This window comes from Cebidichthys violaceus, unplaced genomic scaffold (genome assembly GCF_023349555.1).
Source record: "Cebidichthys violaceus isolate CVI_PGR_0920_01 unplaced genomic scaffold, fCebVio1.0.p SCAF_23, whole genome shotgun sequence".
Lineage (NCBI taxonomy): Eukaryota > Metazoa > Chordata > Actinopteri > Perciformes > Stichaeidae > Cebidichthys > Cebidichthys violaceus.
Window position 1 is genome coordinate 6,778,431 of NW_027176406.1, and position 128,448 is coordinate 6,906,878.

The 128,448-nt window shown below is 43.0% G+C and overlaps 8 protein-coding genes across 16 annotated transcripts; 2 read left to right on the plus strand and 6 right to left on the minus strand.

The window, feature by feature from the left end:
• Positions 1-3,318: 3,318 nt before the first annotated feature.
• Positions 3,319-42,104, minus strand: cyth1a (cytohesin 1a). Of its 4 annotated transcripts, none has more exons than XM_068719199.1 (13): positions 41,464-42,104; positions 16,490-16,572; positions 14,422-14,486; positions 13,401-13,467; positions 13,184-13,302; positions 11,754-11,834; positions 11,430-11,542; positions 10,498-10,646; positions 10,280-10,392; positions 6,711-6,789; positions 6,556-6,624; positions 5,979-6,133; positions 3,319-5,376 (listed from the first exon to the last, which is right to left on the minus strand). In XM_068719199.1, exons 1-13 carry the CDS (start codon positions 41,480-41,482, stop codon positions 5,298-5,300), a joined length of 1,191 nt encoding a protein of 396 aa, XP_068575300.1. In that variant the 5' UTR covers positions 41,483-42,104; the 3' UTR covers positions 3,319-5,297. The 4 variants fall into 4 exon arrangements, with proteins under 4 accessions (XP_068575300.1, XP_068575298.1, XP_068575299.1 ...); XM_068719197.1 differs by lacking the exon at positions 41,464-42,104 and adding an exon at positions 36,562-36,848 and having other exon boundaries at positions 6,711-6,787; positions 10,281-10,392; XM_068719198.1 differs by lacking the exon at positions 41,464-42,104 and adding an exon at positions 28,247-28,474.
• Positions 42,105-42,721: 617 nt separating this feature from the next.
• On the minus strand, positions 42,722-56,867 carry usp36 (ubiquitin specific peptidase 36). 2 transcript variants are annotated; one of them, XM_068718414.1, is made up of 20 exons: positions 56,774-56,867; positions 53,422-53,687; positions 53,046-53,267; positions 52,434-52,544; positions 50,883-50,985; positions 50,604-50,671; positions 49,630-49,700; positions 49,451-49,533; positions 49,212-49,323; positions 48,952-49,092; positions 48,511-48,611; positions 48,281-48,419; positions 47,828-48,190; positions 47,418-47,642; positions 46,844-46,968; positions 46,071-46,751; positions 45,632-45,864; positions 45,314-45,502; positions 45,099-45,214; positions 42,722-44,971 (listed from the first exon to the last, which is right to left on the minus strand). In XM_068718414.1, the coding sequence occupies exons 2-20, from the start codon at positions 53,672-53,674 to the stop codon at positions 44,840-44,842; spliced, it is 3,468 nt and encodes a 1,155-aa protein (XP_068574515.1). In that variant the 5' UTR covers positions 53,675-53,687; positions 56,774-56,867; the 3' UTR covers positions 42,722-44,839. The 2 variants fall into 2 exon arrangements, with proteins under 2 accessions (XP_068574515.1, XP_068574513.1); XM_068718412.1 differs by having other exon boundaries at positions 49,212-49,350.
• A 981-nt stretch (positions 56,868-57,848) lies between these two features.
• Positions 57,849-65,936, minus strand: LOC137878359 (metalloproteinase inhibitor 2-like). The gene is made up of 5 exons (XM_068718645.1): positions 65,580-65,936; positions 59,785-59,885; positions 59,590-59,695; positions 59,339-59,463; positions 57,849-59,250 (listed from the first exon to the last, which is right to left on the minus strand). Exons 1-5 carry the CDS (start codon positions 65,707-65,709, stop codon positions 59,053-59,055), a joined length of 660 nt encoding a protein of 219 aa, XP_068574746.1. The 5' UTR covers positions 65,710-65,936; the 3' UTR covers positions 57,849-59,052.
• Positions 65,937-72,575: 6,639 nt separating this feature from the next.
• Positions 72,576-75,538, minus strand: LOC137878643 (galectin-3-binding protein A-like). The gene is made up of 6 exons (XM_068719019.1): positions 75,448-75,538; positions 75,095-75,195; positions 74,622-74,828; positions 74,316-74,450; positions 73,953-74,244; positions 72,576-73,819 (listed from the first exon to the last, which is right to left on the minus strand). Exons 2-6 carry the CDS (start codon positions 75,171-75,173, stop codon positions 72,793-72,795), a joined length of 1,740 nt encoding a protein of 579 aa, XP_068575120.1. The 5' UTR covers positions 75,174-75,195; positions 75,448-75,538; the 3' UTR covers positions 72,576-72,792.
• Positions 75,539-75,714: 176 nt separating this feature from the next.
• On the minus strand, positions 75,715-83,001 carry cant1a (calcium activated nucleotidase 1a). 5 transcript variants are annotated; one of them, XM_068718424.1, is made up of 4 exons: positions 82,869-83,001; positions 77,474-78,142; positions 76,716-76,919; positions 75,715-76,630 (listed from the first exon to the last, which is right to left on the minus strand). In XM_068718424.1, the coding sequence occupies exons 2-4, from the start codon at positions 78,117-78,119 to the stop codon at positions 76,260-76,262; spliced, it is 1,221 nt and encodes a 406-aa protein (XP_068574525.1). In that variant the 5' UTR covers positions 78,120-78,142; positions 82,869-83,001; the 3' UTR covers positions 75,715-76,259. The 5 variants fall into 5 exon arrangements, with proteins under 5 accessions (XP_068574525.1, XP_068574524.1, XP_068574527.1 ...); XM_068718423.1 differs by lacking the exon at positions 82,869-83,001 and adding an exon at positions 81,006-81,133; XM_068718426.1 differs by lacking the exon at positions 82,869-83,001 and adding an exon at positions 80,162-80,246.
• Positions 83,002-84,224: 1,223 nt separating this feature from the next.
• syngr2a (synaptogyrin 2a) lies at positions 84,225-87,456 on the minus strand. The gene is made up of 4 exons (XM_068718427.1): positions 87,244-87,456; positions 85,926-86,163; positions 85,660-85,796; positions 84,225-85,539 (listed from the first exon to the last, which is right to left on the minus strand). Exons 1-4 carry the CDS (start codon positions 87,340-87,342, stop codon positions 85,330-85,332), a joined length of 684 nt encoding a protein of 227 aa, XP_068574528.1. The 5' UTR covers positions 87,343-87,456; the 3' UTR covers positions 84,225-85,329.
• A 770-nt stretch (positions 87,457-88,226) lies between these two features.
• LOC137878328 (transmembrane channel-like protein 6) lies at positions 88,227-95,401 on the plus strand. The gene is made up of 19 exons (XM_068718600.1): positions 88,227-88,325; positions 88,774-89,036; positions 89,115-89,264; positions 89,343-89,451; positions 89,529-89,616; positions 89,702-89,965; positions 90,044-90,252; positions 90,341-90,485; positions 90,963-91,106; positions 91,544-91,701; positions 92,225-92,312; positions 92,648-92,745; positions 92,842-92,937; positions 93,025-93,100; positions 93,181-93,314; positions 93,923-94,099; positions 94,290-94,368; positions 94,908-94,989; positions 95,138-95,401. Exons 1-18 carry the CDS (start codon positions 88,264-88,266, stop codon positions 94,986-94,988), a joined length of 2,421 nt encoding a protein of 806 aa, XP_068574701.1. The 5' UTR covers positions 88,227-88,263; the 3' UTR covers position 94,989; positions 95,138-95,401.
• A 2,870-nt stretch (positions 95,402-98,271) lies between these two features.
• cenpx (centromere protein X) lies at positions 98,272-99,784 on the plus strand. Its single transcript, XM_068718795.1, has 5 exons — positions 98,272-98,330; positions 98,756-98,807; positions 98,896-98,949; positions 99,026-99,114; positions 99,624-99,784. The coding sequence occupies exons 1-5, from the start codon at positions 98,295-98,297 to the stop codon at positions 99,636-99,638; spliced, it is 246 nt and encodes an 81-aa protein (XP_068574896.1). The 5' UTR covers positions 98,272-98,294; the 3' UTR covers positions 99,639-99,784.
• The last annotated feature ends 28,664 nt before the right edge of the window (positions 99,785-128,448 follow it).

A 128,448-nucleotide genomic window follows, 5' to 3' on the forward strand; every position in this document is an offset into this window, starting at 1 on the left:
AAAATGATAGCTTTTAAAGAATTTGCATTGTACATTAGAGATACAACAGAGATTAGGGATGTCTTAAACACAGGTCTAACGTCATCAATTCAGCAAAAAATGAACATGCAAACAGCAGCTGTCCCTTTTTCCATCACTTTAATGTCCTGAGGTACGATTCCGTTGCATAATTTAAAATAAAGACTAAAGTGAGGCCATAGATCTTCATTTTCTTTTCTGCTCTAGCTAGTTTTAATTTGATGTTTTTCAACATTTTGTATGCAGGGAATTTTTCAAATTTACACAACAGCATGTTTGTGGGGAAATTCTTTGAACCAAATCAATAAATTATATATTCCACATCCCAGCAGTATTTTACTCACTGCACTAAACGCAAGCCCAAGTTGTACTGCTTTTCACTATCAGTGCTTTATCCTCACTCTCAGCTGGCTAAGCTGCCATGATACACTGTACATATAGTGTTTGCATGGTTATATGAGTGTGTGTGAAGCAGAGAGCGAGAGAGAGAGATAGTTGAAGGGGGATGGGGAGGGCGAGACTTTGTTGTGGTTGTCTTTTTAACTCCCTTTCTCAGAAAGCCTTCCCAGAGGATGAATTCAGTGTTCCTCGGCAGAGCAGGAGATTCCTAAAGTGATCTGAGGAGGATTTATTCTTCCAGTAAAGCAACAATGCATCTGTCAGCACAGCAACTGTGCACATGCACCTAAAACACGCCGATATACAGCATCTCAAAAGAGTTTGAGTTGCACTTGGCTCCGGTCTGTCTGTGAGTAGTGTTTTTCGTATTTGTATAAACATGATAGTAGTGTTAATGGAGATCTAATGGGATGCTGTTTTCTGAATCGGCCTGACAGCTTGATGAGAACAAGCGTGACTCACACGCTACGCAGCTTTTATCTTTAAAATGCCGACTTCAAAGCACCACCCCTCTTAAATGAACTTGTAAATTGTATGCAAAACTGAAAACCGAGAAACCTGTTGAAGCAAACGTCATGCAGCTGTGAACTGGTTTTGAAAACGTCCGCCATTGCTGTGTTACATTACCTTTGCGTGTTTGTATGTACACACCACACGCCAGCCTGTGTGCAACATTCTTTGCCTGCATGAGCCCCATACGAGAAAGGGCCCTTCTCATGCCAGCTGAGGTCAGGTCCGGACACCGTGGGGTGCACCCTTCTCCCGCCGCGGTGGGCTGAGAGGCAGGGGGAGGCCTCCAGTGCTTCTGGGAAACAGTCTGGGCCTAATTGGAGCCTCACATGTCTCCACTTACTGGAGGAGACGGAGGATCCCACTGCCTGCGTCTATGAGAGCTGCAGCAGACCCGTGCCTTTCCCCCTTCATCAGCATAACCACACAGTAGTGAATTCACCAAGAAGGCCTGACATGACAGCATGACTGAGCACTGTGGTCTGGGCTGTCTCAGCGCAGTGAGGTCAGGTAGGCTACACTGAGCTTCCTATTATCCTTTTAAAAGAATATTTGACCTCGATACAACCCTTTCGGTACAGCTTGTTCCAAGATTCTCCTTTCTGTGCAGAACATGCACCTTCCTCGTGTTGTTTCCTCTTAACTCATTCTGAGTCAGGACTGATGAAACCACCCCCCCCCCCCCCCCCCCCCCCCCCCCCCGGTATATCACATTCTCCTTAGCACGTACATCAAGCTCAAACTCACATTAAAAAAAAAAAAAGAACTTTTCATGTGCCGTGTATTCCCGCTGCAGTGAGAAATACGAGAAGTGAAGAACAGCGCAGATGGTGAAAAACAAAGCGTACCCTGCTGCTGCTGCTGCCTCACCACCACCACCACACATTCTCAAACTTCTTTTCACTGTTTTTTTTTTCTCTCTTGCCGTGGCAATGTGCCTCTCGTTTCCCATCAGTCACGGTCGCCTCCTTGGCCCTGCTCTGTAATTCTCAAAAACGTCGTTATCATCCTGTTTTACAGCAGCAGTGAAAAATATTGTTTTACTGCAGTTGCTCAAATAAAGAGTACGGTCTATTTCCAATCCACCAAAACTCTATTTATTTAATATCTGAATGTGCAGATGCACAGCAGAACGTTTTACAAACGCCTTCTTATCATAGCATTTCTCAATGCACATCTGTTTCATAATTTGTCCCCCACCCCACCCAAAACACTGCAGACTATGGCCCAGACGAAAATAAACACCTATTTATTTAATCTCGAATTTCGGTCATAATTTGGTTTTGCTGGGAAAAAGGATTTTCTAATCTTTCACAGATCAAAGAGCTTTTGAAAGCAATTCTCTGCTCAGATAAACACGCCTCAACTTGAATAAAGTCAGGTAATCACAAGAGGGACCCGTTTTACTTTACCACTGTACTTACTCCCAGTTCAACATTACCCACGGGCCTCTGCAACTACAATGCACGTGTCAGTGCAATTATGCATTAACTGTGAATATTCAAAGGTGACTGAAGTCAATTTGTGCAACTACAAACTGCTTTGAATATCAGTTTTTTTTTCAATATCAGTTACGCATTTAAGACGCTGAAAAGCTGATTTGTTTGTGTCAGCAAATTTGTGCAGACTGCTCAGCATTTTATAGAAAATATGAATCTAAATGCAGGAATGAAAACAACATTAAGGTAAAATATTTTTCATAAAGTAATTTAATATATCCCACAATATCTGAGAGAGGCTCAGTAGACCCTAACCGACATCCAAAGATGCATGTGCATGTGTATTTTCAACTGCATTTTAGTCGGTTTCCTGCATGCCTGTTCCATTGAGAAAAAGTCATTTCTATTGATTGCTTTTCCAGGCATCATTTAATATGATACACATTCACTTGTAAATATCGACCTTTCCCTGCTGCCTCGACATTTGTGCCATAAATACTTTAAAAGCAAGCTTGTGAAAAGATATGACATGTTATGGAGCTGTAAATAAAGGCTGAATTGAAACAGTAACAAGTTGGTTTTTTTAAAGAGGGTAAATGTGGTTGAAATAATTCAAACTCATGAAAGTTGTCCACTTTGTCAAAACAGAGCGGGAATGATTCAATTTCAAGTGGAAGTAGTATTCAGTATTCATGGACATACAGCATGCTGGCCTCACCTTTCCCATAATGTAATTGGTGATTGATTGGACATGACTAATTGGGCTGTAATTAATAGGCAGCAAAAAAAACAAAAAACATGTTAAATGTCCTTGTTTGCTGTATAGTAGTTAAGATTCAGCAGGATGCCTCTACAGTGCTTATCACACACTGCCACCTGCTGGAGTTACTTTATTACTGAAACATGAGCGGATGTTGACGTGCAGTTCTTTAAAAGACACTCCCAGCCGGCGTTGGGACAAATTTGTCTTTATTTTAGCTTGATTAAATGGCAATGATACAAACCTCAAATCAAACATTGAACAGAATACCAAAAGAAAATGGCACAACTAATAAGAAACAAAATGAGGACAAAATACCCACTATACATTTAAGTATGTACAACTCTGATAAATAAACCAATACTGTCTAGAATTATGATTGTTTTGCATTCTTCTGTATTTCTGTAGGATTAGTGCACTGAGAGGAGCAGAGAGAGGGAGCAGACAGGGAGTGAGGATAAGGACCAGCAGGCACAGATGAGACGACTGTAGACGAGAGTAGAAAAGACAGCCGCTTGATGAACAACTCAGGTCTGCGTTTGCAAAATTGTACCTCAACGCAGTTTTTTTTTTGTTGCTATCTGACAAAATGACGAGTCGATGTGACCAACCATCCATCCTGACCTCCATCTTTTGGTTCACCACAGTACGTTCCTCATACGACTAGTAGTTCTGTATTGTTTCACATCACACTTTGGATCCTGAGACGGGGACAGCCCATTCTTTTCCAGGCATAGCTCCAATGAACCACACACACACATATATATTTGTGCCGCTTTAAAGCCTCTACAACAATATGTCATATATTATGTCTTATACATAAACAACCTGAAGCATACGTACAGCTTTCAATGAGGTCGGGCCGACGGCTGGAAATGACATGTGATTTGTTTTACCTTTAAATAGGTAACCCTCGACAAAGAAAACAAATTAAAAAGGCAGGAAAGCAAATATTAAATGTTTGACTGGGAGAAGAAAACTGTGAATTACTGTCGCTAACCAGCAGCTTTTGTCATCACATTTCACCTAGAGTGCCAGGCACCGTGCAGCAGTGACGTAAACTGTCCTAACAATGAAATTAAGTAAAAAGGAAGCGGTTTTGTGTTTGAAACTAAATATGAGAAAATGTATGGGAAGAGAAAATAAAAAAGGACAAACTAAGACCTCAAAAAGAAGCACAGGGTAATGAACACGCGTCCCTTTAAAAAGACTCTAATCCCCAGGATGCATCTCCAGGACCTTCAGGAAATGAACAGTGAGAGCCAGATCAAACACGGAGACCCCGTCCAGACCAGCAGACACCTTCATCTGCAGCCGTCACATTTACAAAAAAACAGTTCAGTCTGGGACACAGGTGAGGCTTTCACTCCTCACATGGCTGTCGTGTTGTGAACAGAATCCATGTCAACGCCCACATGGAAAGTTTCAGAACATCGTAACAATCTCCTGAGTGGCAACTTTTTTTTTTTTCTTTTTAAACAGAAGTTTTTCTTTTCTTTTTTCTATAAAATAAACTGTTGGCAAATCAAACCCTCCCTCCCACACCCTCCCTTGCGAGACCTTTCTTTTTCTACAAAAGCAAACAAACAAACAAGACTTTAAGAGGAATTGACATTTAAAGCTGTAAAAATAGACACGTATTACCGTAACGTATTAAAGCACATCAGAAAAGGTCTTTTCTTTTCTTTTTGAAAAGCGAGGAACATTTTGGTTGGAGTGCCACACTTGGTCAGACCTGCTGAGTTTAAAATGATGTGTGCTACAGGGGAACGGCATGAGTGTTTGCATGGTGTGTGTGTGTGTGCACACAATGTGTATGGGAATTGTGTTAGTTTCTTAAAGCATCTTCAAAGAGGATTTTGCTGAGATACACAGCAAGATTTCCTTTACGACCTCATAGACAGAGAGCACACAAAGCTGACGGAGAAAGAGAGACGGGAGGTTAAGAAGACGCTTCGGCCACGACTCTTATCTAGAAACCCCAGCATGCTTCCCCTTGTTCTGGCCTGTAGAGGCCCAAAGCCAGACCTAGTATGTGTCCTAGAGAAATCCCCCGGAGAGGTCTGAGGCAGACATCAGCCTCGGCGTCTGCACCGACCCAGACGGGGCGAGCAGATTGCCTGGACCCCGCTCTGCTCTGTCAAGTGCAACATCTGGAGTGCTGAGCAGCTCTAGTGCCTCTTCATGGACGACACCTTCTTCTTCCTGGCTGCCAGCATTTCGTAAAAGGGGTCCCTGCTGATGGCGGCTCTGTGGACACACAGATGCAAAGGATAACGTCAGTGAGCGAAGCGGAACGGCGCAAGTGTGCAAATCGCTGCACTTATGCGGGACTGTTATGTTAGACATGGTGAATTTGCATGAAAGTAGGGAACATTATTTCAGTTTTTATTGTAATTTATGTGTGAACGTGTGTGATTTAAGTCAAATTAGGTTGTCTGCAATACCCGATTTTTGTACGTACTTAGAAGGAAGTGCTCTAGATAATCAGCACGGTAAAAATCTACCACCATGGAGGAGAGATGAAGAGGAGGCACGTTGGGAGAGCCGTGAGGCAAAGATACTTATGTGTAGAGTTAATTACTGCACTTTGAATCAATCAATCTCTCTCCGAGTCAGAACTCGGTCAAATTTGAACTTTTTTTAGATTCAGTATCACTTACACTTTCTGAGCATAAAATCTCTGATGTTCATCGCAAAATTAAGTAAATACATAAAAAGAAAAAAAATCCAGGCTAACTCACTGACTACATGGCGATATTATACTTCCTGTTTGCACCCCCCCCCACCCCCCAAATGATGGGAGCTGTAGATCCAACACGTATGCAGAGTGAAGGAGAAAAAACATTTACTTGATGCTGTTCATCCACTCCTCTTTCTCCTCAGCAGTGGGGGCCGAGATGCGGTAGAAGGTGTGGTTGCCCTCCACCACGCGTCCGTCAGCCTCGGTCTTGCACGCTTTTATCACCTGGTCCTTGTTGTCAGGAATGAAAAGCTCGAAGCAGTTCTGGAGAAGTGAAGGGGATGCAGGTTAGAAGTTAGAGAAAGTATGATGACAAGACAAGAACAACTGGATTCATCAAAAAAGCAATAAACTATTAGCTCATGAAATCCCTCTTTATGGCATATGTTGTGAGTAAGCTACTGGCAGCAAATATGGTTGTGTATGTAAATGCCTATCAAGCAGTCATTGTCAATTAGATGTCTATAGTATCTATTAAATAAATCTGTTTGATTTCTACAAATGTAAAAGTGATGCATGGTAAACACTACAGCAGTGGAAACTCAGCTAAAATAATCCTCAATTTTCTAAAAGGGCTGCACTAAAGAGAGTCCTTTATTTAGGAAATGTGTTGTAGTAAAACCCAAATCTCTGGCCTGACTGTGTGTGTAATCACAGGAGGAACCCGTAGAGGGAGCTGTACTCACGGGCTTCTTATCCTCCACCTCCTTGATGCTCAGGTTCTCCAGTGGGATGATTCCTCTGGGCTCCTTGTCCTGGACAAATATTTAAATATGTGAGGGACGGTGTGCAGAGGGCGCAGATGATTCTCTGTGGCCTGAGAAAACTGAGCTGTACTCACTGTGGTGTACTCAAAGTAGTACAGACAGTTGTCTGTGAGGATGAACCACCTCCTCTTCCAGGTTTTAACTCGTCCCCCTGTGGAGCAAACAGCCGGCGTCAGAGAGGCTCAGCAAGAAAAAGAAAAAAAGAGAGAGAGAGAGAGACGAGCACCGAAGCACCGGGTCGAGCAGCGGACAGGCAGACAGATGTATGGGCAGACAGACAGATGACGGCTCCACAGGACTCCTTTTACCCAGAACATCCCGCTATTCACCCTGATCCATCATCGCACCATGCGCTCTGAAAACTCTGCTCACTTGGCCATGTTTCTCTTTCCTTTAGTTGCTGACTCAGAAGAGCCAGGATCGATAGACGGTATACATATCTATGGAGGAGGCTTTGAGGAGGTTTATATACATATACACATGTATACCTCTCTTCTAGTTACTCTATTTGGGTGGTACTTAAATAAGTTCAGTTGGTGCAAAGCCCTCCGATGACTATACGAGGGGTGAATGTGGAAAGTAAAGAGTCACTAAGGATTAAAGTTCTCTTTCAGGCCCAGTTGGGGGCTCCCTGGTTAACTTTGTACCCCGCTGATCTGTAGGTGATCTCTGACCCCCCTTTGTCACCCATACTTCCTGTGAGGGGAAACCTGATCACAGTAGCAGATGGCCGCTCTCACGCTGGGAAGATGGGATGCCAACAAAATGAAGAGCGGCGAGAAGCCCGGCGCCTGGAGCTATGCTCGGATTCTCTACAGGCATCTCAGACTTGAATTTCCTGTTTTGGCTTTGTTAAGTAACTTCTCGTTCATATAGGAGCAGTGTCCAGTGAGATCATGACATGAAGACCTAAGCCTTGTCTAGACTAGGCTATCCCACCACCAATCATACAAAAAAGCTTTGTGAAACCCATCTACCGGGATAGAGGAGGCTTTGAGGAGGTTTACAGACATGTAGAACACACGTGTATTATCATATAGCAGCGGTAGCACTGTATATGATATCCCATCATATCACAAGATGCCATGATAGGTCAAACACTTCAGTCTATGCTTGTTATAGTCTACAGACGCCATCGACACACGCTTCACTCGACGGGCAGAGATGGAGAAGCCCCTCTCGCCATCTCCACCCGTCAGTGTGTTGCAACAACAAAGCAGACAAACAGAAAACACAAGACGCAATGGCAGAATCACACAGCTGACTGGCTCGAGAGTTGATTGGGTTGTTTTGGAGGTTGTGTGAGCGGGTTTCTTGGTCACGTGTGTTCCCGTCACTCCCAAGAAAAAAAAAAAAAAGAGAGAGAGGTGACCTCCTCCCGTGCAAGAATGTCTGGGACGAGGCGGGACGTCCCAGCGGATTGTTGCAGAGATGTGTGGACGGTGCTGGCCCGGAGTGGAGCTGAGCGGGGGGGGGAAGAGGCTGGGCAAGTAGAGGTTCAGAGGGAACAAGTCATATCTAGTTGTTGTGAATGATTTATCTCAACAGGATGAATTAGAAACTGATTCTCTTTTTGTTATACAAGGGCTCTTATTTTGTAATTAATAGGAACGATTCCTAAATTACAAGAATGCAGAGTCAAACTACTAACCATGTGCACTTTACATGTACAAGCATGCATCATTTAAACCATGCCTGAATCCCTTTGGGCACACTCCTCTGCCCACGCTTCTCTCCCACAGTCCGGTCCAGTCCGATCCGGTCCAGCACCACACCATTAACCCTTCAGATCCATTTACAGCATCAGATAAGGAGAGCAGAGCCACGTTGTGGAAAAGGTGCAGTATTCCCTTTCCATGCGACCAGAGAGCAAACAACAATTAGCCAATGGGTAAATGGGTTCATGATCAATTTGGAGAGTCAAGCAAACTGTCCCTTTGTTGTGTTCACTGTATGGAAAAAAGGCATAATGCAGCTTCCAAAAAAATAAAACAAGAGATCAAAAAGAATGACCACCACAGCATAGAGAGAAAAAAAAAAAAGAGTCAAACTGTTCAGTGGAGCGGTCACAAAGCATCAGCTCCCCAAGCCCACAGAGATAAAAGAGAGTGGACGAACCACCAGCTCAATGACAGACTGAACAGACAAACATCTGAAGTTCAAATGAGTCAATGGAGAGACGCAAAATAAAAAGGATCTACAGACAAAACAACCTGCATGAACGTATAAAAAAAAATGAGGAAGAGAACAAAAGCATGGCGGACCACCAAAAGCACCCGAGAGCTGAGAGATGGACTAGCGTTTGGGAAGAGCAGGTGTACATACCTCCTGAGGAAAGACAACAGCCAAAATCATGGGAACAAACAAACGAAGAGGAAAAGAAAACAAAAAAAATTAAAATTAAATGATAAGGAATTATTGCACCACAGTCCTGTTAATCTGGGAGGCTTTGATGCACTGCTTTACAGCTTTCATTTTTTTATTTGCTGTACTTTTGCAATGAGGGTGAACAGGTTTTACACCTGCTGTTATTACACCAGCCCACATGGGGGAGTTCTACTCATTGTCACTGTAAAGCACTACATTAAATATCGCCTCCACTTCGGTCCATTTCTGTTGTATCCAGTAATTTACCTTCCACCCAGATTGTTTTACTCAAATCTGCCAACTTGGGAGTCATTGGAGAGAGAGCAATTGATCGCTTTCTTGGTGTAGTTTGTTGTAAAGATTCACAGTGATTGGAAGAAGATTAAATTTTACTTCTAACATTCAGGCTTTTTTTAAAATTAAATTCATTGTGAATCTGTACAACAGTGAGAGATCTCAGAGGAAACAAGAGGATGAAGAGTTCAGGGGACCAGGGTTGTGCTTTTCTGCTTGTAGAGCGATTGTGTGACCAGTGAGAGTAACAGCTGACGTCCTGTGAAACACTTGTAACAATACAGGTACGTGTGTGTGTGTGTGTGTGTGTGTGTGTGTGTGTGTGTGTGTGTGTGTGTGTGTGTGTGTGTGCCGGAACATATGTTGAAGTCAGAATTTAGCAAGAGGTCAGGACAAAAAGGCCCTTAAAACGTCAAGAAACACTGCTAAAAATAAATTTTTAACACTAAGACAACTCCTTTGTTGTTAAAAAGTTCCACGGCCTGCTGGGAGTTTCCACAAAAGAGACAAAGTATGCGTTTCAAATCTCCAATAAAATCAGGATCAAACTGATGTGTATGTGCATTATGTGCATGTTTGTAAGTGTGTGTGTGTGTGTGTGCATACACTTTATTTACAAGCTACAAAAGTCAGTATTTGTGCGCGTGCTTGCATGTCAGCGTATGAATATGCTCCGTCATAAATATTTCAAAGGCCTCCGCATGTCTCATGGCCACATTCATAATACATGAAAGCCGGCAGAGATGTCTTCAGATGTCTCGGGTTGAGTGTGTACAAACCTATCCACACTCACACACACACACACACAGGCTATTGACCTCAGAGTAGACATCACTTTGTGCAGCCTTGAGATAATTTACCAATACGTGCTGCTGTGAAAACACAACATGAGGTAATCTATCAGCACTGACGAGAGCACCATTATTTTTGGAAGATCATCATGAGCCCAAATAACTGTGTTCATGTATTTCCCCCCCACTCACCCAGTTTTAGCAGCCAGCCCTCTCTGTCTGGGTTGAAAAAAGTGTGTGTGAGGTCGTTGCCGTCATCCTCGGGGATTTTGAAAGGCTCATTCTTGATGCTGTCGTACAGATTCTACAATTAAAAAAAAAATAGTTGACTATGAATCCAGAGCAGGTTTGAGGAGAAATCCCTCACAGGGAGAGAAATAAATAACTTGAGTTTTAAAGCCGTACTGACCCTGAGCAGGTCCTCGGGTAAGTCTCCTCCATCGTTGATTCCTCTGTTCATGGAGATGAATCGTTCCACAGAAGGCTTGTCCTTCACATTTGGGTTGTGGAGGCTGGTGTTTAGCATGATGATGGCAAATGAGAGGATGTAACAGGTGTCTGTAACACACACACACACACACACACACACACACACACACACACACACACACACACACACACACACACACACACACACACACACACACACACACACACCATAAGAGAGGGATGAGAAATAGGTTGCTGTTTACCATAAAAACTTCTGCCAGTGTTTAATTCAGTGCTTAAATATGAATGTAAATGAGCTGAGCTGAAAGGACTGCACTTAAGGGACCACAGTCAAACAGAGAGGAACAGATAGGCGAGGCTTCATTAGCGAGGAGAGTGGGTGGGAGTGGGTGGCTGCGAGTGGGCAGCTAAGTATGCATGTGTGTTTCTGGATAAGCACTCTGATCTGTGTGTGTGTGTTTGCTAAAAGACAGCATGGCCAGCACCCGGCTGACGCAGCAGCACTTTATCTGGCCCGTTAGGCTGTTGAGAAGACCCCATGCATTATTCACATCCATCTGCATCCATGTTAGAGGCAGGCGGCTGTCTGCTGTGGGCATTGTTTCCCAAAAGCCAGACACCCTTCCAGAGCACGGTTCACATCAGCAGACTTTCTGTCTGCTAAACAAAGCAGTTGAGATGTGATTTCCTTTGGCGTGCCATTAGATCTCAGTGCGATATGGAAAATGAAGTGCTCCAGGGAGTCCAACAGAGAGTTACGACTAGTTATTAGCTATACTTCAGACTTTATCAACCAACTATTGCGACAGAAGACCAACGGAAGTAATTTTGTCCTGTTTCACTGTGCACATATTCACAGCTTTTTGGCTTTTAATGGCGTGACGGCGCTACCTGTGGACTGGAAAACACCAGGGTTGCACCGGCAGTAGCGCTGAGCGAAGGCCTCCATCATCCGGTCGATCTTCTGAGCTTCTCCCGGTAGCCGAAAACTCCACAGGAACTGTCTGTCAGGGGACACGGCTCTTTAGTCAGCAACGTCCACAATGTCAAGGCTGAATGACTGAAACTGACAGCTGCATCTTCAGGAAAGTCTTAAAAAATTGTATCACACATGATTTACATAACAAAGGGGCGGGGCAAAGCTCCGAGGATCTAGTCAAGGACTTGGTGAGTATGGAGCAGACCTGAGCAGCTCCTAGGGAGATGCTGTCTTACCTTAGGGCCTGAACCAGGTTGAGGTCTGTGAACTCATGAAGCTCCACAAAGGCGTGAAGGACTTCGATATTGAAGTCATCTCTACAGGAGACAAAACATGGCAACATGGCTTATTGGTAAACATTTCAAAAAGTTATTTTAGGATAATTGTTTGTTCTATACAATGTCAGAAAATGGTCAATAATGTCCATCACAAGCCCAAAATGACCAAAATGGAATTCTACTTTTGTCCGACCCTAGTTCAAAACCAAAAGATTCTCAACTGCCTCTCAACTTTCTTTGTCATAAAAGACAAAGAAAAGATAGGATCAGGGGATTTTTGGCATTTTAAAAGAGTACTACACCAATTTAGCACTGCACTCCGATAACGTAGACTCACAAGGGACAGTTAAAAAATACAAAATACATGTGGTAATACTCCAAGACCTGTAAACACACTAAAAGGTGTACAATTGGTAGAGTTCCCCTTTAAAATCATTATTCAATGCATTCAAAAGTGTTAATAATAAATACATTTTTGTTGATGGATTAGTCGTCTAAGTGTTGAAGCTCAAAAAAGATCATAACCTCCAATGAAATCTATAAAAGTGGATTTTAAGGATGTATTTGGCGGATGCTGAGGAAGGCCAAAACTAAACCATGCTTATTTAGTTGCTCTTCCTAAAAGTTTGATCACTGAAAAGTAGTCCCCATCAGGAGCGTGTCTGAGGACCGAGGTCTGTGATACGCCGCATACTCCCATCAAACACCCACCACCTCCCTTTAATTTATCCTCTAATCTCCATGATGACATCATTCCCGGCCTTCAGAGTAAATGATCTGCCCTGTGGGACCATGTGGAGGCTCTGAGGGGCTCTCGCTGACAGAGTCGTATCCAGTCACCAGCGTCCCAGTGGAAGAGTGACCAATCGCATCTCAAGGCTCTCGTGCTGCTGCTCCGGCCCCTCCTCAGGGGAATCAAAAACACTCGGAGAGCTAGATAACAATGAAACGAGGAGCATCCATCAACAGCCTGAACTCCATTTCCTGGTTTGACCTCAAAGACCACACCCTGACTGTAGTCCCTGAGCGGTGCGTAATGTACATCAGGCCTAACACCATTTCCTGTGTTATGTGCTCGCCGTAACGAGGACGGTCTCGGCTCTCGAGTGAAATCTTTAACTGCCCTGCATTCCCGAGTAGTGAGTCTCTTGATCTTATGAATGAGTAAGATAATCAAAGACAGATGGAGGCTATTGAGTAACGGACATCGTCTCCAGAGAACAGTCTAAACGTGGGACCAATAATCCGAAAGGATGGGCGTATGCCTAACCGAGAGGAAACGGCAATACGGAAAATATGCACTCGCTATTCAACGCTTTTATCAAGCACATGGATGTGTGCTGGTGAGACATGACGGCGCGATAAGAGGGAAAAGTCTTCATCCCGACCTCTCTCCGAGGTAATCTCCGATGGCCGTTTTGTTGAGGCCCTCGCCCTTGTAGAGGAATTGAGCGATGTCGTCGCTGGTATTCTTCAGCAAGTCGTTCTCAATCAGGAACTGGATCCCCTAAAGAGAGAGACGGGGCCCCGGGTTACTTCCTGCTTCAGAGAACATGTGGGATAAATTACTGTTTCTGAAGAATCACAACAGTTTCTTCCACCTACCTTTTTGGGGTCCATGTTAAATTTCTTGCGCCCCATGGCCACCTGTTTATTTCTCTGCATATTTTTCCTGAAACATAAGGGAGTAGATGGTTGTACGTGAACAAAAGAGCTGCAACTAACGTTTCTTTATTGATAATCTGACTTTCTTAAGCATTTGGTCGATAAAATGTTATAAAACTGTACAATAAATACCAATTTCAATTACCTGAAATTGTCTATGTCTTTAACTTGCTTCTTTAGTCTGACAAACTGAATATTGTGATTTTATTTCATAAATTTTCATTAATTTCCTGACAGTTCCATTAACATTTTTCATTTGTTTGGCAGAGGCCGGCTTCTCCTCCCCCTCCACATTGATGACAAAGCATTGATTAAGCGTTTTAACATCGTCATATGTGAACGTCTCATTTCTCAGGACTCAAGTTATTCGGGGGGGGGGGGGGGTCAAAGTGCATTCAAAACAGTCCGCCGTCACCATGGTGAGAGGTCACCATTTCTCTCCCACTGATTCACTCGCAGAAAACATTCCTCTCGGCTCTCGTCTGCCAAAACCAACACTTGACAGCAGCAGCAGCACGAGCTGCATGTACTTTATCCAAGAAATGGATGGAAGGAAGCTCTGATCACAAGAAGGTGCTGCGACCTTTTAATGGGGTTTTTAGATCCACAAAAGATTATTCGGCAGCTGATGGGATCCCTATCCACTTAAGTAGAACCCCCCCACCCCCCCCGGGGACTGTGCATTGTCTGCCTCTACCCGTACACCCACTGCATTATTCAATGAGGCCTCCCATCATGAAGGATGCGCCTGATGAAACATTTAAACTGCCTTAAAAGCAGAGACAACTTGGGATGGGGTTTTCGGTGGGATGGGGTTGCCGAACCTGCCCATCACACATTAATAATTAACAGTCTCATTTGCTAAGTTAATAGAAGGCAAACTTAGGAAGCCAATTTAGGCAAAACAGGAAAGGACATGTGTGTCTTTGGGGGGGGGGGCATCAGATCCCTTTTTCCTTACCTCTCCTCAGTGGATCCCAAGTTCTCGATCTCACTCGTCACTTCAGCGATCTCATCCTTCAGCCTCTGCAGAAAAGACATCAACGTTAGTGTTAAAATGTCATGAGAACGTCAAGAGAATGAATTCATCATCGGCCTGCTAATTTCCCTGACACCAGAAGGCGTGGGGGCGTGCGTGACCCGACACAAAAACAACATGCAAAGTATTTTGCGTCGCTCTATTAAACCGTGCCGAGGGAGAGGCCATCATCTCTGAATCACCTTTATTTGTCTATAAGCCAGGTGGCCTTTTATCACGTCCAGGAAACACTCACAACAAAACCGTCGGCTCAACACAGAGAGCAGAGTCACTTCCACATCAACTAAAAACAGACAGCAGCTGTCTTTATCCCACATCAACGTGTTTCCGTATGCGTGTTCTCTTGAAACAATCCTCTCATCCTGAATTCGATTAGGCAGAGAACATTCATGAATAACCTCAATACAAATGCAGTAAGAAGAAAGCGTAAAAGTGGATTATATTTTGTGAAGCGTTTTAGTGATTAATGGCCTTTAGAGGCAGATTTAGTTGATCAAGCCGGAGCCGCTGGTGCCAGACTGGCGCAGTCGAGGCATTACGGCGAGTAGAGGATCGAGAGGCTGACGTCAGCTTGATGAAAGAGAGGAATAATGGCATGAAAGAAGTCCTGTGTACAGACAGAGCTCATCATTGGTCATGTGAGGCTGCAGCTCTTTAAGTAAAAAGGCTACAATCATCGAGTGTCTCCATTCATATCCAGCTGCAGTGTTAGTTTATAATTCCTCATACATAATACCAACTCACTTTGGGCCAAACCACAAAGGGAACATCTGTGTTTTCAAGAAGGCCCTGCGCAATCACAACACATTCCTCAGATGCTTGCCTCCGCAAACAAAAGGCTGTGTTCATACAGGGGAGTGGGTGGTTGAGGTGGGGGGGACCATGGACCGGGGGCAGCAGTGGTGGCCAAAGAGGGGGGGGAGGGGCAGCGATGGTGGGCTCATAAAAGAGAAGGTGGTCATGCCTCTGATGTTTGTCTGTCAGTCCACTGATACATCTGGAAGCCAACTCTCTTTAAGGGCATGACAGTTGTGTCCCCCGTGTGTGTCGTTTGCTTACAGAGCTGAATATTGAGCGACAGAACTGAACCTGAGCAGCTCGATTCAATAATCAGCTCTGCTCTCGGGTCAAAGCAACAGCCAAAAAAAATAAAATGACCATGAGGCCACGGACAGGAATCAAACAAACCACTTAAGGGAAATTCGGCCAAGCTGATTTGAATCCTGGCTTTCTTTGGAAATCAGAGAGAACACGAGGGATATTCAACTGAGCACGTTCCTCATAAAGAGCTTAATCCTATTTTATCTGTATGCTCATCTTATATTTTTAGACTCGAGTTATGTTCAAACACCACATTTCAATAAAAACAACCGTAAAAGAGACACCGAACATCTACAAAAAAACAAATTGCTCAACAGTTACCAGCAATGGTTTGCTAAAGTGAGCTTTTTGGCAGGAAATACCTCACAATGCACCCGGGGTGAAATATTTGAAGCACTTCTTATAAAAGTGATATTTGTACAGATGGATAGGAGGTACTTATATATTTAACAAGTTGTAGTTTTAGCTGAAGTTACTGGAAGTGAGCCAAATGTCTGGAAATTGTAGGATTCAAAAAATGAAGATCGTTTTGCCCCTTGAGCCTCAAAATGTTAAGTCTGGTCATTTTAATGAATAGATCAATTAAATATTTTATTAATATTAGCACAATTGTGCTATAAAGTGTCAATTACCATAGTTTCCATAAAATATACAAGTGTTTACAGCCAGTCAGAGTAACTGAAATGCGTTGCAGTTGGGTATAATACTTTCCAGATAAAATCCAGTAGTGACATTTTTTTACTGAAACAAGTCAAATTATATTAAAATTGTTTTAATTTTCTCCAAAAATTTGAGTAAATAAGCTGAGGAAGTCAACACACGTTTTTTTTTCTTTCTGTGTCATAAGATATGTCAATACAAACAGACCCTTTTCCTATTCCAGTATTACCTGAATGTCCTCCATCAGCTCCTGCTTGCGCCGGCGGATATTCTCCAGCTCCTGCTTCTCCTCCGGGGTGAGGTCGTCCGGCACTGGGGGGGAGAGATGAGAGAGAGAGAGAGAGAGAGAGAGAGGATGAAGGGTTAGTCGCCCAAAATATATAATGCACCTTAATCCTTCTCTATGCATATCTATCCCCTGAGGCGTGTCTCTCACGGCATCTCAGTGCACAGAAATAACATCGTGATTCCCCCTTGATATCAGAAAGGGATTGAATGCCCACGGCAAGAGGGTGTGGAGTCACAGAGGATGTTTCTCAGCAGATATATATATATCTATATATATCTATATATATCTATATATATATATATATATATATATATAGATATATATATCTATATATATAAGAAACATCTACACCAGAAGGAAACCAGGTGTGCAGCAGACAGGAGCATTTTGAAGAGGACTTCACTTTTGTGTGTAATCTGTCCGACTAAATGAAACGGCTCAGGTCAGCCGGGCATCGACACCAGAGAGGCACAAATGTGACGGGTCTCAAAGCGTCACTCACACTATAGGCTGCTATAATTATCTCTGTACAAGCATGAAGGGACACCACTAGTATCAGCAAAAGCAGCATAAGCAGCTCAGGAAGCATTTTTCCTTCACTCTTTCTGCATCTTGTTTCTGAATCTGTCTCTATTTTAAAACAAAGTTATTCTTGCTTCAGAATTACTCGTAATTACCCTTTAAATAAGGTAATGATTGCTTGATTGAGTCAAAATCTTTGAAAAGGATACAGCTAAAATACAACTTTCTATGCTTCTATAAAAACATTTGAGATGACTGAAGGAAAGGGATTTCATTCTCTTAGCGTTTCCAAAAACATGTTTGTGCTTGCTGTAAAAAAAATGCATGATCCAATGTGCAACAACAATGATCTCTTTTAGTGAATGATTAATTCTCCTGTGAAATAAAGTGAAAGCCTGTGCCCTCTGAGGTGTGACAATCCAACCATTTGGCCACTCTGCAGCAAAATAACTGCTGCAAAGCGTTGTTTGGAGGACGCTCGCACTGAAAAATTGTTGCAGTATCACAAAACTAGAGATATTTAGCAAGAATCGCAATCAAACCCAGTGACCCAGTATGTAGGTAAAGTCACTCAGTGACTCTTTCTCTGATTCCCCCAGTGGCCAATCACAAGCCACCTGCTCTCCTCCCCTCATTACCTCAGCAGCAGGGTTCAAAGGGTTAAAGGAGACGAGGGTTGACTCTGTGCACTTCTGCCAACGGTTAACTAGGTAATGGTTATAGAGAGGTGGAACACAAGGTATTATATTACTCATTTCACAACTCTATGATACCAACAATGACCTGGAAAAAACCTCTACCTCAGACTTTTTCTTTACTCTCCTAAATTAAAACATTAATTCAATATTGGTCCTACATAATCCTAATAAAACCGCAAAAAAAAAATCCTGACTAAATGTGACGCAGTGTACCTGCAGTAAGAGGTCAGTGGAATGAAGGTTACAAAAGCTAAACAAAATCTAAACACAGCAATCAATAAAGCAAAGGAAAGGCCAGCCATCCGGAAAGTATGAGCTTCATTGTGCCTTGAAACACACGAACATTCATAACTTCACAATTAGCGAAAACGCAAGATCCGCTCATTTCATTTGACCGTAAAGAAGATTTTATCCAAGCGTAAAAACCAGAATAAATTATATTCTCGAAAAAGAAAATATGTGCTACATAACGGAGAGCGCTTATTGTAATAAGAGAAGGTATGCCAACCTCAACATCTTGAGGAAAATACCCATGACATTCACTGCAATGTCTGCTAATATTTACCACGGGGATAACGGACAATAGAAGAGCGACACAAGAGCCTTATAGCGGGCCGTAGATGCGCGCGCGCACACACACACACACACACACACACACACACACACACACACACACACACACACACACACACACACACACACACACACAGTGCAGACAGGTTTGAGAATATGTGTTCTGCTAGCATTTAATGAGCCCGTTTCCCGATCGACTGGGCGAGTTAATGTCACGCTGAGTGAACCCAGAGCGGGCTGCGAGTTCAACGGCACAAACCAGAGCAACAGGGAGGATGAGCTTAAAGCAGGAAGTTCACTCCTCTTTCTGGAAATATGATGTCAGGTTGGGCGGCTGACAGGATGCTGAAGGGAGCCAGAACAAGACAGGACCGGACCCAACACAACCCACAGCGTTTCAGTCTTAAAAGAGGACCACAAAGTGAGGGACTGACAGCAGAGAAGAGCTGCAGAAAAGGACTGTAATTATATAGAAACCTAGCAAAGGAACGTTATCATTTGAGGATGTAAATCATATGTTCCCTATGCGTCCTTCAAGAGCACAAACAAGGAGCTTAGGAAACTAGTATCTTAGGCCGTCGGCGGGGCAGATGCATGATGACACCACTGGTCCCCGGATTAAAGGGCCAGATTTTCTACCCGGCCACCGCACGATCAGATTTATTCGAGAAGCCGGGTCAGGTACACACACACCACTGCCTTCCCGATTCCACCCGAAATAATCAAGACCACATCAGGGAAGGGAGAGGCCCCGCCAACGCATATGCCAGAGGTGGGCACCAAGTGGGTGTCATTTCCCAGAAGCAGCAGATGAGGGGAGAACCCATTCACTTAAATAAATGCTGAGCGCTGCTTGTTTCCCTTCCGTCTGGCAGAGCTGCTTGGCCGTCATTCGGCAAACCTCTGCACCGGTAAGGCCGACGAAGAGAGTCTGTCATCAGAAAACAGACAGGAAATGACAAAGACATGAGACCAACCAGGTAAATAAGGTCAAGAAGAGATGGAGAGAATCTGTTTCTGTGGTGAAAGCTAATTATCCTAATTAAAGACTTGTCAGATATACTGTCACCGTAATAATATAACCCATCCAAATAATAACACCCATATCTTGCTGATGCAGTGATACGATTTTGAAGAGCAAATTATATGAGAGGAAGTGTTGTTTTTCCCTTCATGTTCACAACATGTACCACTCCTCTTCTGCCCTGTCTATATCTGCCTTTAGAGGCCTCTCAGAAGCAGAGGGGCCCTACAGCGATGCAACAGAGGAGCCCTACAGCAGTGCATGTTGTGATTTCCACAGGCTGACAGAGAAACACCGGGCGCCCACATCTTCACTCCTTCAGGGACTCGCGCTGCCCGGAAAAGCACACGGAGGCGTGCAGTCGTGCACATAGACGCTACGGGCGCACGCACGCACACACACACGCGCACACGCACACGCACGCACACACACACGCACACACACACACACACACACACACACACACACACACACACACAGTGCGTGTCCCGTCGTGCCTGGCGCTGTGTCAGCGATCAGCAACTTGCTTTTTGTTTCAGCTTTCAAACGCTAACACCATCTGACTGGAACTGTCCAGATTGTGATATTCAGACTGAATCCATCCCTTCTTACATGACATTTGTGCAGTTAACATTTTCAACTCACCACAATGCTTCATTTGAGCCTTTTAGCCCATTTAACATTTTGACACCATATGTCCTTATCTTTTGCTTTTCGGAGTGTCTGCAGAGTTCCTAGATGAAGTAGTTTCTAGTGAGGGCTGGGTCAGCGGAGAGCACATGGGGAGGGGACATCAAGGGAGATACCAATTATAGCTCCCTCTCCCACAGCGGCACAGCCCACTAATACATATCCTGATTGCCGTCCTGGCAGAAGGGACAGACGTCTCATTTCCACCCAGATCACTGAGGAACTCTCCTTGGAAAATAAGGAAATTAGAATTCTTGAGTGCTTAGGATCCCCCCCCCCCCCCCCTCCCTGCAGATGTGACCCAATTTAGGGAGCTCCTCTCAGCTCAAAAGGACTCCACAAATAAATAAATAAACTAAATAAGCTCCTCACCTATAGGCTGCCGCTGACACAACTGCTGGACAGGGTCCCAAAGGTACACATTTAGGTGAACTTAAAGAGACATATCCATGCTCCACACAGATCAGAATGGGGAAATGACACCGTTTAATGTGACACTGGATCTATTATCTCTACATCTACTGGACCAGATGGAGACGTCAATGTATTTATTATGCTACAACTTTATTATACTACAACAATTAAAATGCTGCCTATGATCTGCTGACTGAAGGAATATGCAAAAAGATGCACATCCATTTCTGCAGCCACGTGTCTGTGTGCCTGTACACTAGTACATTTGTATCTGTTCCTCACATTTAACATTCGGCCTGATTACCCGTACTCTTCATCTTCTATCATCCCTCCCCTGATCATCTCCTTTATTCTCGCTTCTCTTCCAGTTTCTAGCCAATCTTACCAGTTTCGTCCAGCCCTCCTCCCCTCCCCTCCCCCTGTTCCTTAAGGCTGTTATTGCTGCTGTGTAGCTTTTGTCGTTACGGTTTCATGGATAGTTCCCTTTTTTTAAACTGCAAAATGCACCCTGAAGGTCCCTATAGGCTCTGATCAATCGACCCTGAGCCTAAACCAATGAGAGCTCCAGCTGTAACAAGACGCAGTCTACTTCATGATGAGGTTTAAAGCTTTCAACACAACACACACACAAACAATCGATTATGTGAGCTGGTATAGGCAAAAAACACAACACACACACACACACACACACACACACACACACACACACACACACACACACACACACACACACACACACACACACACACACACACACACACACACACACTAAAATGGCCCTAAGCTTTCTGATCTTTCCTGCTGTTTGAACAACAAAGGGTGATTTAAAACGTGAACGTCTCATCTGCTGATCTCTGATCTGAGACTGAATCTCATTACTACAGTAAACCCCAAGGGGAGTCTCCCTCATATATATTTGAAAGCACACACACACACACACACACACACACACACACACACACACACACACACACACCTTCTGAACCAGACAGCTTGTAACAAAGTGGAACACGGGGCTGTGGAGGAATGCCTTCTTTAATAAGGGCACCGGCCCAAAAGAACAGACCACCAGTAATGGATCAAAGAGCCACAAAGCATCCAACCTGACCTGGCCTGAGGGTAGGAGGAGGTGAAGGGGGGGACAGAGAGGAGAGATAACGGGAGAAGGAGCCTTGTGTTTGGCCGGGGAGGCGTGGGACGGCGAGTGGCAGGAGAACACAGACAGTGGGACGAGCAGTGGGACGATCACAGCTTTCCCTTTGTGTCTGCATTTGGCCTCTCAGGACATTCCTGAACAGGGCCCAGGCAGGGGGACTGATGGCTGAAGCATCCTTGGCTTGTACTTGTTACATTACTTGTTGGTCATCCCAGCTTGCTTTAGTGCCACTGAGTCTGATTTCTGCAGCCCTGGTCATGAAGCGTTTACCTCTGTTTGCACTTTTACATACGATCCTGAAGAGTCAAACAAATATATGCCTTTATACAGACACACCTCACCCCCACTGACAGCACCACACTGCCCAGTCGTTAGCCTGCGGCACCAGTACTCAATCATCTTAACCACAACACAACAAACCAGGCTGCAGAATGACAGGACAGCCCAGCAGACGATAAGTCAGACCACTCGCACTTAAAATGATTCTCATCCTAGTTTGTTTTTTTCATCCTCGCTGATTTAATCTTCAATACTGTCAAAGTGTGGCTGAGGGGGGAGGGGGGGAAGAGTCCCACATGAAAGCAAAGTACCAGAGAGAAATGACAAGCTGACACAAACAGACCTGTGGAAAACAACGTGAGATCAATTCAACAAATAAAACACACGAGCGTCAGCAAATCTAAGCGCTAACCTGTGAGAGAAATCCTCCAAAGTGTCAATTGTGTGTCCTTCCAGGGAGCTCCTCTTCTCTCTCACTCTTCCTTGTTATTTAAATATCAAAATAAAAAATAAAAGACCCAGCAGTCTGTTTTTCTGTCAGCTCTTGTGGCTTAACGCAGGCGAGCCGGACGTCCACATGACCAGCGGCAGAGAGAAGGAGCCGGCTCCTCCGGTCAGGGAGACAGATACAGCTCAGCTATCAGCTCCCAGCATGCTCCCAGCACACTGACAGCCCGTTTGGGGAAGGAGCCTTACTCACTACCTCCCTCCCTCTTCTCCCTCCCTCCCTCCTCTCTACTCACTCTTTCAATGTTACTGTCACTGCCATTGACATAGAGGCTCCACCCAGTGGTCATTCCTTTCTCTGCCTCTCCACACACACACACACACACACACACACACACACACACACACACACACACACACACACACAACTTTATGATACACATTTTATTCAGCAAAACAATCTTCTAAAGCTAATGTTAGACTATAACTACACCACGGTCTCATGAGTACGAGTGTAAACACAAAGAGGCTGTGAAGGTGGACTAGTCGGAGTGATGACGTTTTGTAGTCTCATTTAGCCACAGGCCTTATATCAGGCATTTAACCAAAAACCAATCCCGGGTTATAGGACTCATTCCTGCAGGATCAGGAATCCTGTTAGGATTACAAGATTAAAACAACCTGCACAAAAGAAACGTACACAAACAAACAAGACCCAGAGGCCCAACAGAGAAAACGTTGTTAAAAAGGGGTAACACACATTATATATATATATCATTCATTCATTCTTCTTCATCTGGTCACCACAGTGAGGAGGTCCTGAGCTGTTGGTATGAGTCAGCACTTTGAGCCAGGTCTTCTCTCTCGCGATGAGTCATGCGACCAGTCATCATCATCACCTCCGAACTCCAGCTTAACAATGCAGTCTGTCCTGAAGACAATGGTGTGTGTTTCTGTCAAGACGTTTGCATGAGCATCATCCCGATGCTAATAATGCATGCCAAAACATCGCAGTAGTCCTACTCATCGTGGCACGAGCGCCTTGGTTTTACAGCATGAGTGTATACACACACACACACACACACACACACACACACACACACACACACACACACACACACACACACACACACACACACACACACACACACACTTTTGCCCCGGGTGTGTCTGCATCACAGAGCAGATGTGAGCGCTTGCCTCATGTCTGTCTGTCTGTATGAGTCAACCTGGAGCCCTCTGCTGTGCTGGCTGCACTCTGCACCTCTGACTATGGTCAATACGGTGATGATTTATATCCTGCATTAGACTTCTAAAAAGGGCCATGATGCGATGAAACAGGAAAACGTGTTCACTTGGTCATGCTATCACCATCATTATCTATCTGTGAAGTACAAGTAGATATGCCAGAAAAAAATTGTTTAAATAAACATGGATGGAGCCCATATTCACTTTACCACTTAGCTCATAAAATGAAGCGATGTGTTCTCATTAGCCCTCTATATAGGTTAAACCTATCTGATATACTGTACATCAGGGGTCACTAATAGGCGGCCCGCGGCCCGCGGCCCGGATCCGGACCCAGACGCCGTTGTATCCGGACCCTGGACCTAAAACCGATAGATAATTGAGAATTATTACATTTTGACGGAGCGCCTATATTTTAACCGGCGCAGCTTTTCTAGCCTTTACGGCACTCGGTCAGTGGTCCAGGAAACAACCGACCAATTACATGCGGTGTAAATCACATCATGTGATGCAGCTCAGTCAATCAAATATGGGTATTCTGACATGTCTCCTGACTCGAGTGAGATGTACACACACAGGGCTGAGACGAGGAAAGGTAACGAAGGGCAGGTGAATAATTACGTGAGTCAGAGAAGTTGTTTCACATGACGTTCTCCAAAAAGAGAAAAGTGGTCAGAGAGACCAGAGAGACCAGAGTCTTTAACCAAAAATGAACAGACTCTTATAGTTTAAAACCAGTGTGTCTCATATGTTCAGAGACCGTGACGATTATTAAGAGGAAATGGTGCATAGTTACAAAATCATTTCACCTCAGGTGTATAGCAGACCACCTCAAAGTGTCACTCAGAGAGAACCAGGACATTCTGATGTAGCATTTCAAAATTAAAGCCCTTCAAAATCTCATTCATGAGCTAACTTCAAATCACATTCATGAGACAATTTGTCTAATTTCAGATGGGATTTTAGAGGAAATGGTGCATCAGAAATTAATTTTACATTTTGAAATGCTACATCAGAATGTCCTGGTTCTCTCTGAGTGACACCTTGAGGTGGTCTGCTATTAACCTGAGGTGAAATGATTTTGTAACTATGCACCACTTCCTTTTAAGATGCACATTTTTTAAAAGTTTATTCTTTTATCCAGCCCTTATTTTCTTGAAATGAGAAGAATATTTATTTATGTATTTCTATGTATTATTTATAATCCATCCAGTTCAATTTGAAAATTGTTAAAATATAATTGATGTGTACTTTCTTTATTTGATTTAACAGTTGTTGACTACACAGAGACGTTACTACTACTAGACTTCTTGAAAAAATAAAAAATAAAAAAAAACTATATACCCTGTGACCCTGTAGATTTATCTTTCTAACTCTCAGGTTGGGAACCACTGCACTACACGGTTAAAACTGTCCCACAAAAACAAGCTGGTGTTGTGTTATTAACACGAGCCGGGTCAGGTGTATGCCACACAATCCAGTCATGGGATTCAAATGAGTGAGAGCGTCAACATCCCATAAACAGTTCCCAGTGAGCGTGCTAGCTGTGTTCAGGAATGCTGGGACCAGAGAACGAGCTGGAGAACGTATAGCGATGTGACCCGTATATACACACACACACACACACACACACACACACACACACACACACACACACACACACACACACACAGCGTCATTGTAAAGAACACATACAGCATAAACATCCTGCAGCTGCGCGCACGCACGCACGCACGCACGCACGCACGCACGCACGCACGCACGCACGCACGCACACACACACACACACACACACACACACACAATCCATCACTATGAATACAATAGAGCAGCTTTCTTAAACAATCTCCATTCTGTTTTATTGGCATTTATCGACGTTAATTGTTTTAATAGGCCGATGTAGAGGCTTCTCAATGTTGTTCCTCAAAAGCGGAAGTGCTATTTCTACCCACAATGCATGCCTTTGTCCTCCAACATTGCTGGCCTTGATTCTTATCGGGGCTATCCTAATATCAACATCCTCTCTCGCCAGTAAAACACACACGCACACACACACACACACACGATGGGAAAAGCTGGAAGAGCCACCAGTCTTGTTTTTCTCTGTATTTCTGTCTGTGTTGAAGACAGAAAACCGAGCGGTGAAGAAATTTTAGCCCACGCACAAACCGTGGGATGTCATTTCCTGTCGCGCATGTTGTCAGACTCTCGGCTTCCTGTTTGTGAGCTGTTCTCATGGTTCAGAGGAGGAGTGAAAGCTGTGGCTAAACCCACCCATCCTGTCGGAAGTGTGATAAAATAGCAATTCTTCCTTCTTCATAGCTTTAGTCTTTAAGCTCGATCACAACGTGATGACATGCATGTTCGACTGAGACGTGAACAAAAAAAAACAAATGACAATACAACTCAGCATCTATTGTTCACCTCTTTGACAAACTTTCTATGGGTGCCAAATATTTCTCAATGCATTCTTTGCATTTTCAAGAAGAGAAAAAACACAAAGAGTACTAAGACAAGTCATTTGTAAAATAAACACAAGATGTGATAAGCAACACTAAAAACCTGCTTTTCCACATCAGGAGCAAAGACTGTATGTAATGGACTGATGTTGTTAGTTTTGCCTCACTTTCCTGCAGCAAAAAATAATAATAATATTGCTGAGCAGACTATGCAAGCACAACCAGACCATGACCTGCACCAGAGGTTCGGTAGGCAAATCAGCACACTCTCTCAAAATGCATTCTATATGCAGCTCCTATCGGGCGCCATTTTGAATTTATGGGTCTTATCAACAGGACTGATCACAGAGTTTTGTCCTGCATGAAGAAAATTACTCCAGGCGTGTCTACACCTGCTGCAAAGACACCAGCAAGTCACGCAAATCTGTTCACTGCAGGCTAAACTGTGCAAGACAGAAAGAAAAACACACAAGAGGCCAACGTGAAATAGTGAAATTGATTTGGTCCGAGTAACACTTAAAATTCAAAGATATTAAACTCACAGATAGCATAAAAGAGAGAAGAACAGCAAATTATCACATTTGAGAAGCTTGAACCAGCAACTATTTGGAGTTTTTTCCAGGATAAACGCCTTGAACGATTACTAAATGATCAAAAACATTACTCTAGCATGTTGTTTCTCTGCCTCCTTCACTGACTGGCATTACCGCCCTAAAACATTTCAGCTATGCAGCCTACTATGTGTTGCTGAGCTACCAAACACGAGACTCACATCAACACCTCCCCGACTGCACACAATAGTAAACACGCAACATGTCGTCCAATTGCATTATAGCCGCTTAGTGTGCGGAGCGATCACCAGCCTGAGAGGAAAGACGGGCTGCAAACCGATGCAGAAAATGACTAAAATACGATTATGGGGGAGACGATTATCAGACCACCGGGGCATCAATGCACATTGTTCTGGAGGAGCCCATTAGAGCTCTCAGCGCCCCTCATTAGGGAACCATTAGTGACAACTACTTAAACTTCCCCAGACCTAAGTGGCAGAGACAAATGGACCGGAGGAGAATCGACTGCTCATCCCCGTGAACACAATGCAGCCGTGTGCCAGACCAGGATCCTCCGTGGGGGGGGGGGGCCCTCCGAGGCAAAAGAGTGTGTGGAAGCACATAACAGGATCAGTCAGTCAGATGTTCACTGTTCTCTAACAGGATTAATGCTGACGCAAGTTCAGGGTGCTAATTAATGCTGGCAGGTTAAAACCGAGCCATAAGAGATGAAAACAACGGATTTATGGCTGACTTCAAAAAGGCTGCACATTCATTTATTTCTGTATAATACACTCTGTGGTCATAATAAAAAAATAACAGCATGTGAAGGAATTACATCATTTTATACAATTAAAACAATACTACAGCTGTTGGGATGAGCTTCTATGGAGGATAATATGGTGATTTAAACTAAGATAACATATGCAGAAGGCAGGGATAATAAATACAACTTCAACATGAGTGACAAGTGTTTTAATGCCATGCTGACACACTGGAGGAGTGACCGTCTGCTCTCACACCTGTTGCTGATTGCTCAGCAGTCAGTGAAAAATGACACTGAGGATGATCTCTCTCTGGCAAAAGCATCAAGAAATAACAAGTGTTGCTAAAGTGTTTATACATGTGGTATAACACCCACAGTGATTAACTTGAAATCCACATAGATAGTTCTTATAGCAGACTGACAAATGCTAAACAATTCAACTTAAAGTGGCATAGCAAACCTATAGGGTCTTGTTTTTAAACTCGATATAGTGAATTGTTGTTTTTTTTTAGATTAATCTGTATATTTTCTGTATCTACTATTGCAGACTGACCCTATAAAAGACAATATATAACGTACTTATGTTGTGGGCTACTTCCTTTGTGTTTTTAGGGAGGGTATGTAACTTATTATAGTATTTTTTTTTATATAAACCACAGGAGTTGATCAAATATGCACAAAGTTGCCTCAGTGAACGCTTAAAATGGCAGAGTAGTAAACACTGTAAACAAGGCCAGACGAGCCAGCAGCTCTGACTCCTCACGTTTGAGATTTACCTTCAAACATTTCAACACAGTTCATACTTCTCATTAAGTAAAAAACATTCAAACGATATTTGTAGAAACATGTAGTTTTGACTGTTTCACTCACCTACACCGTCTTCCGATTTTAACACCATGCTGTCTCCGCCTGGTAGCTCCGAGTTAAAAAGAAAAAAAGTTTCAAGTGTTTCCCGAGCGTTAAAACTTTGACCTGATACTAGTATCGACGAATATATTGAGTTATATTATTACGTTTTAACGCCGAGTTAACAAACACACTTTGGTTTCGTCGGGATTTGAGCGGTGGCTCTGTCGACAGCTCAAGGGAGTGGTTAGAAGACACGCAGGACTTTAACCAACCAACAGTTTCCTGCGCGCGATCCTCTGTCAAAACAAGCAAAATGTAAAATCAACAAGCTTCCGGTTAAGCCTTTCATAATAAAATAACCTCATGTACGGATCATAAGATTGAACGCTTTACCTCGACAGATACAGGGATTTATCCTGGTCGCAGTGAGGAGTGGAAAATATATGGGTGCTCTCATCAAATCTGAATCATTATTGAATAATAACATAATTTTTGTTTTTGTTTTGAACATTTCTGACTGGGCAAACACGACGTTATTAATGTGCTTCAAGATGTATGAAGCACAAATACTCAAATTGTACTTTTTTTTTTTTTAAAGATGGATTTAAAAAATTACGTTATGCCAGCGTTACATTGAATTGTGTCACACGGGCTTGGAGGACGACACCTGCACAGTTGAATAACAGACTTTGTGTGTATTATAAATAATATCTATTCAAATAAGAATTCAAATAAAATCAACTCAAATTGCCCAGAATTCCTCTTTCATTGTATTACATTCAGCAAATACATTTGCTTCCTCAGCAAAATGGAGATAAAAATAAATAAATATAAAACCTCTGGTTTACAACAAGTATAGTTTATTTGATTTGTTTGCCTGTATGTGATTATACTTGTAGGCTCTTATTTATTAAAGAAGGACTGCTCCCTATCCGGTAACAGTCTCCAAATTCTGCTCAGCAAAAAAGGTGCAGCAAATGAGCCAGATGACGCGTCCGCCGCTTGTGTTTGCACCCTGTTGCCTTGGGCACTGCCCCCTCTCTCTCTCTCTCTCTCTCTCGCACACACACACGCACACACACACACGCACACACACACACACACACACACACACACACACACACACACACACGCACGCGCACAGTTAGGACAGGGTTGAGTGGGGGCAGGGAGATATGATTGACACACACAGGCACTGCAGTTCACTGCTGCTGATCTTGCGCTTGTTGCTGCGTTTGATTCACCACATCCGCTGAGAGTTTTATATCCGTCTCACAAATACAAACTATTCTTTAGAAAACGGCAACAACACCTGGCTGGTGGAGAAGACATAACAAATTCTCCCAAACACCTGTTGAACATTCAAATAAAGATCTAGACAAATCTGACATCAAAATACGTTTTCATATTGTGTAATATTTGCTAGTTACACTCTGTCATTATTACACAATTGAAAGTGTTGGAATCCCTCCAACAAGACTACAGCCACATACATGTGGATGTGTCATTAAGGGTGGAACTGGTAATCCCAGTGAGACTGAGCATCATGTGTAAGTGTCTGATTTAACTCTCCAGGTCCCAGCAACTGCTCAGAAATAAAAGCCTCATCTTCTTTTGGATTTATTACCATCATGTTTCATCCTGGCCCGCCAACACTCAGTATATTCACACTTTATGCTGCCTGTGAACAAAGGTGCATCTGATGGTTGTTCTAGGGAGACATTTCTTGACTGCATATTTTAGGGAAAACTGTAAGGGCAGACAGCAGAGCGACCAAGCTCTCCACCCCCTTGTTAAAAGTGAATAAATCAGCCTGCTGTTTGTATAACACCTGCTCAACTGTGCTGCTGTCAGGTAGGAGAGAGTCGAGCCTGTCCCTGCCTGTTGATGAACACAGGAGAGCCAGGAGGAATGCTGCGCTCTCAGCCAATGAAAGAGGCCAGGAGATAACACCGCCTCTGTGTTTTTCTTTTCACCTCTCCACTGATGCACCAGGAGAAACAATGTGGCTGGATGTCTGGCTGCATTTTTATTGTGTTGAAAAACCACCAATCAAGACCAAATACTGCAGATTCATCCCTTTTCTGAAGACCATACTGGCAACTGGCAAACACAAGACACCTAAAAAGCATAAAAGCACAAACGCACCCTTGAAAGGCCCTATAGTCTGCATGGCCACTTCATCTGAGGGGCTTCAAGCTGTGGCTCATGAATGCCTCAGTTGTGCTGCCTGAACTCCACAACTCACAATGCAGTCTGTGTGAAGTGAACCCCGTTCACACAAAGTTTCAATTCATTGCTAACAGTTAATCCATCCCCCCGAGCACTGCTATAAATCTGTGCTAATGAAACCCAGAACAAGTGAAACCAGAGAGCCGTTTGACTTTTAAATGAAAAGATCATCAGTTGATACCAACACATTGTTGTCTGCAACTTCCTGGTCCACACAAAGACAAGTAAAACTGATCCTCGGATACATGAGATGTCAATGGAGAGTTCAAGTCGAAGCAGCATCATACTAGACTATGACGTGTAAAGAGGGTTTTGTTCTTGCATGTTAAAAGATGCAGCTGATTATTACAATCAATGGTATGGAGACATTCCTCAAAAGGACAATGTTTTCTTCTTTATTCATCTCTGTTGTTTATGAGGGTTTTGTTCACAATCTTCAGGGCATGGATCATGGGCGCATTATGACACAATGGCCAAAGGCCCACCTCTCCTACATAGATACAATACTTAATCATTGTTTAGACTCTTCTTCTTGTTGTTTTGTGTCTCTTTGTAGTTGTTAGGCATTTCTCTATGTTTTTTGTGTCTCTTTGTAGTCATTTTTGTCAGTTTGAAGTTGTTTTGTGTCTCTTTGTGGTCAGTTTGTAGTTGTTTTGTGTCTCTTTGAGGTCAGTTTGAAGTTGTTTTGTGTCTCTTTGTGGTCAGTTTGTAGTTGTTTTGTGTCTCTTTGTGGTCAGTTTGAAGTTGTTTTGTGTCTCTTTGTGGTCAGTTTGTAGTTGTTTTGTGTCTCTTTGTTGTCAGTTTGAAGTTGTTTTGTGTCTCTTTGTGGTCAGTTTGAAGTTGTTTTGTGTCTCTTTGTGGTCAGTTTGAAGTTGTTTTGTGTCTCTTTGTGGTCAGTTTGTAGTTGTTTTGTGTCTCTTTGTTGTCAGTTTGAAGTTGTTTTGTGTCTCTTTGTGGTCAGTTTGAAGTTGTTTTGTGTCTCTTTGTGGTCATTGTGTGTCTCTTTGTAGTTGTTTTGTGTCACTTTGGAAATGTTTTGGTCTTTTAGTAGATTTTTTTGTGTGTGTGATTGTTTTGCCCCTTTTTGGTAATTTTGAGTCTCTTTGTAGTTGTTTTGTGTCTGTTTGTAGTTCTTATGTGTCTCTTTCTTAAAGTTGGGGGACTTGGGGGAAAAACAATGGTCAGAATTTATGCAGCAGAGGCAGAGATATCCTGACTTTCCATAAACACTGGATCCCACACTTTGCAAAACGCAACTTGATAGTGTCTCAGTTAGATCCCCTATGTTTAATAAACGGCCATCTCTTTCAAACTCCAATGCCCCAGTTTATAATGCTGGCTTTCTATTAAAAAATGTGTACATCATTAGGGTTACTTTCTCAAGCTTTAGAAGATAACATCCAAAGGCAGAGAAGACATTACAATACAGATAAGGTGATCTTGATGTGTATGGGGAAGGATTAGGATTTGTGACGGGTTCAAGCTGTGCGTGCCTGGGGAGATGTGATCAACTATCCTCAATCATGACTAGAACTGTAACTGTGCAACGGAGTTATTCCTGAAACCACGAGGCTTTATAATTATCCATGCGGCTATAATGATGCAGCGACAGCTCCTGTAGTTACAATAGTAAATCTATGTGTTTAAATAGCCTGAAATAGATGGGGAAGAAAAGTGAGAAAGGAGGCTTTTAACCATTCTATGAGAAGACATGCCAAGAGTGACCCCTGCTGATCATCTGCTGTAATTACAACTAAAACTGTTCCAGAAATGAAATCTAGACACACACATTGCAAAAACAATGCCTAAATGATAAATCATCCCTAACGACCACACATTATTACACAATCACCCACACAAATGCCTCATATTTACCTCATATCGTAACATATAGTCTTTGACTTACAAACCAAATGAATCCCCAGAAAATAATTTATTGAGAAATAGGAGGTTAGTTTCCACACACCTGCTTGACACACGTTAACAGCCGGCCTGAAGAATGCCTCTGTTACTACATGTTACATAGATTACTACATGCTACATAGATTACTACATGCATGGCAGACATTCCGGGGCATAAACTGTGGCTGGAGGTTTATCGCTCCATGCATAATAACTCATTGCACAAGCTGATTCTGAAACCACTTCTTTCTCTGCAGGTGCAGTCGGAGGTAATGAGACCTTTGGATCAATCCATCCTATAATTTTCCAAGAGGGAGGGTGTGCAGACCTGAGCAAATGCTTACTGACATCAGTCATAGAATATAGCTAGCTCTTATGTCACTTTTCTTACGTGGTTGTGAGAGTAAAACAGTCCATCTTGCAATTACAAACACACAGTTCTATTTTAATATAGAACATGCTCTCCACGTATCCTCGACAGCAAGACAGTTTACTTTCTAATCTTTTCTTTTGAAGCAGCCTGCAGCAGAACTCACCTACACTTACACAACATAGATGCAGAAATACTGCTGTCAGAAGATGTGACTATACGCAAATCAGTTTTAGGACGAGAGTGTGAAATGTAGAGAGCTCCTGCTGAAGTACGACAGCCTGTCTCGAAGTCACTCTTCCTCAGGCTAGACTCGCAGCATTCTGCACTGCAAACATTTCTGCAGTTGACATCACCCCAACAAGCCTGGGTAAACTACAGGCTGACAAAGCATTGTTCATGTGTAATTCATAATGCATTAGCCTGACGAACAAGCGGTCTAAGGGAATGGCAGAATAGAACCCCTTCTGTTCAGATGGATTGTGTCCCCAGGCATGAAAGCTTGACGGGTTGGATGCCAGCATTTCTACACATTTATAGTACAAGAATAGGAGTTACAGTATGTCATAAATGGCAGAGATAGTACCGAAACACAATCAAAAACATTGTTTTCTAGATCACCAGTGAACATGCTACCACGCCCGTTCATTTCATGGCATTGCATCAAGATAAACAGCAAGAACTCAGAGAAGAACTAATCCTGCCACGCAACCAGAAGGATCTTATTTGGCTTACAGAGCGGTGCGGATTTCATCTGCCTCAGTCTTGATTCCCACACACGCCTCTGTGAAGCTGCTCGCTGGCAACGTCCCGCATCCAAAACACGCCAAACTGTGTATTGCCAGCGAAATACAGTTCACATGAAAATTAATAAATCAACATTATGATTTCATGTAAATGTGCACAGGAGCTTACTGATCAACTAGGCCTTATTACCAGTGTGCATTACTTGATCAACATTCAAAGTTAGAGGTTTTAATCGCATAATCCAGCAGCTCCCAAATTTGGGGTTGCAAAGAAGAAGAAGAAAAAGCATTTTCTGATATTCAAATTAGGTATATCTTTTTCATTTATCTTATATTTTAAAGTACTGGATACATTCTTACGTCTTTGTGAGTACAATATAGACATAAAAAGGTCTTTATAATAAAATAACATTTATAATAGTAAATATAAATATATAGTAATATATTTGTATTATGCCGAGGCTTGACATCATACCAAAGGGATAATGTCAGACACAGAGGAGGGTCATTTTTAAATCATGAGGTCTCCTGGTAATACCATTCCGCGCGAATAGGGCGTTACTCTTTTCTGTGGTTTTCTGATTTGTAATCCTATCATTGCGGTCCAGTTCTGTATTCACAGTTTCACAATTACTTCCAGTAAAAATCTCAAAGGCAGTCTGCTGCCTTCAGCCTGTATTTGAAGTGTAAAGTCATTCACAGACAAAGAAACACGCAGCATGTGATGCCTCACAGTGACGCCAATTAGACCCTGGAAAGGTCAAACTCTGTGAGACCTCTACAACTGCTATAAAACTCCAATAACACAAATCCAAATGAAATTATTATTATCAATTATTAGATTTTGGAGAGGTAATGCTGCGCAAAAAGTATTTTCCGCATAAAACACATGTTTTACGGCTGATGAGACCCAAACAGAAGTTATCAGTTCAAATTCATGTTTACAAGCAATATTCATAAAATTCAGACAAGAAATTGAATATCAAGCTCACAAAAGGGTCCAGGACCACAAGCCAAACAGCTTGGGAACCACCTCCATAATCCCGTTAGCATTAACACTGTCACTACTGCATCATACCCTCCTGTACAACAAGCGGATTTGGGAAATATTCTGGACACTCTCTGCTGCTGACGGGCTCCCTGTTTGTGCTCCCAAACGAGATCACTGTGTCCTCAGCGACTCCTGGAGTCCACATGGAGTCATTTCCATGACAGAAAATCCAGAGGAAGCTCAGCACACCTGCCTCACAGCGCAGGAGGCCCTCAAAAGCACTCTGATATTAATCAGATAAATTACTATCACGTTTGCTTCGGGAGATGCATTGTCCACTATCAGTCCCAAACTGTGCCCCGTGAAGAAGACATGCTGAGTCACACTCACAGTGACTAAGTATGAACTCACAGTAACATTTACAGTCCGGAAGATCACTGACATAACGCTGTACATGCGCTTAACTCATTTAGATGCAAAGGGAGAGCGACTTAGAGGACTGAAACAATCATTTTTGCATCCCCTGAGAAACATAACGACTTTGGGAAATAAAATTTCAGGCAGCCAGTGAGGCAGCTAAGTGACTTTCTCAACTTCGTGTTTGCACTTGTTTTTTCACATCAAACAGCATTTGTCTATATTTCAGGAGTGATCTAATGAGGCTGCCGATACAATGTGAACTAGCTGGACAACCATTCGATGAGTCACACATGAATCACTTGCATGATTCACGATTAAAAACAGAAACACCAACACTAACAGAACACTGCTCAATCTCTTCCCGGCATAAGGGGTCCAACGCAATGGCTGCCGTCACGACATAAGCAGGTTTTTTTTATTTTTTTTATTAGTCTGAGCAAAAAAACTGACACTTGCAGGCGGATGACAGCTGAAATTAAGCCTTTGGGAATGTACTGCTTTCAGACTGGGGGCTGAATATTCGAGTGTCATATCGAACTGGAACGCTTTCCTCAGCTCTTCCCAATATGTCAAAGTTATTTTGGTTAGCTTGACAAATATCTGTGAAACTCTGCTGTCTCCACATTCTTGATAGCAGAACAATCCAGATTACTCCTCCCTTGAATATCCCCAAAAAAAGTCTCCTCTTTTCACGCTCGTCCGTGGTGCTGATTCATGCGTTTTGAATTCACTGAGACAGCACTGTTTCCCCTTGCTATGCAACTCAGTCAGCTGATTCACCGCGACCCAACAAAGCCGCTTTAGTCTTGTCAACATGGTCTACCAACAACACACAGTTTCAAACACTCCCAGTGGGAACCTGTGCACCACCCCGCAGTGTCGTGTAATGCAGTTGCAAGACTTTAACTACCAGCCCTAAACAAACAGACGACACGCACGTTTGCTCCATCGCAATCCAGATCCTGTTATTACTACAGTGTGAAGGGACGAATCTGAGAACAGATGGTGAGTACGAAAAAAAGAAAAACTCCTAAAGGAGGCCACCGTCTTAGCCAGCTCCATTTCTCCTCTGTGATTAAACCGGGAAGGACTGAGAGTTTAAGAGGTGATCTCCAGTAAACACAACCCTGCCGTCCCCGTTATCAGAGGACCCAGCAGCTAGTAACAGGGACAAGAAGGGACATTTTCATGCACATCGGAGCGTGATAGTGTAGGAGCATGTCGCTGTGTGGCTGTGTCGTCACCTGGGGTTTCAGTGTTGTTGGATCTGCTACATGTGTCACCATGAGCCGTTTTAAATCAAGTTTGGCTGTGGAAAGTGTGTGAGACCTGCTGGAGATTAGATCTGCTCAGTAAGTAATAACATTAGCTCTCTCTCTCTCTCTCTCTCTCTCTCTCTCTCAGAGGTTTAAGTTGTGCTTAATGAGAGAGCCTCCTTAGCCACAAGAAGATCCCTCTATTTTCGTCCAACTGTTTTTTGTTTTTTTTATCCCTGCTGGTACGAGCAACACATGCACGGTCAATCAACAGGTTTATATTGACATGGAGGGAAGTCTTTTAACAACTACTGAATTCTTCAGATGATCTATTTCAGCCAGAGGGTTCAATGTTATCCTACAAAAAACGCATGCCAACAAAGCAAACCAGAAAACGACTACAAAACATCATGCTTTACCTGGAGGTGGCTGGAGCGGCTTCACGGCTGGACACAAGAACGTCTGAAGGCTGGACACGCAAAGTTCACTCACCGACCCCATATCTTCAGTGTGTGATAAATGTATCTGTGTGTGAAGTGTTTGTCTCCGTCAGTGGCTGTGTGAATGCTCTCTCCTGACGATTCAGGTTGACATAGAGAGGGAAAAGAGGGAAGTTGCAGAGGCCCCGGCTTCCCTGCTGTGGCTGCTGAGAGTCACGGCGAGCTCCCTGCTATTCAGTCCACGCAGATACTCCAACTGTAAGGTCCCGTCACTCTGCTTCACATAATCCACCCCCCCCCCCCCCCGCCCCCCCTCCACCCAAGCTGGACGAATCCTCCGCTCCCCCGGCCGATCTCTCAGACTCACCTACTTTCTCTTCCCCCTCGATTAGAATGTGCAACTTGCCAGGATGCTGAAATCACTTCTGCTTTCTCCTAGTTCCCCTTTTGAGCTGGTGTCTCAGCCACCCTCTATCGTCCTCTGCTCTCTCCCTCTCTCTCTCTTTCTCTCTCCCTCTCTCTCTCCTACTTGCACTCTCTTGCTACTTTCCATACTAATTCAAGCAGATATTCTTAGATATCAAAATGCACACTCAAATAGAAAAGTCTGGTTCTATTCTAAAGTGTATATTACTGTAGTGTACCTTCAGGACAGATATCTGTGTTCCACTACTTTCATGATGAAATGTAGAAACAAAGGGAGAAATCAATTAAAGAACCAATTAAGGAGAAAGTTTCCCTGTGCATTAGAATGAAGGCGAGTTTCAGCAGCACTCTGCTCTGTTTGTTTGAGTTCCATCTCTACCCTCATTTGCTTTTTAGTTTCTCGTCACTCATCATTGTTTTTGGCTTCAAAAGCCTTGTACATGATATCAAGATTTCATGGTTGCTTGGCAACGGGGTGGAAGAAAATGATTTCTTCCTGGGCGAAACGCTGTGAGCCATTTGTTTTGATTAGATTATAATCTTCCCACCTATTGAGGTCTTTCACCATGACACAGTCACACTTCTGGGGTCTTGGAGCCACATTACAAACACACACACACACACACACACACACACACACACACCCACACACCAAAATAACCTGGTCTGGTTCTGCCACACATGCAGTCATAATCTATGGCAATTGATTTCATTTGGGATTTTCACACCTCCCGTGAAGCAAAGCAGAAATGTTTACCTCCACTCATGAACCACTGCCACTCTGAATTAGCCTATCTGTCAATCACACAAGTGTCTCTCACTCTTTAACACCCTCCCCTCTCATTGTGTCATTCATTCATTTATTTCCAAGTCTGCTCTCTCTCTCTCTCTCTCTCTCTCTCTCTCTCTGCCATCAGGGTCATGCATGTCGCTGACTCAGGCAGTAGATCCGACACACTGCATGGCTATGACATCACCGCTGATCTACCAATCATTGTCCAGTTCATTGGCAGAGGGCCGAGTATACCTCGGTGGTGACTCCTGCATGAACTCTAAAGTCAGTCCTCACCAGTTTATTCTGCTGCAGTTGCACATCACCCAGAGGAGCAGCATCCCGGCACACGGTGAAGTCAGCACAAATGTTTGTCTTCTCTTTTTTAGTATGCATACTCCTCAACCTTCCACTCGGCTCCATATTACCTCTATGAATAAGTGTGGGAATGTCGACGCCTCACTGAGCACCTGCAGAGAATAAATAAGTAAACAGGTGGGAAGATGGACGGACACGAGAGAGAGAGAGAGAGAGAGAGAGAGAGAGAGAGAGAGAGAGAGAGAGAGAGAGAGAGAGAGAGAGAGAGATTGAACTGTCAAGTGGCCATGCCTGAGTCCACATAGCAAACTATAAGTACCCTAATGAAAGCCATAAAGGCAAACTACCCAAAGCAATAACAGTCAATATCAATTCATTATGCTTAATATTGCCCCACAAGGTCTTGCGGGTTAGTGCAACACGCAGTTAAAAAGTTGTTGACCTCTAGTAGCACAGTGGAGCAGTTTCACTGTGAATAGTCAGTCTGCAGGCGAACTGTAGGGGAACCAGGTTGCTGTCTGCCGACTAATAGAGCATTAATGCGTTGCTACGTTCTGTAGCTGATCCTGCAATCTCTACCTCCAGGATGGTGGCTGAAAAAAAACAAAGTTCCTATAACAAATAATGCATTTTCACAATAGAAGGCAAACATCTCCATTTAGCACAAACAGTGGCTGCTGGGATGTGACTTCCTCTACACAGTGCTGTCTAGTCCCAACAAGAACACGCTACTTGTGCTGTTATGCATACATGCCACCAGGTGGACAGAGCATGGAACAACAGGTTTACGCTTCAGTCACACATCACGTGAAGTTCATCATACAGCAGATTGAATTCCTCTGTGAAATGTACGTATGGTTGAAGAACTCATGTTCAAACACTGTGAGCAGAAAACCGTCAGCTGCTTCGGCAGACAGCCTACTAGGAGCTTCTGATGGAAATCACTCACGTTTGTCTTCGAACAGTCAGGTAGGAAGACAATTCTTCTGTGTGATGAAAGAGTTCCCACACGTGGAGTATAAAACCTACAGAGAGCTCACTGATGTGTGTGTTGGTGGAACTCCTACATAGCAGCAAAGTGTTAGCATCACCTCCGGTGACTAACTGGCTGGGTGGGAGCAGAACAAGCACCTATGCTGGTACAACTGAGCTGAATACTCTCTGGCACAAAGCTTAGCAGGCTAAATATGGATTAAATGCACTAAATAACATCGCCCCATAGCCCATTATTCTATTCAGCTGACTCCCTTTGTGTGCTTCTCTTTATGATGATGATGAACAGCTTTTTATCATTTATTTTTAGACCGATATGTCTTACATGGATAAGTAAAAAGACTGCAGCACAAGTGCAGATTTGAATTGACTTAGAGGTGACAGATTTTAACTTCTTCTTTTGATTTGCATGTTGCAGGAATATGATATGTCTGCATAAGTCCACTGATATTTTTTCCACAGCTGCTTTGGCAATTTTTTTGTGAGAGGTGCTGGAGTAAACCTGTCCGACCCCACGGATAGAGAGTGACAGTGTACAGTAGGGAAAAAAAACAACATATTACAAGCCAGTAGAAGCAACTATATTACAAACTGAGAGGAGAGACGACACCCACGACCAACGCGACCACACGTACCTGCCGCTACACTGCACCGCGCCTAGAAACCAGCACACGGTTTCCTTTGTGTGCACACATTTCATTATGCAAGAGGGAAACTGAGCTGCACTGACAGGTGCAGGTAGATGGGAAAATAGCACGAAAAGAAAAAAAAGATAAAACAAAGTCACTTTGACAACGTGCAGCTCAAAGACTTTGAAGTGAGTCTTGAAACAGAGCAGCACCCAACGAATCCTACGAAAGCTGGTTTAGGGCTGCAGCACCTACAACATCACAGCAAGAGAGTGCAAACACGCTACATATGACACTACAAGGCTGTAAAACACACAGATTATACTCAAACACTGCAAATGCTTAAGTCTACATTATTAAAAAGATAGGGGAAACAGAGCTGTGTCAAAATAAATAATAATAAAAAAGTCTGATAGTCGAGTCTTGACATGGATTATTTCTATCCTCTCTCTCCTTTGCAGACCTCAATTATGCCGAACAGTCCCGGTGCTCAGGGTCAGAAGAGATGATGTGACTTATACTTACACATTCAGATCCACAAGCCGCTGATTTCACTAAGGAGGTGTCAGGGACAGTGAGAGTGTTATTTAAATGCACTTGTGCCCTCTCTTTTGCGTCACACTTTAGCAGAGGATTACATAATCGTGGACTGATTGTTCAGGCCGAATAGCAAACAGCAAAGTACTGACAAGGGAAAACAAATACAAAAGAAAACATGCTTCCTGGGAGCAAACATGCTGTATGCCAGAAGTCACTATACTGAACCCTGTGAGCCTGATATAAAAAGAAACAATCAAAAGAAAAACACTATAGATTGGTAAGCAAAAAATATGTACAGGATACATATTATATTTAGATTAGATTTTAACTTTTTAAATCTCTTGTATGTGATTTACAGAAAGCCATGTTGGGATTACCAACCCTCCCTTCTTTTAGAAGAGCATCAGTTTTGCAATGAGGCCATTGCTGGTGATTCTATTTTGAGATGCATTACACTCACAGAAAAACTAAACTGCTAAATAATTGAGATGAAGCCTCTATCATAGCCTATACTGAGCCATCCACTAGCTCATCGTGGCCTGAGATCATCAGGGGGGGGGGGGGAGTCACCCTGTGCATGATGTCAGGACAACTTCCTGTAAAGGTTTTATAGCTTCATGGTGGGGAAAGTTTTACAAGAAGGCCATTTGTGAAATTGTGTCATTGGAAGAGCCTCTGCGCCAGATGCCAGCATGGGATAAATAAATCTGTTTTGTTTCTTGATTACCATAAGAACAGGAACTTTTCTGTCTTAATTCTCCCGTGTAAATATGTGGATTTCTACAGTGTCCTTCATGCTGTCAAAGCTGCAGCGTGATGCTTAATAATTCATCATGCGTATCATTTTATATCCGTTTGGCAGCAAACACTAGTGGGGGCACCTGTTCTTAAGGTGGCTTATACAACCCACTTACTTCCTTTCCTGTGAAAGCTTTTCAAGTTAATCAACATGACATTATACATGTGCAGAGTACAGTCAGCCATGCTGTAATTCTAACAGTCCCACCAGTCAGACTGGCAGCAGTATGAACATCTAGGCATCAGACTGTCTCTCATGTCTGTACACTTGGCACAGCAGAGCACGAACACTGTAGACAGCAGTGCTAAAAAAATAAATAAAATAAACACTCAACGGTAGCCTATGTAAGGGGCACGACTCACACGATGCCCAACAGTCTATGTAAGAGCGGGTTGCAGACGTACCGTGAGTCTCCCCCTCCATCCTGGTGGTCCTGATGCTGCTGCAGGCGTCGCAGCCCGGGGAGGTCTCTCTCCGAGAGCCCGCAGCGATCTTCTCTTCCGCTCCGTTCCGCTCTCTTCTTCGCTTCCAACTTCCAAGATCTCCACTTGACTGCAGGCTCTCTGGATACCCTAGCGTACTCCAGAGGTGCTACTTTTCAGCTTGTTGCAGGCTCGCTTGTCCCTAAGCTGCCTTCTTAAAAATGTTTTCGGTGTTGGCTGACTGCATGATACGCATCCGGAGAAGCCGGTGCACATGTTAGCCCCGCCCTCCCCAGATGTGACGTCACTGCCTAACTTCTCTGACCCAACAACTTTGATGAACGCTTCTCATTTAATGCTGTTCATTTGTATTTGTGTATGTGTTGATATTGTTTACCTGAATATTTTTTTATAATATCCTGGTCAAAAAAAACTAACTTTGTAGAACACTAGTATTATGTAATTTACTAAAGAGAGACATTGCTCATTCAAATTACAATTAAAATAATGATTTATAAGGTGGGAAAAAGTGTTTAAAGCCTAACATTTTCGTTTTAAGGAATTTTAAACATTAATTTTTGCCCTCAAAATCCACTTTAAATTAAAAAAAAAAAAAAAAAAAATCGGTGCCGCTTCTCTTCAGACCTGCAATAACTTATTTCTGGCCACTTGGGGGAAGCAAAAGCAAGTCGTGAACACATTTCATCACATGTACAGTTGATGTTTGCAGCTTGTAAGCAAACAAGTTTAGCAGCTATGTAGCAACATTATCTTTCATTTGGAGTCTAGGTTCTGGCCACTGATGAATTAGAGTCCAAAATTCACTCAATTAGCTCTGCTTGCCATCTCCACCAACAGCCGAGGGAAAGATCTGGCTTTTAAACTTCACATTATAATTGTTGTAAGAAAAATATTGATTGCAGCCATTTTTTGTGTCTCTTGGTCTCTGGCTAATGAGTGATGTCACAGTGTTTGGCCTCGGCTATCAAATGTTAAAATACCTGTTATGACATCACTGAATCCATAGACAGCATTGCAGCGAGATTTTAGCCTTTTTATGAAATCATCTTTTGTCATTTAAATGTGACAATGAGACATTTGTCTCAATAAATGCATGTATGATTTGCCTCCCCTCTAAATCACAGTGACAATCCTTTCTACAGTGCTAAAGCTATCCTAACGACATGATATCAAAATACAAGAAAAAAACAACAGTAGGACAGAATAATACACCATCAGCTCACAAAAGTCACAACTTTATTGCACCTTTATAGTTAACTATAGAGTGGTGAGAGCCACTTTCATTATGAAAGATCTCTTCCCTGGTCAGAAAAGGTGGTGCAAAAATTTAGAGCCATCAATGCAAACATGTGAACCGTCCATTCACACTGATAAATGTTCCTCTACGTCGTCGGTTTGAGAGTCACACCCTATGTCAGATTTCACAGCCTCACAAACACGTTCTATGGAAATTAGACCTCCCCAGTCTCTCTGGTACTGTACACACTACAGTGACACAGGGAAGCGCCTGCATGAAGACAGAACACGCTCTTACAAACTAATGATCGAACACATTTGCAGATTAATTCTCAAGTTAACATCCACCAACTGATCTGAGTATTAGTAGCACATTAAAGATCAGTTCTTTAAATTATATATTTATAACATTAAATCCTAGACTTTTTTTTTTTTTAATAGCCAATTCAAGGCAACATCTCTAGAATGAAAAGAAATGCGTGGGCAAACCTTTACAGCGCTGGAGGGGAGACGGGTAGCACAAGATGGACTGTACAGGCTTCTACGCTGGCAAAGCATTTTGTCATAACATTAGTTTCTCTACGCATCTGTGCCCGGACTGGTGCAAGATGATCCCACGGTGTCCACACCCAAAATGCTTTTGTATAAAAAAGTTTCTACAGGATGCAGAATGTCGGTCCCGGGAGAGGGACTACTCTGGTATGAAACGGGGGCGGTCTGATCAGTGATGAAGATGGGATATAGGACGCCTGGGTTCCTGAGTCTTAGCCCAGTTTCTAGGTGACCAGCATGAGCATCAGAAAAATTGCATAGAGATATAAGATACATGGGGGAGGAGGGAGGGGGAGGGGTGGGATGATAAATTATTTGCATTGTGGCAGTCCCATCCTAACACAGTGCCCTGAAGTATAAAATGTAACCCCTCTATTTCAGTACATTGGTGAGGAACAGTTTGTGAACGGTCAAATCTCCACACAGAGCTTCTGAACGCTGGACCGATGAGGTGAGCTACATAATTAAATAGCTGCACAGTAGAAAACAACCACTCCCATCAGAGTTTCTCCCAACAACCCCAACTTCAGACTCAGCAGTGCACGATGCACTACGAACAATAACGTCCAGGTAAACAGAGAGAAACTTAAGAGCGTCCAATGTGTTCATCAATGTCAACACTTGCACAGACAATACAATTCGGCAGAGCATTCTTTTGTGGTCTTAAACGTATCCACGTGAAATTAACTGAATTTGTTCAGGCGCAAAAAAGGGTCGTAACTAAAAGTGAGCAAAAATAAAAACATAATTCACCAAAGTCATTTTTTTTTTTTACCAATTTAGACAAGCATCTTTAGAAAGAAAAGTGGCAATTTTAAAGCTTAATTTTACCAACAATATGAAAGTAAAATGTGGTCCTTAAAAACAAGCCACATGGCACAGACACTGCAGCAAAATAAAAATATAGCAGATAAAGGTATAAAATAGGAAAATCAGTAATCTAAAATAACATATGTTGTAATGATTACATTTTTTTTTTTTTTTTAGATCTTTGTAATTTGGTGTAGAATAGTTTCAGGATAAGGTTAAAAAAAAATAAATGTAAATGTCAAATTAACTGAGCCCTTACATCTGAAAGGTATGCTCTGAGATTGTGTACAGTTTCCAATACAAGACAGTCAAAGTATTGCAGATATACTTTCTCATTATTAGCCCACCCATATATGGTACACAGTATATAATGTCATAGCTCAAGATTGTTGGGACAATAACCAAGGCTAAAAGGATGCCAACATATAAATATTCATTTGACATGGGGTTTTAGGGGATTCAGATAAATATAGCATGCATAGAGAAGCTTGAGCCATCTACTCTGGTGTTTGGATTAAAAAGGGAAAGAAAACATTTCATTGTTTGTTTCAAATTGAGATAAAAGAGGCTGCCCGGACTGTCAATGTGTTGCTTTTGAACTCATATCTTATTCAGGAATTCGTGTCTCGACAAGACAGAGAAATAAAAGTAAAAAGAGAAAAAAAGGTACAGACGTTTGGTATACAGTATTGTTGTCTCTATTTCCAAATCAGCGCAACCTCAACAGCAATCTGGATTCTCATCGGCGGACTCCAAAGCCCCTCTTTCCTCCAGGTGTTACAGACCACTTGCTCCGCCGGTCCTGGACCTTCTGGAAGATGCTGCTGCCACTTCTCCACTTCTCCTTCTTATAGTTTTTCATTTTCTTTACCTGTTCATTTGTACAAAAACAGAAGTTGAAGACGAGGGGCGGTGACAATGGGCCTAAAGTTTAGCAGACCTAAAGTAAAACTGATATAAGATGACATTATTCTCTATATTTCCCCCCCCCCCCTCACCTTTCCCCTGTCAAAGTCTTCATCCCACTCGTCGATCACAGTGTCACACTTGGCGTGGCGGACGTCTTCAGCTGCATCTCTACTGATAGCAGAGACCTCTCCATCCCAACTGAGGACTAGATAAAGACAAACAAAACCCATAAAATGCATCTTATTTGCTACAAATTGTCAAAGCATTGCTGTACAACAGATCAGATTCATACTCTGTGTCTCACCGTTGGCTCCGTAGGCCTTATCTGTGGCGTTCCTGAGCAGCTCCTCCACCACCCCGCTGGTCTTTTTCCCGTCCCAGGCTACCGGAGCAGCACGGGTCGGGGTGTCTCTTAATTCACATCCATCAGCCGCTGGCACCTGGCTGCGTTTGTAGCCGTCCTTCACGTGCCTGTCCCAAACTATCACTGTGGCTGGATTGAGAAAACAATAAAAAGAGTGATGAAATCTGCCAGTATAAATGCAGTACGTCACATTAATGAGGCTGTAGTGGTGCAGCAGTTATCGGCAGTATGTTCTGTGTATGGTCTTGTATGGCATACCTGTGCTTTGTTCACTTGTTTCGCCGTTCTCCGTGGCGTTCTTTTTGGAAGGGGGCTCCACTGCTTCAGGTTCGTCGTTCTGCCCGTCCGAGCATCGCCGGCTCTCCTCCCACAGTCCAACCTCTTCTTTTAGCCTCTTCTTCTTCTTCTTCTTCTTCTTCATCATCTTTAATTTCTTTTTCAATGTTACCAAATCTCCCGTATCATTCTGAACGGCCGCGATCTCAGAAGTGCTATTGGGATAAAGCTCAGTTAATTTATTGCACTGTCAAGAGCTTCTAGAAGTCAACTGGCTGTTACACAAACATAGTTATACGTCTCCTCTTCCAGATTATGAGCTCAAAATTCATTTCCGGCAGCACTTTTTGGACAGAAATATGAATATTGGGGAAACCAAAACAGACATGCATCACTACAAGATTGCTACACTTCAACCCACCTCTCTGGTGCAGAGCTTGCCGACATCACCTGCAGAGCCTCCACCAGCTGCTTTTTCTTCTTCTTCTTCTTCAACTTCACAGATTTCCCCCCTTGTTCATTCTGATTCGACTCACACTGCGTTGGGGTTGTGGCAGCTGCCTGAGGCTTTTGCTTAGACTGTTCTGTATCCGGATGGGACATGAGACTCCACATGCCACCCTGACACCAATCCTCTTCCTGGTTTGACGTGTCCAGGTGAGACGGGACGCACTCCCTTTCCTTAACCGCCTCTCCGTCTTCATGCTCCTTCTTTCGCTTTTTCTTCTTCTTCTTGCGCTTCTTCTCGCCGGCTGACTCCACAGGGTCGATCTGCGTCGCTGTAGCCGGGGACGCCATTGGCTCTGCATTGCCCTCCACCTCAGAATGCCGCCGCTTCTTTTTCTTCTTCTTCTTTTGGTTGACCTTTTGAGCTGGAGTGCCGTTAAGGTCTGGTTCTTGGGCCAAGGAGCTGAGGTTGTTGGAAGACTTGGGGCTCTTTGGGCCAGCGCTGTGAAGCCCGTTGGTTTTAAGAGAAAGGCTGCCGTTTGGTTTTTGCAGTGTGGAGGGAAGGGACTGTTTCTGAGGGCTCTGCTGTTTGAAGGATCCACTTAAGTGGGCAAAAGGCGATGACTGGACTTTAGGTGAATGGAATGGACCAGCTCTGAGAAGAGAACAGAAGAAAAACATCTGGATTTGCTCAGCCACTTTGCCTTTGAGGAAGACAAATCTGGATTTCCTATGTGATGTCCATACCTGTGAGTGTGAGAAGGTGAGGCAAAGGTGAAGGGGTTAAGTTGATTTTGATGCGTGGGGTCACTGGACGGCTGGCGTGGTGAAGAGGGCGGAGCATCAATGCTGCTCGGTCTCCGGCTGCGAGCCTGCAGTTATCGACATAAATAAAAACTTGGTGGTCTAAAAAAAATAGCCATGAATGTGACAAAAATAAGGAAGAGAATCAAATGAGGAAGAGGAAGGATTAAAGGGATGGCAGGAAAAGATGGAGGGAGGAAAACAAAAAGGAAAGGGTATGGCAAGAGAAGAATTAGAAATGGTTAGAAAAAAAGAACAAACTGAAGGAAAAGACGACAAACTCTAAACAAGTGCTACCATGTGGTCGATTAGACAGCACCACTGGAGAAATTACACATTACATACAGCAGTAAATCTACTAGAAAGGGAGAGTTTACTTGCCTTAATAAAACTACTTATTGAAATCAAGGGTCAAATTTGGGATAGCAGTGTAGAGTGTCAACAGGAAACCAAGCTATCATGAGCTTTCACTAAGACAGGAGGTGCTGCTGCTGCTGTGGATGGGAATGAAGTTCACCTTCTTGGCTGACAGGGCCAGCTTCTTGGCAGGTGGCGGCGACATGGTGCTGGTGGCTTCCGACGCAATGTTGTTGAGAGCCGGGGTTTTGATTTTCGCCGTCTTCTGCTCCTCCGTGCTCTGAGAGCGCTCCACACTCTTAGCTGGAGACGCCGGGCCATGCGAGCCTTTCCGCGGGGTGGAGGGAGTCTCTCCGACCGGCGCACTTCTGGTACCCACAGAGTCCTGGCCGAGACAAAAGGCAAGCATGCTGTGGTTATGCTTCTGGGCAGCTACAGCTGGCCCGATCAGCCGTTATGCATCTTCTTAAACTCCGGTATATAAATCTGCTGTAATGACATATTTAACACATACTATTCTATTCTTAGATGATCCTGCCTTTGAACCAAGATTGGCATTTGTAATGTTACCTTTGAGTCGGAGGTGTCGGCAGAGGAAGAGTCAGACAAAGACTTAAATGAGGTAGACGCCGACATGCCCCTGCCCTCGCCGCCTTGCTTTCTATCTCCCTCCGCCCTGCTGAGCCCGTTGTTGGAAGGGGTCGGGGTGATGCTGCGGGACTGCACTTGGCTCTGGGGAGACGGCTTCTTCAGCTTCTTGAAAGGCTCCTCGATAACCGTGGGCCCACCCGGCAGCTTTGGGGGCCCGTTGGAGGACGATGTCCAGTTGGACAGTCTGGGCTGTGGCTGAGAGCTCACACCGTTCCTGGAAATGGGCAGACCCAAACCGCCGTCCATGGACTGGATCTTACGCAGCTGTGCAGGCTCCAGTTTCTGAAAAGAGGAGTATTGTGATCAGAACATGCATTTTAAAACTGGGCATGCAGAGTCCACCAGTGAGCCGGACGTCATCTTGTGTAATACCTTTGTGACCTGCGGGGAGGACAGAGGCCCGTTCAGGTTGGCCCTCCTTATCTGCTCAGACGACACACTGTTCTTCCCAGGATGCAACATCGCCTGCTTGGTGGTCTGCCCGTCTGCGTTCTTCCTGCTCTCGGGGATCCTTTAATACACAAATATAGACTCTGCTTTATTTGATTATAAATCCAGACAACACCTGGTTTGATCTCTGGCAGCCATCCACAGTGTTTTACCTCAGGTAGAAAAGCACGTAAGCCTGCTGGTTCAAGACCACTTTGATATTACTAGAGTGCACCATTGAATCGTTCATTTGGTACCACTGGCCGTTGCTCGCCTGAGAAGAAGAGGAAGAGACACAACTTTAAAATGGAGCAGGCTGTGAAATGTATTAATCTACTCATTCTACACGTTTTTTGCTTCATCCCTGTAATTATAATCCACCAGGTAGAATGGAAGAACATTTTAAGTAATTAATTGTTAAATACATTTACTCTGACGATGACAGAGCCTCCTCTGTGTTATATTTGACTATAATATGTTAATTTCTTAGTTTTTATTTGACTTTCTTGTCCGTTAATGTCTTGAGTCTGACCTCATCTTGTCTCAAGGTGTTTTTCCTCAGATTTCAACGTGCATAATAACAAAAAGAAAGGATGTGCATCTGCTCTTCTTACCTTGACGTAGCAGTAGTAGTGGCCAGCATGACAACTGTAGCCAGAGTGTACCAGAACGGCGTAGAGGCCGTACATAACGGGATCACCTGAGCTCTGAGACATGTAGGGGCGGATGTTCAGAAATTCTGGGTAACCAACATCCTGAAAAAAAAAAAAAAAAAAAAAAAAAAAAAAAGAGACAGACAGACAGAAATATGAGGTCGCTGAAAAATACCACAGCTCTTTCAAAACAGTTGATACTGTGAGAACTCCTTGTTCACCTTTGTTATTTTTCCTCCGCTGAAGTTGGCGAACCTCTTGAGCGAAAGAGTCAGTACGTTAGATGTTCGATGGACTGTGAAGCGCTTGGTCGCTGGCACTTTCTTTTTGCACCTGGCGAGAAGAGAAAAAAGAGGATGTCTAATATTAATTATATTATTAAACAAAAACATGTTTGTTAATGCCCTGTAGATTTACTTAAAAATGTAGGATGTTGTCAGAATAGATAAATGGCACTTACTTGGCACACATGTAGGCATTCTCTCCACAGAGTACGTCTGGTTTAACAAACAGTTCCAGGGCTCGCACAATGTTTGCTGCTTGCTGACGGACAAAAACAGCGAGAGACATGGTGTTGCTGAGGCAAGTTTAAAAATATATATATTATATAAAGTTATATTGAGATCTTGAGTAACGTACTCGAATCTCCAAAGCGATGTCCAGGTAAGGGTCATATGTGTCTGACACACTTTTACAAATAGAGCATTTCACTGAAAGACAATTAAAAACAAATGTGATTCTCTTAGGGCCAACTCTGAAGAAATACAATGTTAATGTCACTGGGTGATCATCGATTACAGGAACATTTCACCCGCCTCTGTTCCACTTCCTGTAAACAGAAGACGATCAAGAACCTCAAACCAACGGCCTCTTACTCTCAGATCAAACATTCAGGGGAAACACTTTTTCATTTAGCGCTCCTCTCAATATTTACATTTCAGATGTGACTGTTACAAGTTGCTCAACCAAAGCCTGCAACCAGATGATAATATCCTAAAAATGTTCAAGTTGCTGCCTTATACCAAATTGCATCTTATAAACGGTTTTCTGATTAAACTTAAGGTCACTAAGCACTGTAAGGAAAATGAGTAATTTCTATTTAATAGCTGAGATGTCTATGGATGTATAGTAGCTTTCCTAATACTTTATTTGATGGGAAAAACAAGGCATTTAACTTGTCCTCTTGCAAATGGCATTATTTGCATCAGTGTTATCACACATTTAGTCGGTCTTCACAGTAGGTTATGTGATCTCTAGAAATTTAAAGGATTAATGAAATCTCATTTTGTCTGTCGGTGGGTTTAAAAAAAAAACTCTCGTCAAAGAAACTCTAAAGACCCCCATATATTTGGTTTGGAAGCAGTAAAGGCACATTTAGAATAACTTCTTAGCATCAGTAACAGACTACTACTTTGGATCTGCATGTGTGAACGCAGCATTGAACTACTTCAAGCTGTTTTATGTTTTGTTGACACTGTCATTAGTCTAGTCTGATGGGTAATGGACCAATATACAATACCAAAAGCAACAAACGTGGAAATTCACAAAAAAAAGAGCACAGTTCTGGAGGCAACATTTTTCCTACTTTCTTTGTGTGTAAAAAAAGTCTTTACCTCTGGACCTGAGGTAGCCTCCAAAGATCTGGTGAACCAGCGTTGTGGCCTGGGTCTGCCTGTCGAGCCTAAAGACAGGAAGGAAAAACAACAACAACATAAAAACAGAGACATCGATCCATTTTCTGAGCATATCCGGGGGCCTGAGCCACGGTGGCAGCAGGCTAAGCAAGAAAGTCCAGATGTCCAACTTCACACGAGTGGACGCCAGTAAAACCAGGCAGTTTAAAAAATACATACTCATACTTTCAACACTATTAAGAATCAATAAAGCCTTACTTAGGGTAGCCATTGAGACAGGCTTTCTGCATGGCATCGATGGTGTACCGCAAAAATTCATGGGCGTCCTCTTGGCTTCCGAAGCGAAAATGTCTGGCAATTTCTGTGAGAGACAAAAGAGTTGATGTTAGCTTTGTGCTAATTAAATGTTTCCAATGCTGACTGCACAATCATCAACATAAATGAAGTGCTTTATTACAATTATTCATGTTTTAGCTACACAACATTTCTACAACCATTTCTAAAACCATTCAGAGTATTATACAAACATTGTGATTGTGTACATTGCGGTTTTGATTATTCTGGATGTTTACACCTGGCAATTAGGCGCATGCACATGATATAAAGCAATAATCAGCGAAGATAATTCAACGAATATGTTTGTGAAGTTTAAAAGAGTGTGCTACACTTGGCACTCAGACATGCAGTTCAATGAACATGAGCTCATGAGCAGCATGCAGTCACTTAGTGACTTCATCTAAAAGCCTCACATTAGAGATACTGTAGCTCTAAACCCTTTTGCCTCTACTGTTATTTCCTAATGGGAAAATGGGAACGTGTGAGCTGGAAGAATAATGTGGTCATCCCCACATTCCCAGCATCACATCCCTGCGCATTTACGACAGTGAGTCACCCCCGACTGGGAAAGAGAAATAACACACCATCCTCTAATGACCTGTTCAGGTCTCTTCTCAGAGATGGGGGAGACAACATCTTGAAGGCATCAACTCTGCTGGCATACGATTGAGTGGTTGTGGTTTTATTTTGTTTGTGAGATCCTGGGGCGATTTCAGGGATCAGTTGCCGTAAGCTCTTTCGATTTTACTGTGACGACATTGCGCTGTATTTGTAATTCTTTAGGAGGCGGGCTGAGCAAGAGGCACAGATGCTGTATTTTCATGATATGCATTGACGTTGTTCTTGCTGTGGAGGGGCAGTTCCGACTGCTGGGGTGGTCACCGGCTCCCTGAATGTATAAGAGAACCATAAATACACAACACAGTGTATCGCTCAGTCCTGGTTCCAAGGAAGGGAAACGCTGGACTGTACATTTTTTGTGCTAAAGCTGCTCCTCTCAGCCCGCAGTCACAAGGAGACAGAGAGGGCATCGGGGAGGGGTGAAGGGGGGAGGGAGAGAGAGAGAGAGAGAGAGAGAGAGAGAGAGAGAGAGAGAGAGAGAGAGAGAGAGAGAGAGAGAGAGAGAAAAAGAGGCGCAGGAGGTGGAGACATGATTGCAGCAGCACATAAGGAAGAAGCAGGGAGGCAGGTAGGGAGGGAACGGGAGGAGGGAGGGCTCCTGTGAGACTACAGCACAGCGCCTCACCATGTCAAGGTGCAACTCACACTTCATCTCTACTCTCTACATGGTGTTCATTCACAGCCTCACTGCAGCTACTGGCTGTTGTCACTTGGGACACTGTGGCCAGCGTTGCGTCATCGTGACTCTGGCAGTATTAAACTGCCGTCTGTGATTCCTGTCACAGCCTGCATTGGGCACAAACTGCTCGGCCACAATCACACTTCGGTGCTGAAGGAAGCTGGCGGTCTTACTTTTCAGGTCTCTGATGAAGGAGACAGGCTTGATGGCATTGCCCGTGTTGGCAAAGGCTTGGATGATATGGTTCTGCATTATACAGATCATACAGAAGCCCGACTGGTGGCCTGAAACGCAGACAAAAGGCGGATATATCAGAGTCACTCAGACAATTGAAGTGCAGGAATGCGTTATTGTGACAGTATTGAGATTCAGAAAAACATTATTGTGCATAACGAACGCAGTGTAAAACATAATTTAATGTAAAACCATGATCGCAACAAGGAAAATGCTAATTATTTTCCATTTTCAAACAAATATTCAGTATTTTATTTGTGTTTGAAAGTAAAAAATGATAGGAAAAAATAAGGGTTGAAATATATATTTTAATCAATTTGAAGGAGATACTTTGCTTTTACTGTGTTTACTTAAAATCTGTGTGAACACCAGTTCAAGGTCTTTCAGTGAGCATTGGTAATATCCAAACTGGCCAACTGAAGCCACGTGTGTCCGCACATAGGGCGACAGTAGCGAGGTTAAGAGTTTACAAACGACGTGGGTGTGCGTAATGTTTGAGAAGTGAAAGAGTGTAACTGCTCTAAATGTGTGGCAGCATTTCAAATACTCACAGGCACGGCTGTGCTCCTTTGACAGCAAGTAGTTGGCGAGTGGCGGGGTGTAGGTGAGACACTGAACGGTGGAGTTGAGGAAGCAGGTGTTCCCGAGGTTGTGGAGACCGGCTCCCACCCTGTACACGCGCTCCCATTTAAGCGTGAGCTTGTTCCCTGGAAAGAGCAGCTTCTGCGGTGCAGGGACCCCATCGCTCTGGCCGCTGACTGTGTTCTCTGAAACTGGAGGAGGAAGAGGAGGAGTGTGGTCACTTTTGTGATTTATCAGGACCGAAACAGAGAAAATTAGCTTTTATGACTCGCAGCGGAGGACGAAAAGGTGAATATGGGGAAAAAGGTCAAAAAGTACATTTTCTCTTCCACTTTGAGGGCTTACCTTGCCTCTTTATTTGGGCCGGCTCAGTGGCCCTCTGGCCTGTAGCGCCCTCGTTCCTGGGATTGAGGATCACATACTTGTTCTTCAGGCTGTCCAGTTGGTAGGAGAAACCCTTGCTGGCCGGCTCGAACTCTATCTTCTGCAGGAGGACCTTCTTGGCAGAAGAAGCCAACAGCTTGTTGAGGTCCCCCTCATCGCCCGTCTCCTTTCGACCAGGTTTTAATGCCTCTTTGAGTTTATCCACAATCGGCATTGTTGGAACATCACTGCAGAGAAAGTTGGATTGAGTGTCAGTGTCGTAAATTGTTTAACAACCGGGCCACTTCACTAGACCCACAGGAAGCTACACAAAACTCACGCTCATTTCCCCAAAAGGGACCAATCATCATCTTATTAGCTACACCCTATTAGGTACACTGCCTTTTTTCTATTACAGGGTGAGTGTTGTGACTTCAATCTGTCACCATGGCAGTTGATAAAAAAAAAAAAAAAAAACGTTGAATTTATCTCTCAGATAATCACTTAAGTGCCCAATGAGGCCCTCTCAAGGCCACATATCCTGACGTGGCTCCACGAGAGAGAGAGATATAAGGACTGTGTGCATCCGAGGTGCCAACTGGGTCTTGGCAGCTGTCCCCACAGTTATGAAAGACAGCAGGCGCTGGTAACACAGGGCGGCTGTGAGTGTATGAGATGAGAGGACAAGCATTAGAGCACATGAGGCGCAAACAGTTGCTGTCGAACACCAGCACTAATTCTTATCCATTATTTTGATTGCATCAATGTTTTTATCAATTGGCACGTCTCCTCAGTAGAGCTGTGTACCACCAAATGTTGTCATCTGGACTATCAGTGATATGAGAGATTTAAAAAAAGAAAAAGGGTTAAACGTTTGCATTGGTTTTCTGCCGTCCCTTTAAATACAGAGCGGCTGAGTGAACCAGAAGGACCATGTCCGTGTAGATAACAACAACGACCATCTGCCAGAGTCAGCCCATTGAAGGACTTCTGACGCGCTACTTTCTACAAAAAAGGCAGCGGGCCGGCACATTGTGCTCCACGCTGACCAAGGAGTGAGCGAATAAATCACTCACTCAGTCTCCGAGACGCTCCCCCAAACACAACAAACCACCCAAACAAAGGTGAAAACATTGCATCACGTAGATGTTACAGTAGTACGACGCAAAAAACACAGAAAGGCACAAAGCGCCATGAGAGCGGTGCTCATCAGAGTGGGCGGTGACGTCATGAGGAGGGCTGAACATGCATTGTATGCAAGGGCACACTAACCTTCATGTGCTGCTGATCCTGATAAGACTAAAAAAAACGACGGAGCCCAAGGGGGGGGGGGGGCACGAAGAACTGCAGTGATGCAACTGCAAGACCAGGCAGAAATATTGATACGTTAACCACAACACAGGTGTTTAATTAGATTATTATGGCACCACATTTAAGCAGTTTAATTTGTATGCAGCACACTGAAACTTTGTAACGGTTATGCATTTGTAATATTGTCATGAAAAGGACATTTTTGTATTATTTTGTTTATGTTGAGAGCTGATATGAGCCAATCACCAGTAGTGATAGCTGTGCATGGGTATTAGTTGAGGTGTGTTAATGTCTGGGGGGAGATCTGAGAGCAGATTCTTCACATAAGGAATCCCAAAAGATGTCACCTTCTGATGTAGATGGTTTAAAACATTTTTTTGGGGGGACATCAAATGATCAAAACTCCATAAAATACTGTAATTTTAAGAGTGTTGCATTCAGGTACATCCATGCTCTCTAGTTAAACTGTTTCAAGCTATTTATGTGTGTTAAATATGTAATGACCTCTCAATATGAACACGACAACAAGTCTTATGTCCTCAAATGACTACAGGCCTCTTCTGCTTGTCTCATATTTTGGAAGTACTCCTCACACTGACATTACATTACATGCTTATTTACATCAGTGGAGTTAATAATGCAATCACAGGCCAAACTTTAGCAAAAAAAAAACTGCCATTATCCTGGGGTTCTGACAAAGTGCAGACAAAATGATTACGTGTTAATAGCACATCATATTAGGGCCAATACATAGAAACAAAGTGGAGTCAACATGCCCGACTGTGACTAAACTTATAGACCAGAAAAAGACTTAAAAAGACTCCCTAATTAGACGTCATCTTGTTAACGGAATGCTGTGTTGCAGCAACCACAGTGGTAGAGCAACATTAACAATTTATCATCATTCTTATACATTTTTAAAATGCTTCAGATCAACCTCTCTAATGGAGTCAACGTCTATCAATAAAAGAGCCACGTGGACAGAAGAAAAACAACAAAGTGAATAGGGCTGAAATGATTAGTCAGTTCCTTGATTAGTTGATCAACTGAAAACTAAATCATGAACTATTTTACTAACCTGTAAAAATTAAAAATGGTTACAGCTTCACAAATGTGATGATTTGTTGCTTTTCTCTATTTTGTCATTTTTTTTGTCTTATGCTAGTAAACAAAATAGTTTGTTTTTTTTGGACTGCTGCTCAGAAAAAGACATTCAATTAGAAGATGTCATCTTTTAGAAAATTGTGGTGGGCATTTTTCTCAAGGCAAATTATGTAATCAACGAAATTGTGTTAGAGCTACTGGACAAGGTCGTGTTTAAATGACAACGACAGCATGCAAAGACTATTTATATACCGTAATAACCAAGGAGCAGCTCAAATCACAAGTACCCACTCGTGGACTAAAACATGCAAACGATGGATTTTATAGGAAGCACCTGAAGGCAGCACAGCTATTGCTGTCACTTCTAAAAAATCGCTCTATTGTTGTTGCTTTATTAGACAACTAACGTTACTTAACTGTCCGACGCCAAAGGATTTACAGTTTTCCCGGGTCGCAGTTCTCGTTATCGACTCCACTAGCCGTGGCAGCCTCTGCACACCAGCCGAAGTCAACTCTTAGGGCCACTCATCATAGCTCAAATGCTAGGTTGCTAACATCGACCACAGCTAACGGTAATGTCAACTTGAACGGTGTCAAGTTTGGAGACAAAACATCGTCAACAACGTACGCGTGTGTATCCCTCTATGTTTAATGGATATATGTGTAGCGAAGCAATGACGACGCCGCTCGTTGTGTCGTTTACGGTCTTTTTTACGCTTGACAGTAGCAGCAGCAAATTAGCCATCGAGCTAACTTAACGTGGCGAGCCTCTAGCCTTGCAATGTGGGTTAGCATCTCAGCGTCCGGGTGGCTAACAAACCCCCAGCAGCCACATCCCGCCAGCTTGTTATACTACATCATCTCGGAAATATATGCTAACATTTATTACGTACGTCCAAAAGACGTTTAGTTAGCTCACCTTTCTGTTCAAACGCGTGAAAACGTTGACAGTACAGGGCTCTGCTTCCTCAGCTGTAGCTCTTGGGTCTGGTATTTTCGCCCATGCTGCATTATCAAAGGGCGGCGATAACGGTGATTGACAGCGATGAAAGGCCAATCGGAGAACAGGTCACGCCTTAGCTGAACGGCTCAGCCAATCAGTGCTCAGACTGACGCAGCGCTTGTCGGGAGAAAAGCACCAAATAGACTTCAAGACAGCGCTGTTTACCATCGATGCTATCGGGATGTATGTTGACAGTTTTTAATGTAACAACAAAGAGCGCCGATAAATCCCCAATATACTGCAGTTATGTCGGTCTTGAAAAGCGTAGCCATTCGCTCACATGGAAATCCCTCGAGGATGAAATCGCTTCCCTAGTGTCAAAATAATTCCCCTATTGCTACTGAATTTACCAAAAATAAATGATTATGTCTGCAGATTTCATCCATATTTTAGGCAGCCTATTCAGACTTGATTTGATTGGCCTACTATTTATAATCATCTTTGATAATAATGCTGTTGGAGTGAACAAACAAACTAGTAGCGCAGAATAGTCACAGTAGCCTCAGAGAAAACATTGCGGTTGCATTTCATATTTAAATAAACGCAATATCTATCCGTGCTATTTACTGTGATCAACTCTAAATTAATTCATAATCTTGAAATCCCGAGTGTCATTTAGAATATTACGTATTTGTGCACATGAATAGGCTCGTGAAGGAATGTCGGTGAAATGTCACATGTCTCCACTAAGCGGCAGCGGATTGCTGTTTTGGTGTCACAAAGCAGTTACTGTCCCTGCCTTTATTACGTTTTTTAAGAAACTGAAAATTAAACACGACACTGATCTTTATTTATTTGTTTCTCTCGCCTGCTGTACGACTTTTGCCTTCCTGTATCAGGAGTGAAACGCGGTTATTTCTGTGCCTGTCTGTGTATTATTGTATGTACACCACTAGCAAACAAAGCCATGCTGATTCTTTAATGAAGTGGAGTCTTGTCGATCTGCACACAATGAGCATTGGTGTGAAAATAACCATGCAAAGCATCTAAACAGGGTTTGACATTTAATGTAATAGTCAAAATGTACAGTATTGTTTCAGCTGGACATGCATGCAAAAAAATCATCTCAAATGTCTCGTGTGAAACCAGCACAATACATCATACTTGAGTACAGTTTCAAATGAAAAACCTTTTTACACTCTCATAATTATTAAAGTCACATGGCATTTGCTCAACATTTTTTATGGTCATGTCAAAGGCTCTGCAATGGATGATTGGTTACAATATCTTTAACCAACTGGCCTAAAGGACGAGCCAGTCGGGCAGGTAACATAAGGCCTACAATTTGACCTTGAATGCACATAAAATGTGTATTTTACTAATACTGTTAAAATACTTGGTCTTCTCCTTACTACCAATGATGTCACAAAAAGTATCACAATGTGGGCTTTTTTTTCTCAATAGAATATGTTGAATCATATAACCTCCTTAAATAAAATAGGCGCTTACGCTAAAGCATAACAAAGAGAAGAGCTGTAATAACAAAAAATACAAAAATGGAGGATTCAATCCTCTTTTTCAGAAATGTTTCATTAGAGACAATATGACTGCTGTGGCAATTGTGTTCAAAGTGCATTCTTGTCTATTCAGGATTATTTAGAGAAAACATTAGCGTAAGCACTGATTGTGCTTAGTCGAAACAGGTTGGTCACATCTTTAAGAAAAAAAAAGAAGAAAAAAAAAAGAAGTAATCTGAAGCAGGACAGGCAAGATGTGATCGTTCCTTGTGATAGCCCTGCTGTCACAAATCAGGGCACCAATTGCCACTTAATGTTATTCATGAACAAACCGATTCACAGAATTGTTACACTTTAAATTATAGGTATGCACGTGTTGCATTATAGAATTATAGTTCGATTTAAAAAAATACCTTTTGTTAAAAAAGGTAAAATAGCTCAAGAACAAAAACGCTATGAACAGTTATACTGAATTGTGATGATTATCCCCTTTTTTCAGCTGACGGAGAAGTGGTTTATGAGGAAATGCTTTGGATTTAGGGGAAGAAGTGCCTGAAAGTGCTGCATTCATAAGACTGTTGATTAAAAACATAATGAGGCCTGTAAATAAAAACAAACTCAGCACAGAGCACTTGCCCTATGGCTGTCTTAACAAAACAAAAAAGTATTTATATGTGTTTTTGGTATTTGTATCTTAATATATCTTAGACATCTTTGGACTATTGGACAGTGGTGGAGTTAAGGGTCTTCGATGTCCAGGAAATCCCTTTTGGGCGGTGCGACCCCTCTGTACCAAGCACAAGAGTCATCACTCCTCTTGATACAAGCAAAGTGTTTGGCCTGCCCTCCATTCACTGTCTTCTCAATCACCCAGTCCGTCCACAGGCACTCCGCCGGGCTGCTGATCATGCAGGGGATGACGGTGCAGCGGGTGATCTGAGAAGAGGCAAACATCAGGGGTTTAAATTAGAAACAAAACCAATGCGCCTTTCAAGATTATTTCTAGTTTGCAGTCATTTTCTACCTTGCAATCACAGCCCATTTCGTAGCGCTGAGTCAGGCTCTTCTTCTGGGTGGGACTCAGGTCCTCCCAGGGCTCAAGGAAGTCACACAGTGTGATATGCATCGTCCCATCAGTCTCCAGTTTGCCTGAAAAGGAAGAAAAGTGCGTTAGACGACATCAAAGCTAATCTCAAGAGCATCATGAAGACGTATTGAGGAACAATAATTGTTATATTTTACAATGTGTGGTTTGAAATGTGGTAAAAGTTTTACCTGTGATAAGATACTCCTTGCCATTATTTTCCAGAGTCACCCCACACACTGCAGAGGTGGGAGCTGTGTAGATGGCGTCAGTATCCTGGGTGGGACCTTTGAACATCTGACAATTCACGCAGAGAACAGAGCATTTAGATTCATATTGCAAATAAGTTTATGACACAAAAAAAACACTAGTTTAATCCAACATACCTTGATTTGTTTGATGTCATACTTGATCCGCTTGATGGGGTTTCCATAGATGTCATTGCCAACGTCAACCTCCTGCCTCCCAACCACCTTTGCCCTGATAACTGGAAAGAGACAAAAACAACCCACATTTATGTTCATGTATTTGAAGACAAAGCTTCAAAGTCAAACACCATTGTCATGTAAAAAGCAAACAGGATCTGGGTCCGTCTGTATCTGATCTGGGCCCTGCCCAGGTTTGGCATGCCGGACTCGGCAACAACACATTGCTGCGGCTTGGATCTGAGGAGTTTGCATGTGCCAGGTACTAGGAAGACAGAGGCAACATGAGTGTTTCATCAGCTGCAATCAGAGGGAGGAATGTGTGCTGCCTGTTCCCAGGCTCCTGGGCCGACGCAGGAGGAAGCCAGTCAGCAATCTTTGAAAAAGCTGAACTAGAATGCTTCCCTTCGCCCCCAGGCCTCTCTGCCGGCCTGCCTCTCTGTCTGGTTAGAGGTGCTGACATGCAAATCAACCTCTCTCCCTTTCTCTGTCAACCTCTCTCTGTCCCTTTTGTGTCTCTCTCTCTCTCGTCTCTCTCTCTCTCTCTCTCTCTCTCTCTCTCTCTCTCTCTCTCTCTCTCTCTCTCTGAGGTTCCAGATTCAGAGAGGTTTGGACGGGAAAAAAAAAATATAGTTCAAGTGGAAAAATATCATCAGAGCCATACCGATGAGCCTTTGAGCTCAAATACAGATTATTCAACACAAAAATATGACTCGTGTGTTTCACAATCACCGCTTCTGTCACGTGAATCCTAGTGTTGTTGTGAAGTACAGTATAGCATTGCTCATAAACCAGTAATAGCTAAATATCTATGGACTACTTGTATCATGCATGTTCACAGGACTACTACACTTACGAAATCATATTCAAAATCAAGCTTTCAAGCGAAGGAGACTTGCGACAGAGTTAATGTTAACCAGATGTTCTCCCTGAAGTCCCAGTTTAAGTCCTTGCTTTCTCAAGGTGGCAGCTACTGACTGCTAAGACCACCACCAGCCCGCTTCCTTACCAAATAAGATCACGCCTTTTTCATTTGCTTTTTATATGACGGAGGTATGAAGCTGCGAGCCATATGTGCCCAAATTTGATGACAATAGAGGCTTAGAGAACATCTCCTTTTAAGGTTCTAAAGAGTCGACCCTTAAAAGAAGAAGAGAAACAGGGAAAAAAGGAGAGTGTGCGCACAGATGGAGAAAGTGATGGTTTAATTCTCCAAGCAAGGAAACAGAGGACAGAACAGACAGAATATTAGTCACATTGCAGAGGTAGCCTAACAGTGTCATGTGTATACAGGGAGAAGACTTAGCAATACTGAGAGCGAGGGAGGATGGAAAATGTGCAAAATACTGACTTGTGCATGCTGTGTGCTGCTCTGTGTGCCGCAGAGCTGCTGTGAAGTAGCAGATATTCTGACAAACAAGCTGTATACACTACAGGCATGGTTTAGAATGACAAGCTGCACCGTGTGATCATCTACACCAGGGAAGATGGTTTACAGAACTCAAACACTACACTTAGAGCGAGTCGTGCTGAGAAACTCCAACTTCTCTGGCTACAGAGAGGATTGGTGGTAATCGCCTTCACCTGAGTGCGCAGGAACACACACACACACACACACACACAGATCACTTCTCCGTCTACTAGTGTAAAGCAGGGCAGGTGAAAATATGCACAGTATTTAAAAAAAAACACACACTTATGTGAATGATATACTGTATCATCATTTGTGCACTTGGGCTTTGAAAACAACTTTGTGAGGATGCGGGTCATCTCTATAAATTGCATTCAACATTACATAACTAGTAATAGACACTTTCTTCCATTTGTTATTTGGAGAACATCCACATTCCAGCTATTTACATCATAAACAATAAAATCCAAAACAAGCTCTGATGCCCATTGCACTGAAGCACCAATACATTAGTTTCTCCTTGAGGTGGTATAGTGCGTTTTATTCTTAAGTTATTTAGACCTAATTGCCTGTACGTAAGTGGTCAGACAAGAGACTACAGCTTCAAATTGACTACTTTGCTGAATTTTCTTTTTTTAAAGGAATACATGGGTTTAATCCACCATCATCCATTTGATTACTTTACAAAATGGACAGATCGATTGGTGCATTATCACTGGTGATGCTGGAGTTTAAAGCAGCCGCACACATTCGTTCTGGTTTTAACGGCAGCTCTGTTTACACAGCTTGCAGCGCAGGGCCGTGTTTATACCGGAAATCACGTTAGAAAACTGGCTTCCTATCAAGACCTCACATTTTTCACTTTCCTTGTTCACAAAAGTGGCACAGGTATAGTCTACAAATCGCAGAGGATTGTGAAATAAAGTGGAAACGCATAACGAGCGCAGCATATGACCGCCCGGCATTCCTCTACCTCAGCCAAGGACCCAAGGGATGGATTTCGATTTATGAGGGAAAGATTTTATTTTTGGGTTCCTGCTCTGTCTGTTTTGACAACACAAATGGAACTACATGTTTACAACAATAGCTGATCTGGTAAATTGTTTTTGTTTACTCCAGTATATGGAGAGAGAAATAAGTTAGGCTCTAGTAGAATACAGAAAGCTCAGGTCAACTAGGGGCAGACGTGGAAACTGACCAGTTGAAACCACATTTTTCTTCGATCAGACTTTTCCATTATGGATTTGTACCTTTACCTCTATTCTTCACTGTACCTTGACGTTGCCTCCCACAACAAGAATACTTTAGGAAGTACAGCAGACGTTCAAAACGGACGTTGCAAGGGCCAAATGATGCAATGATCTCACACAAATGCATAGTTTCAGGAAACTTTGACTGTTCGTCCCCATTTTTAAGAGACACTGTATCTAAGTTTGTTAGCTACTCATGTTCTTGAGTAATTTTCAGCAGACACTCTGACCACAAATCTGTGCAACTTAAGTAACACTTTCACTTCAGTAAACTGTCTGACAGTGAGTAAGGGTTCCTCAAGGCAATGTCTTACTGTGCAGTAACGCCATGGAAATACCATACACATTATTTCATGGCAGATGCTATTAGCACCCAGGTGTCAGAAACCAAAAATGCAATTTGCACCCGACCCAGACACTCAATAGATACTGTATGTGTATATATAGCCTACTATAGGCTATGTATATTTTCCTAAACATAACCAAGTAGTGTTGTTGCCTAAGCCTAACCAGGTGAAGATACCTGATGCATGCATCCACCACAACCTACTCCCTACACATACTCTGCCGCTCCTCCTATAATACTACTACTACTACTACTACTACTACTACTACTACTACTATATCTTTCTGTCAGAAGGGGTTTCCTTGCAGAAAGCCTTTTGGCTTGCCATCTATTGCTAAATTAAGTAGAATATTCAACTTGGCAGGTTGTAAACAGCCACATTGTAAATACACACACTGTGTAAGCCAATAACTTTGATTTATCGTAACACAAGTACAGTCGCCTAGAGTCCAGAGAATAGTAGACCAGAAACTAAAATTAAAATTAAATTGGAAAATTGGAAAGCCTGCAGAGTGAAGGCAGAGCTAGCTCTGGTTGTTTTGACCTTTATTTTGAATGTGCCAGCTCATCGAACATCTCATAATTTTGCAAAGTCAGCCAACCATCAATTTGCTGTGTAGCAGCCTGTGACTTCACAAGCTAATAACGTCACAGATTAATATGTTTTGGGTTAGTTTTTTTTTATGTTTTTTGGAGGGGTGATGACCACAGTGATGAAATGAATCCATCTTGATGTTCAGTTTAGGTTTAAACTATCCATATAGACCCCGTACTCTCTACAAGTCCAAATGATGGAAAGCCTTGTTCCCTTCTGATAAAATAAGAGAGTTGTATTTAATGTTTGGTGTATTTGCTATTTGGTGTAGTTGTGTTTTGGAAAACTGATGTCATCAATTCTGTCTCTGTGTCATTAAAAAAGTAAAACCAATGAAAAATTAACTTTTTTGTATTATTATTAGTATCATAACTAATACTATTGCCATTATTAGTAGCTATACCCTTTAACACTGTAGTATTTTGTAACAACAAATGTCCTCCTTAGCCAACTTCTTTCACTCTTTCATTAGCTACCTGGCTGCCTTTGAGTACTTAATTTATCTCAACGAAAAAGGTAAAAGGAACTTCTGATAAATCAGGACTTTCCTTTACAGTAAACGCTCCAGCACGAAGGATAATGTGGTTTCTTCACCCTCCAAAGCCATGGAATCCAATGGTAAAGAGAAACCTTTGAATAAGTCAGCGTCTGTATACATACCACACACGCAGCCAGCGCACAACCAAGAAAAAAGACCCTCTGCAAACCACCAATTTAAATAGCTACACAGGCTGGTCACTGTTGAGACTCTCGTTAGTTTAAGGCCTGTGTCGGAGGCAGCAACAAGCAGGGTTTTGTAATAAGTCAAAAATAAAAGGGGAAGGATCCACATGACCTTTGAGAAAGAGCAAATCAAACTGCCATTTAGTAGTCATTAAGGAAGTGCACCATAGACCTCTCAACCACTGAGTTGAGGATGGTCATTTATTCTGCATGATCCTGTTGAGCAGTACTTGATCCACAGTTTACTCACCAGGATGAAATACAGACTTCCGTGTCTGAGCCGTTTCTTTGTCACACTAACACTCCACGAATGAGAGTTAGAGGAGAGACAACTAAAAACTCTGATCAGCCTCAATAGCAGGCAACAATGTGGGAAAAAAATGCTTTTGCAAGCAATCGTGGAAAAAATGTTTGAAATAGTTTACATTTTGTGTTTCTATTCGTGGTGGAAGAGGCGTTCAGATCCTTTATAAAGCCCTGCATTCAAAAGATTACTGACGGAACAGTTTGTATTATCAGCACATTGTACTTTAAGTCAAGTCCATTTTTATCTATAGCACCAAATCAAAACAGAAACTGTCTATAAAAAGTAAAATGTCAGTGTCAGTGTTTGACTATTATTTATGATGTTTTTGGATTAATAATGCTGATGCATTAATGAGTATGTTGCATTTTACGGCTGTAGGTGTTTACGTTTGTGCTAATCTGAACACTTCACTTCTATACTCTGTTGGGTAGTTTAATCTAGAGCGCTGCATCATAGATCATCAGATCATCATTTATGTGTAGCATCAGAACAACGTATTACTTAAAAATCAACTTTTCATGAAAGGAGAAAAACAGCCCTGTTTTCAGCTTTGTGACGATGCATTTTCCAGCTGATCCAAGTTTTTTTTTTTTTTTTTTTTTTTTTTTTTTTAAAGAAGTAGGAGAATCTTCTCACTACATACAGCATCACCTTTAGTTTATCACAAACATTCTAAATCAACACATAAGCTCTCAGACAAATGTATATTAGATGTAGAGCAGTAGAAGTATAAAGTAGCACAAAAAATATAATTACTTAAACTTGAGTACAGTTCTTGAGTAAATGTGCTTAGTTACTACCACTGATTATACTGCAGATCAAAAAGTAGGCAAATTAAATAAAGTAACAGTTACATGTATGTCACTATCATGACTCAAAACTATCACCAGATGATTAGAGAGAGAAGGAGGAAAAAGAGAGGAGGGCAGTGGAAAGACAGATTGAGAGACAGAAAATTCCACCCTGTAATTGTAAACACAAGAGTAGGGGAAGTTTCCCCTCTCAGCATTTACAGTTTCTTTGTCAGAAAATAAACGACATGATCCTCGAACATCCTACATTCAAACGGATTAGGACTGAATGCTGCATTCTATTGATTAATCGTGCTCTGTGAGTTAACTTACCGACGTCTGAGTTGCAAAACGCCTGCTGAGGATGCGCTGGGGAGCAGCTGCAGGCTTCTGCTATTTCTTCCACTCGCCACAGAAACAGGATGGCCAGGGTGACTAAACAACTGTTCACCGTCCAGGTCATCTTAGAAAACTAGTTCAATATAAAGAGGTGGTGGTGTGGAAAATAAACGAGAGGGAAAAGTTGAGCAGCCCGGCGAGACTAAAAAAGGAGATGAATCAGAAATGTCCCCCGGCTTCGAGCGAACAAGAGACGACCCCACTTGTCAGAGTGTGAGACGCACAAGTCATGAGAGGCTTATCATTCCTGTAAAAGACTCAAACACTGAGACTGCCTCCTCCAAATGTGTTTTCCTCCACCGTGAGGAGCAGCCGCTTTTTATCAGCGCAGGCTGGCGACAGACTCCTCCCCTGCTGGGGGCTCAGCCAGTGAGCTGCGGCGGCCCTGTGGAGGTCAGGGGCTCCCGAGGTTGTCTCACCTTCTGTCACAATACTGACCCACGAAGAGGTCGGATGGTCGTGTGTGATACAGCATCTGTTAACGCAACCTCAGCCCCACACACACACACACACACACACACACACACACACACACACACACACACACACACACACACACACACACGTGCGCAACTTCTTTTTTTCTTTAACTTATCATTCAATCTTGAACTTTTCTCAGTTCACTCACCCAAAATAACATTTCAATCTATAACACTAACTTAAATTATAACCTCAAATGAAAACCTATCATAAGTGAAGAAGAAATAACCTGAAATTGGGTAGAAAAAAATGGGGTCGTTATGTCATTATGTCTGAGGAATTTCCTTATCTCACAATCTTTGTGAGTAATATTTAGAAAAAGAATCAGCAGAGAAATATTTTGTGGTTTTGCCATTCCAACAAAATGGAAATCTCTATGTTATAGTGGAGATGAATCACCTGGGAGTAAGGGTGCTCAGAAAAATTCGAATTAATTTCAATTCAATTTTACTTATACAGCCCAATGTCAGAACTCACAAATTTGCCTCAGCGGGATTTACTGTACAACATACAGCATCCTCTGTCGTCGGACCCTTGATTCGGATAAGGAAAGACTACCCCCAAAAAGTATGTACTTCCAAAAACAATACTTTGACATTTCAAAAGTCTTCTTTTAATTGCATTCTTGTTTAAGTGTTAGATGAGAAGATTGATACTCTTGTGTCTGTTTGGTGAATCTACAGCCAGCAGCCGGTTATCTTAGCGTAACACTTGAAAACCGTGAAACAGCTAACATGTCTCTGTTTAAAGGTAAAAAACAACAACTCTAACACTCACTAATTAACACGCTGTATCTTTTTAGTTTAATCTGTACAAAAAACAAAGTAACAAGGATAACCGGCTGCTTTTCCTTCTCAATTCTCTCTCAGTACTCGTCTAATGGAAGTGGATATCTGAACTGTCCTCCGTCTGACCTTCAACCTTAAGCCACACTGTCCGTGGTAACAGTGATGTTACAATACCTTACAACACTTGTGGTGACACTACACAAGTTGGACAATTTTCAAGCAGTTTGGCCATGATTTGATGTTCTTCCCTGTTTTGTATTACCTCAATTGTTTTGCAATGCAATGGGCTACGTGCCTTAAACCTGGTTGTTTTGACCACTTGGCAACAGCAGAAACAAACTGTAAACGCATCACTGACATCTCCACGTTTAAGTTGAGGAACTCAGTAAACTTGTTAGCAGTTATGGAGCAACATAATCATTCACCTGGAGTCGTGTGTCTCACCACTGCATGGTGAATTTAAATCCAATACTTGGTCAATTTGGTCTCTAGCAACTGTTTACGGAAATATCTGTAATTGTCAGCTGTAATATGTTCATATATTGTTCCCCAGCTTGTCACGAACTATGTTCGTCTCCTGTTTGGTGCTGAGCAGGTAGTGAGCTTTGGGAATTTAGAGCTTATTCATTGAAAATAGCGGCCGAAAATCTCGCTATGAGAGCGGTGACAGTGAAAAAAACAGTAATGTTGTGAGCCAAACAGCTAAACAATGAGCTGAAACTCTATGAAGCTCCGTAAAGCCGAGTGGAGCTACAGATTCAGGTGATAACTCTCTGTAAATGTATCACTACGACAGAGCCCCTTCACATTCTCACATTGTTACCACATTGGCATATGATACATTGTTAATTTAAAATGAATTTAAGCCGCTTTAAACATACATTAACATAGTTAATGATAAAAGAAAAAATACTGACATGAGTCCTGCAGAGTAATCGTCAGCCCACGCCGCACAGTTATCTGCGGTTTTGATTCAGTGAGAGTGTTTACGCATGCACAGTCAGTTTCAGTAACTATTAAACACTGTTTGTAACAGATGATGGGAGTAGGAGTGAAGGAGGAGTGGAGGAGTGGAGAGAAGTGACATCATCCCCCTAAATTTAATAGATTCAATCTGGCGGCGATTCCCCTAAGCGTATGCTACCCAAGCCCCTCCGCTCTTATGTGAAAGAAACATTGTAGTCAAATTCTTTAGTTGTTCCTCATCCCTTACTCATGCACGAAAATAAATGGCTCCTCAGTTGGAAAGTTCACCGCATACAAAAGCACCTCAGGAAACAGAGGATCTCAAGAGTTTGGGGTTTTGTGGCCTCCTGTGTTGATTCTGGCTTAGAAAGGAGAGATCACAGGGAGGGCATGCATGGCGTGTTTGATGATTAGAGCTGATGATGAATAATGAAGAGGACTGAAGAGGGAATGAGAGAGGACTGTATCTTCTGTGGCTTCCTCGACTCCCTGACATCATAATTGGCCATCGAAAGTCGGTCTTCTGGCCACTCTGGCAAATATTTCCACTCTTTTCCATAGTTGAGCATTTTTGCCTGGTTGCTTTTCCACAGGTCTCTGTGAGCCCACTTGATGTCTGTGTAAAAACAGGCAGGGAGAGAGAGTGAGAGCAGAGAGGAAAATGAAACAACCAATTTAGAGTCATCTTTGTATTGACCAACATCCCGTGCGCCTTCTAGGCATTCATTCACTTTTGGAGTAAGAATGGGATCAGTCAGATAAGGAAAATTCCCAAACTGTTGGAAGTTTTGCAACCCAGTATGACTCGTTAGCAGAGTGGAAGTTACCAGACACAAAAGACGCAACAATGACAGTAACACAGATGTTGGGCGTTGGACAGGAATAAGGACACATGAAAGGAAGTGACACATCCAAGACCAAATGAGTAGAAATATGCCCCCGTCTCTTTCCACAGTTTACCAAAAGCATCAGAGGAACAGCAGACGCCTTCTTCTTGGCAAAGCCTGCCGCCCCCTGTCCAAACAGTCGGCTTCCTTCCCTCCGAGATGCTGACTGATGTGGTGGGCTCTGCTCAGATCGCAGCCGTGTCCCCGGCTCCTGAGCATATTTCAAATGACCTCACAGCGTGACCATTCTGAGCTATATTCCCACCCTTTAGGACGGGGTTTTACTCGCCAGCTAAGATCTGCATTATTGTATCAACATTTGGTTTTAATTTGTTGAGAGAGGGCAGATTTGTCAAAGAAGTGCAATGTAAGCAGCCCCCCTGTGTACTTTACCCACTACAAACTCCAAAAGGGGCTCAGGAATGGCCATACAGCCCCTAAATTACAGACTTGCAGACTTGCAAGGCCAGGAATACTCTCAAAAAGAAGTGCCCGGCAATACGGTAAAAAAGAGGGTCTCATTGCGGGAAGTGGTGGGTGCTGTGGCAGTGACCCACATCCTCTGACTCCCACCTCCTCTGCCCTGGTGCCTGGACACATCCCACATGAACTGACCAACGTAGCTTTTTGACCATCCATTCCCTGCTGGATGTTCGCCTCCCCTCATCTCTGTTGTGATGTAACCTAGCCACGGCTCAGGGGTAATTCCCATCATTTTCCATTCATCGGTGCACAGCTATTCATATTTTATTGGTGACAATGTGAGGCAATGAATCAGCTTCAGCAAACTCACCTCAGCATCAGGAGGAAAATATCTGCTTGAAAAAAGAACAACAGGATCCCACCACAGACTCTGAGGACAAATGGTCTGGACTGTCCTCAAGCACGGCGTCACAACGTCAGTTAGTCACCTCAGTGAGTCGGCTGGTATCGTCCACAAAGCATCGTCAGTGGTTTCAGTTGGTTTCAGTGGAAATGTTTCTGCCCTGAAAAAAAAAAATTTCACTTTTACGTAACATATTGTACAGGATGCTGATGAACAATTTAAACTGCAGAGCAAACAAAAAGAGCAAACATAAAGATTGTAGCTGATCAAGCCAGAAGGTTTTTATTATTGATCGTAGTTAAAGCAGCAGTAATTGATTTTTTTGTGGGGGCTGTTTGGGGAATATATCTACACAATGACAAAAAAATCAATTTCCTCGTACTTTTATATCAAAATCCAATTATCTTTTCATCCTGTAAAACCAAATATGAAACTTGTTAACAGAAGCTATTACCAACCAATTTCTACCAATAAAATCATGACATCCATCCATCAATCAATCTGCAACTTTTAGCGACAAGGGAGGTGTGGGTGTGTGTGTGTGTGTGTGTGTGTGGAGTAGGACATTGTAAGCCCGTCCGACCTTTTAATGGTCCAATCAAAAGTGAAGGATTTGATAAATATATCTCTTTTAAAACTGAAATATTACGTTTCACTGGGCAACACCTCACAGTACAGGAGCTAAATACGCCCTAACTTCCGTTTCACTGGGACTTTAAGCTCTGCTTGGCTCTCCACCAGCTCCAGAGGGAAACACCAGGCTCCTTAGCTGCTAAACAATCCACTACGTTCACCAGCTGTAGTTTCTAACTTTGTGTGTCTGTGATTTAGTGCTAGAAAGGCAGCGTGTAATTGGCTTATCAGTGCTTTTTGTTGCAGAAAACAGCTGCCTGCTGCTGCTGGAAGAGGCAGATGAGAGTAAATTTTGCAGGCCTTAAGATTAAAACAATGAAATTAAAGATGCTAAAACACTTGTTTCATATGAGGGGAACTTCAGAGTTGAGTAATAATTATTTGTGAGTTCATCACTATTCCTTTCACACGACATGTAGTCATTTCATCCATCGTAGATATGAAAATAATTTTCAGTGCAGATTTAACTTTAAGTACATAATGCTGAATTCCACTGAAATTGGACAACATGTAGAATTCTCCATTTCATTGCGTGTAATCACAGCACACTTCATGTTTTCAAACATAAAGGGGGAATTTTGGGAGAGTATTGGAGTTCAAGCTGTTAGATGAGATTAATCATTGTTCATAAATCCCACTAAATTGAATAAAAAAATGTGGGGCCAACCAAACAGAGCATGTCATGACTTGTGGAGGCAATTATAAGTGGGCTAAAGTAACACAATAATGAAAATACAGCCAGATGTTACTCGCAGCAAAACAAGTGATGACACAGCTGAACTTTCCCTCCGGATAAACACATTACATTGTGAACATAGCCTGGCATGAGATCACTTGTAATTCACCCGCGCTATGCAGCACTCTCTCCTGCGTCCGACTAAACCATTGCTGTGAGTTTGTACAGTCCTGAACCATGAGTGCATGTGGAGGAGTCTTCTTTAAATATACACAGTGATAATGTAATGAACAACCGCAGCATCTGATCAGTCATCTTCTGTCATGTCATTGTTTTCGTGTACCCACAGTCAGTCACACTTCTCAGAAACCCCACGCGTCACCGCATGTTAGCCTGTTATGTGTGGCTGTCTAACCCACCTGTCCAGGCATGTAGGCCCGCATGTTGTCAAAGTGTGACTGTCAGTTAATTGTGTGTGGGGACTTGAAGACAGTCTGAAAACACAATTGCTTGGGAAGATTCCATGATTCATGAAGAGGAAACTGATATCACCCTGAATCAGACCCCTGTAATCACAAAACCTTTTCGCACGACGTTGAATGAAGCCGACATGTTTGAAGTTTGTTGTTTTCATTCTGTTGGGGAAAAGTGTGATGATGAACGTGACTTTGAAGTGTTTCACATGGAGGATAACCAAACTGTAATTATTTCAGCAAGACACAACGCTGAAACATTCTGACACAAGAGGTCAGGGCGGATACCTTGTTAGTTCAGTTCAACATTTTGGGGGATATGTACTTCACTCTTGTGAGGAGAGTCAGATGAGGATCAAAACTTTCTGAATAGGTTTGCTCATCTTAGCACAGAGAATGTAAACAGGGTGAAATAGCTTGCCTGGCTGTGTCTGAAGGTAAATAAATCTGCCCCAACAGCACCTCTTAAAATCACTAATTATCACATTATATTATTATTTATCATTATCTTATTAATATTTACAAAACACAGTATGTAAAAATGACAATTCAACGTTTTACGGTCGGTTGTGTGCCAAATTATTACAGATTACACAAACAAAATATAGCACGTTAGTGCTTTATTGAGGTGTTAAGGAGATTTTATAACAATTGTTAACAGCCCGGTTAGCTCCTGTTTTCAGTCTTTGTGCTAGCTAACTGACTGCTGATTAGCCTTACATTCAACAGACAAACATTAAAGTGAGATTGATCTTACCATCTAACTCGCCGGTAGAGATAAAAGCGTATTTCCCAAAATGTTCAACTATTCCTTTAAACTTGTATTTCAATGACATTTCGTAGAAATACTCTAAGTTCCAAACTATAATGCACTTTATTTCCTTTTTTCTCCTGCACAAATAAGTAATACTGCTCCCTGACAGACCTTCATTTCACGACTCATAGTGAAATGAAGTATTGATAACGTATGCATATAAACTCTCCTGCAGTGAGCTTTGTAGATAAAGCTCAAGAGAGATCACAGAAACAGAGCAGAAATGTTCTGCTTATGTCCAGTAGAGTGAAGCTCTAAACCAGTCTGAGGATTATTTAACTTGATGCTATTTACATTTTTCATTTTGTGTGTCTCACATCTAAATGAACCTGAAGTTAGGGTTTATATTTTCTGTTGGTTTTGTGAAGAACAGACACACGCAGAAAGTGATCTAGATATGACTTTATTTATTTGCTGTTAAAAAGAAAACAGGAAAGGATGATAGATATCAAATAAATCACAGCCAGGTGACAGGTGATTTGTAGCTAATCAATGAAGATTTATGAAAAAGAAAAATCACATAATATTTTATCATCATTGCAATCTATTGAATAATACGCAGACAAATTGATCAGAATATATTGAGCATGGCGCTGCTTTTGGATCAGACATACTCCGGTCTCACTACAAAGTGGTAGACGTACTGGTCATCAGGACAGGGATAGGTAAGAAAATGGGTTCCATTCAGGGTCGCCATGGTGTTCTTGAAGTCCTGAACCTGACAGATGTACTTGCCTTGGCACATCAGCAGGAGACGATTACGAAACAGGATGTTGCTCCATTCAGTGAGGCGGTTTTGAGGCGCCAGCCTTGCTGAAGGGAACGACTCGCATCTCACGCCTCGGTTTGAACATTCGTGTTGGTACTTGAAGACATTTGCCTCCCAGCGAATCGTGTTGCTCTTGAAGATCAGGCTGTTGTGGACAGGTGTGCTGAGCCACGTGGTGGTGATGGTAGAGTCGTATTGATTGCGATACACTTTGCGGTTTTGGAGGTGAGTCAGAGCAGTGCTCCACGGCTCAGCGGTGTAGATCCTCGTACGGTAATCATCATCTTCTCTGTCAAACTTTGGGTTGGACATCAGATTGCTGAGGAGCAGAACATTAAACTGGAAGGCTTTCAAGACCTTTTCCCGATACATGTTCCTATGAGTGCTGTAGAGAGAAGAGTTGGACTCCAGGTTATACAGTGCCTTGGCGGGGATCATGGAGAAACGAATGCGACTCAACAGTTCGGCCTGAGTTTCCAAACTGATCAAGTTGCCCTTCTCTGTGATCCAGCTCTCCACAGTCTGAAGCAGAAAATATTCATCTGGCACCACCAGGTCTGAGCGCAGGAGAAGTGATCCGAGGAGCTCAATGGAGAGTCGGGTCCAAGCGGGGGACGTGGTCAGATTTTGGTAGTTCCAGGCCAGATACTGAATACAGTTCTCTTGGAGGACAAAGTCCTCAGTCTCCACTGCATATTCGTAAAGGGACACCTGTGTGTGGAACGAGGCGTCCTCTGGGAGGATTTTAGTGAACAGCCGGGCTGTGTCCTCCTGCAGCTGCATCACCCCAAACTTATAAGCCAACCAGTGGAGGCACTGCACAGAGGAGAAGGTCACATCCACCTTGTGGGTGTAAATGTATCTAATGAGAAAGAGTATTTGTTAGATTCAAGCGATTGTGCCTTCTATTTACGAGCTCACAAAACACCTGAGTGATAGTAATAGGAATTCTGCATCTCAAATCAATTCTAGTCATCATAGGGCTTTCATTATACCTGATGAAAGAGGAGAAATGTGGTTGGCAAGTCTGGCTGACGTCGACCGTGATGCCGGTGATCCCCTCCGAAGCGTTGAAGAGTGGGAACTGCGAGAGGATCAATTTGTGTGTGCAAATCGTCAAACCAAAGACCTCCGGCGTCCCGTCTTCCTGCGTGTTTCCAGTGACACTCCGGACTGAGATCGAGAAGTCACAGCTGTTCGCGCTGTCGAAGAGCTGGGCGCGCTCATCAGACAGACTGATGCTGTGGTCCAGCGAGTATGGAGAATCACTGCTGCTCACATTTGACCCTGGAACCACAAATCATCGGGATGAACATTTGATTGAGCACGAAGAGGCCAAAGAGAGTTTCGATACGTACCGCTCTGTTCACAAATAACTCCAACGTCCTCTTTGTGGCTGCAGTCGGTTGCTCCCCAGCTTGTGAAAGAACACGTAGAAAGATAATTCTCTGTGCCTTGACATTTCAGATCATCCAGCCAAATAGGTCCGGACGCTATGATGAAAACAAAATGAAAAAGGGAACACGTTTGTTATGGCAGAAACACATTAAACGGTGACCTGTTTGACGGCTGAGCTTGTGGCCTTGGGTATCAAATCATAGCTCCTCACTCAATACAATAATGTCACTGCCCTCTGGTGGGGGATGAATGGAAGTAGAAGGCACCTTTTCCGTAGTCCTTCCCAGTCTCAACAGATTTGACTCCAGGGAAGCGCAGCTGACGACAAACCACCTGGGCCTCAGCCATGTCCCAGTCGTCGTCACACACCGTTCCCCATTTCCCATCGTGGTAGATTTCCACACGGCCGTCGGCAACACCGCCGCCAAACAGCCTCACATCCCCTTCCTGCAGCGAAGGGTTCCTTTTTCTATCTGTATGACAACACAGGCTCGGGATATTAACCGAGGCCGTGACAGCAGAGAGGTCATACAAACATCTGCAGGCTGTGTTGAGTGAGCATGGTTCGAATATATTTGCAAAAGCACAAACTATAATAGGCATTGCCTGGATTACAGTTCTACAATGAAAACTAGGATATTATCAAGACTGTATCTGTTTCCATAAATTTAATTTCAGGGTAAAAGCGTAAGAGTTATTTTAGTTTTCACACAAATGAGATTTGCTTCGGATGACTCACCAAACAGGTTAAATTTCATTGCACATCCAGAGACATGGAGAAGTAGCAGAAGCCACAGGGTGAATAGGTTTCGATGCATTTTCAACTACCAGTGTAGGAGTCTGACGCAGACGGACGATGACAAAGAGGCAATGTGAGGAATATGCACTACTTTACTTTACAATTCAAAATGATGGTTTAAGAGTAGAACTGTAATTTAGTTTTTGGTCTTTTTGCATATAAATCAATGTATTCATTAAGATGGAATGCAATTAATTTTAACCGACTATACTAAATGTGTGCAGTAAGAGTTAAAAAGTCAAACCTAAAAGACAAGATGTGCTAAATCCTTACATATAATGAAAGCACATTACCTTCTCCCCTCTGGTTGCAAAGTGATGTCGTCCAAAAATGTGCTTCTGTCTGTGACAACAAATCTCCGTCCTTTTGAAGTCTAAAAACAGGGTTCACTTCTCCATTCCCGCTGCTTTCCCCAAGTTTCATTTCACACTGAAGCAGAAAATCAAAGTGTTGCACAACGGCTTTCGGTACGTTGACTTGTCCCAACGTGTTTGAGGACAATGTCTAACGTTTGTTGAACTAGAACAAAGCCACATGACTTCAACGACAAGAGACAGATGATAGGAATCAAGTTATTTTACTCAGTCATCCCACCCAAAAAATTATACAACTCATTTTTCACCAAAAATGTTATTCAAATAATGTCGATGAAGAATAAAACCCTTTTTGTTATTTCAATGAAAATAGCATGTTTGGTGTGTACAGAACGATGTTTAAAATGGAGCAAAGAAACCCTTTGAGAGTGTACAGTATGTGCATAAACATGGATGCTTCAGGAAAAGAAATCACAGTCTGATAAATCAATCGTTTGTACATTCATCATAAGAAAGGCTACAGTGCTGTCGAGGGCCACATTTGTCCCGAGAAGGAGACAATCCACGGACATGCTGGCATTGTTTGTGTTCACTGGCACTTTCTCAAAACTCGAAACAGGAACATTACTTTACAGTCTCAGCCTGTTGTTCTTCTACTTGTCCTGAAGACGATCCTTTAAAAGGTTGGATTTGTGTCTCAACGAGGAAGCAGCGAGTGCAGAAACTTCAACAGTGACTGGATTGTAAACAAAATAGAACAGTGCAGTGGCCTCGAGAGCGAGTCTCTCAGTTTATATGAACTCCAAGCCCTCATATTTCACATCCCCGATCTTGGTTTCAGGCAACAGGATGCGTCCGTCAAGCGTGAAGGCCATGATGTACGAAGCAATCTTTTCGCCGTTTTCCTCGGACTTGAGAGCCAGAATGATGTGGTCGCCTGTATTTGGGACAAACTTGAAGGAGGAGAATCCGTGAGTGGGGTCAAGCGGACCCACTCGACTGACAACGATGTCCCTGAAATCCGACGAGCAGCTGAGGGCGATGTTCGTGCCGCGGCGCTCGTCCGCCTTCTCCTCGTAGCGCTCCTTGCTGCCGCGGCGAGGGAGGAAAAACCAGCGCTGCAGGGCGTCGCTCCACGCTGCCGACTCGTGGATGAGATACCCTGTGGAGATTTAGGAGAATACGGATAAACAAAAGAGAAAGGAAAAAGGAAGCAACAGCGAGCGAGAGCAGATGCAGACCCTCACCTGGAGGCTGTATCCCTGCAGCAGCCTTGAGAGCGTTGTACGTGGGAACCCAGTTCTCATGTTGTACGTCCCCTCTGTAGCCCACTACTTTCACCCACTCCGGGTTGTTGTTGACGAACTCGCCCGCTGTCGTGGTCCACTCTTTCCCCAGACCGCCGACGTACAGGTGCTGGTCCTTCACCGCCAGCCACTCGGCTTTGAACCCTGTCGGGAGAATAGCAAATTAACCACATAAAAATACTCCATTACAAGCTAAAGACCTGAATTTAAGTTAAATTGCAAAAGTGTTATCAGTAGAATATATTTAAAGCATGAGTTAAAGCAGAAAAATGGCCGCTGTGACTGAAGTATTATTAGATTGTTAATACTGATGCATCAATGTGTAAGTAGTAGAGTATCACTGTATAAAGAGTTAAACTGTGTAGTCATGTGGGATCCAAACTAAGATGAATCTGGGGGGTCGTGAGAAGGTCAGAATAGGTTGTGATACACAAATCTATGTCAACTTTTGGCGATTTTGGACTTTTTTGTGAAACAATGGATGACTTTACCTTTAAGGGCCTCAAACAGTTATTCACATCTGAAAAGATCTCTCTGCTAACAAAAATAAACATCTGAAAAGTAACTAAAGAGCTGTCAAACATGCAGTGGGGTAAAAAGTATTTCCCTCTGAAATAGAGTGGAGTAGAAGTATTGAGTAGCATAAAATGGAAATACTCAAGTAAAATATGTAAGAGAGGCAAGAAATGTATGCTGACCTTTGGCGACGCTGCCGTCCCCATCGGGTAAGATGACCCAGGGCACGATCTTGTCCCCATCGATGTGGTAGACCACGCCCGTCCTGTCGTCGACGCTGTAGAGCTTCCCATTGAACACCACCAGCTCCGACAGCTCCATGCCCCTTCCCTTCTCCGACAGGTGGCTTTCCAGCACCACTCTGTCCGCGTCCCACTCTACTGCTACCTTGTCCCCGCTCTGGGACACCAACAGGTGGCCCCGCCGCATGTAGCTGAACCACGTCAGCTTCTTGTCGCTACGAGAGCTGGTGTCCAGGTCGGCGATGACTCCGATGCGGTAGCGGGTGCCCTGCGGCGTGCGCTCAGGCGCACTGAGAGGGTAGGTGTCATTGTAGCGGGAATCGGACTGATGGCCGACAACGGGACCGGCCCTCCAACTGTGCGAGTTGTAGGAGCGGGAGCGCCAGCCCGAGTTCAGGTGCATGAAGAGCAGCAGGAACAGGGCCAGGAAGGAGACCACCGCCACGATGGGCTTCCATTTGAGGCGGAAACGAGCGTCAGTGGTGTTGGCCATGGACGTCAACATGGGGAGGCCTCCGACGGAGATGCGCAGATTGTTCATAGGGTCATTCTGCTCCAGCGGCGTGAAGCCCGGGGGAGCAGACATGGAGGACGGAGGCCCGGAGTGACCTAAACAAAAATACAGAGAGATGGTTTGTCCACTTAAAAACAAAAAGCAGGGTTAAACGATTGATGGATTACAGCTTCTTCTTGTGTTCTAGCTTATATTTAAGGTCCCAACATAGATATAAAAGTCAGATAGACTACAGTGATACTGTTGACAGATGTTGTCCCACTACTTTGGCCTTACTTGACCCACTTCATCATGCTGCTTTTAGATATATTGTGTTATATATCCACTTATCTTCCTGAAACATGAAAATATTCTCTCTCTCCTCTCCCCGTGTCTCTCTCTCTCCCTCTGTGTGTGTTTATTTCCTTTCTCTCATCTGTGTGAATGCTGTGCTTGAGCTTTGTCTCTTGTGTGTTTGTGTGTTTTGTTCTCTTTCCAGGTCTCCATGGAGGAGATGAGGTCCTCTGGCTTCAGGTCTTATCCGTTTGTATCTACTCTTCATAATATACCACACCACTAAAGCTAAAGATTCTCTCATTTACGTTTCACTGTGACTTTAAAATTCAGACGATGTCACTTTTCTTCAACAGCAGCCACCGCTGTCCCAAGTGACAGGAAATCCTAAAACAATGGCAACAGTGTAGAAGAGTCATAAAGTCAGCAAACCGGTTGTAGAGCAATATCTACTTAATGTTTGCTAACATTAGCTAACATTCAGCGACCAAAACTACTGGTTATACCAGACTAACTATGGCTGAGTGCATTACCCTGAGCAGTGGTGTGTTTTATTTCCTATGAATTCAAATTATGTAATTTGCAGAAGAAAGAATATGATTTGTTCTTTTAAAAGTGACATATTCTTGGTTTAATATGGTCATTTTTAAATCATATACAGGTCACCATTCAGGTTATACAAGATCATTTGCATCAGTAATAAGCCAAAAATGTAGCTGTATCGATACAGCTGCAATATAAAGCTATCGAGGCAGGAAAACGTTGTAACACCTGCTTTGCCCTGTGAGAAAGTACAAAAGCTAAAGAACTAAATGTTCCTTAATCCTGTAACACACACACACACACACACACACAAAATGAGCCAAAAGTCTACGTAATCAGGCAGTGATTTATGTTATTTAGATGATTAATCTCATACGACTCACATACTCTCCAAAAACAGACTCTGTTGGCCGATCAACTCTGTAGTCCCGCTGGCAGGCAGATCATTCATTTAAACCTGTAGTATAAATTCTGGTACAGCTCACACGAGTGACTGGATTCAAGGTTAAACATTACTTGATAAGAAGCAGGAAGTAGCCCAGTTGTGGGTTGGGTGGTTATCGAGTGGCCACCATGTCAACGTGGAAGTCGGGAGGAGCCCAGTAAGTGACAGACGGGGGAAGGCGTCTGAACAGGTAAATCAGGAAATACACAGCCGGCTCATGCAGCACACGCCAAAGTCCTTATTTGTTACACGATAGTGAATAAACGATGGAAAATCGTTAACAATCATTCTGATCATCAATTCTTCATTCGAGTAATCTATCAAGCAAAACTCATGCCATTTCGACACTTTACAGACCAAACCGGTAATTAAAAAGCTAAACAGGTTCATCGATAATGAAAACAATAATTAGTTGCAGCTCTAAATAATATACAATCGCACACTTTTACCCCTTTATGGGCTGTGGGAAGCTCAAACTATTAGTCAACTTACGGGTAAGAGTCCAGTAGAGAGTCCAATATTTGATGTTTCTAGCTTTTTAAATGCACAAACTCGCAGGTTTTCTTTGTCTTACATTACAGTACAGTGGCTATCTTTAAGTTTCGGACTGTTGGACGGACAAAACAAGCTGCCACTTGGGGTTTAAAAAAAATTCTGAGGGCCATTACACATGACAAACCCAGCCAAACTATGCCAACTCTTTTCAAATGAAAGTAGCAAGCAGCACCAAGTAAGTCCCTAAATCTAGAGAGAACTTCCCCAAGAAGGAAACAGTGACAGCCCGTCCCTTCAGGCTTCTACCCCAAAATGATCATAAAGAACGTAAACAAAGAACATGGCTATTGTTACTCACAGCTGTCAAGCCAGCAGCTTGTGGAAGACTCCAGTGACGAGCAATGAATGCACGAGCAGAATACGAGCAGGTAGACAGACAGACAGACAGGCAGCCCGTCCAATCATTAAGACTGAAATGATTGGACGGGCTTATTACTGTCCTGTGACAGCCACAGATACTGGATTTGTTGTTTTTATTTTGTCAGAGAATTTGATTCATTGAGAATTTCAACAAAAAATGTTTTTGAAGAAGATTCCCAACCCTGCCTTTAACAGACCACATGATTAGTGGATGAATCAAGAAGACAAATAATCATTAGTTGCAGCCCAAATTCAGTTAGACCAATTCTTTTTCATTTAAATGTACATAAGTGATAACGGGCAAGTTGAGAAGTAGTGCAGATACTTCAGTTTAGCTCCTGAAAGGTCTCAAAAGTCATATTTCAAACACTCAACACGAAAATGTATTTCCTAATACTGATATTTGATTATTGACAAAAACAGCCAACAAACTAATGTGACCGTGTCCGTCCACCACGCTCTGAAGAACAGTAAACGTTTACTCTCAAACCAGTTCCAGGGACCTCTAGACCTCGACGCTCCTGCGGCCTAAACGTGGCGGCAATTCTCCGAAAAAGGAGCTGAAAGCCTCTTTCATGAGAGGGGCCCCCCCGAGCCGAACAGCAGTCCATTATGGCAGAAACATCAGGGCCCGCAGTCTGAGGAGAGCAAACTACATCCTCTCTGGAGCACACCAACAAGTGGCTGATGTTCAGTAGGTTCACAGGCTGTTATTGATTCTCATTTTGCCCCCGAAAAATCCCCTTCCCTTAAAAACTAAACAAGTCGAACAGAAGGCTTACCCCTCCGTCTCCTCCGGCCAGAGCGCTGACCCTGAGCCATCACACTGATCCCACCGTCCTCTAACGAGAGCTCCCTCAATCTGTGCGGCTTTCCGCTCACAGATTATTTGCAGTGCAACCGTGACTAAGGATTATTTTACAATGCTCGTGAACTTTAACTAGACTCTGAGGATTATGTTCAAGTCCAAAGGGGCAAAGCAACACCATTCATCAAGTGTTCATTCATAATAGCAACTAAGAAGCAGGCGCCAGGGGTTAGGAAAGAAAACGGGGGGGAGACGAGAATCCTGCTACCGTTAGAATTTAAAAAGTATAGTATTTGATACATAATGGAGGTTTTCTGTGATGTTATCAGTACTCTGAGTACTGTGACTGGAATGAGGCCAGAGATCAGCTTGATAACACCAGCAGAGCGGTTACACATTCAACAGGGACGCTACGACCCAAACCTACTTTCAAATCGTGGTAAAAATGTAATTTAAAACCGAGTTATCCCCTTCTGAGCGTCAGTCCAGAAATATGTTAGGAGTCCGAGAAGTTCATTATTAATCAACAAGCAACTTCTGAGCGTCTCGAAGTAACTCTCAAAGGTTTTGAATAGTTCAAACTCATGAATGGAGTTCATTCACACATTTAGGGCTGTCTCTCTAAGGTTTGTAATATCATTATATTTTATATCAACACTGCTACCTAAAAAATGATATATATGCTCTGACAATGTTATCCATATCACTAACCGGTCGTTTACTCTATCTATCAATTTGTCAGTAAAATAGTGAAAAATGACCAAGGTCCAAGGTGACATCATCAAAAATATTTGTTTTGTTCAACCAGCAGATATTCCCTTTACACTGATACAAAACACAGGAAGTAAAGTACAACATCTTCACATGTGAGCACCTGGAAGTAAAAATGTCTTAGCAGTTTTCTTGAAATTAAGATTAATAGATGATCAAAAATGTTAATTTTCTGTTATCAATTACTCCACCAATTGTCCCAGCTCTAGTGTGAATTAGTGAACATGTAACTTTGGAGCGTCTCAGAGTGTTTTTTAAGGTAATGTGCAACACTGAAGAGCTATCATTTACAGAGCCTCCCTGACAGCAGTTGTTCTGTCCTGTCCTGTCCTGTCCTGTCCTGGTCCTGTCCTGGTCCTGTCCTGGTCCTGACCCTGACCTGGTCCTGTCCTAAGCCCCTCTCAAACGTAAAGCTGCTGGTTCCTTGACGTGAAAAAGTGAGTACCTCTTCTCTGTGCCGCCATAAAAGATGACATCTGGGGAGGTGGGCTTCAAAGGAACCAGATCAAGGACCCAGAGGGTGTGCGTTCGGCCCATAAATAGTTCACTTATGTCAGACTCCCAAGACCTCTGCATGTCAGGGTGCAGCCAAACAGATGTGCTATTGGACTATGGTCTTGATTTTAGGTGGTTTCAACCAATGAAAAGACACTGTATGACACATAGATCTACTATAGCGATATTTGAGTATTTATCATTTAGTTTGCAGACCAGCTGGGACCATCTCTGAGTCCCCAAGTGGCCCTAGGACACTTTACTGTCTGCAGGCCTTTAATTCATAAACCACTGTGAGCAAAGTAACTGAATACAGGGAGAGTTGTGTTATTAAGCATGACAGAGATTGTAGTTATCCATCCTTCATCTGCATGCATGCGTGTGTGTGTGTGTGTGTGTGTGTGTGTGTGTGTGTGTGTGTGTGTGTGTGTGTGTGTGTGTGTGTGTGTGTGTGTGTGTGTGTGTGTGTGTGTGTGTGTGTGTTAGCTCGTCCTGCCAGCAGCGCAGAGGTTAACGCAGATGCCATCACAAATGGCTGCGTCCAGGAGCGACCTGAAACCTTCTCACTCACCGCAGACGTTAGATGTTCCGCTCACAGTCCGCCGGCGGCTGGAGCTCAGATGTCATTGTTTTATCGCTTCCTACTTCGGCTCCTTTTCCTCCGCTCCCCGTTCACCAGACGGCCGCTCATTACTTCCTGTATCTGCTGATGACGACGGCAGCAGCAGCGTGCACCGCTTGCGCGCGGTGGATGGACGAGGGATTGCCGAACTGCTGCGTTCAGTTGCTATCGGAAATTTGAGAACTACTCCATTCCATCGAGATAGATAGAGAACATACTATTCCTGCATGGAAATGTAATTATATTAACCGAGTTATCTCTATTTTGAAGTGGCTGTTGTGTGTGCGTCTGAAGTAGACAAGCTGAACAGAAAATATCTTATACATACAGTAAATCATCTTGGTCCCACAATAAAATAAAAACAAAACAAAAAAACAACCACTAAATAACTTTAAAACTTTACCGCACAAATTGTTGATATTATAAGATGAGGCTGTATATGGTTATGTACATGCAACAGAATATGTATTTACTTGTAACAAAATCAAGGAGGATAACTTGAAATATATTCATACATTTTATATTACCACAGTGGGGATGCATACAATTTTAAAAGATTATCCCTAAATCTGCCCTAGATGCAAGAGCAAAAAAGGAACATTTATGCTCCATAAATTGGAAAATATGAATGCTTTCACCAAATAGATACTGAGTTTAATATGAATCCATGCATGGTGTAATTACTGATTAAGATGTATTACTTTAGCAAACAAATGTACTTTGTCATGATGGAAGGAAAGGTTCTTTCTTTATATTTAGGTTTTTTCACAGGTGGAGGGGTGTGTAAGGGACATTCCTCTGATCATGCACAGTGTAATCATTGTAATCATGTTAACTCCCCCTATGCTTGATCATGCTTAATCTGGTCATGGATACTTTGAATACTAAAGAATAGTTGCCGACCTGGAAGTCATCAGAAGATGATGAGAAGGCTGATGAACCCTTTGTCTTTTGAACAAAGACATTAAAGATACTAAATACAAAAAGCAACCAGAGGGGGGGGGGGGGGGACCAACCACACCCTTGTCCTGTGTCCTGTGGTATGAGCATTAAAAGTGTGACATTGATGTAAGAGATTTTTTGTCTTGTTCCTTGATGTCAGCATGGGATTACAAAATTGCCACAACAGGATGCTGATTGTTAGGTATTTGAATGTGTTTCTGTAAAATGTGCATGGTCTTTACACAAGCTTCTGCGCATTCACCTACACAATCACTACTCAAATATTTGCCAAGGGAGCACAGCTTCTGCGCAGACTCCGGTTCTCTCATGAGAGGATATAGATTACGAGGTGACTCAAGAGGCTTCAAAACAAGAACAGTTTTTATTTGGCAAACCCCCCCGTGTGATACAGAATACTGTACAAAGGCAAATCGGGGGAATCATTGTGAAGCCGCCGAGCAGTGAAACTGTGACGCTTGCAAAAAGTAGAGTGAGAAAAGCAAGCGCATGAAGTAATGTAGAAAATAATGGTTTGATTGTCATGTACCTGGACTACAGGATTAAGAAAGATAATACATATATCAATTTACCACAACATCCCTGAAGTCCTGAAACCAAATTATGGCCGATTTAGATCTAAAAAGAACTGTGAGTGAACTCAAGGAAGGCACATTCAACTTCTGTAGAGGTAGCTGGTACAAATCAATGGTTTTGGCTACCTTAAAATAAAAACAAAACACCCTTAAATACTAATACTAAATAATAACTCTGGCAGAATTGATTTAAAAAAAATTAAATTAACAATCTTAGATCAGATATCTAAAGAAATGAAGTGGGCTTTTCAGTGCATAAAAGCCATTATCAGTGGTTGATTATGAGGAGAGGAACATTAACATGGCATTACAGTAGTTATAGACGGCACATTGTCATTGCAGCCGATGATTAAATAACAGATTTGTCAAAAAATTAAGTATTTACTGAACTGGATCACTAAATTATTGTTGTTGAACTGCCGTATGCGAATCTGACAGTAAAACAAAAAACACTTATGTACTTAACACAAACATATTCAAATACATGTTGATTTGTGCTTTGATATACACAAAAAGGGGCGTAAAAATAACTTTAGTTGGTTCGGTACAAAGGCAACAATGGCAACGTTCATCCTTTTGTCTTACCATGACAAATTCCTTCTAACCACAAAACAAATATACATATTTCCAGAGTTCACCTGCTCTGTGTGGCACAACACAGCAAACAGCCACCACACACACACACACACACACACACACACACACACACACACACACACACACACACACAACTAAGAGCACATCAGTGCAGCCAAAATATATGCAAACGCGTTTCTGCAGGAAGTAAATTGGAGTGCAGAGAACAGAGTTGTAACTGAAACCGTTAACACACGTTTATGTAAAAAAAAAAAAGGCAGAACTCCCCGATTCGGACTTCAATAAGCTGGAGGCTGGTACTCTCCCGGCTGCTCCTGGTTGGGAGAGAAAGGCGACTGCTGGTAGCCCGTCGGGCCGCCGCTGCTGCTGCCGCCATACGGAGCGGGCGGGTACGGAGTACCGTGGTCGTTGGCCGGGTCTCTGTACTCCTGGTCAAAGTCGCTGATGCCTTCGCGGTATCTTCCGAACGCAAAGTAGAATAACAAACCCTGTTGAGAGACGTTAAAGAGTTAGAAAGTGGAGCTTTTACGTGACTCTCTGGTAAATCTCCCAACCAGCCGAGTCGTGCGTTTCATCCTCTGGTTTTGTTAAGTCAAAAGCTGGCTCACCCAAGTGACGATGGAGAAGAAGGAGAAGGCCACAACGGCTCGGGCAGCATCCCTGGTGACCACAGTCCCGTCGAGGGTTTTGGACCACTGGTTGGCCAGGACGCAGAAGCAGATGAACCACAGGAAGGTCCAAGCCCCTGCAAAGATAAACAATCAGGATTCAGATGAAATATGATGACAGATTTAACCTCAAATAGGCTGCACTTCCTGTTTTGGGGGGGGGCACGGTTCCTGTATTCTAGAAGGAGCTGCAACACAACTCTCACCTGAGAACACCAAATCTCCTATGACAATACATTTTCTCTCTTTGGCGTTGCTGATCTGTGGGAAGTAGGCGTCCAGAATGAGGAAGACGACACAAGCCAAGAAGGCCAGGACTCCGATCCCGACCCCGTAGCTGCAGGCGCTGTCATTGCTGTTGAACATGCATTTGGTGTCTTCTTGCGTCGACGGGTTTTTGTAGCCTTCTGCCGTGATGGTCGCAAAGACCACGATGGAGAATACCTGCAGAGAGAGAGAGAGAGAGAGGAGGGACACACGGGGTTAAAGCCAGATGGAAGGTGGGGAAGAAAATGCTGCAGCTGCAAGGGGCCTCGTGATTCTCATCACATGATTCAAATTACGACATTGGGCTTTAAACGCCATAAAAGAAAATCTAATTAAAACATCTGTCAAGGCCGTTTCAAGCCTTGACCTATCTCACAGACACTGGCAGAGGTATTACAAAATCTGACTGATATTTTTGACCTTTTTGGAGCAGTTCAGAGTCCCTCCTCACATCCTGGGATACTGAGCTGCTTTACTTCTTGTTGACTTAACACAATAAAGACAAAGCCTTCACTGTCAGGGCTCTTGAATATGAAAAGACTTGAAGAGATAAGACCTTTCAAATCACACCTTTTAAAAATAAACTTTTAGGGTAAATTATTTATCATTTCTATTGTTTTGTCTGTTTTTGTTGTGCACGTTATATATATATATATATATATATATATATATATATATATATATATATATATATATATAGAGAGAGAGAGAGAGAGAGAGAGAGAGAGAGAGAGAGAGAGAGAGAGATATTATTATCACCTTTGTAGGGTTAAGTTTTCACCATAACAACTTAATATAAATGACCTACATTAGAAAACAGCTGTGTAGTAAAGTGTGATGCTAACAGGTGACGTCTGCACACGTTTAAATTCCTCTTTATCGACGACATATTCTGAGAGTTTTAACTCGCCCTGGGCCACGATTCAGAGCCGTGTGCAACACTGTTGGCAAACAAACCGTCCATCATCAGTTGGTAAACTGTCAGTAGGTAAGGTGACACGGCACTGGACATGCTAGGCTAACATGAGCTAATATCAACAAGTGCTCCAGAAAACACATCAAATTTACACTTTTTTGTAACTGTATTTAAGATTTCAACCTAACGCGCACCACATGTCCGGTGTCGGCCGCTCATGGAGCTAAGAAGCGGCATCACTGACCGACTTGTGTCGCTCCTGGCAGCTCACATCTGTTAACACAAACTCGACGTGACAGTCGGCTAACTTTTCATGCTAACGTTTCCGTGGAGTCACTCACCCAGCTCAGGCACCGCAAAATGGTTTGAGGTTGTTTTACAAAACTGACGAACTCAAAAGCACCGCCAGCCAGCGAGGCCCCGTAAGCACTGTTCTGCATTTTTTTGTCACCCCCCCAAAAATGCCTATTAAATGACTTAAAGACGAGCTGGAGAAGTCTCCCCCTGTCAAAGTTTGGGACAGTTTCGTTTTGTCAAAAAACAGCTTCCTGAAAACTTTTCAAAGACCGCCCCTGCTCTGATATGTTCAAGTGCTCCTCGTAAAATGCGGCTTCCAAGTTGAGTAACTATAACCTATAACCTAAAAAGAAAAATGTAAATTGCCTGTGTTTGTTTTTTTTGTACCTCTAGGAGGCAGTAGTGACACATTGCAGGTCTGTTTGTTTTACAAGGAGCAAAGGTTCATGTCGTTTGATTATAAACGTCGTTGGAACAGCACAGCTATGAGATTCAACACAAGAAGCTAACAATAAAACCAAACAGATTGAAAATGAGTGCTCACTTCTAACTGTAGGCATACTAGTAGTTTTTTCCCCAATTTTGTTAATTTAAGATAGTTTGACAAATGTAACGTAGTGTTGCAGTTCTTCAATGTGACCACTGGATGGCAGTGAACATTGTTCTAAATTCACTCAGGTCAACCTCCACCGTTCATCATAGGAGACACAATGCCATATTTATACTTCCATTGTTTCCAATTTGTATTAAATATGAAATACCTGTATCATATATTTGTTTATTTGCTATGTCCCCCATGCTATGTACCCCAGCCATGTTTAACGGATTGCACCTCATCAGCTGCAGGCAGATAAAGCACCAAAGACAAATTAGGCACAGCTGTGTGCTGCCAGAGAGAGAGAGAGAGAGAGAGAGAGAGAGAGAGAGAGAGAGAGAGAGAGAGAGAGAGAGAGAGAGAGAGAGAGAGAGATGTCACACTGTTCTGTGGTCGACTGTGTGACTGATGGTGAAGACTGAGTCGCTGGGAGCTGTGTGTGTTTGCAGTACAGAGATCATCAAGGACCATGGCATACAGTGTCAACATTTGTCAAATAGATTCTGGTTCTGAGTCGGAGTCTGACTTTGAGTGAGTCCTCTTAAAATACTTTATTTGAGAGTTGCTTTACTTTTTTGTTGTTTAGTGAACTTTGTACCTGATTGCCATTTCCTCTGCATCTTTCTGCTCGGGTGGGCTAATGCACTTTCATTTTGACTTGTCTTGTAGCTGTTACCTTGAATCAACGTTGATGTCAAACTAAGTTTCTTCAAACAAATTATGTTACTAATAAACCAAATTGTAGTTTTATTTTCTATTCTGTCTTTAATTTAGTCATCTTAATGTTGGTTTTAAGTCCATGCCCCCGAGTGTTTGGAGAGAACATTTTCAGTGCTTTCATAGCCATAGCTTTCAATGATTTTAGATCAAAGCATCTTTTGTCTGTATTTAGTGTTATTTTTACATACATGCTACTGTACTGAGGGTGCTCGGGCCAAATCCTTTTGGACTCTGGGTCATTATGGTTACCCTCCCATAGGAACATGGGAGAAAGCGAACCAGGTCAGAGCTCCTTCCCGCTCTTTGGAGCGCCAGCTGCCAGCTCCCAGAGGTGTCCTGAAACCCTACAGATGGCCGTTTTTAGGGAATGTACTGACACCAATACAGAACGTCTGCCATTTCCTGCAAGTGGTCACATGAGCGGCGAGACGCTCGACAGGGAGCAGATGAACCCTCTGCAGAGGCATCGCTGGTCGGCTGCTACCTTAAAGGTCCTCTCCGCAATGCCCAGTCGCAATGCTGGTGAGATGAACCCTTCCTCTAATTATATGTCGACAATGTTCATGTAGACATGTAAACCGACTGTTGTTGTCCACACAGGGATGAGAAGCGCTGCAGTAATTCCACAGGGCGGCAGAGAGTCATCTCAGCTCTACCGACAGCAGACCTCCTCCTGTGATTCTTCTCACCCCTCCAGAACAATCCCAGAGGACGTTGAACAGGCAGATATGGAGGAAGTCAGCACTGAAGGTGAACGGGAAATGCCTCTCCGAACTCTCCTCTGAACGTGTCAATAAATTGGTTTATTTTCTAACTTTTGGTTTACAGAAAACAATAAGCGGCAGCTGGTGCTCGACCTCCGAGGCCTCTCGGTGAGCGAGGGCATGCGCAAGCTGCGAGCCACGCCGCTCAGCCTGGCCGATAAGATGGACGTCAGGTACGTGTGGCACTGACAACACTTAATGTCCTGCAAAATAAAGCACTGTGGTGACTGTCCGGCCCATCTGTTATCAGGCGACTTGCTTTCAGTGACCTAGCTGAGAGTTCACTCATCAGCGGAAATATAGCATGCTACAGTCGTCTAAGCATGTACATATCTACGGTGAGTACACTGTGTGCTACACGAGGTAGAAACCACCTTTGTTTGTGTGTGTCAGTCCTTCACTCGTTGGGTTTTCTCCCCTCAGACTTGGCGTCATTGCCTGTTCAGCTGCCTCCCCGTCCTCACTTCCCTCCAGTTGTGGCATTCACCCATGAAGAGACTGAGCGGTCGTTTCGGAACCGGCGTGCTTTCCTACTTCCTGTTCCTCCGAACCCTCCTGCTCTTTAACCTCCTCCTCTTCGTCATCTTCGGCCTGTTCCTGGTCTTCCCTCAAGCCGTCAACCCTCCTCCTCGTCCTCGCGGCTCTAATCTCGACACTTTCACGGGCCTTGAGCTTCTCACGGGAACGGTACGATGCATCACGGCAGCACATGCATGAGAATGTCTGTGGCGCTCTCTTGAATCAAACCTCTGTTACGTCTTGCAGGGTTACATGTCTCAGAGTGTGATGTTTTACGGCTACTACACCAACACCATCCTCAAAACTTGCCGGGCTGCCGCCTCCACTGCTGAATCACCCGATCTGCCATTTTGTGATACCGACGGGCCCCAGACTGTGCCATACAGCATACCTGCAGCCTACTTCTTTACCATCGCCATCGCATTCTTCATTATCTGCATCATCCTCGTGTACAGGTTGGACAATAAGTCAACTCCTTACACATGAACACTTGCTTTACTCCATCTGCGTTGTGTATTTCATGGCTGTGTTGTTCTCCTGCAGCATTTCCAAGTCCTTCGGGAGAAGTTTTCAAGTCCTCAAGTCTAATGGAAACCTGGCCGTCAAAGTTTTCTGCTCCTGGGACTTTAAAGTCACCAGGGAGATGTCTGTCAAACTGCAGTCTGAGAAAATCAGCACTCAGCTCAAAGTATGCAATCTGTTGACTATTCAGTTGTTCTCATTAAAGTGTGAAACTCATTGTTACTATAATAAACTGATATTAGCAACCAAGACGATGATTACACATTTCCTTTCCAAACAAGAAGCATCGGGGTGAATAATTTCAAACGTGAACAAACTGGCTACGCTTACTTCTTACTTCTCAGCAAATTTCATCATTAAGTTCAATGTGACATGTTTGGTCACACTATCTCAGCTTCTGCAGAAGTGGTTTACACACAGGAAGCTTTTAATGATGCATTTTCACAACCCAATGTGACTGTTTTAACTTGCCCCTTGGCATTCACAAAGAGGCTAAAGAATGCCATTTTCTTACGATGGAGGGATTTTCAAATATCCTGCTCTGAACATAATCGATAGCAGGGCTGATCACACTTTGAACAACATTTTGAATATCCTTAACGATGCTGGCTCGACCCTTACAAGCTGCTGCTTTTTCCAACAGGAGCTGCTGTCTGAGGTGATCCGCGGAGAAGATAAAAAGAGCTGCATGCAGCGACTCTGCCGCCTGATGGTGCACCTGATGGCGTGGGCTACATGTCTGGCCTGCATCTGTCTGGGTGCCATGGCGGTCCACTATCTGTCAGAGGTTAGAGGGAACTGCGCAACAACGGCTGTGCAGCCAGACATGACAGACTTTATGCACATCTGAGCAGCTACAGGGCCCGAGTGACATTTTATCAAGACTAGCTTACCACAAAACTGGCTCTAATAAAGAAGCACTTTTCCACCGCAGTTTATTTACTTCTCCTTTTACTTTCCTGGAAGATGTTTAACACATGTGTTTTTTTTTTTTTGTCGGCCTGCTGCATGCTTTACATAGCTGCTATGCATGAGAACCGCCAAAAAATTATCCTGATTGAGATATGATTGAGTATTTTTAACATGGTGGTTCCCAAACTTTTTCCATCTTCGGAGAAATCCTACGACCCCATTCTCGCATGCCAACTTTAATCAACTGGTGAAAATACTGAGGAAACTTGTAATAGTTTTATTTCAATTAAATTCCATTCCATTCCTTCACAGGCTGCCATTAAGAATAGTCTTTTCAAAGACACTGAGCTGCTGCTCTTGTCTGCAGTGGTGTCAGGCTTTAACCTTTTACTCCCCGGCCTCTTCAACCTGTGTGCTTGGATAGAGAATCACAACTCACCCAGTGTCCGCGTCTATGTCTCCATCTTCAGGTAAAGAAGAAGAAGAACTGTAAGAACAAAACAAAATGCACAATCAACCACAGCAGAGAGAAGTCACGCAGAACCATGCAAAGCTATACTTGTCAAGCATAAATAAGCATGCAACGTTATTTCTTACTGATGAATATAACTTTAATAGTTACACTGCACTAAAAACTATGTTTTGGTATATACTATATACATTTTCTCTTCAATAATTGTTTTAATTGCAAGAACACTTTCGTCTTCTCTTTTCTGGCATTTAAGTTAGAAAGAAAATAAGGAGCACATACAAAAGTGGGAAACCATGTCATCCACAATGAAATGAGATGAAGTAAAAAACATAATTCACAAAAAGTCGTTTGAATCTGAATCTGCTTTATATTAAATATGTAAGCTTCAATTGCAGCTGCATTAGTTTCACACCATGACGTCTTATTGTAGCGGGAGAGTATTTACGTAACATGGACTTTAATTATAGTGAAGCTGTGTGGCATTTTTCTCTCATAGACATTGTCATCATTTTTTCTTTTAGGAATCTGTTGTTGAAGGTCAGCCTTGTTGGAGTGCTGTGTTTCCGCTGGCTGAGAATTGCTGTGGAACCAGAAGGTTGTGGTTTACAGGTGAACAAAGTTCCTTGTACTGTGTATTTAAACTTCCATGAAGTGACACTGATTTGTGCAATGTTCTGCATTCCTAAATTACAGTACATTTCTCAGGTCTTACAAAACAAAAACAAAAAAACACTTCTTTCCATTTTTCAGGAAAGATGGTTTTCATTATGATATAGGCTACATTTGACTAAAGCAACAATAAATACAATGTTGTGCGTTTGTTGTTAAATATTATAATATTAAATATTTTGGTTCAAAATTAAATTTGGTTACCATTACTAATATTTAGGATGAATATTTGTATTGCAGCTTTACCCATTTTACCCCCTTATGGTTGTCCTCAGTGTTGGGAGAGCTTTGTGGGGCAAGAACTGTATCGCTTGCTCTTGATGGACTTTCTCTTCACGGTGCTTTACACTTTTTTGGGAGAGTTCCTGTGGAGGCAAGTTGGCACTTTACCCACAAATTGTGTAACTTGATTCTGTTGTATGCTGTTAATAAAACCATTCACTGAACGCTGAGCATCTTCCCTCTGTAGGCTCTTTTCTAAGAGAATTCTGAAAAGGAAGAGGATGCCAGTGTTTGACATTGCTCGTAATGTGCTGGAACTCATATACGGACAAACCATTACTTGGTAATTACACCACATCCTTAAAACCCTCCACATATTTAACAAAAACAAAAAGGGAATTAAACATTAATGGTCCTCAGTTCTTCCCAGGCTCGGGGTGCTGTTTGCGCCACTGCTTCCTGCGGTCCAGATCATAAAACTTATTGTGTTATTTTACATGAAGAAGGTTGGTACACGAGTTCTTGTTTCCTCGTCATACACATACTCATTTGCATGAGCTTCAAATTCTTCCTTTTTTCTTTCCAGAGCAGTCTACTGTTCAACTGTCAGGCATCCAGAAAGCCCTGGAGGGCCAGTCAGATGACAACACTGTTCATCTCTCTTTTGTGCTTCCCCTCATTTCTTGGAGCTGCTGCGTCTATCACTTACATAATTTGGACGTAAGTGCACCATACCTTACTCGTACTGTATGTTTCAGTTTTAATTTCAGGGTGTTTAGGTCTGAGTCCTACACGTTTCATCAGGTACTATACTATATGGCTGGGGATATATTCTGTGTGCTGTTATTGTCACAAATTCCATGCAAAGACCAGAACCAACAATTATTTTAACTACTAGCGAGTGTATGTTTAGTCTAGCTAATTCCTTTGTACCATAGCCATCCCAAAACACATCAATTGGCCTCACGGTCTCACTGGGTGACATGTTCGTTCATTATGATGAGTCAACAATGTGCATTAATCCACAGCTGAAAGTAGTCCCCAACAAATGCTAAATGTATTCTTGTTAGAATAATATTTGCTTAAAACTACAGTGCAAAGTTGTTATAATGATAATACAAATAATTACTTTAATTTTGTCGTTTATTTCTGACCCATTTTTTTAAAGGATTTGTTTGACATTTTGGGTGAGAGGATTGATACCACTCATCGGTAACGTCAAAGTATTCCTGTATTCCTAGAATAAACCTAGCTAACCTCAGCTTTAAAGCCAATGAAAAAAGTACTACTGCGCATAACTTCAAAATCCTTCTGTCTGATGTCCTCAGGATTAAACCCTCGTCCAGTTGCGGCCCTTTCAGGAATCTCACCACGATGTTTCAGTCGGGGCAGCTGTGGGCCCAGGAGCTGGAGCACGCCCACCCGATCCTGTCTCAGCTCAGCTGGGCCTACAACACTCTGCTGGAGAACCCACTGTTCTTATTCCTCGCCACTGGAGTCTTTCTGTAAGTGGTGACATGATGACGTTATCATTCATATGGTTTGTTTATTTCTATTATCTATTTTGTATTCTGTGTATTGTGCTTGGTTATTCTGTTAACAAAGTGTCTGCCTTCCAAAAATATTTATTGTAACAGTGTCTGAATGTTTATGGTCTTTAAATTTGTTTCCCTCTTATGCTTTCTATTTTTTCAGATTGGTGATATATTTTCACACTCAAGTTGTTGATGGCCAAAGGAGAATCATCAGTCGGTTGGAAAAGCAAATTGAAAATGTACGCGGAATCAAACAGGAGTCTATGCAGCCATGCTAGCGGCCCTGTGAGGCTGCACTTAGGCTTTGAGCCAAATGCTAACGTTACGTCTGGATGCTAACATGCTCACAATGACAATCCTAACATGCTGATGTTTAGCATCTGTAGTGTTTGAAATGTTCACCATCGCAGAGTAGCTCATTCAGTCAATTTACAACTGAGGCTGATGGGAATGTCATTAGTTTAACAAGTATTTGGTAAAAACTACGTTGGACACATAATAATCTTGACCCAATAATGGCGCTAGAGGAAAAATTAAGGGATACCAAAATAATTACACTTCATCCTGAGAGAGACACAAATGGTAATCCAAATTGTAGATTGATGCTAGGCATATCAATTACCTTCTGGTGGCACTAGAGGAAAAATAGTGATTCTTTGGGCGCCACACGTACCAAATTCCACAGCAATCCATCAAATAGTTGTTTTGACATTTGCTAGAATGTCTAAAAAGTATGTTGCTATTAATGTATCTTGTGTATATTTCCTCTTGTGTACAGGAGGGTAAAGACAAAAAGTTCCTCATCACCAATCTGCAAGCCATTTATGAGCGGAGTAGTCTGGTTTCCCCTCATAGATAAGGTGGGTAGTCTCCATACTGTAACCTCTTTGTGGTTGGAACACAACTTCTTTGTTTGCTCACTTTTTAATGACCTCATTTATAATCTGAAAAGGCATTTCTTTGTGGACACTGTCATATGAAACGTTTTTGTCTTTATTTCTCCCCCAGTCTGTGGCTGAACAACATTCACAACAAAGGCTGTAGCAATGGAAAGATATCCGCTCCTCAGTGACACACATCTATGCTGTGATAGATGGTTGGCAACATAATTAAGAATTATCAGGAATGTCACCTATAAACTACAATGAGAACAAAAGTCCAAGCGAAAACCAGCATTTTCTAAATATTCCATAAAGTTTCAATTTAAATGTACTGGAAGAACACAAACTAATCCTGGCTGTTTGCACTGTATTAAATTGATTTATACATAAAGCTCTTATATGTCGGGATGTATTATTTTTGTATGTGTAGTTATTTTTTAGATTCTGTTAATCTGTGATAACTACATATAAATATAACTACTTATGAAAATAAATTAGTTTGAACACATTGGTATGAGGATTTGTTTTTGGCAGATTTGACAAATAGCACCTGCTGAAAACATTGTATCTGATTGGTTCAAACACTGCAAGTATTTCTCAGTGCCATTCACCTGAACACATACAATTAATCAGCACTTTTGCTAGTTTTTTTAAATTCAGATTTTGCACTTTGTCATGATGCTTCCCGTAAACAATGGGCTGTCATAGTATACATGTTATATATTGTATGTTCAAAGTGTAATATAAGGGATTCAGAGCATTCATATCGCACCAGACCTTTGAGTTCACCTAGCAGAATGGGGAAATAACACCCCACATGATGTAGCTATCAACCTGACAAATGCAACCTGCTTCTTGCAGCTGTGTCCTAAATTTTCCCCAAGAACGCTTTCCAGAAAATGTTCTATAAACACATTCAACATGAAGTTATATCAAACGTATGTTGAGAATAAAAAGAACTGTACAGTAATACATCAACATCATACAGCAAATGCTTAAGTCACAACTATTTACCTGGTGTTATTTAAAAAAATACAAGATATAGTTAAAATGGAGGGTAAAGGCAACGTCTGGTGGATTGCTTTACAGTGCGTTTGTTTTTATCAAAATCACATGTTCACATAACACAGAGTGGTCAAACATGTTAAACTGCAGCTGAACACATACAGTAACTGACTTGTAGCCTCATACCACTATGTGATGTCACACGTCTTCAGCTCTATTTACCAGTACTCGATGTCAACAATTCCCAAATAGCATATTTTTGTACGGTTGGTTGCTGAACAAGTTGGGTAACTCCTTGACTGGCTAGTCAGTTTTAGTCAATACCACAGAAACACGTCTTTCACAAAACCAATGAGAGACATACTTGCTGTGAGGACACTATATAAACCCATGGGTTTGGGTTACTCTGTACTTTGAGTTTGTCTTTTTGGAAGAGTGCATCTCGGTAAAGATCTCGGGTAAGTTTTCTTGCTTTCTTCATTTCATCTGCTAAGAAAATCACTCTGTAAATTATCATGTTCCTAATTTACATTTAGTTTAAATTGTAAAGCAATCATACTTTTTTTTTTTTTGCAGATCATTGTTGGAACATTCTCATATCTTATGTCATTGTTTTGTAATCACTTTATTGCCTTCTCCACTGCATCTTCCTTTCAGATAACATGGAAGTGAAGTCTAAAAAAAGAGTGTGCATCAGTCTTCCAAAGAAATACATGGCTGCTTTGGCTAAAAATTATGAACTGGTAAACAATTTCTCTCATATACTTACAGGCAACATCACTTGTTTCATCTTTTTGACCTAAGCTAAAATATGGCATGAAGCTCATGATTTTCTATCATTTAACAGGACCATGGGTTGATAATAAAAGAGCTGAACCCCTATGTAAATGCAGGATATGTACAAGCTTACTTTAAAGAATGGGGAGTCGTCACAGCGTGTAAGGTAAACACTGACAAAAACACTGCTTTTTTCATGTCTTTTGTTAACATATTTTTAAATAAACTATGAAGTTATAGGAGATTTTGTCAGTGAATTATACAAATTACCCTTACCTGTTGAATTCGATCCCAGGTTAAGAAGAGCCCTAACTCAAAGGACAATAAGGCAGTGGCCTATGTGAGGTTTTCTTCAGAGGATGAAGCTGACCGAGCAGAATGGGCCAGTCCTCACTACATCGGAGGCGATGTGGAAGTAAAACGAGTTGTTAGTCCAAAGGTGAATTTCTTTTCTCTCCTGTCAGAGCAAAGTTGGTTTTATGCCTGTTTGCCGGACATAAAATAGAAAACGTGTACAAAGAAATGTTAATTAGCAGCATTTGATTTTAAAAGTGTACCTTTCCTGTCTTCCTTCTCCAATGGCTGACAAAAAATAAATCTGTCTTTCAGATGGAGGAGGATTCTGATGAGGAACACTCCCTAGCCATTGCTAAGCCTCGACCTCGGCATTCGATGGGCTTGGGCTACCTACTGGAAGATGCTCAGTGGTTAGATGAGTCGGAGGAATAAACGAATACTGTGCAACTTTGTCTTTATAAGTTTAAAATCATAAATGTATGTGTAAAAAATGTTGGGGTTGAAAACTAATGTGGCTCATAAAAATCGGCGAGGCTGCTGTGAAATATTCTGAAACCTCGAGGACTAGAAACACAAGAATATCAATAGCCTTGTCCTCGGCTATATAAGAACACATATCCTACACCTGTTTGTTTATCTGTTTAGCCTTAATGTGAGTTGCTGTGATACACATTATTCTGCTGATGCTATGTTGTGTGTTATTATAATAAAAAGTGAAACTATATTCTATGTGTTGTTTAATGTTTGTCAAGGACATAGTGCTGATAAAAAAAATATAGTTTTAATGTTAACTCCCTTAGTGCAGCTGTTGCAACATAATTTGTAGTTTAAAAAGTATTAATGCATGCCTCACATTAGTGCTCCTAAGATAATGGTTTTGACAGCCTCAATTTTGTCTTTTCCTCCTCTGACACAAACATAACTATAGGTCAATGGAAAATATAAAAAAATAGTATGTAGCCTATACAAACAAATGTCATGATTAGTGAATATAATGTAAAAATAAAAATATTTATAAAAAAAATGTATTGGACATTTATAATTGGCTAAAGGGATACAACTAACAAAAAATATAAACAAATGTAATTAGTATATTAGGCTACAATATTGTTTTTTCCCGTATACTGAGGGCGGGTCGAATGACGTCAGAGACCATTGACCAATCGCTACGCAGAGCGCCAACATCCTCTCACAGCGTTGAAAACATGGCGGAGAGAGACGCAGAAGTTGGATTCAAAAAGGTAGAAGGATACGTCGCTGCTTTGATTGTGGTTGTTCATACTTACTCGGTTTCCCTATCGTGGTTAAATAAAGACGAAGATAGTCTCTTCTTTTGTCGATGAATTGCATTTTATTCGTTTCCATTAAGCATACACGTTAAACCCTGTTCATGGAGTACATGAATTGTTCCTTAATTATCTGTCAAGACGAAGATATTATTGAGTGAATTGACAATATCTGTAAGCCGAATGGAAGAACAGTTCATAATGGTAAAAAAAGAGTGCGGTGTATTCACTATTGCAGGATAACACTAACGTTAGCTACGTTCACCCGTTAAATTAACGTTTTTCTGACGGCAGTTTGGTATGAGGAAGTCACGCACCACCTGATCATGTTGTTCACGCGAGAAAAGCCCATTAAGAATCTCTATTCTCCTCATTTACAGGAAACGGTAAGCAAACTCTTGTCAAGTTTCTTCAAGGAGGACAGAACCAGACGTGAGTTGGATACAGATGTTTTTATTTTTCTATATAAGTCACATTTCCAAACGTTTTATTTGGCTCAACACATCTCATTCTGTCACAGTGAGCGGTGATGCTGCGCTCCTCATGACAGAGTTGCTAAAAATATTTGTCCAAGGTAAGGAGTTGTCATTTTTTCATTCAAATTTTTACACAGATTGTTTGATGATGAAACCCTTAATGTGTTTTTCCAGAGGCTGCTGTGAGATCACAGAAACAAGCTGAGTCTGAGGACTGCGACCAAGTAGACATCGAGCACTTTGAAAAGATTCTGCCTCAGCTGGTGCGTATAGCTCAGCAGGTTTTAATACGTCATTCAAGAGCCATCAATAGGGATCATAAGGCTGCTCTAGTGTCTGGTGCAGGATTCAGGATATGGTATTGTTCTTATTTGGCTCATGAATTCTGAATTGTTTCAGTCTGGGTCTTTCAGATGATACTTTTTAATTATCTGTGCAACTAACATGCATAACATACGTTTTTGTACCTGCTGCCTGTATTGCAGCTAATCACAAGAACAAGTATAGGGCCGTCCATTTGATCACTGACCCTGTTATTCTCGTATTTTAGTTAATATTCACTATATATTGTTGGTATATGAGAGATTCAGTGCCTACAGGTGTACAAGTTAAATCCATTTTTCCTGAAATCCCATGCTGGACCGTTTCAAACTGCCGGAAGTTTGCTTGTCAAATAAAATGCTGGTCAAACATAAAGAACAAACTGGATACAAGACATCATCAAACGCTTCCATTATTAATCTCACTGCCTTTCATCTCTCTTCCGATGCAGCTGCTGGACTTCTAGCTCAAGTGATGCCACAAGATGGAGCCAGAGTGTTGCCCGCGTGTTGCTGCTCAAATACTACATTTTCAATTCCAGCATGTTTATTTTTCTCCGTATTGTTGTAATGTCACTGAAATCTGCGATAACAATAAAAAGCTAATCCCTTATGTATTTGAGTTGTGTGATTTTGAGTAGAAAGCACGCCTCCATGCCACCACCGATAAGGCCCACCTGTGCTCCTCTGTGCAACAACAGGTGCTTCCAGCATGCATGGTGCCCTTCATCAAAGCCTCCTGGAGCAGTTGGAAGCAATTAGAGTAATAAGGGGAGCAGCTAGTCCCTTAGATGATGACAAGTGCCAGGAAAAAAGGAGTACCCCCTCCGGCCACTTTGAAGTTCCCTTTTGCTGTCCTGCGATGTTTAGTTAGAGGTGGGGGGGAAGGGCAAAGGGGACCTCTGGCACAGGGGGAAAGTTGAATGGGAGTGTGCGTGCGCGAACGTGTGCACGTGTTGGCCAAACATGGCCAGGGACCACACGCATAGATATTCTGTTTGAAAGGAAACATAACAAAACACATTGGAACACGGTCCAAGAAGAGCAGGGTGTAATTCTGAAGGTAAATAAACAAAAGAGGCGAGTATAGTCGAGGTGCTTTCTCTCCTCTCACCACAGCAGAGGGGGAAGTTGGGCCTACAAGGGAGAGGGTAATGTGGGGTTTTCTAACCCGGGTGCCTCAGATGGTTTTTCCACCAGTGGTGTATTTGACCAACATGTCTTCAATATGAGTCAGCATAGCTGTACAACACCTCACACTATTTATTTGTGTGGCTTGTGAGTGACTCACTATACGCTTACAAATGCTGCTCACATACAGCTGGAAGCAACTTGGGCTAAATTCAAGCGTCCAGGCTCACATAGGTGCTCAAGGACACAGCACCTGGAGTTTGACCCGGCACCCTTTTAGTATAGGGTCCAGACTGGATTCGCGTTTCACAGGAGAAACTTCCACAGCAGGCCTTCAGGAGACGGTGTGTTTGGTTGAGTGAAGTTTTTCTTTTTTTTTTAATGATGCCATGAGGAGCAGGTTAATAATTACACTTATTCACAGCAACAAGTCCTGTCCTCTTGTTTTGAGTAGTACAGTAAACTATGTCAGATGAAATTATGTAGATGTGACGGTGTGGTGGAAAAAAAATCCTATACCCGCTTTGCGTGAGTCTTCTAATGCTGAAATACATAATACCAAAAACCAGGTTGTCTTTTAAGTATTTATTCTCTGCGCAGAGAAGGTTCAATCATCACATCAGAATGCGTACAGTCTCAGTGAGGAAGAACCTCGAAAAAAAGTGAACAAGCTTTCTTTATACAGAATGAGCAAAGGTGGGGGCCGATGGCCGATGTTACAGACGTTTCGGTCTCAGACTTTTGGTCTCAGACTGATGGAACAACAAGTGAAAACAAACGGCCAGCAACCAAAACAAGCGGCCCAAAGGCCTTGGCATGGAACATTCTCATACAACACAGTTAGTTATCTATGTGAACAGGCAAGGGAGAATTATTCTTTTGCACAACAGAGACACGGTGAAGTTCAACAAAGTCCAGAGCAAAATGACTTATGCATGAATACAATATACTGAGTAGAAATATATACTACGTAAAAAATTACCATTACAATGGCAAATAATCTTGCTGAAAAAGTACAATACATCTTTACTTATTAACAATGTAAAAAGACAAACAAATAAAAAAAGCTGCTTTATATGTATATGGGCTTTCTGGGGATTTATTAGAGATGAAATGGATCTCCAGCTGTCAATCCTTGCAGATTAAATAAAAGCAATTATTCTGTTGGATCCTCCGTCTTTCTCTTCTTTTCCACGATCTGAGTCGTTCGGTAGGCCTCTGTCCTGGTGAAGTGGCGCACTACTGTACAACTTTTCTCCTTATGCATCTTAGTGGAACAAATTACATCTCAAGGCAGTATTATTAAACATGCGAAAGCAGTTAGGACAAGAATGGGGAGGGGCGTTGAAGAGAGTAATGAGTTAAAGCTTTTCTTGATCATACATTAAAGGCAGGGAGTGTCGACAGCCAGTCCAGACGCTTTGGAGAAGCTCTGGAGTGAGAAGCTTTTCCCAGGAGAAACAGACTGATCCGTCTCCAGCCTTTTGGCTGGTCTTTGGACAGCGCTGCACAAGGCCCTCATCACTTGAATGTATCTGCCTTGATTGTAGCCATCAACATCCATACTGATTTTATCGATGCACTAGTAAATGTCAGGATCATTCTTTATGTAAGGTATCCGTCGTGATAAAGTAAAACTCAAGGCATGTATACATTCTGGGATTACCTGTTCTCTGTAGGTTTACTATCCATTCTTTAATACAAATACATAAAGAAGCTGTACCAAAGGCTGGTAAGGCTGTGTGGTAACTGTAATCCTGGTTTAGGGTGATGATCGTCAGGGGTGGAGTCGCCTGCATCGGTTTTAAGAGTCCCTGTGAAGGTCTGTTACGATTATGTCAGATTTCACTCCTTAATTCTCGGCTCACTGGTCTGTGGTTGTTTTTAGAATGACACAGCTTCTTGCATCTTTCCAACTTTCTGTCATCTCAAAGCTCCTTTCTTCTCGGGCCCAAACTAGAGTCCCTTCTAGGACAAGTGATCATAATACACCCATTTCCCCGACGGCTGGATTTTCTGAGATGGCAGTAACAACATTCAAGCAGGCAGAGTCTGAAGTGTATGAGCTACATCAAAGTTTGTGGGCTTATAGCACATTAAACATTCACTCTTACAGTGAATGTGTACATAAAACATGTACTGTACCATATACATCATTTTCATGAGTAATGCTACTACTAAGTCCTTGCTCTTTTTATCTGACAGACCTTTTACTTTTTGGAATCTGGTTTTAACATTTGAATGATGGTATGAAGTCTGGGAAAGACAAACAATGCAAGTCAATTTTTAAATTCTTGCAAAGACCGGAGACGACGGGAAATCTTAACCCGACAAAAAGCTACAGGTGTCATCTGCCATTCGTGCCATTTTTTACCCCCAACATTTCAATTACACATGTTTGTGAGTTCTTATGTAATAAATATGTGATGGCATGCATCTGCTCTCAGATGTTTGTGTGCATGTATGTGCTTGCATGCATGTTGTGCTTGATCTGGGGCTGTGATGCATTAGTGCCGAGGAGACAAGAGGCCCTTGTGGCCCCCTTATGGGCATGGAGCTGTCTAACCATGGAGGAATGCTGCAGGGGACACAGAGCGAGTGCATTCCTCTTAGATGCTCCACACGCAACTCACGCACACATGAAAAGTTACAAACATTTACATCGCTGTCAAAAAAACAAAAACACAAACAAAACACCGCGGCCGTTTGGCGCACACATGCGTTTCACAGAAAGTTTGCGTGTGTTGAGAGAATGCAAATACAGAGGCGGCATCTCTGTTGACTGTATATACTGCTGAGACATGCAGGTTTCCTGGAGGCCCCGGGCCTCTCTGAGGGGCCTGGGGTCCTGAGCTAAGCTTTGTTAAGGAGCCACGGGGCCCACGCCGGGGATGATTAGAACATACCTGGAAGTTTGAGCCACTTGGGTGCTCTGCTGGGATCACTCTTAACTGATTGTGGCGCTTGGCTGTTAGTCTTAGGTTGGAGATGGTCTGCTGCTGTGCTCTGTGTATCGGCCGGGGCTTTGGTAGCCGCAGGGGGCGGAAAGGATTCTTCCGGAACCATTGAGGTGGATGATAAGGTCAAAGACCTTCGCATGCAGCTGAAGAGGGAAAAGGGAGCAAGAGAGATGTACAATTAGGCCCGCAGCTGGGTTATTTCTGGAGCCCTGTACTACCTTAACTACATTACCCTCCTCTTCCACCCCAAGTCCCCTCTACTCTGTCTCCACCTCCATGTTCCGTGTGGTGGCCCACATGGTCAGGGCATAGGCAATAACAACAGAGTAATCCCCTTACATAACACCGCACAAACTCAACGAAACAAGGCCATTCAATTATTTTTGGGAGCGTCTAATAATAAAGAAGCAATTCAGTTGAGGTGATGTCAAAAGTGCTGTGTGTGTGTGTGTGTGTGTGTGTGTGTGTGTGTGTGGGGGGGGGGGGGGGGGGGGTGGGGGGGTGGACCTCAAATAAGCCGCCGAGACCCGACTGGACCGGAGGTCAGCGGAGCACTCTATTTTTAGGTCCCATCAAAAGCAATGGTATAAAATTAGTCAAGCTCTGACCCTCGCAAAATCTGTCAGTCACGCTTAGAGAAGCCGTGAATTTGAGGGTCATGCACTCGCAATGATGAAAGGGCCAATGTTTGATGATATTTAAAAAGGAGCAAGTAATGACCGAAATCTCTTCAGCTGGTGGCAGGTGGCACAGTGTGAGGTTGGCCTTTGTTAGACTTGTTAAAGGACTTAATCAGATGACACGTGAAACCCTCTGCAACGGGCTAATATTAACTGCAATAACACCGTGCATGTTGTTTGGACAAAAGCGGCGAACGGGGGAAACTGTTGCTTGACTTTGATGTAAAGTTTGGGTGACGTGTGACCATCAGTTAGAGTTTTTAAGCATCAGCACAACTTCGCATCAGGTTGTCTCTCTCAGCGTATGTAGATAAAACAAATCTCAAGCCTGAAGGAGGCTTGTGTAAACAAGAGTTAAGGGTGCTGGGTCAAAACAAGTCTGGCTTCCAAATTCCCTCCACAAGTCCAGAGGCCAGCATGTTGACTGTCTGTCCTCACAGTGGTCGGGGGGCACCGGAACTCTAAATTAGCCCTGGTGAGTCAACGGGACAGCTTTCATGTAGACAAGGGATCATGTCAGATTGCAGGAGAGGTCAGGATGTTAGGGTCAGAGGTCAGGATGCAGTGTTGGTCCTCGTCTTTAACAGCTTCCTGTCTGCTGTGTTGTGCAAACTTGAACGGTAATCCCTTGTGATACAGGTTCAAAGCAAAGGGATTGCCTCACCCTTTGGTACAGGTATGGGACTCATCACTCCACTTGTACTTGGTCGGTCCACCACTTTGATCCAGGATGGAATATTTTACCAACTAGCGGATGGATTGACATGACATTTGGTGCAAATATTCATGCTTTTGAGTGGATGATTCCAACCAATTTTGGTTGATCCCCCGATTGGAATGAATTCTCAAACTTTCATCTCTTCACTTTTCATCTCACACTATCACCAGATCAAAAATGTGTCCAATACTTTGTTTTATGACTAGAAACCTGCAAAACTAATGACAATCCCCTCGGCCTCAGCTGTAGTTAATGCTATTTAGCATGTTAACATACTAATCTCAGATGTTGAGCATGGTAAACATTATACCTATACTGAAAATTTGCCATGCTAACGTTAGTGTCAGCTCAAAGCACTCCTGTGTCAATGCACAACCTCGGCCTTGCGTCACTGTAGACTACCCCAAACCTGAGCTAGTGGCTTTGATAATGTAATACAGGATGATAGTAAACATTGTTGATCAAATCAGGTTGTGTTTCTGGCCCTCTAATCTCAGAAAATCAGCTTGACATATGTAAGATCTGTAGCAGTTCACTATCAGAATTAATTTGGCAGCGGTTTCTTCAAACAAATCCTGAACCACAACCTTTCAGATTTCAAGGTCTGCCCTTAAACATTTATTTGATCTTTGACATGAATGTTTCATTTCAAAATCTAAAACAAGTTGCTCCAATGCTCCTGCTTACCCTCAGACTTTGAAGGTGCACCTGTTTTTGCACATGTATTGCTGGAGGGAAGGTGAAACTTCAGGGTCAATGCGAGACACAGCAGGGTGCTCCGCTGCAAGGTGTCTCTTTTTCTGGAAGAACCAATTCGGGCTCTTTTTGTTTCTCTGGCATGAAAACAGGGCGACCAGTGGAGGTGATTTACCAGCTTGTCTTGACATCAAACTGGAAATAAACCAGAGCTGCTGGAAACACGCTGGCCTGGAGGAACAAGAAGGGGACAGAGTTAATGCAGTTTCACATCACACAAGTGGTGCTTGGATGATGTATGGTTACTGCTGTAGGGGACAGTTGGCTCCAAAAAATACGCCTGAAAATCACATGGTTTGATTTTTGCTCTTTGTGAGAATTTCTATTAATCAAATACAGAAAAAGCGGGTGCCAACACAAGATGATCGCTGACCTTTGAAGACACAGCACACTGTGCAAACTCTCCCTTAAATGTTCTACCTTTTCTGACAGAGAGGAGAGGGCAATACTTGTTTCCAGACATAAAATGTAACCCCCTTTTCCAAAAACAGCAAAGGAGCAGATCCACTCACAATGAGCTGTAATTTAAAATACGCCTCTCCTAGAAAAACAACAATAAATTTGAAGGGGCTTCAAAGGGCCCGCTGGCGCTCTTACTTTTCTGTACATAAAACAAAACACCGGTATTTTCTTAAACCACTCAATCGCTCACCCTGCGATGAAACATACTGAGACAGAGACTGAGAGAGAGATGTAGCAGGCAGAGAGAAGAGAGAAACTCCTTTGACTTAATGTGCAGAGGCTTTTATGGTGTCTGGCTAAAGGACTGTTGGCTAAACAGTTAATCTCCTTTCTCTCACCTTTTCTAATTTTTTTTTTCTTTCTCTCACAGTCTATCGAAAGGTTTTCAGTCAGTCTTAATATGGTGATATTATCCAACAAAAGAGCAAAGTTTTCAACAGAGCTCTATGTTTCTCAGCATGGTCTAAATCAGTCTTTTTAGGGCGCTAGGTTTCAGCAGGGTGGGTGCTTAATTTGGGCTGACTTTCCATCACATTATAAGAGCATCAGACTCACAGGGTGGAAGCAGGACCATCTACCGCGACAGATATCCCAGTAGTGCAGTTGGATGTTGCATTGATACACTACACTGGCTAAGGAGCTTCATCAGTGGGAGGGCAATATCCTGCATCCTTTCAGGAGACATGTCTGAGCGCCCAAAGAGAAAAGGCCAGGTGTCCCCCGGTTCCTCTTCCATTTCCTCCCATCCAGCACTGATCCTGCTAACTAATAGCACCAGGGAGCTGCCACCCCTTCCACCGAAACCAGGATCACTGAGCTGTGGAGCTAGGTGGGAGTGGGGACTTAGTTGTCTTACAATTGCCACCTGACCAACTCAGACATACATTTATAAAGACCAAAACAAGCGATTTAGTGTGACATTTCAGTGTATGAGGTGTCCCAGATTATATCATCACTGTATAGATCTAACCACATAACTACACCGTATAATCCACAATCCCTCCTGTTTGGCAGCTGAATAAAAAACTGAACTGAAATGCATAGCAGCGGCAGGAGTGACAATTCTACTGAAATGTGCTTTTGATTAAGGTCTTTAAAGTGAGCTGCTGGTTTCTATTTTCTGGTCTGGATGAAAACCTTTCCAAAAGAAAAAAAAAACATCCAACAGAGACATGGTTCAGAGCGATGATATGAAATGTATCAACTACAAAAGAAACGATTCACTGAGCAAAAACTGAGATATGAAGATATGCCTTTACTCAATCATCTGTGTTTGTCCAAAAACAATGGGGCTGCTAGTCATTATTGACTGATGTTTTGGTATTTTTTTCTGTGTATGTATAAAAATGAACATATACCACGTATAAATTAATTATCTGATAATGTTGTTATTTTTCTAATTAATAGAATATATTCAAAGTGTGCATTGTCTGTTAAAAACGCTCTTGTGAGGAACCGATGAATCAAATACCAATTTCGTGTCAAAGAGAGGTGTTTCAGGCCCAGTAGGAGAAACATTTCCATCACGCTGAGGTCATGGGAAAAGTTTACACACAGGCAATTTTATGAATGGGTATCCCAGGGTGTCGAGCTGCTGACCCAGGTGGAGAAAGCACAGAAAGGACAGAAGGTAACATGCACTGTGCTTTAGAGGTTGTGAAACCTTGTATTTGCTGACCGCGGCCCTATCTCCTTCTTTCATCTTTCTTTGTTGAAGAAATATTGTCACAATATGAAAGGGAAGGTCAGATGCTCGGCAACAATGTAAAAACACACAACCATCAGAGCAATTTTATTCTTCATTACACCTCAGACGCTGGGAGGGGAAGCAGAGCTTGTTCATCCACAGCTGAGTAAACTACTTAAGTCTATCTTATATGGCTGCAGACATGATTTTTGAAATGCAAAAACCTCAAAATGTGGTAATGATAGAGATAGACAAACATAGCCATGTTGGATTGGCAGACTTCCTTTTGTTATTTCACTGTGTGTTTGAAGTCTTCAGAGAGTAAGTGAAATCTTAGCGAACTCGCTTCGGTATCTGCACTTTCTCTGAATCAAAAACTGGCGATAAAATCTGCTGGACAGGATTCACAGAGGAGTACGCTTTGACAGCACACTATGCGACTACCAAATACTGTACAGGCAGCCAGTGCCTTGTCTTTCCCTGAAATCTCTCATTGTCCTCTCAAACCAGCTGTGTCAAACCTGTCCGCAATAGGACGAGCCGTGGGTCTGTTTCCTGTGCTGCCTGTATATATGGCCTAATCACTCTCCAGTGGAGCTGGTGGGACAGATGTTACAGTTGCATCCCTCCACCACGATGAACTACATATTGATGGTTCACAGACTGTTTACACTGTCCTCATTCATCTGTGCTATGACTATTCCCAATTGGATCCATTTGCCAACACAGGTCTGGTGGTTTACATAGCAGAGCCCCTCCGGCATGTGGAGCCCATGCTCCTTACCCTCTGCTTGTTTCGTGACTGCACACAAGCAAATAAATAGAAAGTGAAGATGTATGTCCACGAGTGATCCATAGAGGAGCGGGCCTGGCGGATTCGGGATCTAAACAGAATCTGATGACGTTCAGAACGTTGTGCTTTGATCTGTTAATTATAGTGGGAAACAACCTGGCAAACACAACTGCTCTGATCAGTTTGACTGCATTACCTGAATTTTCCACCTTGCAAACAACTAAAACTGTCCAAGACATGAATGTGGAGGTCCAGCAGGTGAAGCTCTTTGTTCTAGTGGATTTCTCAATTAAAGCGTTTATAGGATCACAAACAAGTCTACTATGATTCCTGAGAACATCCCTTGATAATCTCAAGACTTTAAAACAATCCAGTATTCACTCTTATTTAGCTCTGCTTTTGCTCTCTACCAACTCCAGAGAGTAAAAATATCTGGCTCTTCAGCTGCTTGGTGCTCCAGCTACTCGCTAACTGTGTCTGCCTAATGTTTGATGTTGAGCAAAAAGTGTCCGGTGAGCGGTGACAGTGAACAAAAACAGTAAAACAACAGCCAAACAGCTAAATATGTAAGTATATGAAGCTCCACGAAGCCAAGATGAGCTGCAAATTCAGGCGATAAATCTTTTAGATTTCATCACAATAAACGACTCCTTTCAGCTCTTGCTGCATTGTTTTCCCATAAAAAAAAGATTGATTACAGACACACTGTTATTTTGCATGTTGAAATGCTGAATAAAAAGGTTACACAGGGTGACGGCTTATACAAAGTGTATCTTTCCTCCAATGGCAAAGAAAACTTTCAATTACTGTTTAACTGTTATTCTTATCTTACAAAGCCTTTGTGCTCCTCAAAGGCATTAATACCTGCACCTTGGTGATGCCTTTAATTGCCATTTAGCATTAAGCTGGCTGAACAATAAAGCCCAGGCTGAGGGGATGTTGTCAGGTTTAATGAGGCCCTCGGTGAAAGAGGGCTGCTGTGTCGGCTCCACCAAAGGCTGCTGGCTGAATTCACCTCCAGCGGACCAGAGTGGTCCTGCGGGGATTTGATGGGCTGAGGGAGCACAGACTGTCTCTCCCCCACTGTTGGGGTGTGATGGGCTGCAGTTGCATCAGTAGCCCTCGCTGTGCATGGCTTGGCGGGCAGAAAGCACCGAGTGGAAGAGGTTATGACCGCAGTGCCACAGAGCAAGGTGCTGCAGATCACTGAAAACGACCGGCAGTGCCGGTGATACGAAGCAGCTTTTACTAGGTGCAACAGCAGCAGGTGGTTGTTCACATCACCTGACTGCGAAGAGTCAAATATGGGCCTTTTTTTTAACTCATTGGTTGCCTCAAACACTGAGAACATACAGTGCCAACAAAGAAGCTGAACAAGCATGGCCACAAATAGACATATGGAGACGAGCACAAAGGGAACAGAGACAAAAACGAAACGCAATGACAACTGTGAACTCCTGGCTTCATTTTTAAGAGGGGGTACATGGTTCACAGTCTCACATGGAGTCCTCCGCCTCCAAAACCCATTCCAGTTACTTTGATTCTTTATTCATCCCGCCATTCACCCACCCCCCCTCCTGACCCCCCACCACCTCATCCTTAAATCCAGCTGATGGAGGCTCTTTTGTCCATCGGCACCCAGGCAACAACATCAAAGGGCTGCTGGGTGTAAATGCAGAGTGCCTGAAAAACTAAACTGAAAAATAAAGAAGTCCCATAGGGGATGGGAGATATTCACAACAGCCCCCCAGAGAGGGAAGGAAAAAGAGCTGCTATGTACAGGAGGAAATAAAGAAACCGGGAGAAATAAGAGAAAGAAACACACTGTAACTTTCTCAGTAGCAGTCATTTGTAAGACATTAATCATCATTTACTGAATACACAAAGGTGTGGGTTGGGTCATACCCGGTTTAATGACAACAATAAACAAATGAAAAAAAAGACTTTGTATGAGACCATTATGACACTTTCTTTGTGCTGGATCATCAAAGCCCATTAGGGGACAGTGAAAGGCCTTCCATTGCCGCTCATGACCACTTCCTCATTCACTGACAGCTGAATTGTACGCTTGATGGATTGTTGTGCGAGACAATGCCATGCTTTTGGACTGAATGCTTTGCTTTGATCTCCCTGGATGCCCTTGAAAGCTTCAACAACGGCTGATATGTTAACAACCGGTCTGGTTATTCTAGTTCTATCCTCCACCTATACTGCCCTGCCAGTCAGAGCCACGAGAGGAAGGGGTCGGTGGAAAGGGGAGATAAAAGCCTTTTTTATCTCTGCCTCCATGTGGGACTCCTGTAGAGTCACGCTTGGCGTGGCGGCATGCCTTGTCTCGTAACCACAAAGTATCCGCCAGTGACACGCTGACTCCAGAGCCTGGCACCAGGTCTCCAGCCAGCACAGAGCAAACCCTCTATTCAGCAGAATAGAGGAAACACAGCTACATTGGGCCCACAGCTTGTAATTAAAAGTCCTCAGCCTCAAAGAGCACAGCATCTCCATCTTAATGGTAGGCTTCCATCTGAGGCATCGGTTTAATACTCACTCTGTGTCCCATCAGATAGTGATGTGGACAGAGGAGGAAGAGAGACATTAGGACTACAAAGAACACATGTGTCCCATCCAGGATTAGAGGTTCACTCTTCCCTCAGTAGCCTAATTGCTGGATTGGCCAGATCAAAATCACTTCATTGACATCAAGGCCACTGTCTTCCTCTTGTCTCACTACTGGCACAATAACTCAACAAAAACAGCAACAAACCAGAGGGGGGAGGGGGGGAGTCCAGAAGTCGCGGAGTGAAGATGAATGTAGTTCATGTTTAGAGAGCATGTTGTGTGATTAAGGAAAACCCACATCAAACATTGTGGCTTAAGAAAACCACCAGTTGAAAAACAAGATACTTCTTCTGTGTAGAGCGATGCAGACTGGAGATGCTGTTGTTCAGAAGGCGGACCAGCCCAAACTCACCCGCCTGTCTGTCTCTTGAGACTAACCGGGAAACGAGAGACATCATAGATTCGCAAAGGAACTTTGAAGTCCTTATGAGTAAGAGAGCAGGATGAGCTGCAGACTTTAATTCAGGTTATAAAGAAGCAAACATGCAGGGAATTTGAAGGATTAAATCTACTATCTCAGAGTTCACTGTTAAACTATAATTTACTCTCCATAAACAGTAAACGTTATAACAAAGTTATAGCCACATAAGTTATGTCAGATGTACGACTATAAACTATTGGAGAATGGAGAATGAAACCCATGAAGTTCAGTCATCACACACTTCTGCTGATTTTATAAAGGCTTTTGTAATGCTACTAGAACATGATAAAATTACATTATTTTGCATAGAATATGAATATGAATGTGACATTTTAATAGAGATGTTCTTCAGTCATTTGTTTGGCGGAGCATTTCTATACATTTAGACAAAACCTCTCAAGGCTCTCGGGGGTTCTGTCATGTGTCAGCGGGAAACGCTGAATAAAAAGGATGGATAACACCCCCTTTTCCCACAGAGAGAACTTCTCTGGACAGAAGAACAGCAATATTGTGGCCACATGTGTGAGCTTGTTTACTTACGCTTGGCTTTTAACTACAGGAATGTCATGATTTAAACCACAACATAACAGACTAAATTATTAGCATGTTACCGCTCTACACTTTTTTCCCTTTGACTGGAACAGGAGAGAGTGTGCATGTGTCGACCAACATCAATGGGCGTGCTTGTAGATTAACACACGGACGTCTCAAGACGTCTCTCTCCTGCTGTCACACACACTCACACGCGCACACACACACACAGAAACACACAGGACTCGGCAATCTCTGAGGTAAAGAGATGGAAGGTTTATTTCTAAAGCCCTAATCATGGAAATCTCCCCTTTAAACAATAAACTTTCAACTTTATTTCATCTGCTGTCCTTGCCAGTGCCACATCAAACAAATCCTGAGGTCAACAAGGGTCAGTGAAAGGATTTGGATAATGATGAGGCTCAAAGAAAAAGATTGAGGGTGGTGAAAGAGAGACGGTAAAAGGAGGGGAGGGGAGCAGATGGGAACAGAAGAAAAGATGGGCCTTGTGAGGAGAGAGAAGGTGCAAAGGCTAGGTCTTGTAACGACAGACCCCCTGATTACATTGTTGCACAAATAAACAGGCCCTTTGCAGGCTCCCTGGAGTCCAGCTGTGGTGCAGGAGAGGAAAGCTTTCATTTCGTGGGTATGAGGTCGAGCCAGGCGAGTGATGGGATGGGGCCTGGCTGTCTACCCGCACCGTTTCCTTGCATCTCCGTCAGCGGGGCAACATCTCATTTGAGAAGCATGCTGATTATGTGCCATTTCCTGCACTTAGGCGTCAGCGTGTGGATTAATAACTGTCAATATCAGAGAGCTACAGAGAGGGCCTGCATTAAGAAAAAATGCTTAATATCTGGGCTTATTGATGATGATTATGATGATGATGATGATGATGATGAGCCATCTGTACGGGGTCAGATAAGTTTTGGAGGAAAGAGGCAGACAGAGAGACAAGGTTCAGAATCCCTGGAGCCACATCTGTAATCGTCTTTCCTTCACCTCCGACCATTACAGGGTCCTGGTCCTCTCTTCTCTCTGTGTCCTGCAGCTATCAAGGCCCACATCAAGGCATGCCCCTGCCAAATGTATGCCCCCCATTAAGGGGCCATCATCAGATAAACAAGATAAACAAGTCCAATTCCTGGCAGGACTGATCAAAGGACTCAATGTTAACCCCATGGCCAATTACAAGTAGGCAGAAAAATCAAACACAGATGAGGTCACATGGAAATGGGGGAGGCTAATCCATTGTCCCTTTATGGGCACAGAAAGCAAAAGGGACAGTGAGGAGGGTGGAGGAAAGAATAGAAATGGTTTTGAAAACAGGGAGGGGGCGGGAGCATGCAGATACTCTCTCAATTGTACCCTTGCATGTTGATATCCCCCAGGAATTACAGCCCTATCCTTGAGTTGAAAAACAAAATTCCTGGCAGGCTTTGCACAGACAGGTGCACCTTTTCAGCGCCAGGAACGTCAGGGAGAACACATCAGGAAGAACATAGACGGTATAGAGACAGGAAACTTTCAGATATGTCTCGTAGGTAATACCAAGGGCAGCACTCCAGGTTGTAAAAGTCCTCTCGGCTACTGATCTAGGGTGCAGCGACTTGGCTGAATCAGTCCACAAGAATGATACATACGCACCCCTCCAATTTCTTTTCCTCCTCCGGTAGATAATTGCGTCATCCGCACCAAACACTTACGTATATCGTGACATTTCATAAATCTATTTCCAAAGCTCCGTTGTCGTGTTTCTTTTCTAAATCACTTCTGTTCAAACTGTTCTCTGACGCACATGTCAAACAAAATGCTGAAAGACAAAATCTTGCCAAGTATGCATACATGGAAACAATTTCTTCTTTATTTTCATATTTCTATTCTCAGACATTTGAAAAGCATTATAAAATACAACCGATTTGGGGATAGATCCACTGAAGACGTGAAACGAAAACTTGTAAATTAACAAATCGAATGCCGAACTCTTCAAGGTAGGACAGACAGAAGATGCCTGCTTTTGCTCATGTAATCAGTTCACGTTCACACAGGAGAGAAAAAAAAAGGAAATTCCATTGGTTCTCGCTCTCTTAAGAGGGATATATTGAATTGTAATCAAAAGATTATACTGGAATAATCAAACAGCCCCCCATGGGACCACCCACAGAGAGTAGAGAGAAACATGAGACTGGCCACATGCTCTGTTTTTCACCAAGACCTCCATGGCTCAGCCAATACAGGAAGCAGCAAGAAGAAGGACAGAGGGTTTTTTGTCCCGACACTTTTGAAAGATGTGGCCCTTTCTTGTGAATGGCATTGACTCGCATTGGTTGACGGATGGAAACATCTCAAGAACAAACGTCGGCACTTTTTTATTTCAAAGCACACCAGAGATAATTCTACGCTATAGTTAGGTGATGCTCCCACAATGTACTGTATGTCATTGTTTGGGTTGCTAGCTTATCGCATAATGAGAACAGCTTTACTCTCAAATGATCCTGATAATGACAGACCCGGTCTATATTTAGCTTGTGTCTCTCTGACAGACCTCTCGACTGCCGTAGCTGGAGAGCAGTAAACAAAGCTGGCAGAGCTTAGACAAGCATGTGATGGCTGCACTGAGCCGCCTGGACCATTGGGTCCGGAGACAGAGAGGGGTGGAGGGATACGTGAATGGCTGCACCACATGAAGTTTACAGACACCACCACCACAGACTCTGGTTGAGGCTTGTGGTTCATCTCAGGGCTTTGACTGACAGAAAGGTCCCACGAAAGACAGGGGGGGAGGCTCCGTCGATAGCCTTCGGGATGCCGGTGAGGATTGCTGGTGAGGTTTTTCATCAGAGGCCGACCAATACGGCTGTCTGAATGAGGAGATATTTTCCAAGAGGGGAAAAAAAAGGGATGACTTATGTCAGCTTATGTTTTGGGGTCATATGAGAAGAAAATGTTTGTGCATCAAGAATACATTTTTCATCTTAGTCTGGGGTGTTGGGTGGAGGTGCCTGTGGTAGGTGGTGGGTACATGGTAGACAGACCCCACCCAATTTCTTCAATCCTGGCTAATTAAAGGACCACAAGTCATCCATAGAGATTTCATGGGTTCAAAGAGAACTGGGTGTCCTCTGCTGTAATTTCAAATTACCGATTTCCTTTGAAGAATGCTATCCTTCATCAGGAAGACATAATGTCTGGCGCACCAAAAAAAACAACTTAAGAAAGCAAAGCAGCTTCAATTCATTGACTCCGATGAATCAGAGCTTCCAGGAAAATCATCAGCGTCTTATTGTATCATTGTTATTTTTCTGTCTCGTTTTTTTATTTTATTTTAGCAAAACACCCGCATCTGATGTCAGTGTATCATTGTCATTTCAAGAGTAGTCTTGGAAGCAGAGCAGGGGTTGTGATTGAACTCTGAGAGCTGCCCCGGAGCTTTACTTTGAGGAAAAAACCACGGAACCACAGATAATGCTTTGCAGTCCACTGGTCTCAACTACTGTCATCAGATTTTCACTTTTTAGGACACTAGAAAAAGATTGTCGGTCCAGTTTGAATTGCACCAATGTCAAACCTGAGACAGTAGAAGAGCCGTGGAGGAGTCGCTGATGATTACAGAGTAAATCAAAGAAACAGAAATGGATCAGAAAGGACTTTGTAAGGTCCGTAAGTGTCTGACGAGATAAATGAACCCCTCTCTCATCAAGAAGAGACACTTCTGACACTGTCCTGCTGTTGGGATCATCTACAGTCATCTGGGCAGAGTTTATGGACAGAAAACAAAAGCATCATAGTGTCAGGCACACAATAAAAACAAAACCACCTCTGTTGACAGGATGAAGACGAGGAAGGCACGAGACACAAGTTCAAACACTGCAGAGTGTCTTCCTCGTCTACTTTCCACTGGTGTAAAGACTTTTCAGGAGACCGGGGAAGGCATCTCCCTTTCATCCTTCACCACAGACAAACATAGACATATAAAAACATCCATGTTGAAAAGTGGCAATAGTCCTTTTAATTCCAGACAAACCCAATGTGAAGAACTTAATTACAGAACGGGGGCAACCCAGCCCTTTTGAAAATTACACTTACAGTAAGACCTTTGAAGCAAATACTTCCTTTATCCTATTTTTTCTTTTGTTCAATGCTTTGTCTCTTGTAAAGCATGCCATTGACTACTGTGGTTTCTAGTGGGTCTCTGTCTTTTCTCGTCTGTCTCCATCTCTGTCAGGCATTCGCTCATTAAAGGCCTATCTTTTGGACAAGCATGGGAGCAGAAATATTTAAAACCCCAGTTAGTGTGTTGATTTTACAGTCACCAATCCAGTCAATCACCAATCCACATTCAGATTTCAAAATATAAAATAATCAAACAAACTCACAGCTTTTACTTTTGTAGCATATTAGGCATTAAAGTAACTCACTATGAAACAAATACGTTCATCCTAAATGGTCAATTCTATCATTCCAGTATGCCAACACAGTTTAGTTGCTTTTCCTCGTGGCCTTGACATTCACTCAGCCATCAATAGTATAGTCTCTGTACTAAGAGAGGAAATATTCAGAAACAGCATTTTGGTGTAAATGAAGATTTTATTGATTTGATTTCTTTTGTTGACTCAAGTCGCTTTCACACCTAACCTGTTTGGTCCGTTTTATCCAAACCCTGAAGTGCTTAGTCAGACAGTCCGGTTCCTTTACGCTTGGTGCGATAGCTGTCAATCGAACCCTGATGCGGAACAACAGTTGAATCGCAGAAATTAATTGCAGCATAAACCTCATAGGAATTTAATTTCCCCAATGTGTGTCCTAATGCATAATGCGAATCGCGAAAACTGTTCAATCGACTAGTTACCTGTCAGTATAACTCCATGTTTACTCCTTTTGGTTCGTTTGTAAAAAGTCTGTGCTCTCAAGCAGCTACAACTGGCGTTGAGAATTAGCCAGGGGATTCTTTACAAACCGCTCCAAGTTTCCAACTGCCAACACAAGTAACATAATCAACTATTTCATCAACACAAACATGTGGTAAATAAACCCACCACACTCAGGTGAAAAAAACTTCAAAAGTGGAGTGTGATCCCATGACATAATGCCCAGAAATGAAAAACAGACGTTTCCATTTAGTTTGACAAGAATTCTGTTAATTCCTTTATTGAGCGGGGCTGTCTGATACAAGTTTAAGATTTCCTCTGCATTAGCTCATTTGTTCAACCCAGTAGAGGCGAAGCTTTGCGGTTGAACGGGACCAGGAGGCCTGTCACCAAACCTCTACCTGAAGCCGTCACAGTAAACCACGGTAAAAGGGAGAGGGTGTGTTGTTTCACTTGTCCTCCTCTCAGGCGGGCGTAGGTGATGCTCTGCCAGGTCTAAGCTACGGTGTTGGGTTTGGCAGTAAATCAGCTTGCTCTCCGATGATCAAACGCTTGTCGTTATTTCCCGCGCTTTCATGTAATCTCATAAAAAGGCCGACCGCTCTGATGGAGTTGAGCCTGCCTGCCAAGCCAGCCGGGCCTCCCATGCTGGCATCTCAGTGTGTGTGGCTCTGTTGATTTGTTCCTAAAAATCAGAGCTCGGAGGAAAACAACAAGACTGAACAACAGCAGCATCCCTGTAAGGATGCATTGAAAGTACACCAAATTAGGGTCACTTCCTTTTCTCGTTATGCACAGAGGGGGGGCATTTTCAAAAGGCTACAACACAATATTAGGTGGATATATGAGGATATATGAAGTAATGTTATTGATGCTTTAATAAAATATTCACCAAAACGCATATGAGTTGTGGAAAAAGGACACTTTTTGCTTTCATCTGAGAGTTTTGCACTGGGCTAAACTTATAGAAAGTCACCGCCATTTTGTCCCAGTAAAACCTAAAATTTGCGTGTGAAAAATAGGTGGAAGGAAGAGATGAAGCGTCTTGGTGGAAGACTAATAAAACGTCTGAAACCACCGCGACTCAGAACGAAAGAGACAAACATCAAAGTCAATAGACTGGCTGTTTGATCTCCCCAAGTTTTTCCTCTCTTTTTAACATCACTGGCCCATTTACACTCTGGTCTTCATTATCCTCCTCTGCCCTTAAAATCATTTAAAATCTATCAGGGTCTGACATGAGAAGGGAGAACGTTTCAGCTAGAAAAAGAGAGAGCTGTGCAGTGACCACTCCGATGCACAACATTTACCAGCCAACATCACTTCATCTTCTACCAAATTACACATCTTAAGTAGGATCTTGTGTCGCTTTGAACGAAACGGTTGGTAGTTGTAATGGATGTTCTGTTCTCAACCTCCAGGGAGGTTTATGGCTCGCTTTTTGACAAATGGGCAAGGGGGACATAAAACGCTAACACACACAGACACCCAGTCGCTCCTCAAATAAAATAAATCAATAACCATAAAAAGGCAGCTATTAAAGCACTGGATAGCAACACATTAGGAATAAAATTAGGATTTTGGCTGATGTCTAAAGGCTTTCAAAGACTGCAGGCTGCACACATCACTGATAAATAGATGTTGGGTGCTGGTGTGATTGGGATGTATCAATATGTGCCGGTAAGCCAATAAAGACCAAAAACATTCTGGCAGCTGCAGGACAACTCATTCACAGCTTTTTGAGATTCGGCCAACTTGTGCAGGAAAGAGGGAACGTTGATGTTACAGGTTCGCTATTGAAACATTTTCCGTGACATTAAGTATTGCTAAACACTTGTCAGGATATCTGCCTGTTGTCATAACTGAATGTGCTCCATGTTTGTGTATCAGTGTCATTTTGTGTTTTCATGTTGTAGTATGTCGGCATATGTGCATGTGTACGAAGCCTCAAAGAGACAAGGCCACTTGTGCCCATGGCGTCTGGTAGAGCTCGTGACTGTGCCTGTTTAACTCTACTAACAGAGCACCGTTCCACAAAGCCCATCACGCAACCCACAGATGTCCCACAGTACAGACAGGACTGCGCCACAACCAACAAGAAGCAGTAATAAGCCCCCAGCCCACACACACACACACACACACACACACACGCACACACACACACACACACACACACACACACACACACACACACAGCAAAACGAACACATACACTGACACAGAGGATCTTGTGACTGCACTGAATCTTCTTCAGAAGATTAAATGTGGCTCCAAACTTGGTCAAAACGCACATTTTCTCATGGGACTCGCCATGCAGATAATTTGGGTTTTGTTTGTGCAGGTTCTCAGATGGATGTACACACTTTCTTTTTCCAGTCACAGTTCCCCTTTTACACCAGATCCAATTCATTGTTTTCATAAGGACTCGTTCCAAACTCACTGGTAAATGTTGAAGTCATTAATTTGGCTTAAATATAATGGAGAGAATAATCGATTGTCTGGTCGAAAAATAATGTTTAGCTATTTTGTTTAGACTTCAGGCAAAAAAAGACGGCCAATGCTTTTGACGAAAGCCTGCAAATTACAGTGTAATTATTGAGTAATTATGAGGTAATTACACAATAAATATGGGGTACAATATAATGGTCAAGGGAAACCAAAGAGGAAGCCTCAAAACAAAGAAGTAAAAACGTAATTACTTCTTTTAAATTAAAGGGTATTGTAATGAACTAAGAGTAATAGGGGTGGTTATAGTTAAACAAATATACAATGCCAGTATCACTACCAGCAGCCTTAAAGTAATGGAGTACTTACCCATCATGTGAATGGAAGCTTATCGCCGCCTCACTGCACAGCAGTCGCTCAGACAGTGTTTATCGCTGACAATATTGTCCCCCGACCCACGGTGGTGGGAACACGTTGTTGAGAAAGCGTAACGCCCACCCTCCTGTTCGGAGGCATTTAATCGAAGAGCACTTGCGGCGATTGGCTGCAAGCAAAACCTAACCAATTTTATTGTTAATCTGGGCACAAAAAGGATTAATTGCAGGTATCGTTTGACTGGAGTGGTTACGATATAGGCGTAATTGGTAGTGGGTTATTTAGTTTCATACCTTAAAAGAATTGAGGACTTTATTGAGCAATAAAACATATATTACACCAAAAATGTGGTAACTAGATTACTCAATGGTCTACCACTTAATGTTCTTCGGATAGAACACATACCCACAAGCCTTATGCCTTGTACCTGTAAGGGTAAGAACAACCAATAAGCAGGTTTAACTTGAGATTGTTTCATAGTAAACAATCCTCTTTTTTTCCATATTATGGGACTTTTTTTCAGTGAATCCTCTTCATCATCATGTTAATGTGGTCTATGGGGCAAATTTCTGGTTGAAATGTAGTGTGTGAAGTAACCTGATGAAGGTCTATATACCGAAACATTGTCACTAAATATCTGTGAATGCAGGTGAAGAAGCCAGTGTGTGAGTTTTTTTGTTCTTCATTGTCAACCGTAGGCATTCTCCTACGCACCTGTTGCCCTGGGCAAAAGTTTGCTTTTTTTAATGCCTCAAATGTAGGAAAATGTTTTAGTGAAATCTGTGAAGTCCTCACATCAGAGGTGAAATCAAGCTTTTTTTGGGGGTTGGGTGTCCTTACATTCACAGTCAGGCTACTTTCCAGTGTGGCCTGGGGCTGACATGCGACGTGGGCTCTGACTTCAAAGCCTCCTAAGAAAACATATAAATAAAAACCATTAGCCAGCCTGTTTTCTTTAGTTAACATTTCAAACACACTGTGGAATAGATCGTGTTTTCAGTCCCCGCTCTGTAACGCAAATGTTGATGTTGTTTTTCTGATGGTCCTGAGGCAAACTGCGGGCCCACAGCTGGAAAGTCCTCAGCTCCCTTAAAAAATGGCTGCACAAACACACCCGAGTCAGGCAGAACACAACCTCCTTTGGCCTGCATGGACTTCCCTGCCAGCTGCCCGCTAGGATACAATTTGCCCTCAGCACAGCAGAGCCACAAGCATAGGTTTCAATGTCAGGGTTGAACATATACAAACCCAGAGGTGGTGGCATCACAGAGGAGAAGGGACAGCCGATGCCACTGGAATACATCATTACATCGGACATACCATTCTCCAGCACTGGGGGTAACAGACATTTTTATTAGAGACACTAAGAAGTTTATAAAAAGAGTCACTTGACATAGTGAATTTAGGAATTAAGGGTGATCCTCAGTGTAGATAGATTACCACTTCATTAAACAAACCAAGACCTCAAGAAGAAACAAGCCCTTGGACACGCATACTGCAGAGAGAGAGAGAGCAACCCCGATCCTCTAAGCCACATGAGACAGTAACATGCTGTCTGTCCCAGAGGTTATTACAATTCCAAACATTTATTGGAAGGAAATCAGAAAATGCGTGTCTTTTTTGTCTTTCCTTCTTACTTCTGCCCACAAAATTACATTCAAGCAATAAAAATTGTTTATATGTTAGGTATATAAATGCTTGGGAATAGCACTTTGAGACTATTTCGAAACCCGCTCTGAGCTAAAATAACATCATAAAAAGACACATGAATCAGTAAAAATAATGCTCGAAAGGAAGAAAAAACAACAACCTTCCTCTGTTTCAAGTAGCTATTATAAAAAGGCGCAGACAGCTGTCGAGAACAATTCGATGTGTATGACCGCAGCGCGAGTTTGACCGGAATAGGCCGTAAAAGTATAATGAAGCACTGGCTTCAGCAGCATGAAGGCATGCATGACAAAATCTGTAAAAAGTGAGGAAAGATATTACGATTATGGTCTGGTCAGCTAACTTTGAAGATGGGGCATTTTTGTCAGTGAAGGCATCAGTCTTAGCTTTTTACTCTTAGCTAATAGAAACAGAACTACATAAACAGTCATATTAAAATGATTAATTTAACATTTTGGGAAGTACACTTATTAATGTTCTTGCTTAAAGTTAGATGATAAGATTGATACCACTCTCATGTCTGTGTGATTAATATGTAAACAGCAGCTGGTTAGCTTAGCTTAGCATTCAGACTGGAAATGGGGGGAAAAGTTAGCCTGGTTTTATCCAAATATGACAAAAAATCTGCCGATAAGCAGCACTTTAGCTCACAAATTAACGTTTGTATTCTCTGAACAAAAATCAAACCGTAAAAACATACATTTTCACTGCTTCATCTTGATGCACCATATATATATATATATATATATATATAGACATAGATATTGAAAAAGGATCCAATCAGAGACAAGAAACAGATGAGCAGTGACTTAGTGACACCACTGCAGAGGAAAAACAGACCTGTTCTCACTTCAAAGAGTCGGGGGGATGCTTTCAAAAATCACACCGGCAATAAACTACAACTGAAGTTCATCGCTTTTCCACGACATGAAAGGGATTTTCAAAGTTATGTCTCCTCAAGTGGTTCCCTCTCTCACTCTAGCCCTAAACAAAGTTCATATCAGTGGAGGGTTGGTGCTGAGGGTGTTTACATGGGAGGTGTTACCATGGGTGCAGTCTTATTATTTACTTTATACTTCATATGAATTCTATGAATGAAGGGCGAACTTTTTGATGTCTTTTGTCCTGTTACAAGTTTTTTTTTAAAAGGCAGGAAATTTAAATGATAAATAAGCCAAGGTCGAGTCCACAAGGGTCCTCGGTATGAGAGCACATTACATCTCAGAGACAGCGACTGAAGCCCTCCTCACTCGCATGAATAACTGAAGTAATCACAGAAGGGACGTGAAAGAGGCGTCCCGTCAACTAAACAACTGCATTATATGAACTCTTCACTTACTCAAAAGGGATAAACAATGAAAACATAGCCACCGACATAGGTGTAGGTTTGCACATAATGCGCAGAGCAAAGACAAAATGAGACACCTGGAGGATGTTGTCCAGCAGGTTGTCAAAGTCTGACTCTACTGTCATGAAAGGACACACAGTGGGCAGATGACAGGAAGAGCTCTGACAGGACAAAAGAAAGACAAGGAGATGCTGGCAGACTGCTGTCATCTCTTAATTTGCAATTAAAGCTGTTGTCAGGAGTGCTCACAGGAGAAAAAGAAAAAGAAGGAGCGGGTCGAGGAGGTGACAGGTGACAGAGCCTGCAGCTGTGACTGAAATCCGAGCAGAATCCTGAGCAGTTGCAGCTCCCTCCTGAGGCAGCTGTTTGAAACAGCATAAGCCGAGTGACACATGCCATATTTTCTATTTAATTTCAAATTCAGCTTCAGGAACCTACCGTGGGCTTAACGTGCAGAAGTGCTTATTAACACAGTATTATGTCTGGGTTATATGATGTGGAGGGCTGGTGTCCAGCAGGTTTAACCAGATTTACATTTACCTGACAGCATATCATCAGGGCTTTGGCTTCAAAGGTTTAAATACATTTGTGTTGCAGAAATGTGCCATAGAGTGCCGACTACTGCGCATGCAGACAATAACTATGCACCGGGTGATTTAACTTGTCTCCTGATATGATCAACAATGTACGCTTAAACCAGAGGACACGCAAACATTTTTCTGTTCTACATCTTCTATATCTTGTACCGCTTGCTGCAAATCAATCTATTCCTCACAAAATGATGTGAACTGAAAATCTTTTGGGTGTGAAACAAAGAGCAGTTGACACATATAGTAAGACCAGCAGTCTAAGCAACCGTCATTCATTCTTGTGTTCATTTTTACCCTGACGCATTCCACAGCTTCCTTTGATTCCCGCTCTTCACATGTGGTGGTCACCCTGTGCTGAAAGAGAAATTAGAGGTAAAGATGACAAAAGCATTCTGCAAATTACAAGGCTTTGTGTGTTCTATTCTGAGCTCAAACATGACATTCAGTCCAGCAGCATACTAGTCGTTTGGCTTTTTCTTTGCAAAAAAAACAAAAAACAAAACACAACAAGAATATACCACAGCCGACTGGAAGTACAGAGTGAAAAAAGAAAGGCCATAATTACAGCGGAGGATGAAGAGAGAGAGTGAGTCCCCATCAGGAACTCTCATCTGCTCATCTTCATTTGTCCCTCACATGAGAGCGTGGTCGACTCTGGTCTTGTTTAGCAGAACATGTCAACAGTCATTCCAGTAATGACTATATATACCTATGTCAGAGTGTTGGGCCCTTGATGGTGTTCTCTGACGACTTCAAACCACTCGCTCAGGCTGATTTAAACAAAACATGATTATAATAGCTTTGTATCACCATTCTCATATAGTTAATCAGCTATGACAGCGGGTTTTGGCTTGTGAGCCAAATGCAGCTTAAATATTTATAATTGTTTACATTTTCATGCAAGTGAGAGAATGGATATTAGCCGTGCATTTCTGTTGCATGTGATTTTTAAGTCTGCCATCTGGACACGGATGAAAATGGACTGTCCCGTTGACTAAATACTTATTTCAAAGATAAAAGAATATCCGCAGGATAAATGGAACAAAAAAATCAACTGAATAACAAAACAGACCCTTTGTGCTGTCCCATCACTGATGCATGTGTTGAATGAAGTGTTAAATTATCCATTTCTACTCTTCTTTGATTCATATCACACATTTTCTTTGAGACCTCAAACATAGACTGGACAGGCTCCTGCTAGAAAAGTTGTTTACTTAACAGCCCTTTTGTCTCCATTTCTCTGTTTCTCATCATTCAGTCATTATTGGACATGAACTGTTTTACAGCCTTCATTGGGGCAAAACCTTTGAGTGAGTGAAAGCAGATACTAATTTATCCAGATGCAAACAGATGCTGCTTTTGGTGTGAGATTTAAAGAATAAATTGCTAAAAAAAGAAAATGCAAAAACCACCTCTTTATCCAAGGACAGTGACATTAAACGGTAAATTGCAAGCTAGTCAGCAGCCGTTTAGCTTAGCTTAGCACAAAGACTGGAAACAAGGGGAGACGACAAGCCTGAATCTGCCCAAAGGTAACAAAATCCCCCTGTCAGTACCTCTACAGCTCACTAATCAACACATTGTCTCTTGTTTTTTTCATCTGTGCAAAAACTGAGGTTTAAAAATTTAAATATGCTGTTATGTGCCATGATTCTGTGTTAGAGACTTCAAGAAGTTAATGTTCCCAGCCAAGAAATAGTCTCATCTCATCTCTCATCTTCAACCGCTTATCCGAGATCAGGTCGCGGGAGCAACAGCTCCAGCAGGGGACCCCAAACTTCTCTGTCCCAAGCCATATCAGCCAGCTCTGACTGGGGGATCCCAAGGCGCTCCCAGGCCAGTTTGGAGATATAGTCCCTCCACCTGGTCCTGGGCCTCCCTCGGGGTCTCCTCCCAGCTGGTCGTGCCTGGAACACCTCCCTAGGGAGGCGCCCAGGTGGCATCCTTACCAGATGCCCGAACCACCTCAAATGGCTCCTTTCCACGCAAAGGAGCAGCGGCTCTACTCCGAGTCCCTCACGGATGACCAAACTTCTCACCCTATCTCTAAGGGAGATGCCAGCCAACCCTCATGAGGAAACCCGTTTCGGCCGCTTGTACCCGCAATCTAATTCTTTCGGTCATGACCCAGTCCACATGACCATAACTGAGGGTAGGAACGAAGATCGCCCGGTAGATAGAGAGCTTTGCCTTGCGGCTCAGCTCTCTTTTCGTCACAACGGTGCGGTAGAGCGACTGCAATACCGCCCCAGCTGCTCCGATTCTCCGGCCAATCTCACATTCCATTGTTCCCTCACTCGCGAACAAGACCCCGAGGTACTTGAACTCCTTCACTTGGGGTAAGGACTCATTCCCTTCCCGGAGTGGGCAATCCACCAGTTTCCTGCTGAGAACCATGGCCTCAGATTTAGAGGTGCTGATCCTCATCCCAACTGCTTCACACTCGGCTGCGAACCGATCCAGTGAGTGCTGGAGGTCACAGCTCGATGAAGACATCAGGACCACATCATCTGCAAACAGCAGCGATGCAATCCTCAGCCCACCAAACTGTAAACACTCCTCCCCACGACTATGCCTCGATATCCTGTCCATGAATACCACAAACAGGATTGGTGACAAAGCGCAGCCCTGGCAGAGGCCAACCCTCACCGGAAACGAGTCTGACTTACTGCCGAGAACCCGGACACAGCTCTCGCTTTGGGCGTACAGGGATTGGATGGCCCCCAGAGGTGGCCCCCTCATCCCATACTCCCGCAGCACCTCCCACAGTATCTCCCGGGGGACCCGGTCATACGCCTTCTCCAGGTCCACAAAACACATGTAGACCGGATGGGCGTATTACCAAGCCCCCTCCAGGATCCTTTGCGAGAGTGAAGAGCTGGTCAGTTGTTCCACGGCCAGGACAGAATCCGCATTGTTCCTCTTCAATCCGAGGTTTGACTATCGGCTGAACCCTCCTTTGGAGTAGACTTTACCAGGGAGGCTGAGTAGTGTGATACCTCGGTAATTGGCACACACCTTCTGGTCCCCCTTTTTGAACAGGGGAACCACCACCCCGGTCTGCCACTCCCTAGGCACCATTCCAGACCTCCACACAATGTTGAAGAGACGTGTCATCCAAGACAGCCCCTCCACACCCAGTGCCTTCAGCATTTCTGGACGGTTCTCATCAATCCCTGGGGCTTTGCCACTGTGGAGTTGTTTGACTACCTCAGTGACTTCCACCAGGGAAATTGATGATGCTCCCCCATCAGCCTCCAGCTCTGCCTCTACCATAGAGGGCGTATTAGTCGGATTCTGAAGTTCCTCAAAGTGCTCCTTCCACCGCCCGATTACCCCCTCAGTTGAAGTCAACAGAGTCCCATCCTTACTGTATACAGCTTGGATGTTTCCCCGTTTCCCCCTCCTGAGGTTCCGGATGGTTTTCCAGAAACACCTTGGTGCCGACCGAAAGTCCTTCTCCATGGTTACTCCGAACTCCTCCCACACCCACTGCTTTGCCTCCTTCACGGCAGCGGCTGTAGCCTTTCGGGTCTGTCGGTACCTTGCAACTGCCTCAGGAGTCCTCCGGGATAACATATCCCGGAAGGCCTCTTTCTTCAGTCGGACGGCTTCCCTGACCACTGGTGTCCACCACGGTGTTCGAGGGTTACCACCCCTTGAGGCACCTAAGACCTTGAGACCACAGCTCACCGCCGTAGCTTTGGCAATAGAAGCTTTGAACATCGTCCATTCCTGTTCGATGCCCCCAACCTCCACAGGGATGCTAGAAAAGCTCCGCCGGAGGTGTGAGTTGAAGATCTCCCGGACAGGGGCCTCCTCCAGACGTTCCCAGTTTGCCCGCACTACTCGTTTGGGCTTACCAGGTCAGTCCAGAGTTTTCCCCCACCCTCTGACCCAACTCACAACCAGATGGTGATCAGTTGACAGCTCCGCCCCTCTCTTCACCCGAGTGTCCAAAACATACGTCCTCAGATCCGATGATACGATAACAAAATCGATCATCGCCCTTCGGCCTAGGGTGCTCTGGTACCACGTACACTTATGAACATCCTTATGCTCGAACATGGTGTTCGTTATGGACAATCCATGACTAGCACAGAAGTCCAACAACAAACGACCGCTCGGATTTAGATCAGGGAGGCCGTTCCTCCCAATCACGTCTCTCCAGGTATCCCCATCGTTGCCCACGTGCGCGTTGAAATCCCCCAGCAGAACTATGGAGTCCCCCACTGGAGCCCCATACAGGACTCCAGTCAGAGTCTCTAAGAAGGCCGAATACTCTGAACTGTTGTTCGGTGCATATGCACAGACAACAGTCAGAGTTTTAATTTAACATGTTAATTAGTGATATTTCGGGTTATTCATTTGTTATGAGAGAGCCAGGCTAGCCTGTTTCTCGTCTTTTTTATTTTATTTGAATTTTATTGGACAGATATGAGAGTGGTATCAATTTATTCATCTAACTCTCTCCTCTCAGAAAGCCACGGGGTGTATTTCCAAAACTGTTGAACTATTCCTTTAACTGTTTGTGGTCACATTAAAATCAGTTTGGTTTCTAATGTGTCTTCTTGGATCACAGCAAAAGTTTGCCACCAGAAGTTTTAGGATGGAGATTTCCTAAGCAGCCCTCCACAAATCTTCAAGTATCATTGTGTCGCGGCTTTGATCAGGAAGTCATACCCATGTTTCCTTGACCTCTGCCATGTGGTGCCTTGTCTGTCTATCTGTGTGTGAGTGTGTGTGTATGTGTGTGTGTGTGTGTGTGTGTGTGTGTGTGTGAGCGTGTGCACGCACATGCAAAAAATGCCTGACCATCATTGTATTTCCCTTCAGGCTCAACCTCCCGCTCTCAGGCGGATATCAAAGGCCTGCATTTACAGTTATCTCTGCTTGGCTGCGCCACGGAAGTAATCACTGCAGGTCAAGGGTCAGCACTCTGGCCCAAGACTGAAGCACAACTGACTGACATCGACTTCAAAGGAAAGTGATACTCTGACAGACTGTTGTTTTAGCCGGGGAACTCTGGATATCATAATCAGAAGGGTGGAAAGGGACAGTAAGAGCGGCGGTTTTGTAGAGATGGGCGGGGGGGGGGGGGGGGGGGGACTTGTGTCTCAGAAGAGAGAATTACCTTTGAATAATTAGAGCAAACGAGATCAAAGAACAGGCTCAAGTTTGGTCTGCTTAACCTCTGTAACACAGAAACAGAGCAACAACAAGAA

Excerpts from the sequence above, each read along its gene's own strand:
- usp36 (XM_068718412.1), bottom strand. The coding sequence starts at position 53,674 with ATGCCGATTGTGGATAAACTCAAAGAGGCATTAAAACCTGGTCGAAAG. Across the intron at positions 49,701-50,603 it reads AGGCTACCTCAGGTCCAGAG|TGAAATGCTCTATTTGTAAA; the intron begins GTAAAGACTTTT and ends ATTGTCTTTCAG. Across the intron at positions 48,191-48,280 it reads CCTCCCCGCAGGTCACAAAG|AAACTGGAGCCTGCACAGCT; the intron begins GTATTACACAAG and ends TCCTCTTTTCAG.
- LOC137878328 (XM_068718600.1), top strand. The coding sequence starts at position 88,264 with ATGGCATACAGTGTCAACATTTGTCAAATAGATTCTGGTTCTGAGTCG. Across the intron at positions 88,326-88,773 it reads GAGTCGGAGTCTGACTTTGA|GAACATGGGAGAAAGCGAAC; the intron begins GTGAGTCCTCTT and ends ACCCTCCCATAG. Across the intron at positions 94,100-94,289 it reads CTCGCCACTGGAGTCTTTCT|ATTGGTGATATATTTTCACA; the intron begins GTAAGTGGTGAC and ends CTATTTTTTCAG.
- LOC137878643 (XM_068719019.1), bottom strand. The coding sequence starts at position 75,173 with ATGCATCGAAACCTATTCACCCTGTGGCTTCTGCTACTTCTCCATGTC. Across the intron at positions 74,451-74,621 it reads TGGGAAGGACTACGGAAAAG|CGTCCGGACCTATTTGGCTG; the intron begins GTGCCTTCTACT and ends TTTTCATCATAG. Across the intron at positions 74,245-74,315 it reads AGTTATTTGTGAACAGAGCG|GGTCAAATGTGAGCAGCAGT; the intron begins GTACGTATCGAA and ends TTGTGGTTCCAG.
- LOC137878359 (XM_068718645.1), bottom strand. The coding sequence starts at position 65,709 with ATGACCTGGACGGTGAACAGTTGTTTAGTCACCCTGGCCATCCTGTTT. Across the intron at positions 59,886-65,579 it reads GTTTTGCAACTCAGACGTCG|TTATCAGGGCAAAGGTGGTT; the intron begins GTAAGTTAACTC and ends GTCTCTTTCCAG. Across the intron at positions 59,464-59,589 it reads CAAGGAGTATCTTATCACAG|GCAAACTGGAGACTGATGGG; the intron begins GTAAAACTTTTA and ends CTTCCTTTTCAG.
- cyth1a (XM_068719197.1), bottom strand. The coding sequence starts at position 36,643 with ATGGGGTCGGTGAGTGAACTTTGCGTGTCCAGCCTTCAGACGTTCTTG. Across the intron at positions 6,788-10,280 it reads GGGCTGGCTGCTAAAACTGG|GGGGACGAGTTAAAACCTGG; the intron begins GTGAGTGGGGGG and ends TTTGCTCCACAG. Across the intron at positions 6,625-6,710 it reads ACTACTTTGAGTACACCACA|GACAAGGAGCCCAGAGGAAT; the intron begins GTGAGTACAGCT and ends ATATTTGTCCAG.
- cenpx (XM_068718795.1), top strand. The coding sequence starts at position 98,295 with ATGGCGGAGAGAGACGCAGAAGTTGGATTCAAAAAG. Across the intron at positions 98,331-98,755 it reads CAGAAGTTGGATTCAAAAAG|GAAACGGTAAGCAAACTCTT; the intron begins GTAGAAGGATAC and ends CCTCATTTACAG. Across the intron at positions 98,808-98,895 it reads CAAGGAGGACAGAACCAGAC|TGAGCGGTGATGCTGCGCTC; the intron begins GTGAGTTGGATA and ends ATTCTGTCACAG.
- syngr2a (XM_068718427.1), bottom strand. The coding sequence starts at position 87,342 with ATGCAGAACAGTGCTTACGGGGCCTCGCTGGCTGGCGGTGCTTTTGAG. Across the intron at positions 85,797-85,925 it reads AGGAGATTTGGTGTTCTCAG|GGGCTTGGACCTTCCTGTGG; the intron begins GTGAGAGTTGTG and ends TTATCTTTGCAG. Across the intron at positions 85,540-85,659 it reads TCTTCTCCATCGTCACTTGG|GGTTTGTTATTCTACTTTGC; the intron begins GTGAGCCAGCTT and ends GTCTCTCAACAG.
- cant1a (XM_068718421.1), bottom strand. The coding sequence starts at position 79,314 with ATGAATGATCTGCCTGCCAGCGGGACTACAGAGTTGATCGGCCAACAG. Across the intron at positions 78,143-79,250 it reads ACAGAGTCTGTTTTTGGAGA|GTCACTCCGGGCCTCCGTCC; the intron begins GTATGTGAGTCG and ends ATTTTTGTTTAG. Across the intron at positions 76,631-76,715 it reads TGCAGGGATACAGCCTCCAG|GGTATCTCATCCACGAGTCG; the intron begins GTGAGGGTCTGC and ends AAATCTCCACAG.